At 23.3% G+C, this 118485-nt stretch overlaps 7 protein-coding genes across 11 annotated transcripts; 2 read left to right on the top strand and 5 right to left on the bottom strand.

The window, feature by feature from the left end:
• Positions 1-8818: 8818 nt before the first annotated feature.
• On the bottom strand, positions 8819-14571 carry LOC122510107 (AN1-type zinc finger protein 2A). Its single transcript, XM_043624521.1, has 2 exons — positions 14331-14571; positions 8819-10091 (listed from the first exon to the last, which is right to left on the bottom strand). The coding sequence occupies exon 2, from the start codon at positions 10070-10072 to the stop codon at positions 9431-9433; it is 642 nt and encodes a 213-aa protein (XP_043480456.1). The 5' UTR covers positions 10073-10091; positions 14331-14571; the 3' UTR covers positions 8819-9430.
• A 521-nt stretch (positions 14572-15092) lies between these two features.
• Positions 15093-15820, bottom strand: LOC122510069. Its single transcript, XM_043624472.1, has 2 exons — positions 15475-15820; positions 15093-15304 (listed from the first exon to the last, which is right to left on the bottom strand). The coding sequence occupies exons 1-2, from the start codon at positions 15638-15640 to the stop codon at positions 15237-15239; spliced, it is 234 nt and encodes a 77-aa protein (XP_043480407.1). The 5' UTR covers positions 15641-15820; the 3' UTR covers positions 15093-15236.
• Positions 15821-17650: 1830 nt separating this feature from the next.
• On the bottom strand, positions 17651-25699 carry LOC122510053 (transmembrane emp24 domain-containing protein bai). 2 transcript variants are annotated; one of them, XM_043624445.1, is made up of 6 exons: positions 25327-25699; positions 24658-24787; positions 21642-21712; positions 21549-21551; positions 20965-21091; positions 17651-18349 (listed from the first exon to the last, which is right to left on the bottom strand). In XM_043624445.1, exons 1-6 carry the CDS (start codon positions 25504-25506, stop codon positions 18228-18230), a joined length of 633 nt encoding a protein of 210 aa, XP_043480380.1. In that variant the 5' UTR covers positions 25507-25699; the 3' UTR covers positions 17651-18227. The 2 variants fall into 2 exon arrangements, with proteins under 2 accessions (XP_043480380.1, XP_043480381.1); XM_043624446.1 differs by lacking the exon at positions 21549-21551 and having other exon boundaries at positions 25327-25697.
• Positions 25700-26412: 713 nt separating this feature from the next.
• LOC122510052 (protein phosphatase 1A) lies at positions 26413-81635 on the top strand. 4 transcript variants are annotated; one of them, XM_043624444.1, is made up of 6 exons: positions 26413-26646; positions 36237-37171; positions 45236-45353; positions 59306-59417; positions 68216-68270; positions 81016-81635. In XM_043624444.1, exons 2-6 carry the CDS (start codon positions 36359-36361, stop codon positions 81022-81024), a joined length of 1107 nt encoding a protein of 368 aa, XP_043480379.1. In that variant the 5' UTR covers positions 26413-26646; positions 36237-36358; the 3' UTR covers positions 81025-81635. The 4 variants fall into 4 exon arrangements, with proteins under 4 accessions (XP_043480379.1, XP_043480376.1, XP_043480375.1 ...); XM_043624441.1 differs by lacking the exon at positions 81016-81635 and having other exon boundaries at positions 36241-37171; positions 68216-69033; XM_043624440.1 differs by lacking the exon at positions 81016-81635 and having other exon boundaries at positions 68216-69033.
• A 4687-nt stretch (positions 81636-86322) lies between these two features.
• LOC122510063 (titin homolog) lies at positions 86323-89257 on the bottom strand. Its single transcript, XM_043624460.1, has one exon. The coding sequence runs from the start codon at positions 88691-88693 to the stop codon at positions 86633-86635; it is 2061 nt and encodes a 686-aa protein (XP_043480395.1). The 5' UTR covers positions 88694-89257; the 3' UTR covers positions 86323-86632.
• A 9-nt stretch (positions 89258-89266) lies between these two features.
• On the bottom strand, positions 89267-99952 carry LOC122510062 (putative leucine-rich repeat-containing protein DDB_G0290503; the record flags this gene model as incomplete). The annotated part of the gene is made up of 4 exons (XM_043624458.1): positions 99718-99952; positions 98813-98993; positions 95063-95331; positions 89267-92115 (listed from the first exon to the last, which is right to left on the bottom strand). Coding segments are annotated over exons 1-4 (3345 nt in total), but the record flags the coding sequence as incomplete, so codon positions are not given.
• Positions 99953-100465: 513 nt separating this feature from the next.
• LOC122510071 (protein hold'em-like) lies at positions 100466-115811 on the top strand. Its single transcript, XM_043624478.1, has 8 exons — positions 100466-100749; positions 101771-101902; positions 106018-106286; positions 106360-106582; positions 106667-106780; positions 106929-107091; positions 114725-114932; positions 115088-115811. The coding sequence occupies exons 1-8, from the start codon at positions 100629-100631 to the stop codon at positions 115238-115240; spliced, it is 1383 nt and encodes a 460-aa protein (XP_043480413.1). The 5' UTR covers positions 100466-100628; the 3' UTR covers positions 115241-115811.
• The last annotated feature ends 2674 nt before the right edge of the window (positions 115812-118485 follow it).

Raw genomic sequence — 118485 nt, 5'->3', positions numbered from 1 at the left:
TTCTCAAAAATTTTTTAACGTAAAGTGTTCTTTTTTATTAAAAATTTTAAAAAAAGTGGACCTTAATATCTTTTGCTGGAAAAAAGTTATGCGGTTTTAAAAAAAAATGTTAAAAAATTACAAAGTTGCATACCTACTATGTTTGTGAATATTTTTCCAAAAAACCTTCACTACTTTTCTAGTTACATCCAAGGGAACAATTAAACACATTTTCATTGAAATCCCTTACTAGAAAGAAATTTCTATGATCACTTACCATGGAATTGCTCATTTTCACGAATTTTAAATTAAAATTCTTCTTTAAATCAATTAATTTTCGAAAAAGTTCACTGAAAATTTTCAAATTCACGAAAATTCAATTTCACGACATTTTTATTATTCGAAATTTCTTTAATTAAATATTTAGAAAATAAAAACTTCAAATAATATAAAAAAAAATTCAATTCAAATTTTATCAAAAATACTATAAAAATATTCCATTTCTAGAATTTATAAAAAAATTATGAATTTTGTTGTCCCACCTAACAGACTTAAAAAAAGAAAATATTAAATTTTTATTTTAAATTCTTTCTATTTCTAACAGTAATTAAACAAAATAGAATTTTAATTAAATTCGTCGAAAAAATTTAAAAGAGAAAAATTTCACATCCTATAAAATAGTGAAAAATAAATCAATTTAAAAATTTTGTTTGCAATAATATTATAACAAAACAAATTTGAATTAGTAAAAATATGAACTAATTAGAACAAAAGTAATACGAAATTTATAAAAATTAATTTTTAAATAAAAAATAAATATAATTTCTTTTCTTAGAAAATAAATTTTTAAAAAACTGTATTTTGCATTAATATCAATTCGTTTTTTTACAAATATTCATAAGCAACTATTTCTATATTTAAAAATTTTAAATTAATATTCCTAATATTAATATAGATTGAATTTTAAAAAGTTTCCAATTGAAGTTTTAGAAAAGTTGAATTGTAAAATATTTTAATTAAAAATTCTGAATAAGTTAGTTTTTTGAAACATTTTCATTCACATTTTTTTTCAACTTAGTTATATAATATTTAATTGAAACACTTTCAAATTATTCAAAATTTCATGAAATTGTCTTGTAAACAAGTGGATTTTAGAAATATTTTAGTTAAAATTTCTAGAAAATAATTGAATTAAAATTTTGAAAATAATTTTTAATAACTTACAGTAGCAATTTATCAACAAATTTTTAAATAATTGAATTCTTTTTACGATTTATTATAAAATTTTTAAGAATAATTACATTTTTCGAGAGAAATTCGATTAAAATTGTTTTAAAAATAATTGAAATTCTGCGATGAGTTTTATGATTTATGAAAATAATTGAATCCCTCTGTAAGAAGAATTTTATTATTTTTGAGCATAATTAAATTTCTGCAATAATTTGTAACTTCTCCAAAATTCAATATTTTAGTGTTTTTAACAAAAATTTTTCTATAAATCCATTATTTTTAATAATTTTTGAAAAAGTATTTTGAAAATTTTGAAATTTATTTGTTTTTAACTGAAATTTATTTTTAAATTAAATTTTATTAGAAAATTCAGAATTCTACTAGAATTCAATTATTTCAATACAAAATAATAAATAATTTACTGAATAATTAAATGTTTCTTAAAATTCAATTTTTATTAATAATTTTATCAACAAATTTTTAAATAATTGAATTTTTTTGACAAATTTTAATAAAATTTTGAAGAAGAATTTCATTTTTTGAGGAATTCGATTAAAATTTGATTAAAAATAATTGAAATTCTGCAATGAGTTTTATTATTTATAAAAATAATTGAGTTCCTAAAAAGAATTTTATAATGTATGTAGGTACAAAAATAATTGAATGCCTGAAAAAATTTTACTATTACATATATGAAAATAATTGAATTATTGCGAAGAAATTTATAAAAAATTTATAAATAATTGAATTTCTATGAAATTTTTATTATTTTATAAAAATAGTTAAAGGTTGGCGTAAAATTTTATTAAATTTTTTTTAAATAAATGAATTCTTTTGGAAAATTTTCTAAAATAGTAGATATTGAAAATCATTGAATTGAAGAAAATTTTTGAAAATAGTTGAAATTTTACCAAGAATTTTATTGAATTTTGAAATATACAATTAAAAAGATTTTGATTAATTGAAATTTTGTAAAATTTAATTGAAAATAAATCATTTTTTCAAATATTTTATTACAATTTTAAAAATTAACTTTTAAAGAATTTTAATTGAAAATTTTGAAATTAATTGACTTTTCAAAAATTTTAATGAATAATCTTTAAGTGTAAATTCAATAAAAATGAAAATTAATGAAAATTAGGTTCTAAAAATAGTTTTGAAAAAAGTAATTCTCTGAATTATTTTGTTCTAATTTTTTAAAATTCAATTAGGTTGTATTTTCAATATTTTCGATATTCAATATTTTCACAATATTTCCGAAAATTCAAATACATACACAAAATAATAACATTAGAATTTTACAGAATTATTTTTAATACTTTGGTCGAGAAAATAATCATATATTCAAAATTTTTAATTAAAATTCTTGAAAAAATTATTTTTTGTTTAAATTCTTTAATTATTTTCAAAAAATTAAATTACAATATTTATAAAAAACTAATTCTTAGAATTGTTTTATCATAATTTTTTAAAATTCAATTACCTTCGAACAAAGTAAATTAAAATTTTTAAAAAGTTACTATTTCAGAATTTTTGAGAAATCATTATAATTAAAAATCTTCAAAATTTGATTATTTTTTTTTTTATATTTTTAAAAACTTAATTATTTTTTTTTTTTAAATTTATCAAATTTCAATTATTTTTCAAAGATTTTACTAAATTTAAATTATTTTTTGGACATTTTCTAATTGTCCAAAATGTATGTATGTAGTTGTAAAACTACTTTCAAAATTTATTTAGAAATATTTTTAAAAAGTTCATTTTACGAATTTTTTTATTAAAATGTTTGAAAATAGTCTACCTTAATATTTTTCTTTAAAAAGAAAAATGGACGGTTTCAATTATTATAAAAAATTGAATTTTCGTATTTAAATAATTGAATTCTTGAAGAACTTTCGGAAAATTATTAAAAATTAATATAGATAATTGATTTAGAGATGAAGTTTATAGTTAAAAATAATTAAATTTTTGGAAGGGTTATAGTTTTAATTTTTATAAAATATTAAATTTCAGAAGTTGAAATTTTTTAAATTTTATTTCCTGTGAAAAAGAATAAGAAGTATTTAAATATTTATTTAGCAAAATTATACAAGTTTTGATTAATTGAATTTAGAAATCAGTGAAGAATCAGGGAAATACAAAATCAAATTTTTGAGATAACGCACTAATGACGAAATTAAATAAACGACTTTTTTTCTATTTTTAATCAACTAAAGCGACTTTTTTTGCTCCGAGGCATGAATTTTGTAATATTTTTACAATATTCTAGATTTCTAGAACTAAGTGAAACTAAATCTTGTTGGACATTTTTTAATACAAAAAAATTTTTTAAATAGAGTTGCATTCCGACTCGTAGAGCATATTATAATTCAAAAAAAAGTTTATTTCCTTCAATGATGTGAATTATTAAAAATAAAAATATTCTACTTTTTATTTAAAACTGAAAGGATTTAAAATGAATCGTGAGTCAGCTAGAGTCAATAAATATTTATTAAAATAACACAAAATGTATGTAAATTTTATTGTGTATAAATATTAGATTAAATTTTCATAGGAATGTTGAAAAAGAGATGTGAAAATTTGTTTTTCTTTTTTGTATTTAAAATGCAAGTGGAATTATTATAGCAAATAGTAACAATGCTGAAAGCAGTAAAATCGTAGATAATTCATTTTTAATGACTTATTTATAATACGATGCAAAAAGCTATCCCAAAAATATGCTAAATATTTTTTTTTATTTCTTCGGAATCTATTTAAATCTGAAGAGAAAAGTTATACAATAGAACCAATTCTATTACATTATCACAGTATTACGCGGGCATTTCAGTCAAATTTATTTGATAGTTTATCGAAAAATTTATTATTTGCCTATACACCTTTTTTTTAAATTGTAATAATTAAAAAAAAATAAGTGAATATTTATTAAATATAATATATTAAGATTAAAAGTTAGTTGCAATATTACGAAATAAAGTTGTTTTATTTTTTTTATATTTCCAAATAGAAAATACAAAATAGAATGTAATTTGAAAATTTAATTTATATTTAAGATGAATAGAAGAAATTGCGCAGCAATCTTCATTTATGAGCAAGATTTTCCAAATTCTAATTGACACAATTGAAGCGGAAGTTTAGAAAATCCTATTCCTTTAAAAATAGTTACAATCTTAAAATTCTATGCAATTCCGCAAAATCTTTGTTTTCTTGAAATAAAAAATTTTTTAAAAATGTTTTTTAAATTAGATCTTGAGTTACTTTGTTATTTACTTAAATACATTTAAGTAAAAATAATGTGTAGATAAAGCGATTTTATTAAAAGATCGAAATAAAATATAATTAGACATTTTTTTATTGTAAATTTATAAAAACAAATTTTAATCACTAATAAAAAGATTTATCTTTTAAACTAAAGAATTAGAGAAAGTAAATTATCATTAGTACAAAAAAAAATTCAAAACATTAAAAGAAATTAAGAATTTATATTAAATTTCATTTAGTGTAAGTAATTAAAAACCAAATTTAAATTCACCCATTACTTTAATTATCAAAGTATAAATTATTTCGGTGCAAATTTAACAAATTTAACAACCATTTTTAAATATAATTAAATTCAAAATCAATTCCTCAAATGGATTTTTTTATATTACAGTTTTAAAATTTAGTTTGTTTATAATTATATTTTTATAACAAGACAAAAATAGAAATTTTTTTAATTTAACAGATCAAAGAATGTATCAGAATTAATATATATTAACATTATTTTGGAGTATTTTTGATACAAAAACTGTATTATTACAAAAAATTATTGTAATTATTAAAAAAAAGTAATTAAGAAAAAAATTGAATTAATACTAACAATTGGAACTTTTATAAACAGTGAAATTTTTTATTCTCACGAAAGAAATTAAAAAATGCTTAAATAAATAGTTTTTAAGTTTTAATATTTTTGGCTTTTAATTAAATATTTGAAAAAAACACAATGTCCTAGAAATCGCTTTTTAGATCAAAAAATTGGATTTCTGGGACTATTTTTTGACCTCGCGAGGTTCTTAATTAATAAAATCTTTAAAATGGTGCACAAAATACCTCCAATTGACAGTATTTAAAAATGTAGTTTAAGTCATGACTTTAATAAATTATTTCAGCCATTTATTTAGATAAATATTAAAAAATTACTTCCTAAAGCAAAAAGGCGAAGAAAATAATTATCAATATTAAATCTGTTAAATATTTAAAAATATAATAATTCTTTATTAAAACAATTTTAAAAATTATAATTGATAAAGATTATTTTTGTACTTATGCTGATATTTTAAATACAAGATTTAAAATTCTGATCAAAAGTTAAATTACCATCAAAACTTATTTATTTAATATAAAAGACAATTTTTCCATATTTAGGTTCTTTTTTCCGCAATTTGAATAAAAAATATTCATTTCACTCCATTATACGTCATCGAAAACGCAAAAACTAATCCAAATTAAAAATCTTTAGAAACTTTTATAAACTTTGACAGGGTGTCTACTGTTTTCGTTCAACAAAATTCCCGGCTTTGTCCTAATTTTTCTCGTTTTTTTTCTCATCAAATTTGATTTCGAATGTAGATAAATCTACAAATGGCTTCCAAAATTTATATTAGAGTTTTTATGAATAATTAAATTCTTTTGACGAGTATCTTTAAATTTTTTGAAAATAATATTTTTAATTTTAATTTTAATATAAAATTTTAATTAAAAATTTGGAAAATAATTGAATTAAATAAAGAATTTTTTCAATTTTTTAAAATAATCTTGTCTGTTTATAATTATATATTAAAAAATTTTATTAATTTATTTTTATTAAAATGTATTGATTCTAATTGAATTTCTGCAAAGAATTTTACTATTTATAAAAGTAATTGAATCCTTCCAAAGAATGTTATTATTTATGAAAATAATTAAATGTTTCCGTAGAATTTTATTAAGATTTTTGAAAATAATCGAAATGTGGAGAAAAATTTAATTATTTATAAAAATATAATTAAAATTTTGAGGAGAATTTCAAAAAATTTTTAAACATAATTGAATTTCTTGTGAAGAATCCTTTTTTAAATAATGTTAAAAAAATTTAGTAAATCTAAAGAATTTTGCTATTTATTAAAATAATTGAATTCTTGAGAAGAATTTTTTTTACAGTTTCTAGAAATAATTAAATTCTTTCGACGAATTTTAATAAAATTTTTAAGAATAATTACATTTTTCGAAAAATTTGATTACAATTTTGTTAAAAATAATTGAAATTCTGCAATGAGTTTTACTATTTATGAAAATAATTGAATATATTGCGAAAAAATTTTGAAAAATAAAATTATAATTACGGTGACTAACTTCCCTTGATTATTTTCGAAAAATTCAAATAACATTCTTTAAAAGAATTTAATTATTTTTAATAGAATATGTAAAGAAATTTCCATTATTTCAAAAATTTTCAATTATTTGTTTATAAAAATTCAATTATCTTGAAACAACAGAATTGAAAAATTTCATAATCTTAGTTTTCAGAATTTTCATAAAACTTTGCGAAAATTTAATTTTATTAAAAAATTTTAAGTGTGTATCTTCTTTTAAGTTAACTAATAAAAATTTTAATAAAAATGCAACTATTAAATTAAAATGCTTCGAAAATTCGATTTGTTAAAAAGTTTTTAATTAAATTCTTTGACAAATTTAATTATTTTCAGTTGAATTTTACAAAATTTCTATTAATTCGATAATTATTTTTTAATTATTTTTAACTAGTTAAAATTTAGAGAACAGTATAAATATCCTTTATTACTCATGAAAATAATTGAATTTCTGCAATAATTTGTAACTTCTCCAAAATTAAATTTTTTTCTAGTGTTTTTCACTAAAATTCTTCTTTAAATAAATTATTTTTAATAATTTTTGAAAAAGTTCTTCTTTGAGAATTTTTAAATCCCTTTGTTTACACTTCAATTTTACGTGAAATTTCAATTATTAGAAAATTCTTTAATTAAATATATATTAGAAAATAAAAACTTTTTAAAAAGTTTCAATTTCAAAAAAAAATTCAATTAAACTTTTTCAAAGGAATTAATTCTACAGAATTGTTTGTTAAAAATATAATAAATTAAGAATTTCAATGATTTTCATTTGAAACCTTTAGAGAATTCAATTATTAAAAAAAAATTGCAATTATTAGTAACTTCTCAAAAATTCAATTATTATCTAAAACTTTAACTGAAATTAATTTTTAAATCAATTTCTATTAGAAAATTCTACGAGAATTCAATTATTTAAATACAAACATAGATATAATTTATTGAATAATTGAATGTTTCTTAAAATTTAATTCTCATAAAGAATTTTATCAACAAATTTTTAAATGGTTTAATTCTTTCGATAAATTTTAATAAAATTTTTAAGAATAATAACATTTTCCAAGAATTGACTTTTTATGAACAAATTTATGCAAATTGTATTTCTAATAATATTTGAATTCCAGTGAAATTTTCATTATTTTTGAAAATAATAAATTGAACATTCGTGTAGAATTTTGTAAAAATTGTTTTGAAATAATAGAATTCATTTGGAAAATTTTATTAAAATAATATATATATAGGTACAAATTATTGAATAAAGAAAATTTTTTGAAAATAATTGAATTTTATTGCTTTTGAAAATAATTGAGTTCTTGTGATGAATACTATTATTTATAAAAATAATTGAATTTTGTCGAAGAATTTTGCTATTCATTTATAAAAATAATTGAAATTTTGAAGAGAATTTCTTTAAATTTTTTAATCTAATTGAATTTCTGCGAAGAATTTTATTACTTTTAAAAATAATTGAATTCCTGTGACGAATATTGTCACTTAAGACAATAATTGAATTTTGAAATGAATTTTATTAAAATTCCTTAATATAATAGAATTTTGGTGAAGAATCTTTATAAAGATAATTGAAATGTTGACGATAATTTTTTTTTTAATTTTTTCAAATTTTTAAATAATTAAATTCTTTAGATGAATTTTAATAAAATTTTTAATAATAATTACATTTTTCGAGGAGTTTTATTCAAATTGAATTTAAAATAATTGAAATTCTGCAATGAGTTTTATTATTTATGAAAAAAAGAGATTTTTTAAAAACTAATTAAAAAAATAAAAATTTTTTTTTGGTTGAACAAATTCCCGGTTAGGCCTTAAATTTTTTTGTTTATTCCCAGTTTTTCCCGGTCAAATTAAATTTCCGGTTAGTAAACACCCCGTAGATATATAAGGAATATATAATAATAACTTATTGAATAAATAATGTTCGTTTAAATAAACAAATTTTTCAAAACATATTTTAGCGGATTTATCAAAAAATAAAATTTAGAATATAAAAATGTTCGTCAATCAAAATTTTTTCAATCTTTAGCAGTAAAATTGTCCCGATAAATAAGATTTGAAAGGAATTAAATTTTTTCTCGATGTAGTATTTTCAAAAATTGAATTACAATAGAAAATCGTAAACATTTATTTTTTTTTAAATTGACGCAATATTTAAATTTAGAATTTAAAGAAAAAATAAATTTCGTTCATTTGAATGTTAAAAACTGTAGGAATATAAAAACAAGAATATATTTTGATTGTTATAATATTCATTTAATCGAAATTCGTAGCGATGAAATACTATTGAGCAGATTTTTCATTTTTTTTTTTCTTTAAGAGAATTGAATTTCTACTTATTGACAAATGCGTTTAGACGATGGACATAATTTTTCTCCAAAGATTATTAGAGAAAAATATATTTTTTAAGTTAAATTAAAAAAAAATAAATAAATCTTTACTCTATTTAACAATATTTTTATTTAGTCTACTTATCATTTTGATGATATAAATTCATTTAGTACAGTAAGGAAGCCCACAGGGTCATTTATTGTTAAACACATAGCCAGCAAATGATTATTCGGTTAAATGAAAAATTCTGCTAAACAGTCTCCATTTTATATAATTAACGGTCAAATGAACACCTCGTCGTGATAATTGAAATTCAGTCCGTTTCTAAATAGAAAACAAACTAGAATTTTTTCTTATAAATCGTTTTTTTCTAAGAAAGATTTATCAAAGACCTTAATATCATAGTTTTCTTTTTTAAAAAATTCGTTTAATATATATTTTTTCTCTAATTTGTGCGCAGAAAAAGTAAAATAATTATTTCCTTTTTTTCTCGCTTGTTAAGAAAGTCTACACCTGTCTCTACTGCTAGAAGGCACTGGTTGCAATTCCTGCCTTCGGGTCCGTTCCTCGTCCTGCAAAGACGCCTGAAGAGCTCTCGCCAGTGCCTCGTCTTCACTCAATTGTCCCTGGATATTTTTCAAATTCCACAAACTATTTGAGTTCGACGTTGTTTTACTTTTCGCCTGACTTTGTGAATTAATGGCGTTCAGTCTTTTGGCCCGTATCGCAGACTCCTTTCCCGGACATGTGTGATCACTGGGATGTCGATGTTTGAGACAATAATTTTGCGTACACTCGGTGCACTTGACGGGAACAATTTCTTTAATTTTACATCCCTTCTGAGAGCATTTATTGCTGAATACTTTTCGCCGATCTTTTTGTATTTGACAATCGTTGTCCATGTGCTGACCAACGGCAATGTCGGGTGGATCGCCACGTTTCGATGGTATCGGTGCATTGCAAAGTGGACAGACTGGAATTTGTACATTCTTTTTGTATGCACTCGGACAGGAATGATGCAGATATGATATGTGATCGGTGCAGAAAATTGATTTACATGCGTCACATCGCAATGGAAGGAAATCGAGACGATTGCAGCTTTCCTCCGAGCAATGTTCCCCGAGATTTGGAAACTCCATTGTCTCTCATCAAGTGAGTCTTTAAAGGAAGAGAAAAAAGAAAAGTTTAATGAATTTATTTTTATTAAGTATTTCAATTATCCAAACATATTCATTTCACCGAATACAAGAGTGAATAGTTGTTTAGCAGAATTCTTATTCATCCAAGCGTTAATCTACCCTGAAAATTGTAAATCTCACATTTCCATAAACTAAATTTTATTTTCATACATAACCTGCAGTGAAAAGAAAATATTTAAAATTATAGTGGAACTTTCTTAAAGTTGATGGTGTAGGATTTTCTTGAGTGCAATTTATTGTGTAGTAGACAGGCCTCGGTAGTCGATTTAAAATAGAAAAAAAGTCGAAAAAGTCGTTTATTTAATTCAGTGTTGTCACAAAAATTTTATTTTGTATTTTTCTGATCTTTCACTGATTTCTGAATTTAGTTATTCAAAACTTGAACAATTTCGTTTAATAAATATTTAAATACTTCTTGTTTGTTTTTATACAGGAATAAAATTTTAAAAAATTCTATTTAAAACCTTTTTAACTTTAATAACTTCTAAAAATTACAACTGTAATTCTCTTAAAATTCAATTATTTTCTACAATTTTTCATCAAACTTTTTCTCGAAATCAATTATTTTTAATAATTTTCCGAAAGTACTTAGAGAATTCAATTATTTAAATAAAAAAATTCAGTGTTTTATAATAATATTGTAACTGTCCATGTTTTTAAGTTATTAATTAATTTTCAAAAAATTATAATAAAGACATTCTTAAAATTAATTTTTCAAAAATATTTTAAAAATTATTTATGAAAAATAATAGTTTTTCAATTATATACAATTGGAAAATTTCCAAACAATTAAAATTTGGTAAATTCTATTCAAAAAAATAACTGAATTTTTAAAAAATTTTAATTATTAATATAAACGTGAAATATAAATATAATATAAACGTAAAAATTTTAATAAATCAAAAGAAGTAAATTTTAAAAAATTTTAATTTTCTTTGTTCGAAATTAATTGAATCTTAAAAAATTAAGATAAAAAAATTACAAGTAAAAGTTTTTTTTTAAATATTGTAATTTAATTTTTCGAAAAGAATTGAATTTTTTAAAAGAATTTTTGTATAATTTACATTTGAAGATTTTTCATTAAAATTTTTGAAAAACAAATTATTTTCAAAATTTGCAATTAAAATTCTTTAAAAGTTGATTTTCAAAAATTTTTTTAAAACACATTTTTAAAAAAATCAATTATTTTCAATTAAATTTTACAAAATTTCAATTATTGAAAGTCTTTTTAATTGTAAATTTTGAAAATTTATTAAGTAATTATAAAAATAATTGAATTACTTCGAAGAAATTATTGAAATTTTAGGAATTAATTGAATTTAATGGAAATATTTGAATAATTCCAAGAAATTCAATCAAAGATGTTTTGAAAATAATTGAATTCCTGCGCAAAGAATTTTACTAAATTTTTAAAAATAATTGAATTGTTGCGAAGAATTTTACTATTTAGGAAAAATAATTGAATTATTTCGAAGGATTTTCAAAAATTTTTATAAAACACTTTGAAAAAAATCAATTATTTTCAATTAAATTTTACAAAATTCCAATTATTAAAACTCTTTTTAATTGTAAATTTCGAAAATTTAATTAGAAAAATTATTAATAAGTTGTATTTTATACTAAAAATTATTGCAAAATTTGGAAAAAAGTCGAAAAAGTCGTAATTTTTGAAAATAAGTCGAAAAAAGTCGCATTTTTGTAAATAGTCGAAAAAAGTCGAAAAAGTAATAATATCCGAGGCCTGAGTAGATTATACTATGTAGTATTTAATTATCTAAAGTGGAAAAATTGCAAATAAATTTTATTTTGCTATTAATTATTTAATAGATTTTATTTATGTAGAATGGACACCGCCCCAGAAAATTATTAAGACATTTTTTGAGAGTTCTTCAGATGTTTATTACACATGATTTCCTTTTCCTCTTTACGATCACAGAGTGGCCATTTTTACAAGAAATTGAATTCCCGGTTTTCCTGCGGTCAATTTTTTGGGATTTCCTGGTCAGTTTAATAATAGATTGAAACAATATTTTTAATTTTGCAAAATTTCATTTATTGTTAAATATTATTTAACATTTGAATTCACAAGAAAATTTTTTAATCCTTAAAAACTTACATCTTTAAAAAAGTAACTTTCAAACTAAAAAAAGTAGTAAAAATGTAGCTATCGAAAAATTAAACTTGACGACCAAAAACACTCGTTTTAGAAACTTCACAAAACTTACAAAAATTCGATTCTATATTTTATTTTTCTGACTTTTTCCTAATTTCCATGAAAAATATTTACTTCTTTCTTATTCTGCTAATGAATTAAATTCCTGCAACGAAATTTTATTATAAAAATTTAAATATTTATATAAAAATAATTTAATTCTTGCGAACGATTTTATTAGAATTTTTTTAAAATAATTGAATTTCCAAAAAAAAATTTATGACTTTTAAAAATAATTAAATTCTTGTGATGAATATTGTTATTTATGAAAAAAATTGAATTTTGCAAAGAATTTTATTAAAAAGCCTTAAAATAATTGAATTTTCGGGAATAATTTTGTTATTTATCGACATAATTGAATTCTTCGAAAGAATTTGATTAAAATATAAAAGAATAATTGAATTATTTGAAAGGAAATTTAATTAAAATTGTATTTAAAATAATTGATTTTTTTCGAACAATTTTATTAAAATAATTGAAAGTAATTGAATTCCTCTGAAAAATTCTAATATTTTTGTAAATAATTGAATTCTTTCAAAGAATTTCAAAAAAACAATTTTTTAAATAATTGATTTTTTCGAGGAATTGAAATTAAATTTTTAAGAATAATTACATTTTTGAGCAATTCCTGTAAAATTGTATTAAAAATAATTCAAATCCTGCGATGAATTTTATTATTTGTGGAAATAATTGAATAGTTACAAACAATTTTATTAAAATTTTAAAAAATAATTGAATTCTTGAGAAGAATTTCGTTATTTATGAAAATAATTGAATTATTGCGAAAAATTTTTTTAAAAAATTGAATTTCTGTGAAAAATTATGTTATTTTTGAGAATAATTGAATTTTTCATAAGAATTTTATAAACATTGTTTTAAATAGTTAATTTTTTCGAAGTGTAATAAATATTAATGAAAATTTTATTTCAAATAATTGAATTCTTGTGGAAAACTTTATTTGTGAAAATAATAATTGAATTTTTCGATTAATAAATTAAAAATAGTATTAAAAATAATTGAAATTCTTCGATGAGTTTTATTATTTACGAAAATAATTGAATTCTTGCTTAGAATTTTATCCAAAATTTAAAAAAAAAATTAAATTTCCATGAAAAATGTTACTAGGTATAAGTGAAAGTAATTGAATTATTGTGAAGAATTGTACGAAAATTTTGTTAAATAATTGATTTTTTCGAAATTTTTTTGAAAATTCTATTCTGTAATATATTAGTTGAATTCCTGTGGAAATTTTATTATTTATGAAAATAATTGAATTTTTGATGAATTTAATCAATTTTTTTTAAATAATTGAATTCTTTTGCGATGTTTTATGAAAATACCAGATATTGAAAATAATTGAATTTTGAATATTTTTTGCGAAGCCTGTCAATGAGATCTTTTGACTTTTAAAATCATGTACACATTATTTGTAATTATTTAAAAATAATGATTTTTCAATTCAAGGTTCTTCCTCAAAATTCAAGGATATTTCAAGGTTTTAAGGGGAAAAATCAAGGAAAATTAAAGGTTTTTCAAGGTCGCTGAAGACCCTGATATACTTTTAAGTTTATTACCTACATATATAGACATTATTGTGTGTGAAACCAGTTGAACTTTGTTGTTTTTATTCTTATATTTATAAATACAAGTGAAATTATTTTAATATTAGCGTCATATTATAAAATTGGGTTAAAATGATATTTTATCTTCCAAATTTTTAACATTTTTAAAAAAATGGTCTTTTTCTAACGTTTTGAAAAATATGTTCATATGAAATATCTTGAATTAATAATAACCAAACGAAAAATTACTTTTAAACATTAAATATGTTTTATCGAATTTTATACGAAATTCAACACATAGAGTAACAAATTTTATTAAATATTTTTAGGGGAACTGAGAAAAAAACGGTAAATGTTTCCTAATAAAATGACACATTAAAAAATATTGTTATGACAAATAAGGTTAAAAGATGTAATTACTTACATGCGTCAGAATGATTCTCTAATTCGTTCGCTAATGAAACGTCTCGTCTCAGTTCTCCAAGACTTTTGCCTCTTTTTAGCAACTCAGCGTGCTTTTATAGTCATTAATATAGTTTATAGTAAATGTATGTGAACACAAAATTTACAGTATTTTTATTTATGTATAAATATTGCATCAATGCCAGTCATCAGGACATGGATTATTTCTATAGTAAGAATTGACTTGCACTTTTTCTTTTTCATTGAAGAACTGAACCATGAACAATCGGAATGCGGAACAATGCGCAACTAAATTTCACCGCGAAATGAACTAATTATTTAAATTCTTTTTTTATATTTTTATAGACAATATAAAAAATTAAAAACTTAATTAAATTAAATTATTAAAAAAAGCGCCTGCGCGTCTACGATTTTTACAAAATTCCAGAACTAAAAGTCCGGATCAAAGAACTGGTTATAATTTTTCAAGACTCAAAATTCTCGATCTCTGAATAAAAGAATTTAGAATTTCAATTTTTTCTAAGCATTTCGTATTTGTATAAAGATTAAGTACGAGAATGTTCCTCTGAAAATTGTGATTTAAAACTAATTTTTTATTAACACAGGACGATTTTTAGCTTAAAGGTACGCGTATTATAACCGGTTCTTTGATCCGGACCTTCAATTTTCCAAAGTTAAAGAATATTACTTTTTAGATCATTTTTATTGTTGGGAAAAATGTTTTTAAGGGAAATTGTCTTAAAGGTTAAATAACGACTTATAATTTTTAATCATAATATATATAAATAACAGTTTTATTTACACTTTACATACTTACAAAAACCAGAACAATTTACAAAATCTTTTATTTCATCAGAAAAAGGCGTAATGGACGAAATTTGAAAATTAGTAGTTAATATATATTTATTTATTTATTAAATTGATCCTGAAACGGTGGTAGATTTAATACTCTCGCTGTACCAAGTGCCATTAAAGCTAAAAAATAATATTTTCATTGATTTTAAATCCAGACAATATGCGCCGAAAAATTGTATAACCTTAAAATTTCAAGTTTTCTCTATTTTTTCAAAGACCTTTCAAAAGAGTTTTTTTTTTTTTTTTTAAATAAAAATCTTGTATTTCTAGAAAAAGTGAATATTACTTACCACCGCCAACTGTGAGCATAACTGATTTGACAGGGATTTTCTGAAACTTTTTCGAATGATAAGAAACATACATTCCGGAACCTAGGAGGCCACAGCCACTAACAAGTCTACAACCTAGACAAGTGCGGTCTCTATTTGTAATAACACTCTTAATTGTTTCAGGCATTCCACTTCAATATGTTTTTATATATTTTCATAAATAATTTTGATGTACCGAAAAAGTCTATTTTTTTTGAGAACAAAATAAAGTTGTTTATGCAGGTTACTCAATTGTCAACAAACTTTAAGTCGCCATCTTGGAAATTTCGATAAGGTAGTCCAAGTTGGGTGGGGGAAATGCAATATGGCTGACATCAGCTGATTTACCGGAGGACAAACAATGCATTGAATTCAATGGGACAAATCAGTTTTTTAACCATAACTTTTTAAATATTCATTTTTGAACCATAGTGTAATGGAAAATTATTCTTTATTTATCGAAATCTATTTTTTAAAACAATAAAATTAAATTTTTTGGTTTTATTGTTTTAAAAAATAGATTTCGATAAATAAAGAATAATTTTCCATTACACTATAGTTCAAAAATGAATATTTAAAAAGTTATGGTTACAAAACTGATTTGTCCCATTGAATTCAATGCATTGCTTGTCCTCCGGTAAATCAGCTGATGTCAGCCATATTGAATTTCCCCCACCCAACTTGGACTACCTTATTCAACTTTTTAGAAAGACCGCGAAAAGTTTGAATCGTTATTTTTTTTATTCACGTTTTATAATAATTTAATTTACCATAAAATTTTTCAAAAAAAGTTAATTATTTACAAAAATCCTAATAAAATCCTTCGAAAGAATTTAATTATTTTTACAAGTAGTAAAATTTTTCAAAAACATTCAATGATTTAAAAAAAATGTAATAAAATTCATTGCAATAATTCAATTATTTTCATAAATAATAAATCGATTATTCGGTAATTCATTTTTAAATCAATTTTTATTAAAAAAATTTTAGAAGAATTCAATTATTAAAATTACAAAATAAATAATTTATTAAATAATTGAATGTTTATTAAAATTTGTCAAAACAAATTTTAATAAAATTTTTAAGAATAATTACATTTTTCGAGAAATTCGATTAAAATATTGTATCAAAAATAATTAAAATCCTGCGATGAGTTTTATTATTCATGAAATTAATTAAAATTATCCCAACAATTTTATTAAAATTTTTGAGTTCTAAAAGTTATTAAAATTTTTCTAAAATAATTGGATTTCGGAAAAGAATTTTATTATTTATAAAGATACTTGAAATTTTGACAAGAATTTTTTTTCATCATAATTGAATTTCTGCGAACAATTTTATTATTTATAAAAATACAATTTGAATTTCTAGAATCATTTGTAACTTTTCGAAAATTAAATTTTTTTTAGCATTTTTAACTAAAATTCTTCTATCAATCTAGTATTTATGAAAATTGTGAAAGTTATTCATTAAATAATTTCTAAGTCATAATTTTATGATACTTTTTGAAAAATGAAGTTATTTAAAAAGAAATTATTGTCAGAAATAGAAAACATTGAAGGTTTTGTATTAAAATTCGTGGTTATTTCATAGTTTACGAGGCCCCTGACTTTTCCCTGATTTCCCTGACCTGTGACAACCCTGTTTATAAAATATTTCAAAAAAATTCAATTATTTTCTAAAATTTTTATAAATATTTCAAATTCCCCTGTCTCAGAATATAATATGATTATTGTGGTTATAATAGTAATAATCTATATTCCAATATTTATATTTTATTTTTATGAAAAAAAAAATTTGAAATTCTATTATTTTTAAAATTGCTAATTTTATTTAAAAAATAATGTAAAAAGTTAGCCGCGCGAATTGTTGCTAGTTAATTATAAAAGTTCAATTTGGAATTTATGATAAATATTATTTTATTTCCACAAGATCATTTTTATTCACAGTACACACATAAAAACAAAATATCACGAAATAAAAATTCACCCACAGAATGAATTGTGAAGCAAAAAAAAAAAATTAACTTTTCTCCAAAAAATAGAATGCTATAATAATTTCTGAATAAAAAGAAATTAATTTTAATAACAAGAGAAAAAAAAGAAGGAAAAAGCAAAAAAAATCACATGTACAAAAGTCCCGAAATACCTTAGATATCTTTAGAAATAATATATAAATGATTTATTTAGTAACAACTAAATCACTCTATGCTTATAATTAATGATTCTGTCGAATAAAGCAAAGCAAACTGCTCAATGCGTCACTAAATTTTTAATTTTCGTCTTGTCTTGTCTTGTCTTCTCTTCAATTTATCGATGAGATTATTTGAGTTTTTAGAATATTCATAAGATTTGCTCTGCTTTACTCGATCTCGACCCTTTTTATTTTTTTCTTTTAAATTTCCATTAATGTAATGCGAATACTCCTTGATTTACATTCAGAATGAGGTTTCAAGTATGAGTAAATATTGTGTGATAAAATACAAAAAACATTGTTTATGATGAATGGATGCATGGTTTTCATTTGTACAATATTTATTACATGGCATGACGCTCAAAACCACATTAAATTGCGTGAAGATTTACCACCAAGGGCTTTTTCACAGCATTGGCATTCTTTATGCCGAAGATTTCAAGTCTTTAGAAGATTTTTTTTTACGTTATCAAGTCCTCAGCAGTTCTTTTTTTTATTACTTTTATTTTTTTTTAGCAAGAATGTCTGATTAAGAAACACATTCATTCTATAAGTTTCTTCGCTCGGAAATAGCGTCTAAGGTAAAAGACTTGCCATGTGGCCAAACCCAATAAACAGCACATGGAAAATATACTGAAGTAGAGGACACGAGCGTTCGTTGATTCTAAAACAAAGTAAACAATAATAAATGTTTTAACGTTCTTTAAATTTAACTGAACTTAATCTTCTAACATAGTTATTAATACTGTTAAAAGAATTTTGAAAAGAAAATGTTTTACTCTTATTATTAACAATTAAATATTTTATCTCTTTAAAAAAAAAAAAAAAAAAAAAAAAATGAAGAAATGGATCACTCCGAGTCTTTGACTCGGAGTAATCGATTTCTTCATATTTTATAATAATTAAAGATGGCCCAGTAATAAAATCATTATTTTATATTATAAGAATATTGTACTTCTTCAAAATTACTTTCACCATTTCAATTCAATTATTATTTTAAATAATTGAATTCTTTTGTCGAATTTTATTAAAACTTGCATAAAAATAATTACTTTTTTCAAGGAATTCAATTAAAATTGTACGAAAAATAATTGAAATTCTGCGATGAGTTTTATTATTAGTAGTAAAAAAAATGGAATCCTGAAGAAAAATTTTATTGCTCTTAAAAATAATTTGAATTTCTCCAAAATTCAATTTTTTTCTAGCAGTTTTTAACTAAAATTCTTTTTTAAATAAATTATTTTTAATAATTTTTGAAAATGTTCTTCTTCGAGAAATTTTAAATCTCTTTGTTTACACTTCAATTTTACGTGAAATTTCAATTATTAGAAAATTCTTTAATTAAATATATATATTAGAAAATAAAAACTTGAAAGAATTTCAAAAAAAAATTCAATTAAACTTTTTCAAAGGAATTAATTCTATAGAATTGTTTGTTAAAAATATAAAAAATTAAGAATTTCAATGATTTTCATCTGAAACCTTTTCAAAATTCAATTATTCAAAAAAATTGCAATTATTAGTAACTTCTCCAAAATTAAATTATTATCTAAAACTTTAACTGAAATTAATTTTTAAATCCATTTCTATTAGAAAATTCTACAAGAATTCAATTATTTAAATACAAACATATACAATTTATTGAATAATAGAATGTTTCTAAAATTTTAATTCTCATAAAGAATTTTATCAACAAATTTTTAAATAGTTAAATTCTTTCGACAGATTTTAATAAAATTTTTAATAATAATAACATTTTCCAAGGAATTCGATTAAAATTGTATTAAAAATAATTGAAATTCTGAGATGAGTTTTATTATTTATGAAAATAATTGAATTCCTAATTGACTTTTTATGAACAAATTTATGCAAATTCTATTTCTAATAATTGAATTTCTGTGAAATTTTCATTATTTTTAAAAATAATTGAATATTCGTGTAGAATTTTATAAAAGTTGTTACGAAATAATTGAATTCATTTGGGAAATTTTATTAAAATGATAAATAATATACAAATTATTTAATTAAGAAAATTTTTTGAAAATAATTGAAATTTTGCCATGAATTTTATTTAAATTTTTGAAAATAATTAAGTTCTTGTGATGAATAATTTTATTTATGAAAATAATTGAATTTTGTCGAAGAATTTTGCTATTCATTTATAAAAATAATTGAAATTTTGACGAGAATTTTTTAAAAATTTTGAAAATAATTTAATTTCTGCAAAGTATTTTATTAATTTTGAAAATAATTGAATTCCTGTGATGAATATTGTTATTTAAGACAATAATTGAATTTTGCAATGAATAATATTAAAATTCTTTAATGTAATTGAATTTTTTGTGAAGAATTTTGATATTTATAAAGAGAATTAAAATGTTGACGATAAATTTTTTTTTAAATTTTCCCAAATTTTTAAATAATTAAATTCTTTAGACGAATTTTAATAAAATTTTTTATAATAATTACATTTTTCGAGGAATTCTATTCAAATTGAATTAAAAATAATTGAAATCTACAATGAGTTTTATTATTTATGAAAATAATTGAATTCTTGAAAAGAAGTTTATTATTTTCGAAAATAATTGAATCCCTGTAAAAAATTTATTATTTTTGAAAATAATTCAATTATTGCGAAGAAATTTATAAAAAATTTGTAAATAATTGAATTCCTGTAAAAATTTTTATTATTCATAAAAATAATTGAATGTTTGCATAGAATTTTATTCAAATTTTTTTTAATAATGGAATTCTTTTGAAAAATTTTATTAAAATATTATAGATATTGAAAATCATTGAATTTGAGAAAACTTTTGAAAATAATTGCAATTTTGCCAAAAATTGTATCAAAATTTTTGAAAATAATTGAATTTTAGAGAAGAATTTTATTATTTATAAAGATAACTGAAATATTGACCGCAGATTTTAAAAAAATTTTTGAACACAATTGAATTTCTGCGAAGAATTTTATTACTTTTGAAAATAATTGAATTTTTCTGCAATCATTTGTAATTTCTCTAAAATTATTCAAATTATATCGAATAATTTACGAACTTTTTGTCTTTTTTCCAACAAATTACAGACTTTACGAACCATTTTTTTTTTTAAAACTGACTTTTGCGGACTTGAAGCAAATTATTATCATTATTTTCTTCTTGAATGTAAATTGCAATTAAGAAATTTATTTACGTAAAACTAATGAATTTATAAAACAAAAAAATTATTTTACAAAAACTAATTTTGTTGTCACTAATAAAAAAAATTGGGAACAATAATTACCATTTGTATTTCTCATTTCTTCCTCACTTTTTCGCATTCGCGAGAAATCATCGACAATAACTTTGGAAAGTTCTTCCAATCTCCTTAATTCGACTTCGACGGGTTTCAATTTAGACGCCTCGCCAAGCTATAAAGAACAAATAGTCAATTATTCCACAGAAAATGAATGAAAAAACAAATAAAAAGCTCACTTTCTAAAAAAAATATTTTCAGACAAGAGACAAATCAAATGTACAATATTCTGTAGGCACTTGCTGTTAAACTATTAGATTTTTCAAAAAAATAAATAAATGGCAGTAAACATTAAAGCGTAACATTAATGCAATAAATGAACACTAAAAAATAGACCTTAAAAAATTACGGTAAGAATCACACTTAAAGAACATAATTATTGTCTCTGTAAACAAAAAAGCAAAGTTTGATGTTAAAATTCCAACTGAAGCTCGTTAAATCTACATACAGAAAAAGAGGAGAGTAAAGGAAAATTATTGTAAATAAGGAAATACATTCGCAATTATTGTATAAATTAAAATGCATGCAATTTTTTTTAGAGATAAATAATCATAATAATAATTTCACTTTACCAGCTGCCCGCCCAATCAAGCGACATAAAGAAAAGTAAAAAATTAGATTTTTATGAAATTGAAAGTATTATTAATTGTTTGTATTATACTTACACTTTCAAAACTTTTCGCCTCTAAATCTCGTTTTACATTTAACGTAATTTCTTGCCTAACACCTCGGTGAGCTAAAAATAATTAAATTCTTATATATAGAAACTTAATTATAAATATTTTATTACGATTATTTTTTTAATTAAAAAGAATTCATTACAACCATTTTAAAGTATTGTTCAAAAATTAAGTAGGATTGCCACAAAAATTTAATTTTGTTTTTCCCTGACTTTCAAGAAAAAATTATGAATTTTTTCCTGACCCTAAAGAATATTTTGTTTCACTCTAAAAATGATTGGATACTCAAAAAACATGTTCTATTACATTTATTTACAAATTTCTTTAATTGTAAAATTATTTAAAAACACCAATAACTTCATTTTCAAATAAATATTTAATCATTATTATCTTTCCATGGAAACTAAAATTTTCAAAATTAATAATTCAAATCTTTTTTATAAGAATATTATTATAAAACACGAAGATATCGATCGCTTTCTTCATGTTTTGTATATAATTAAAAGTGACAGAGTGATAAAATCCTTATTTTATATTATAATATAAGAATATTGTTATTGTAACGTCTTCAAAATTATTTTCATCATTTCAATTCAATTATTATTTTCTACAATTTTTAAATAAATTATTTATTAAATTTTTAATAATTTTTGAAAAAGTTCTTCTTTAAGAATTTTTAAATCCATTTGTTTACAATTTACTTTTACGTGAAATTTCAATTATTCAAAAATTCTTTAATTAAAAATCAATTAGAAAATAAAAACTCGAATTAATTTTTTAAAATTTCGATTAAGCTTTTTGTAAACAATTAGTTCCATAAAATTTTTAATTAAAAGTATGAAAAATTTAGATTTTCAAAGATTTTAATTTGAAACCTTTACAAAATTCAATTATTTCTAAAAATTGCAATTATAACTTTAACTGAAATTAACTTTTAAATTAATTTTTAATAGAAAATTCTACGAGAATTCAATTATTTAAATACAAAAGTAAATTATTTGTTAAATAATTGAATGTTTCTTAAAATGTAATTCTTATAAATAATTTTATCAATAAATTTTTAAATAATTGAATTCTTTTGGCGAATTTTTAAAAAATTTTAAAAAAAATTTTAAGAATAATTACATTTTTTAAGGAATTCGATTAAAATTGTATGAAAAATAATTGAAATTTTGCAATAAGTTTAATTATTTATGAAAATAATTGAATTATTGCGAAAAATTTGATAAAAAAGTTTTAAACAATTGACTTTTTTCGAAAAAATGTATGCAAATTCTATTTTTAATAATTGAATTCTTGCGAAATTTTTATTATTTTAGAAAATAATTGATTATTCGAGTATACCTTTGTCAAAATTGTTTTTAAATAATTGAATTTTTTTGCACAAACTTAAAAAATTTTGAAAATAATTGATTTCCTGCGACGAATTAAAAGTTATTTATGAAAATAATTGAATAATTGCAACGAATTTTATTATTTTATTGAATAATTGAATGTTTCTTAAATTTGAATTCTTTCGTCAAGATTTAATAAAATTTTTAATAATAATTGCATTTTTCGAGGAATTTATTTAAAATTGTATTAAAAATAAATAAAATATTTAAAAATCTGCAGTGAAAATAATTGAATTCCTAAATAAAATGTTATTATTTATGAAAATAATTGAATGTTTTCGAAGAATTGTGTCAAAAATTTTTTTCGATAATTAAATTATTTGATAAATTTTATGAAAATAGTAAATATTAAAAATAATTGAAATTACGAAAAAATTTTGAAAATAATTGAAATTTTGCAAAGAATTTTATTTAAATTTTTAAAAATAATTGAATTTTTGGCGAAAAATTTTGCTATTTATAAAGATAATTGAATTCTTGACGAGATATTCGTTAAAAATTTGTAAAAATAATTGAATTTCTTCCAAGAATTTGATTACTTTTGAGAATAATTGAATTCTTGTGATGAATATTGTTATTTATGAAAATAATTGACTTCCTGCGAATGATTTTATTATTTATGAAAAATAATTAGATCCGTGAAAAGAATTTCAAAATTTATGAAAATAATTGTTTTACTGAGAATTTTATTAATTTTGAAAATAATTAAATTCTTGTGATGAATATTGTTATTTATGAAAATATAATTGAATTTCAGTGAAGAATTTTGCTATTTATAAAAATAATTCAAATTTTAATGAGTTTTTTTTTTAAATTTTTGAAAATACATAATTGAATTTTAGCGAAGAATTTTGCTATTTATAAAAATAATTGAAATTTTGACAAAATTTCTTTTAAAAATTTTTGAAAATAATTAAATTTCTGAAAAGAATTTTAATATTTAGTAAGTTAGTTGAATTCTTTCAGAGTTGAGTTTAACATTTTAAAAATTGAAACTAATTTCAATAGAATTGAAATTAAAATCAAAAAAAAATACTTTATTAAATGATTTATAAGTAGGTAATAACTTCTTCAATAGAATTAAGTTATTTAAAATAAATTATTGTCAGAAATAGAAAAAATTTAAGGTTTTATTTTAAATTCGTGGTAATTTCATAGTTTATGAGGCAAAAAAAAAGACACAAAAATTCAGAATTTTCTTATAATTTTAATTTTTTCCCTGACTTTTCCTGACCAAATAACTGTAAAACTGTAAATTGTTAACTTTTAGGACATTTTTTTTCATTATTACTCGGAAACGGAAAAATATAATTGAGAGTTAATTTGTTTTAAATTAAAGATTAAAATCTACAGTTTAAAGTTCAACTGAAGCAATTGCTGTAAAGTGATAATTATAATTAACAATTTTTTCTAACAGTTGCAATGTAAAGTATATTCTCCGTGCTTTTCAAAGATTCGAATATAATTTTTAAATGCGTAAAACTCTTAAATAATTAAAAAATAGGAAAAATGAGTAGTATTAAAAAAGTTAATATTAAAGATAATATTTCAAGTTTTTTTTCAACATTTTTGACTCTATAATATATAGAATAAATATCGGAACTTACTAGGTGGAACGTGGGAATTGAAACATATTTCAAAATTGTCATAGACTTCAGTAACGAAAGAAAATTTCCCAAATTTTCCATGTGGAATATCTTGTTTTTGCGCAAGAATATGTCCCTTCGAGTCCCGAACCTTAAAAATTAAACAACAAAATTAATATATAAATATACACCCTTCAGAATTCTTTAACCTTTAATTGTAATTAAATTTCCTTTAATAATTAAATTCGAATTTATAAGTTTTTTTTCACATTTAAAGAGAACATAATTTAAAAACAGATATCAGAAGTTTAGGGTTAAAAAATTGTTAAAAAAATAAATTTTGGTTTTAAGAAAATTATATATTTAACTTGAGAATATAGAAGAAAATAAAATAAAAAAATCAGAAATTTAGGAAAAGTTGAATTAAGAGCCGAAACACTGGAGAAATATTTTGATTTATTATAGCAGACTGTTAAATTGCAATGTCATTGTACGATCACTTGTAAATGAGAGAGAATATAAAAATCTAGTAAAAAAGGAAATAATAATTCTTCAATATACTCAGAAGAGATAAAAATAAAAAAAAAAGTAAAATTTACATGATCAATTTAAATTCCAATAACCATATTGAAGGTTACTGTACCTAACCTCAATGTTAAAGGATCTTTCAACTTTTTCAAAAAAACTTACCACATAATCGACTTTTTGACCATGCACTTCGGAAACTTGATATTCTCCGCTAACTAAAACATTAGCCTGAATTTCTTCTCTAAGACATTTTGATTGATTTGGCTCCATATACCACATGATACTTCGGACATGGGCGATAAGTAAAAGGAGGCCGAAAACAACAAAATTATTCGAACTCATCTTTTCTCAAGCACTCGACGTTTATTTAAAATGACAAATATTTAAATAAAAAAAAACTATTTGTGCACTTTTGTTTTTACGGAAAAAAACTATAGAAATTTCATTGCACCACCGTCAACATTTCGATGAGTTGGCAGCCATTCGAAATTTCCTTCACCCAAAGATTTCGTTTTCTACGTGTCGAATTATTTCTTCTATTTAAAGTTATGTCAACGTTATGCTGATTCTACAATATTATAAGTCAAAGAGAAAAAGAAGAGCTATTGTGGACACTCCATAAGGCTATTCACGACAATGCTCGTCAAAAATTTCAAAGTGTGCAAGCACCTTTACACTTCCATAGAAAAAATGGAAAAAATTTTCAAATTAACCGAAAAATATCGAATTATACTAGTCAAATTTGAACCAATCAAAATTGAACAATTTTTAGGGGTATAAATTTTTTTTTACATTTTTTCAGTTCCTGAAATCATAATTATTACACTATAAAAAATTAATAAAAGTAATTTTTAACTGATTTACACTCGCAAACGCGATCCATGAGATAGAAAAGGACATGAATATATATATCTCTGTCCTTTTCTAACTCATGTTTTACATTCGCGAATGTAAAGGTCGGTTCATTTTTTTTACACTCTTGCTCCCGATATTTTTTTTACCCTCAAAAAATGACTATTTATTCTTTGTTATAAAATTTATAAACTACTTTAAACATTCAACTCTTCTAATTTTAACAGCAAATTTCTAGAAAAGTGAAAATTAAATTTGTTTATAAACTTTTGAAGAAGTGCAGTTTCAGTCTTTCAATGGGAGTGAGAAGAAATATCGTTGCTGATTGGCTGTTGGTGACGCCAGCGTTTAGCAAGTTATTTATAATCGGCGCATGCGCAATGTGAATTCTAATATCCGCCATTCATACTCGAGTCGATTTCGTGTCGTGTGTCGATGTTTCTGTGTGTGTTGAATCAAGAGGCATGGTGACGGTGATCACATTGATATTCTTAGAAAAAGCGACGAAAAACATGAAACAAGTGGATTAGTGATTATCAAGAAGCTGAAATATATACACAATTATTACGAAATAATAACGCCCGCGAAACGTCTGACGATGATATTGATATTTTGTTGCAACCTCTTCACGTAAGTATATCTTCGCTCCAAAAAAAAAAAAAAAATGCCCCAGCAGCCGAAAATCTCTCAAGGATCCCTTGTTATCGCGCTAAAATATTCATCGTAAATTTATTTTTACTCTATATTTTGATTATGTGAAAGAATTCTCATTTTTTTCCAAGATTTGAAAAGATATTTTTATTGGTTCTTATTTAGTTTTCATTATAATCGTTTCGAGAGCGTGAAAATATAAGGAGAAAACATTGTTTTCTCGCACTCAACGCGATCCTTTTCGTTCTTCACGCATCTTTGATTCTTGTTTACCGGCTGAACAGTGCACCTACTTTTTTTTTCTTTCTTTTTCTCCCGCTTTGCAATTCAGTAAAAAAAAAAAAAGTTGAAATAATTTTAAATTCCAAGTTTTTCGCAAAAAATTTTTGTTGAATCGTTCGCAACCTCGAAAATATTACGCGCGACGACGCTGCCAGGAAATGAACGCAGCTTGTTGTCTCTGCCAACGCTCTATTTTCAGAATCTTGTGATCGTAGTGTTCGGTTTTGTGGTGAAAAGCGAATAAAACCGCGCGCTTCTATTTCGTTGCTTAAATCCCGGCCTTTTTTTTACCCTTGTGTCACGCTTCGTTTTTCACTGAAAATTATCAATTCTCCTTCATTAAATGCTGAGAAATTTACTTCTTTTTCCAAACACACACACACACACTCTCTATTGACAGTGAAATTTGACTATTTGTTAAAAGTGAATCTTTGTTTTCTTCATTATCAAAACATAGTTTGCAAAATATTGTGACTTCGAATTTCGATCGATTTTTATTCTTTTCCCTTTTTTCAAAAATAAAGGTAAAAATATTTTCTCACATTTCTATTTCTGCTAAATTAACGGTGATTTTTCAAGTAAATGAAAATGAATTGTGGCTAAATTTAAAAAATTATAATAAGTACAGAAAAAAGTACATTTTTCCCTTCTTCAATTTCCTTCTCGGATAATTGTCAATTTTTGATAACCTCAAAATAAGTAAAATTAGATAAAGATGATAATAATTGTTGAAAATAATTGTTTTAAAGAAAAGGGTCAAAAATGTTGTGTGCTAATAAAAGAAAACGTCATCAGATTGCAAGTATTTATTTTGATTAATATAAATTTTATTATCGTGTTTTCATCTATTGTTAGTAAATGAAATTTTGTGAATTAAAAAATTGTGAATATATTTTCTTAATGTTTCTATGCATATAAAGCTTATTTTTTACATTCTTTTTTTGTAAATCTGGCACTCACGTGAAGCAAGTGCACTTACGTATTCATTTGAATACGTAATATTTCAATGAAAAAGAAAAAAACAAATATGTCGACAAGTTGTAAACACGTGATTAGACTGAACTGTTATACGATTTCTCGTAAAAGCATTAAAATTATATAAATTTTTGTAAACCTGAAATCTCACATTTTCAAAAAAAAGCCACAACAATTGTAATCAAATGTTTTTTTTATTTTTAAAAAAAGTTTTTGAGATTCAGACATTTTTTTTTCATTGTTGTTGTCTAAAGTTACATTCTAATCTAAGATTCAGTTTCCATAAAATGATGCTTGATTTGTGCGAAAGGAATTATTTAAATATTCTGTGGTAGATTTTGTTGTTCTTCTTCTTCTTCAAAAAATTTTATCCAAATAGTGCATATTTTTCTAAGCCGGGAATTTTTTCACCAAATTAAAAAAAGTTTTATTATTTCAATTTGTTTTTAAAAAATCGCTTTTTATTTCAATTTTTATAGATATTTATACTGTTTTCTAAGTTTGAATTAGTTAAAAATAATTAATTTGATGGTAAAAAATCAGTCACTGATTCAAATATAGTTAGTAAATAAATTTTAAAAAAATTATCGAATTAATAGAAATTTTGTGAAATTCAACTGAAAATAAATTTGTTAAAGAATTTCATTAAAAACTTTTTAACAAATCGAATTTTCAAAATATATTAATTTAATAATTGATGGATAATTGAATTTTACAAAGAGTCACATTCTAATGTATTTAAATGTTTCTTAGTGCGAAAATTAATTATTTAAAATTTCTATTAGTTAATTTAAAAAAAGGTACACACTTAGAATTTTTTAATAAAATTAAATTTTCGCAAAGTTTTTTTGAAAATTTTGAAAAATAAGATTTTGAAATTTTTCACTTCTGTTCTTTCAAGATAATTGAATTTTTATAAACAAATAATTGAATATTTTTGAAATAAATGAAATTCTATTATTTTTAATAGAATTTTAATCGAATTCCTCAAAAAATGTAATTATTCTTAAAAATTTTATTAAATTTCGTCGAAAAAATTCAATTATTTCTATAAATAGCAAAATTCTTCAGATTTACTAAATTCTTTTGAACATTATTTAAAAATTATTATTTAAATTATTTAATTATTTTGAATTATTTAATTATTTACCTATTATTATTTAAATTTTGATTTATTCAATTATTTTCATAAATTTCCATAAAATTCTAAAATTATCTTTATAAATAATTAAATTTTTCTCCACAATTCAATTATTTTCAAAAATTGTAATAAAATTCTACGAAGACATTTAATTATTTTCATAAATAATAACATTCTTTTGAAGGATTCAATTACTTTTATAAATACTAAAATTCTTTGCAGAAATTCAATTAGTATCAATACATTTTAATAAAATTGAATTAATGAAATCAAAGTTTCAATTATAATTATGAAAAGACAAGATTATTTTAAAAAATTGAAAAAATTCTTTGTTTAATTCAATTATTTTCTAAATTTTTAATTAAAATTATTTTAAAAAAAAATTATTTTCAAAAAATTTAAAGATACTCGTCAAAAGAATTTAATTATTCATAAAAACTCTATAATAAAAATTTTGGAAGCCATTTGTAAATTTATCTATATTCAAAATCAAATTTGATGAGAAAAAAAACCGAGAAATTTTTTGTTAAAAATACTGATTATTTCAGAAAAAAATAAAATAGAAATATTTATTTTAAGACTTATTAATTGTATTTCATAAAAAAAGATTGAATGATCTTTTTTTTATAAAATTGTTTTATTTTGTCAGGGAATTTTATCAAAAGTACGGAAAAAATTTCACATCCTATAAAATAGTGAAAAATAAATCAATTTATGAATTTTTTGCAATGATGCGAATTTTCTAAAAATTAATTTTCAAATAAATAAAGTAAATAAAAATAAATAAAATTATTTTTTCTTTGAAATAAATTTCTAAAAAAAAACGTATTTTGCATTAATATCAATTCGTTTTTCTACAATAATTTATAAGTAACTATTTTTATATTTTAGAGTGTTAATTTATTATTATTATTATTATTATTATTAATATTAATATAGATTAAATTTCAAAAAGTTTCAAATTTAAAGTTTTAGAAAAGTTGAAAATTGTAAAAAAAAATTTATTAAAAATTCTGAATAAGTTAGTAATTTGAAATATTTTAGTTAAAATTTCTAGAAAATAATTGAATTGAAATCTTGAAAATAATTTTTAATAAGTTACAATAGCAATTCTTATAAATTATTCAATTTTAAAGGATTTGTATTATTTCTAGAATTACTTTTACTGAGTTGAAAGTAAATTTTACTAATTTCTATTAAAATTTTCTTCGGATATTATAAATTTTTCTCTGGAAATAACGATTGGATTTTTAATATCAAATTTTACTTTTTACACAGTTAATTTTTGTATGGAATTTGTTATTAAAAATTATTATTTACAGAATAAATTTTACTGTTTAAGTTTTCAAAAAATTTAATGAAAATTGTATTTTAAATAATTAAAAATCTGTGAAAATATTATTTATGAAAATAATTGGAGTTTTTTGCAAAGAATTTTAATAAAAATTTTTATAATTAATTGAATTCTTTTGTGAAATTTTATTAAAATAGTAGATATTGAAAATAATTGAATTTCAGCAAAGTTCCTAAAATTTTAGAAAATAATTGAATCGTTTCAAAGAATTTTATTAAAATTTTCGAGAATAATTTATTTATTTCAATTATATTAGCGGACTTAATATACTGTGTAAATTCTAAAATTTTTAACTGAAATTCATTTTTAAATAAATTTAAAAAAAATTTTAAGAAGAATTGCATTTTTTGAGTAAATTTATTTAAAATTTTCAAAAAATTGTAATAAATATTGTTTTTTTAAATAATTGGAAATCTGTGAAAATGTTATTATTTATGAAAATAATTGAAGTTTTAAGAAAGAATTTTATTAAAATTTTTTTTAAATAATGAAATTCTTTTGTGAAATTTTATTAAAATAGTAGATAATGAAAATAATTGAATTTTAGCAAAAAATTTCGTTATTTGGAAGAATAAATTAAAAAAAAACGTGTAGCTATTATGTTAAGGACCTTTATAATTTTATATGTTTACTATGTTACTATTTCCCATCGATTATTTCAGTTTCATTTTTTATTCACTAAATTAAATTATCTTTTCTTCACTAGTAAGTCTTCATTTTGAAATTTCGAAAGTTCAAGTCTCGTTTATAAATAAATTAATAAAAATAAACATTTAAACAATTCATGGTTTTAATGGCGAAATGGAAACAAGTAAAAATGATCGAAAAATATATATTAAACCACAGAAACAGGTTTTAAAACTTTTCAAAAATGTTTTTACAAATTACTTTTTTTTCTGTTGAATAGATTACATAAAATCAATAATACAAATCCAATTGAACTTTGTGTGAAATTTAAAGCCTATGTAAGCACAGGTCTAAAGTCTGAAAATCAGCATCAAAATTTCAGGCTTATTTCGAATTTCTTTCGCACAATTCTTGTAAAATCAACCTCTAACACCACCCAAATTGTTTTTTACTCAAAGCCTTTTTTATGTAGAAAAAAAGGATCATAAAACTTACCCTGAGGAGTGTGAAATTTGGCAAATTTTCAGATTTACACTCCAGGAATGTGTAATACCATATTTTGTCGTTTTTATTAAATTTTCAAAAATAAATGTTAATAATTTGTAAAAAAAAATAATTTAATTATAAAATAATATTTTAATTAAGAATTTAAATTTAATAGACTTTATTATTATTCTATAACATTAAGTATATAGAAATAGATAATAAATAAAAAGAAACACACATTTTTAAAGGTCAAATTTATTTACCCATGTTCATTTTTTTGCTGCCCTTGTGAATTACACTATTGAACGGGTAAGTGTAAATTTCCTGGAGTGTGAAACAAATAATAAAATATGTATAACATTTTCAAAGGGGAAAAATATACCTTTTTGTTTGATACATACTTTGCAAATTTTTGCAAATAACATTATTTACGTTTAGCGACGTAATCCAAGTTTAAAATAGTTCTTTTTTAAATATTGAATAGTCGCAAAATTGTGTTTGACAAAATTTAAGACTCACTTAAGGCTCTTAAAATGGGTTTAGTAGTAGACAGTGTTCCCAATAATGGATCGGTTTTATTATTATTACAATAAAAAAATTGCGGATCCGGTTTAGTGAAAGTTAAAACCCACCAGGTTTTAAAATTTTTGGCAACCAAAATGGGTCAAAAACTTAAAATTTTGTAAATCTGACTTCAAATTCATAATCAGTTGCAAAAAAAACTCTCGAAATTCAAATTCCGTTAAAATTCATTGACATTTAAAATTTTTCACCTTCAATGAAGGTGGGAAGTTTAAAATGTGGTTCGTGTAGTAGATCAAAATTAGGTTTCTGCTCGAACCACATTTCAAAGTAACCACAATTCCATTGCCCTCATTTGTCATCATGTTATCCCCACTTCTCGAATTCGTCCTCCTGTCTCATAGTGGGATAAAAAGTGCTCCTTTTTGGAAAAGAATCTATTGACAACTTAAATCTTAATCAATTTTCATAAGTTTTCTTTAATCTACTGTTGAATCTCTAACGCTTGCAACACGTGAATTTTGAATTTTAGAATCCAGTTAGTTAATTTGTGAACAGTGACTTTAAGAACCTATATACAGCAATATTGTCAGTTCTGTAATTTGGATTTCTTTAGTTTTAGCATTTTATTTACACTCATTCAATTATATAGCAAATGCCTCGGCAAATACAAAAATTAGTTTGGAAATGTTAATCTAGATTTTTGGTCAGATAACATAACGATATTCCAATCATTTGCCATACTTGATCCGTTATTTAAATTTCTTAAATCTTACTCCATATTCGTAATCAGCGACTCCAAAAACCGACAAGTAATAAGATTGAAGTGAATTTAGTCGTTTTTTACCTTTAGATCACCGAAAAGTCTAAAAATAGACAATAATTGTGATTGAAACTTTGTGTAAGATAAATTCATAATTCAAATACATTATTTAACTCCCGATTAACAAGATTAAAGCGAACCCACTCTTGAAAAACATAAACAAAAATTAAAAAATATTAAAAATTTTTTTTTTTAATTTAAAAAAAAAATAAAAAAAACTATAATGCAGGCATTATATTGTTTTAATGTCAGTCTAAACCCTGTAAAATGCAGCAAATAGTTCAATGTAACGTTTTATAAAATAAATTGCGGCGCGACGACGCGACGTGATGCGCTATATTCAAAAATTCATTTCTCGAAAACAAAAAAAAACGGTTTTTTGGAAAACAAGTATTTCATCAGAAAAAAGCTCAGCTTTCTTTTAAAAATAAAAGGAAAAAGAAAAAATGGACCCAAAGATGCGAAAAGTGAAAATTTATTTTTATTTTTTCAAAATTTTGTGACAAAATAAAAAAATTTTTTAAAATAGACTGTGCCATTCGAAAGCCTATGCAAAAATCTAAAAAAACCCATATCCTAATTTTTTTTTTTAATTTTTTCTTCTAATTGTAAGAAATAATAATCAAAGTGGAGCGTGTCACGCAAAAGTTCAGAACTTCTATCCCCTCCCCCTCGGACAATTTTTTATAAAATTTAAAAATATTTATCCGACAAATTACTAACCTATAGGGCATATCATAAAAAAAATTTGGGAATAATTGGCCATTTTTTTTGGGGTGGACTTTTGATGTGATATCCACCATATGTGACCGCGTCTGAGAAAAGGGACCTTATGACCAAAAAAATCGATTTTCAGATTTAGACGGTTTCTTACACTTTAAGGTACTTAAAATTTAATTAATTAATTAATTTAATCTAATGTTGAGTTTGATCATAAGCAGGGTTGCCACAGGTCAGGGAAAAGTCAGGGATTTTTAGTAAAAGTACTGGAAAAATAAATTGAATTTTTGAAAATTCATGAGAAAACTCTAAATTTTGATGTTTTTTCGTTTGCCTCGTAAACTATGAAATTACCACGAATTTAAATACAAAACCTTAAATTTTTTCTATTTCTGACAATAATTTCTTTTTAAATAACTTCATTTTTCAAAAAGTATGATAAAATTATGACTTAGAAATTATTTAATGAATAACTTTTACAATTTTCATAAATACTAGATTGATAGAAGAATATTAGTTAAAAATACTAAAAAAATTAAATTTTGGAAAAGTTAGAAATCATTCCAGAAATTCAAATTATTTTCAAAAATTATAAAAATTCTTCGCAGAATTTCAATTATGTTTGAAAATTAAAAAAAATTCTCGTCAAAATTTCAATTATCTTTATAAATAATAAAATTCCTCATCAAAATTCAATTATTTTTAAAAATTTTAATAAAATTTTTGGCAAAATTTCACAAGAATTCAATCTTTATTATAAATACACGGAGAAACTTTTAATACCAATAATTCTTAAAACTGGTGAGACATTTTAGTATGTTAGGTTAGATTCAAGGGAAAAACGACATAGGTTATAGAAATTGCTATTGAGACTATCAAAAACACTCATTCAGTATATATTTTACAGTTCTTCATAAGGAAACTAACGAAAATTAGTATGTTGTTTTAGAAAGAAAATAATAATTTTTGCAAAGTTGGGAAAGCCATGAATTAAAAAGAAACACAACAAATTAATTGTCTATAGATACTCATAGAGACGATAGTGATACTTGGATCTGATGGTAGATGGCATTAGTGTATGTCACTGTAACTGTAGGTAAATATATTTAACACGACGTAAGAACCTAACCTATATTATTAACGCACACACGCACACGCAAGTAAAGACACGACGATTGGTCACGGAAACCGAAAGATCGCACGATTCGTTAGAAGTACACAGCTGAATCGTCCTTATATATTAAACGAGTGGAAAAATATGTGCCTTCGAGAGAGAGCATTTTTTAAAATAACTTACTAATCAAATTATGTAAATAAGTAAAAGTCGTGAAAAAAATTATGTTATATTGAGGAACAGTTCTTGAATTTAATTTGGCATGAGGAGACATTCACGTTTATTAATAAAAGGTTTTTTTCTTTCATACACGTGTGAATTTCAACTTCGAAAACATTAGGGTTAGTTCGCGACGTCAGGTGATGGTCTCGGTGATGCTCGGGCGAAATCGGTTAAGTCCGCCCGCAGTCCTTCCAAAATTGGTATGCTACGTTAGAATGTCTGTTATATATTCTATCTATATGTGGAAAAAAGGTTAGAATTACCGTATTATTTCACAAACAAAAACTAGCATTTTATTCTTTTCTAAAGAAAAATAAGACTATTTCTAATGCAGATAGTAATTTTTGTACACCGAAGGTTGCTTAATATATAACGAACTTATCATATTTTCGTATTAATGTTGAAATTATTAGCACAACGCACGAAAAATCCTCACATTCTAACGTACTTTTAGAATAAACATAACCAAATATATTTAATATTATAAGAAAAAGTTTCTCCGTGTAGTAAAATTCTTTTCCGAAATGCAATTATTTTAAAAAAATTGTAATAACTTTAGAACCAAAAAATAAGAACAAAATAATTAAATTTTTTAATTTTAATAATTGAATTCTTCTAGAATTTTCTAATAAAAATTGATTTAATAATGAATTACCGAATAATCGATTTATTATTTATGAAAATTAATGAATTATTGTAACGAATTTTATTACATTTTTTTGATAAATTTTGCTACTTGTAAAAATAATTAAATTCTTGCGTAGGATTTTATTAGGATTTTTGTAAATAATTAACTTTTTTTTTGAAAAATTTTATGGTAATTTAAATTATTATAAAACATGAAGAAGGCGATTTTTTTTGAATAATTTGACAATTAAAGAAATTTGTAAATAAATGTAATAGAACATTTTTTCGAGTATCTAATAATTTTTAGAGTGAATCAGAATATTCTTTAGGGTCAGGAAAAAAGTGGAAATTTTGTCTGGAAATCAGGGAAAAATAAAATTAAATATTTGTGGCAACCCTGATAAGGTCCCTTTTCTCAGATTTGGTCACATATTATGTCCCGGAGGCCCAAAAGGGTTAAAATCTGTGAGTGATTTATCGCAAAATTATTTAGTGAAATTAGTATTTATTAATATCGTCGACACTCCTTAAATTTTGGCGATAATAATTTTTAAATTTTATGATTATTGGACCTCCTAACGAACCTGAATGTCTTTTGCTAAATGCGAATGCTATAAACACAGAATAACGATTGAATTCCAATTCAAAGTCATTAATTGTGAATCCTTTTTTTCAGATAGGAAGACTACGAGATATCGCTAGAATAATCGAGCAATGAAAATGCTGAATAAATAATATTGAATTGACTGTGTACGAGTAATTGAGTTGATTTGTTGACACAAGAACGAATAAAAGAGTATGGGGGCGTTTTTGGATACCCCGAAAACGGAAAAGTATAATGAAAATGGAGCGGGAAATGGGCTGCGATATGGCGTGGCCAGCATGCAAGGTTGGCGACTGGAAATGGAGGACGCTCACAGGGCCATCACTGGCCTCGACGGCGGACTCACGGACTGGAGTTACTTCGCCGTGTTCGATGGACACGCGGGTGCGCTCGTCTCCGCGCACAGCTCCGAGCACCTACTAGAATGTATAATGCACACAGAGGAGTTTAAAGCTGAGAATGTGATAAAGGGAATTCACTGTGGCTTTCTGCGACTCGACGATGAGATGCGAGACCTTCCAGAAATGAGTTCTGGCAATGACAAATCGGGCTCGACCGCAGTCTGTGCCTTCATCTCGCCGAGGAACGTCTACATAGCGAATTGCGGCGACTCCAGAGCGGTTCTTTGCAGCTCAGGCAATCCGATATTCTCGACGCGAGACCACAAACCGGGACTGCCGGCGGAGAAGGAGAGAATCCAAAAGGCTGGAGGGAGCGTCATGATCCAGAGAGTCAATGGCTCTTTGGCAGTGTCGCGGGCCCTCGGCGACTACGAGTACAAAAATGTCGAGGGGCGCGGACCGTGCGAGCAGCTGGTGTCGCCTGAGCCGGAAATCTTCGTCCTCGACCGACAGGACGAGAATGACCAGTTCCTAGTCCTGGCTTGTGACGGAATCTGGGACGTCATGACCAATGAGGACCTCTGCAATTTTATACACTCGAGGCTCCTAATCACCGACGACTTGGAGGCCGTCACCAATCAAGTCATAGACACATGTTTATACAAGGTAAGATTCTTGATTCTTCAATCTCACAGTCTTCACAGTCTGTCTCCTATTTTCCTAAAAGTCCCCTTTTTTCATTTTGGCCCCTAAACGAACCCTATTTTCAAAATTTCCCCTAAATTCCCCCTATTTTTTTCTTTTATCTTCTAATGATTAATTTACACCAAATTTAGTAAAGTGCCGTTGAAACTTTCAATGGGGATCATTATATGTAAAGCTAATCTCAGATGGCAGCACCATAGCAAGATTTGTCTAGCGCTTAATTTTTGATTTCGCGAAAAGTCATATTTGTTTTACAAACAAATGGGCGAAGTAAATAAATACTTTTTTTGGAATTTTGAAAAGTTAAAAATTGAATTACTTGGGTGAGGAATTTGTGTCACAGGAAAAAAGTCGGTTTTGCAAGTCACAGTATCGTAAAAGTATAGATAAAAAAAATTGAGGTTATGTTGCCTGTTATTAAAAATATTGTAAACACATTTCAATTTTGAATCTCCCAACATCTTTAAATAGTTTTCCGTACTTTATTATAACCAATATTTCGGATCTAATGATTTTATTCTTCATTTACATGAACAAAAACCATTTATATTGTTTAATTAATATTATGCAACAAATCACATTTAAAATTTTGCGCCATAAAATCTTATAGTGGTGCTGCTTTCTACTGGTCAAGTTTGGCTGTGAGGATCCCTATTGGAAACTTTTGTTTTGAAAGTTTCAAATCTTCAAATTTATGATCGATGAAATTTTTAATGAAATTTATAAAATTTGTAAGATTAGCATTTTGGTGAAGTCAAGTCTCAATTATGTTTAGAAGTTTGTTGTTTTAATATTCTTTAATTATTACAAAAGATTTAATGCAATTATCTTGATAAATAACAAAATTCTTCACAGAAATTCAATAATTTTTAGGAATTTTAATAAAATTCTTTACAAGATTCAATTGTTTTCATAAATTACAATATTCATCACAAGAATTCAATTATTTTCAAAAGTAATAAAATTCTTCGAAGAAATTCAATTATTTTTATAAATTTTCACAAATATCTCGTCAAGAATTCAATTATCTTTACAAATGGCAAAATTTTTCGCCAAAAATTCAATTATTTTCAAAAATTTATAAAAATCTTTGCAAAAGTTTAATTATTTTCAAAAGTTTTTTGCAATTCAATAATTTTTAATATTTACTATTTTCATAAAATTTATCAACAGATTTAATTAGAGAAAAAACTTTTTGATACAATTCTACGAAAAGATTCAATTATTTTCATAAATAATAAAATTTCATTTACGAATTCAATTATTTTCATCGTAGAATTTCAAATATTTTAATGCAATTTTAAATAAATTCCTTGAAAAATGCAATTATTATTAAAAATTTTATTAAAACTTGAGGAAAGAATTCAATTTTAAGAAACATTTAATTATTCAATAAAACAATAAAATTTGTTGCAATAATTCAAATATTTTCATAAATAACATTTAATTCGTCGCAGAAAATCAATTATTTTCAAAAATTTTTAAGTAATTTTGCAAAAAAATTCAATTAGCTTGATAAAAAACAATCGCATAAATTCTTCCCATACAATCAATTATTCTAAGGAAATATAATAAAATTCTTTTCCAAAATTCAATTATTTTGATAAATATCAAAATTCATCACAAGAATTCAATTCTTTTAAAAAGTAATAAAATATTTTGCAGAAATTAAATTATTTTCAAAATTTTTTGAAAATTCTCGTCAAGAATTAAACTATCTAATTATAAATAGATAGGGAAATTCTTCTCAAGAATTCAATTATTGTCAAAATTTTTTTTTAAATTCTTCTCAAGAAGTCAATTATTTTCAAAAATTTTAATAAAATTCTTCAAAAAGTTTTCAATTATTTTCAAAAATTATTGAAAAATTCTTTAATATAACAAATTTTATTTAAATTTTAACTAAATTACTTAAAAGAAATTAAATATTTTCAAAAGTGTTAATACAATTCTTCGTAAAAGTGAAATTCTAAGAATCTATCAAAATTTTTAATAACAATTGAATTATTTCGGCGAATTTAGAAAAAAATTGTAAGAATAAATATGCAATTTTCTATCATTTTATTTAAAATTTTATAAAAATAATTGAAATTTTGCGATAAGTTTTGTTATTTATGAAAATAATTGAATTCTTGCAACGAATTTGATTAAAAATCTTTTTAAAGAATTGAATTCCTGTGAAGAATTTTATTTGTAAAAACAGGGTGTCTACTAACCGGGAATTCCGGGAAAACCGGGAAATAACCGGGAATTTTATTTGACCGGGAAAAACCGGGAATTAGCCGGGAATTTTATACCGAACCGGGAATTTTTTCACAAAAATTAAAAAAGTTTTATTATTTTAATTTGTTTTTAAAAAATCAATTTTTATTTCAATTTTTATAGATATTTATACTGTTCTCTAAATTTAAGTTAGTTAAAAATAATTAATTTGATGATAAAAAATCAGTTACCAATTCAAATATATTATGTAAATAAATTTTAAAAAAATTATGGAGTTAATAGAAATATTGTGAAATTCGACTGAAAATATGTCATTAAATTTGTTAAAGAAATTCATTAGAAACTTTTTATAACAAATAGAATTTTCAAAGTATTTTAATTTAATAATTGATTAATAATTGAATATTATAAAGAGTAAAATTCTAATGTATTCATGTTTCTTACTGCGAAGATTAATAATTAATATTTTTATTAGTTAATTTAAAAAAATATACATACTTAAAATTGTTTAATAAAATTGAACTTTCGCAAAATTTTTTTTAAATCTAAAAAATAAAATTGTTGTAATTTTTTAATTCTATTGTTTCAAGATAATTGAATTTTTCTAAACAAATCATTGAAATTTTTTTACTTTTTTTAAAAAATAATTGAATTTTTTTTTTCGAAATTTTTCGAAAATAATCAAGGGAAGTTAGTGACCACAATTATAATTTTATTTTTAAAATTTTAAGTCCCTCTTACAGTTTTAAATCAATTTTTTGCTTCTAAAAATTATACTATTCTATTATTATTTAATAATTATAATTATTGAACTTCTCTTAAATTTTTATCATTTTAAATTTCTAAATGTTCAAATAAATGATATTTATTTATTTCTTGAGCAAATTAAATGTTTATTACATATTAAGTAAATAATTAATTATTGCTGCTTATTGTTTTCAAAAATTTTAATAAAATTCTTCACAAAAATTAAATTATTTTCATAAATAATAGCATTCTTTGGAAGGATTCAATTATTTTTATAAATAGTAAAATTCTTTGCAGAAGTTCAATTATTATCAATGTAATTTTAATAAAATTGAAAAATACAATTTTCAACCTATAATTATAAAGAGACAAGATTATTTTTAAAAACTTGAAAAAATTCTTTGTTTAATTCAAGTATTTTCCAAGTTTTTAATTAAAATTATTGAAAAAAACATTATTTTCAAAAAATTTAATGATTTATTTATGTTTGAAATCAAATTTAAATTTAAATTTGATATGAAAAAAAACCGGGAAAAACCGGGAAATAACCGGGAATTTTGTTAGACGAAAATAGTAGACACCCTGGTAAAAATAATTGAATTCCAGAGAAAAATATTATTATTTATGAAAATAATTAATTTCTTGTTAAGAATTTTATTCAAATTTTTTTAAATAATTGAATTTTTCAGAATTTTTAAAAACTTTTTAAAAATAATTAAATTTTATTGAAAAATTGAAAATAATTGAAATCTGACAAAGAATTTAAAAAAAAATTTTTTTTTAATAATTAAATTCCTGTGAAAATGTTTATTTTTGAAAAAAATTGAATTCTTGGGAAGAATTTTATTAAAATTTCTTAAATAATTGAATTGCTTAGAAGAATTTTATTTTTTACGAAAATAATTGAATTTTTTCGAAGAGTTTTACAAACATTTTTGACAATAATTGTATTTGTGAAAAAATGTTGTATTTTACGAAAATAATTGTATTCTATGACCGATTTTATTATAATTTTTCAAATTTATAAAGTATTCTATCAAAATTTTTAAAAATAATTGAATTCTGAAGAAAGAAAATAATTGATTTCTAGCGAAGAATTTTATTCAAATTCCTTTAAATAATTGAATTCCCATAAAAGATGTATTACATACTTGTGAAAATAATTGAATTCTTAAGAAGAAATGTATTGAAAACAATTGAATTGTATCGGAAAATTTTATTAAAATTCGAGTGCAATTTAATGAACTAAATCTTGTAAAGAATTTTGTCAACATTTTTTTAAATAATAGAATTATTAAAAGAATTTTATTTGAATTTTTCGAAATAATTGAATTTCTCAGACTATTTTTTTCAATTTTCCTCATATATTTGAATTCTTTCGAGAAATTTCATTAAAAAATTTAAAATAATTGAATTGATGCGAAGAAATTTATAAAAGAAATTGGTAGGTAATTGAATTCCTGTTAAATTTTTTTTAAAATTTTGTTTAAATAATATAATTCTTTTGGAAAATTTTATTAAAATAGTAGATATAAAAAATAATTGAAATGAGGAAAATTTTTGAAAATAATTGAAATTTTGCCAAGAATTTTATTAAATTTTTTGAAAATAATTGAATTTTGGAGAAGAAATTTATTATTTATAAAGATAATTGAAATTTATACGAGAATTTAAAAAAATTTTTTGAACATAATTGAATTTATGCGAAGTTATTTAAAAGTTATTTAATAAGAAATTATGTAAAGAATTTTATTATTTATGAAAATAATTGAATTCAAACAACGAATTTTATTACATTTTTTTAAATAATTAAATTCATGCGAAAAAATGTATTACTTGTAATACGATCGTAATTGATAAATATTTTTACATTATCTTTGCAATTATTATTATTTTTTTATGAGAAAAGTAACTCTTCGTTTTAAGAATTAATAATACTGTCGATAGTGTAAAATAAAATGTAAATCAAAATAATTAGAGTTGTTTAATGACGAAACGATGTGTAATTAATTAAATGAAAAGTGTGGGTATTGTTTAAAAACCTACACAACAGAGTAATAACGTGGGTAAATAATACGATAAGTAGTTTCTAAACTTAATGTGAATACATGAAAGTTAGTGCCAAGAGGTTTTGGCAATGGCCTCTGCATAGTAATGAATCAGATATTTAGGGATTTAATGCTTTTGATTTAAATCAAGTTCACTTTGTGTTTCTATCATTCTTGAAAATTTATTTAAAAACAAATCATTTACAGTATTTATAAATTAAATTTTATACTTATTTATTTAAATTTATTTTCAATTTCATCTTTCTTAACAAAGTATAGAAATATTTTTTTTTAAGAATTTCCACTACTTTAAATTCGCTAATACTAGAAATCAAAAAACGATTCTAAAAAATTATAATCAAATTCTTTAACACGATTCAATTATTTTCAAAAAAATATTCGAAATTCAATTATATTCAACATCTGGCATTTCCATAAAATTTCGCAAAAGAATTGAAATAATTCAATTATTCTTTTAGATTAAAATTCTTCCCAAAAATTAAATTATTTACATAAATAGTTCTTGAAAAGAATTTAATTACGTCGATAAATAACAATTTTGTTCCTGAAAATTCAATTATTTTGAGGCATTTTATTAAAATTCTTTGCAAAATTCAACTCCTTTCATAAATAACAATATTTATCATAAAAATTCAATTATTTTGAAAAGTTATAAATTTCTTATTAGTAATTCAATTATTTTAAAAAATTCTAATAAAATCGTTTGGAAGAATTCAATTATATATTTACAAAAATATTAGAATTTTTCACAGGAATTTAATTATTTTTTAAAATATTTTAATAAAATTGTCCAAAAGAAATCAATTTTTTTAAATACAATTTTTATTAAATTTTTTTGAAATAATTTAATTATTCTTTTAGATTTTAATAAAATTATTCCCAAAAATTCAATTTATTTACATAAATAACTCTTCGAAAGAATTCAATTTTGTGGATAAATAAGAAAATTATTCCCGAAAATTTAATTATTTTGGTGCATTTTAATAAAATTGTTTGCAAAATTCAATTATTTTCATAAATACAATTAATAATCATCACAAGAATTCAATTTTATTTAAAAGTAATAAATTTATTGTTGGAAATTCAATTATTTAAAAAAATCCTTATAAAATCGTTCGCAAGAATTCAATTATTTTCATAAATAATAAAATGCTTTTTAGGAATTCAATTATTTTCAAAAAATAAATGTAATAAAATCAGGGTGGCCACATGTCAGTAAAGTCAGTAAAGTCAGGGAAATTAAGAAAATCGAGAATTTTTTCGACTTATTTTCAAAAATTGCGACTTTTTTGACTTTTCTTCCAAACATTTCAAGTATTTATTTACAATATTTAAAAATCAATTTTTGAAGAATTTTAATTGCAAATTTTAAAAATAATTGAAATATCAAAAATTTTAATGAAAAATCTTATAGGTAAATTTAAAAATGAAAATTAATGAAAATTAGCTTCTAATTTTTTATAATTCAATGTTTTCAGTATTTTCAATTACATATTTCCAAAAATTCAAATACATACAAAAATAATATTTTAGAATTCCTTTTAACATTTTGGAGAATACAATCAAGTTCAAAATTTTTAATTAAAATTTAAAAAAAAATTAATTAGTTTTTTAAATTATACAAAAATTTTTTTAAGGAATTCAATTATTTTCGAAAAATTACATTAAAATATTTTTAAAAACTAATTATTATAATTGTTTTATAATAATTTTTTAAGGTTCAATTATCTTCGAACATTGTAAATAAAAATTTATGAAAATTTACTTTTTGGAGTTACTAAAATTTTTGAAAAATAATGGTCCTGTTTATAATTAAAATTCTTCAAAAATTTGATCATTTTTATTTATATTTTTCAAAAATTCAATTATGTTCAAAAGATTTAACCTAATTTTAATTGTTTGGAAATTATTCAAAATTGAAAAACTATTATATTTATATAATTACAATTATTATAAAAAATTTTATTTTTGTATTTAAATAATTGAATTCTAGAAGAACTTTTGGGAAATTATTTAAATTAATTGATTCAGAGATGAAGTTTACTTGAAAATTGTAGAAAATAATTGAATTCAGGAAGGGTTATAATTGTAAGTTTTAGAAATTATTAAAATTCATAAATTTTACTCATTTTCCATAAACATTCATATTTTCCTTTAAAAAAAATTTTGTTAGGGAAAGTAATTTTAATGTCAGTAAATTGTCAGGGAAATGTCAGGAAAATTGATAAACTGAAACTTGTGACCACCCTGAAAATACCACATAGACATTCAATTATTGTCAAAATTTTTAATAGAATTCTTTGTCAAATTTAATTATCTTTAAAAACTTTTCGCAATTAAATGATTTTCAATATCTACTATTTTCATAAAATTTCCAAACAGAATTCAATTATTTAAAAAAGGTTTTTTGTAAAAATCGTCTTAAGAATTCAATTATTTTCATGAATATTAAAAATTTCTCAGGTATTCAATTATTTAAATTAGAATTTGCATAAAATTAGTCGAAAGAAATCGATTATTTAAAAATTTTAATAAAATTCTTCTCAATAAGAATTAAATTATTTTTATAAATATTTAAATTGCTTTATAATGAATAATAAAATTCGTTGCAGGAATTCAATTTATTGGCAGGATAAGAAAGAAGTAAAATATTTGTGATGAAAATTAGGAAAAAGTCTGAAAATAAAATATAGAATGGAATTTTTGGCAGTTTTGTAAAGTATCTAAAATGAGTTTTTTTTGGTCGTCAAGTTTAATTTTTTGATAGCTATACTTTTTTTTACTACTTTTTTTTAGTTTGAAAGATACTTTTTGCTACTTTTTTAAAATTAATTATCGAGTGCGAAGTCTGTATGTGTAAAATTTGAAAAAGTGAAATTTATATGACGTTGGAGAAGAATAAAAATTTAGAATAAATAAAGAAATTGCAAGGAGGTTATATGGATTGTGTTTAAAATTTGTTTGATAATGATTATTATTTTTACAGGGCAGCCGAGACAATATGAGTATAGTGCTGGTAACCTTCCCTGGAGCGCCGAAGCCGAGCCCTGAAGCGCAGAAAAAAGAGGCTGAACTCGAAACGGCAATCGAAAGGAAGATTAAAGGTTCATTGTCTTTTCCTTTTTCACATTCTCTATTCTCTCTTTGTTGTGGTATTAACTCGCGATCTCGATATCGTAAACGCACCTGATGTCAAACTCCCAATTACATATAGAGAAAATAATTTATTTAAATTAATGCCCCCCCCCTGTTAAAAGTAGGAATTTTCAAAATAACAAATTGCTGAAGCTACGAAAAAATAGCTTAAACTACAAAACAGAATCGATAACTACTAGCCAATGATAAATTATCAATTATAATAATTGATCTCCATCAGTGTCAGTGCGTAATATCTACAAGTTTTCTGTGGGTTTATCTAGATTTAATATTCTCTTTAATATCATCTACTTGGATGATTATTGTAAAAGTATTTTTTTTTTCTATTAACGTGACTGCAGCCCTTGGTTTTTATGTTAGCTGGCACTTTTTTATATTTGTGTCTGCGCAATAGACAAATATGAAAGTGGATTTTGTTATCAAGAATTTAATAATTGCGGAGACACGAATATAAGTAACGGCTTTCCTTATCTTATGCAGGGTTGCCACAGGTCAGGGAATTCAGGGAAAAGTCAGGGATTTTTAATAAAAGTACTAGAAAAAAAATTGAATTTTTGAAAATTCATGAGAAAACTCTAAATTTTGATGTTTTTTCGTTTGCCTCGTAAACTATGAAATTACCACGAATTTTAATACAAAACCTTCAATTTTTTCTATTTCTGACAATAATTTCTTTTTAAATAATTTAATTTTTCAAGAACTATAATAAAATTATGACTTATAAATTATTTAATGAATAAATTTTACAATTTTCATAAATACTAGATTGATAGAAGAATTTTAGTTAAAAATACTAAAAAAAAATTTAATTTTCGAAAAGTTGTAAATCATTCCAGAAATTCAAATTATTTTCAAAAATTATAAAAATTCTTCGCAGCATTTCAATTATTTAAAATACAAAATTTCATAAAATTTTTCGAAAAATATCAATTATTTAAAAAGATTTTTATAAAATTCGTCGCAAGAATTCAATTATTTAAAAAAAATTTGAACAAAGTTCTTTTCAAGAATTCAATTATTTTTATAAATAATGAAATTCTTCACCGAAATTTAATAATTTTTATAAACTTCAATAAAATTCTAGAAAGAATTAAATTATTTTCAAAAGTAATAAAATTCTTCGCAGAAATTAAATTATGTTTAAAAATTTTTTTAAAATTTTTGTCAAAATTTCAAATATCTTTATAAATAATAAAATTCTTCATCAAAATTTAATTATTTTTATAACTTTTAATAAAATTCTTGGCAAAATTTCACAGGAATTCAATTATTTACAAAATTTTTAATAAATTTCTTCGAAAAAATTCAATTATTTTCATAAATAATAAATTTTTCACAGGAATTCAATTATTAAAAATAAAAAATTTCATAAAATCTTTCGAAAAATATCAATTTTTGAAAAAGATTTTTATAAGTCAATTCTTTTCAAGAATTCAATTATTTTTATAAATAAAATAAAATTTTTCGCAGAAATTCAATTATGAGAAAAAAAAAATTCTTTTCAAAATTTCAAGTATCTTTATAAATAATAAAATTCTTTTCCGAAATGCAATTATTTTAGAAAAATTTGAATAAAATTGTTGGGATAATTTTAATTAATTTCATGAATAATGAAACTCATCGCAGGATTTTAATTATTTTTGATACAATATTTTAATCGAATTTCTCGAAAAATGTAATTATTCTTGAAAATTTTATTAAAATTTGTTTTGACAAATTTTAATAAACATTCAATTATTTAATAAATTATTTATTTTTTAATTTTAATAATTGAATTCTTCTAGAATTTTCTAATAAAAATTGATTTAAAAATAAATTACCGAATAATCGATTTATTATTTTATGAAAATAATTGAATTATTGCAACGAATTTTATTAGGTACATTTTTTTAAATAATTGAATTTTTTTCAGAAATTTTACTACTTGTAAAAATAATTAAATTCTTGCGAAGGATTTTATTAGCATTTTTGTAAATAATGAACTTTTTTTTTGAAAAATTGTATGTTAATTTAAATTTGTTAAAAGTCAGTTTTTGGATCGTAATATAATTTGTGTTTTGATGTTTAGGCCAAAGAATCCAAATTTTCTATTAATTTAATTTAAATTATTAAAAAAAATGAAGAAGGCAATCACTCCGGAGTGATAGCCTTCTTCATGTTTTGTAATAATATTCTTATAAGTTGTTGAATTTCATAAAGGTTTGAATTTGAATGTTTTGAAAAATTTTAATTCTTCATGAAGAATAATAATGATTAAATATTTATTTAAAAAAGAAGTTATTGATTTTTTTTTTTTGAATAATTTGACAATTAAAGAAATTTGTAAATAAATGTAATAGAACATTTTTTGGAAAAAGTGGAAATTTTTTCTGGAAATCAGGGACAAATAAAATTAAATATTTGTGGCAACCCTGTTATGCCAAGCGTGTGATCAAGCTGATTGTAATTTATTCCACCATCAAATGTTCATTAAGGTAGTTGTCTCACGACATTCTGCTCAAGACTTTTTTTTCGGTATTCGCTCATTCTGCTGAATAGAAATTCCCAAATGGAGATTTTCCCGAATTATTACGATGACCATTTGCCCGAATTAATTTTATCTGCGGAATTTTTGTTTCCCGAAATACTTTTATTTCCAATTAACCTTATATTTTTAAAATTAAAAATGTCCGAAGCCGAAGTAATAAGACAAACGAAAAAATTGAAAATATTAACCTGAATTCAGAACTCAATAATAATTTAAAATGTAAAATGTAATAAAAAGTATTAAAAATGCCATTTTGAATTTTAAAAATATCAGGGTGGTCACATATCAGTAAAGTCAGGGAAATTAATAAAATTGAGACTTTTTTCGGCTTATTTTAAAAAATTACGACTTTTTCGACTTTTTTTTTTAAATATTGCAAAAAAAACAACAGTTTTTAGTATAAAATGCAACTTATTTTGATTTTCATTTCAAATCTTTCAAAAATTATGGTAGGCGGTCACTTTTTCTAAAAAATATTTTCTAATCCTTTTTGTTTAAAAAAAAGCGATTTCTAATGAAATCTGTTTTCTAAAAATAGTTTTTCTAACAAGTTTTGATTTCTAAAAAAAGTTTTTTTAAAAAGTTATGATTTTTAATATTTATTTTCCCAAAATTTGTAAAATTTCATAATACAATAAGATTAAGAAATAGAAACTATTTTGGATATTTTCTGTTTCTTAATTACAATTATAAGTTCCTTTTTGAAAATGAAAAAAAAATGTATAAAATTACTATTTGTTAACAAAATTCTGTTCTACTTTGAAAAAAAAATAGATAAAATAATTTACATCATTTTTATACAAAAATTTCCAAAATTAATATTATAAAATATTTTTTTATAAATTTTAAATATCTTTAGGGAAAAATCCCTATAATTTTTATTTGTTAATTACGATTTTTAACTAGATTATTTAAAAATTTTGTTAAAAAATCTGCATAATTTGTATTTTTTATTATAATTTTTTAACGAAATCTCAAGTACTTTTTTTATTAAGAATTTAATAATTTTCGTGAATTTTATTTTTTAATTATCGTCATTACAAAAATTGAATATTGTTAGAAATAAATTTTTGAAAATTAGGTACCTTTATTAGAAAAAGAAAGTTTTAGAAAATTACCTTTATTAGAAGAAAGAAAATTAGAAAATCACCTTCATTACAAAACAGTTTTTTAGAAATTCACCTATATTAGAAAAAAAATTTTAGAAAATATGTTTTAGAAAAACTGTACCCCAACCAAAAATTATTTTTAAATCTATAATAAAAATCTTTTTCAATAATGGAAATTTTGTAAAATTTAATTGAAAATAATTAATTTTTTTCAAGTATTTCGTTACAATTTTTGAAAATCTTTTGAAGAATTTTAATTGCAAATTTTGAAAATAATTGAATTATCAAAAATTTTAATAAAAAATCTTTAAAATGTAAATTTAAAAATGAAAATTAATGAAAATCAACTTCTAATTTTTTAAAATTCAATATTTTCAGTACTTTCAATTACATATTTCCGAAAATTTAAATACATACAAAAATAATAATAACATTTTAAAATAATTTTTAGCATTTTGGAGAAGAAAATCATCTTCCAAATTTTTAATTAAAATTCATCAAAAAAGTAATTAGTTTCTTTTTAAATTGTACAAAAATTCTTTTTAGAAATTCAATTAGTCTCGCAAAATTACCTACATTAAAATATTTTTAAAAACTAATTCTTAGAATTGTTTTATCATAATTTTTTAAGATTCAATTATCTTGGAAGAAAGTAAATAAAAATTTACTTTTTTTAGATTTACTAAAATTTCGGAGAAATCATGATGGTATTTATAATTAAACTTCCTCAAAAATTTGATTATTTTTATTTATATTTTTCAAAAATTCAATTATTTTAAAAAGATTTTACCAAATTTTAATAAAATTGTTTGGAAATTTTTCAATACCTATTGTATATAAGAGACATTCTATTTCAAAACGACCCACTAGTAAACAATTACCAATTTAAGGCAATTTGTAAATAAATATTTTTCCTATTTAAATAAACCAATTGAATTTTGTTACTAGCAGTTTTATAGTGGACTATTTTTATTGTTCAGCTTAATTAATAAAATAATGATAAAAGAAAATTAATAATAGTAAATTGCCTTAAATTGGCAATATTGTTTACAAGGGGAGTCGTTTTGAAATAAAATTTTATTAGATATTTTCTTTTTTTTATTACTTCATGTATCAATTATTCTTTACATATAAATTTTAATTAATCGGACAAAGATTTTATGAGAAAAAAATTTAAGAAATTAATTATTCGGGAAATAAATTAGTCTAGGAAATATTTTTCCAGAAAATTACCTGCGGAAAGAAAAAAGTTATTCTAGAAAAATATTATCTATGCAGAAAATAATATATTCGGGACAAATTTGGTTAGAGAAAATACCTTTTTAGAAAAATAGTTATTCGGGATTTGATATTCGGGAGAATGACCAATTTTCTTTTCTATAAGGAAGAGTTAATTTTTATGAAAAAAAAACGAAGAAAAATTAATTACTTACATAGATTAATGTATTTTTGTTTTTTTTAAATCTTTGCAAATCTTAAAATTTACGTTTCAATAAAGAGTTTATTTAGAAAAGCTAGAAATAAACTAATTTTTATCAAATATTTATATACTCTTGTATATAATAGCTAGCAAAATGTAGAAGAAGAAGACACCAGATCCCTATTTAGTCCGTATGATTTTTTCTGAATAACAAAATATTCAAATATTTTGAAAGCAAGTTATCTAGTCAGTATAGGGACATGAACATAGTATTTCATTTAATAATTTCATAAATTGCAAATATTTTACGCTTTTATGATTAAACGTAAAGTTTCTGTCCCTAAAGTATATTAATTCGTCATGAAGAAAGTATTATAGTCATAATGATTTCCGAATTTCTAAGAATAGTGCTTTTTCCACTTGCCAAATTATTTTAAGAATGGTTCAAGTATATTTAAGTCAATAGTCAGGGTGTCCAGCAGGTGAGGTCAGCAGAAAATCAGAGAATTTCGTTTAAATTAAGGGACTGTTTTTTTGTTATGAGATAGAGCAATTAATATAATTCTATCAGTTTTTGAAATTATGTTGTATTCATTAATTAGAAAATAGTAAGTTGAAGGTAGGGAAATTATCAAAGAATTAAAAGTACGAGTCACATAATTCGAATATGTGTTATGATCATAATAGTTTTACCAAAGAATTAGTAAATTGTGGATTTTCCTTAATTAAAAATTCCTTTCAAATTTTGTTATATCAACCTTGTCTTGCAACTTTTATTTTTGAGTTGGAAATATTTGTGTAATTTTTGTACAGTAGATTGCAATACTATCTTCCCTGGGGGATGAAACATCTATGGTACAGGCTTCATAGTCTGTCCCCTATTTCCCTAAAAGTCCCGTTTTTTTAATTTTGGCCCCTAAACGAACCCTATTTTGAAAATTTCCCCTAAATTCCCCCTATTTTTTTCTTTTATCTTTTAATGATGAATTTACACCAAATTTAGTAAAGTGCCGTTGAAACTTTCAATTGGAAACTTTTGTTTTGAAAGTTTCAAATCTTGAAACTTATGATCGATGAAATTTTTCATGAAATTTATAAAATTTGTAAGATTAGTATTTTGGTGAAGTCAAGTCTCAATTATGTTTAGAAGTTGGTTGTTTTTTTAATATTATTTAATTATTACAAAAGTTTTAATGAAATTATCTTGATAAATAACAAAATTCTTCACTGAAATTCAATAATTTTTAGGAATTTTAATAAAATTCTTTACAAAATTTAATTATTTTCATAAATTACAATATTCATCCCAAGAATTCAATTATTTTCGAAAGTAATAAAATTCTTCGAAGAAATTCAATTATTTTTATAAATTTTCACAAATATCTCGACAAGAATTCAATTATTTTCAAAAATTTATAAAAATCTTTGCAAAAGTTCAATTATTTTCAAAAGTTTTTTGCAATTCAATAATTTTCAATATTTACTATTTTCATAAAATTTATCAACAGATTTAATTATAGGAAAAACTTTTTGATACAATTCTACGAAAAGATTCAATTATTTTCATAAATAATAAAATTTCATTTACGAATTCAATTATTTTCATCGCAGAATTTCAAATATTTTTAATACAATTTAAAATAAATTCCTTAGAAAGTGCAATTATTATTAATAATTTTATTAAAACTTGAGGAATGAATTCAATTTTCAGAAACATTCAATTATTCAATAAAACAATAAAATTTTCATAAATAACATTTAATTCGTCGCAGAAAATCAATTATTTTCAAAAATTTTTAAGTAATTTTGCAAAAAAATTCAATTTGCTTGATAACAAAACAAAATCGCATAAATTCTTCTCATAAAATCAATTATTCTAAGGAATTTTAATAAAATTCTTTTCCAAAATTTAATTATTTTGATAAATATCAAAATTCATGACAAGAATTCAATTCTTTTGAAAAGTAGTTGTTCAATTTGAAAAGTTTTGAATTTGAAATTTTTGAATATCATAATTCCAATGAAAGAAAATGATTAAATATTTATTTTAAATAAAACTTATTGATGTTTTCGAATAATTTGACTTTTGAAGAAATTTGTGAATAAATTTAATAGAACATTTTTTTGAGTGTCTAATAATTTTGAGAGTGAATCAGAATATTCTTTAGGGTCAGGGAATAAGTTAAAGTTGTGTTTGGAAATCAGGGAAAAATAAAGTTAAATTTTTGTGGCAACCCTGTATAAATAAATGATATTTTTATCTTTATTTAACCAATTTTTATGGTCCCCTAAAAGTCCCCTATTTCCCCTAAAATACTTTTTAGGGGCACTGTGAAGCCTGATGGTACAAAGTATTCTCTTTGATAGTGTGCAAATTTAAAAAGTCCAATTCTTTCCATAAGAATGATCACGGACTTGGTTCAATTTGAATTTCGAGTCTGTGTTTAGATTTCGAGTTTCTGCACACCTTTAATTATTTCAGTAGAATAATAATAATAATAATAATTAAGTGTTAGAAGCAGTAAACGAAGTACTTGACACCAAAGTCTTATTATGTATTTAAGGGTTTCGGTTTTTCAGCCGAAAAGAAAATTCTCCCCTTCTACTGCCACATTGTGTTAGAACGCGAAATTGTTGACATCTTCTAAGGAAACAATTTTTATAACAAGAGACAGTCTTCTGTTTTTCTACAAGTCGAAAAACTAATTTTTTTTAAAACTATCTGCTTGGAAAGAAATTATACAAGATCACAAAAAAAATGTTTCGAAGAAAATATAAATGTGATTAACATTTTCATTGAAAACATCAAGGAACAATAATTTTAGTAACAACCTGAAAATTTCACTCTTTTTTGGTCTCAGAAACTTTTAATCCTTATTTAATGTTAATTTTCAATATTTTTTAAAAGTAATCTATGGGACTAAAAATTTATTTTTGACTAAATCAGTGGTTTCCGCAAATTAAGAAATAAAGAAAAACAAAATCTCGGTATAAAAATAAAATTTGAGAAGAGAGAGAGAGAGAGAGAGAGAGAGAAAACTGTCTTCTTACAATTAGAAGCAAAAAAGTATTAATCAAATTAGCTCAATAATTCGTTGAAATGTACGAATGAAGAAAAATAAAAATATTTTAATAGTATTAGCGAAAGTATGAAGGTGCTCAAACTTTCAAGTATTTTATATAAGCGAGCGTACATCTCAAGAAGATAATACAGTTTTAATTAGTTTCTTATTAATTACCATAGTCATGTACAGATTCGTTAAAACTGCGTGTAAATCAAATGATAGAGAGTGTTATTATAGTGAACCAAACGTGAAACCTTGCTTGGAATTTCTCATCTCAAGTCCATCAGTATTAAACAAATTAATTAGATTTAACTAAAATTAATTATATTTCAAAAAAATTTAAGGGGAGGTTCTCATCTTATTTTCAAAAAAATTGAAAATGGTAGCCAAGACAAAAATTATTTTTTTTTTCTGCCCCTTCAATAATTATTCTGGTTACTTTTGATAGATTTTTGTCATACTTTTTTACGCTATATAATATCTCAACATTGTGAAACAAGTGACAAACAAATGAATTTTTTAGAATTCAAATTAATAACATTTTATATAATTTTCCGGTAAATTTTATTAAAAAAAAATTTTTTTTTGTAAGAAGCAAAAATTTTAGGTGAAGTTTGCAATTTTTAGAGTAAAAATCAGAAAAAGAATCAATTATTATTGCAAAAAGAGTCAAGTAAAAGAACATTTTACATAAAACTATAAATTAAATTTTCCATAATTATAAAACATGAAGATAACGATAACTCCGAGTCTTCGACTCGAAGTGATCGATTTCTTCATGTTTTATAATAATTCAAGATGGCAGATTGATAAAATCATTATTTTATATATTATAAGAATATTGTACTTCTTCAAAATTATTTTCATCATTTTAATTCAATTATTATTTTCAAGAATTTTTTACTAAAATTCTTCTTTAAATCAATTAATTTTCAAAAAAGGTCTCTGACAATTTTCAAATCCATTGGTATACAATATTCAATTTTACGAATTTCAATTATTCGTAAATTCTTCAGTTAAATATATATTAGGAAATAAAAACTTCAAATAATATAAAAAAAATTTAATTACACTTTCTCCAAAAAATTAATTTCAAAATTCAATTTTTTCTAAAAATTCATGCTATACTGCTTTTAATATTCAATTATTATCTAAAACTTTAACTGAAATAAATAAATTTTTATTAGAAAATTCTACTAGAATTCAATTATTAATGAAGAAAAATAAATAATTTAATGATTCTTAAAATTCAATTCTAATAAAGAATTTTATCAACAAACTTTTAAATAATTGAATTAAAATTATTTTAAAAATAATTGAAATTCTGCGATGAGTTTTATGATTTATGAAAATAATTGAATTTTATTATTTTTGAACATAATTAAATTTGAAAACAATATTGAATTTTTGCAATAAATTGTAATTGTGCCAAAATAAATTTTTTTTAGTGTTTGTAACTAAAACTTTTCTATGAATTTCATTATCAATATTAATAATCGTTGTATTCCGATAATTTGTTTCCTAACTTTTTTAATCATTTTTCTTTTCAAATATTTTCAATTTTAAAATTATTCTATTGCAAATCATTGAATTCCTTTGAAGAATTTTAGTATTTTTAAAAATAATTGAATTCTTTCGAAAAATGTTATCAGAATTTTTTAAAAATAATTGAATTTATTTAATATTCTTCGATTTAGATTGATTGTTTTTAATAATTTTCAAATCCATTTGTTTACAATATTCAATTTTACGAAATTTCAATTATTCGTCAATTCTTCAATTAAATATATATTAGAAAATAAAAACTTTAAATAATATAAAGAAAATTCAATTAAACTTTTTCAAACAAATTAATTACAAAATTCAATTATTTCTCAAATTTCATGCTGTATTGCTTTTAATATTCAATTATCTAAATTTTTAACTGAAATTATTTTTTAAATCAATTTTTAGTAGAAATTTCAACGAGAATTCAATTAATTTGATTTCAAATAAAATGCAAATAAATAATTTATTGAATAATTGAATGTTTCTTAAAATCAATTCCCATAAAGATTTTTATCAACAAATTTTTTAACAATTCAATTCTTTCGACGAATTTTAATAAAATTTAAAAGAATAATTACATTTTTCGAGAAATTCGATTAAAATTGTACCTATTAAAAATAATTAAAATTCTGCAATAAGTTTTATTATCTCTGAAAATAATTGAATTCCTAAAAAGAATTTTATTACTTTTGAACAATATTTCATTTTTGCGAAGAATATTATAATAAATGATATTTTTTGAGGAATTCAATTAAAATTGTATTAAAAATAATTCAAATTCTGTAATGAGTTTTATTGTTTATGAAAATAATTGAATTCTTAAAAAGAATTTTATTATTTACGAAAATAATTGAATCCCCGTAAATTTTTTATTTTTTTTTGAAAATAATTCAATGATTGCGAAGAAATTTATTCAAAAAATTTTTAAATAATGAATTTCCTGTAATAATTATATTTTTTTTCGTGTTTTCAACTAAAATTCTTCTAAAAATGCATTATTTTCAATAGTTTTTAAAAAAGTTCTTTGATAATTTTCAAATTCATTTGTTTTTAACTGAAATTCATTTTTAAATCAATTTTTATTAGAAAATTCTACGAGAATTCAATTATTTAAATACAAAAATAAATAATTGAATGTTTTTTAAAATTGAATTCTTATACATAATTTTATCAACAAATTTATAAATAATTGAATTCTTTTGAGAAGTTGTAATAAAATTTTTAATTTTTTTACATTTTTCGAGGAATTTGATTAAAATTTTATTAAAATAATTGAATCTTTGCAATGAGTTTTATTATTTACAAAAATAATTGAATCATTGAAAAAAATTGTATTGTTTATAAAAATAATTAAATCTTTGCGTAGAATTTTATTAAAATTTTTAAAATTTAAAAAAGTTTTTTTAAATAATTGAATTCTTTTGGAAATTTTATTAAAATTTAATAAATATTGAAAATCATTGAATTGGGGAAAATTTTTGGAAATAATTGAAATTTTACTAAGAATTTTATTAAAAAGTTTTGAAAATAATTGAATTTTGGAGAAGAATTATTTTCTGCAATCATTTGTAATTTCTCTATAACCTTTTTTTTAAAAAAAAACTGACTTTTACGGACTTGAAGCAAATTTACGGGATTTACGGACCTAGTTCGAGTCCCGCAATGAGAATCTTCCCTTAACTTAAATTTTGTTTAGTAATAATTCAAATGTTTAATTTCACTTCAATTATGATTACATAAAATTTATTTTTAAAGTTAGAAAAATTTAATTGAAAACATAGATACCTTTAGCTATTTAAATAAAATGAAAATTTTAGAAAGAATAAAAATTTTATAAAAGTATGTACATTATGAAAATATTTAAAAAATTTATCATGTGATTCATATAGAATAGTATTAATATCAAAGTTACTTAAGATAATGTGATTAAAATCCCTAGTGATTACAAGAGCCCAATTATTTTCAAATTAAAAAATTATATTTTTCTATAATAATGTTTAGTAGTGATAAATTTTATTTCGAGTATGTTAGATATTTCAAAGAGTTTATTGAAATGTTGAAACCCAATTTATTCATTATGATTATTAATTGTATTTTCTTTTCTCTAAAATATGTGAAAAATATTGATGTGTTATAATAAATATTAGAATTAGATTATAGATTTAATAAAAAGTGTGCGTTTTAGTTTTGAAGGTTCTTTAAAATTACTTAATGATTTTAAAATCTTTTAAACCTAGTGAGGTCAGATATAAAAAAATTGAGATTTTCTTTTAAATGATAAATCTTTGTCATTTTTAAAGAGCTTTCTGTACAAAAAGAAAAATTAATATTTTGGAGATTGCGAATTAGTACCTACTTCAAAGGAAGTAAAAAATTATCAATTCAATTAAGAATGTGAAGTTGAATTTTAGGACAATTAGAATTTTATCGTAGTAATTGTAATTACAAGATAATTTTTATATTCAATCGTTTCTGTTTTTTTTAATAAAAGTTTTAATTATTCTTAACGAATGAAAGTAGTGCGCGAACTCAATTAATTGTTAAGGGGCCAAATTGAAAATAAATTAAAGGGAATTGAAAATAGTAAAGTAATTTTAATTATAACATCTTAAATATTAAAAGTGTAGGTTTAGAATATTAATTTTTGAATTGAGCCGTAAAACAGAAACGATTGATAAAAATTTTATTTGTCAAATAAGACTGTTGTTAAAAGCGTATCATTTTATAAATTCTATGATACAATCGAAAAAACAAAAATGAATAATTGATACGATATAACTTTTAAAATTATGAAACTCAAATTCTCAACAAGAAAAAAAATCTAAAAATCTAAAACGTGTTTTAGAGAAAAATTTTTATACGAATTTAGCTTATAAAAAATATATTGAATATTTTCCATTAGATTGTTAAGCTTAACAGCGGTACAAAAATTTGAAAAGAGCCCTGTGCCAAATATCATTTGAATATGAATATTCTTCAATTTTTATTTTTGACGAAAACAAAATTCAAAATCACTTTTATCTTCAAGTGAAACAAAATTTATCCCCTTGAAATCTTAGCGCCACCTGCCAGTAGCGTCAGTAACTAATGACACTATTGCCAATAAACGCTAATCTTGATATTTACATAGAATTTAATATTTAAAAAGATGAATAAAAAATTAAAATTGAGGAATATTGACGTTCAGTTAAAATAAATTAATTTCTAAAAATACAAAGGAAAAAAAAGAAAGTCTTTTTAACAAATAGATGCTAATAATAACTGATGTTATTGTACCACTGTTACTTGATTGTTAAGTAGTTAATCGTTGATGTGCGAAATCTTTATATACCTTCAAAGAATGTGTTCCACCCTTGGAGTTGTTAGAAAGGAAATATTAAAGTTCTTATTGTAAATAAAAAGTCTCTCTTTTTGTATTTAAAAAAAAAATTCATTTATACATATAGAAGATTTTAAAGGTAGGTACTACTTTCTTTACGCCTCTAGATCTCCGTCTTTTTTTTCTCTCACTTTTTCATCCCTTTATTTAGAAGACATTTAACGGCAATGCATTTCTTATGGTTGAAGTTCCTGCATTGGCCGTTAAAAAAAAAAAAATTTGTTATTCTTGTTCGATTATACTTTGAAATAGATGGAGAAAAATAATTCTTAAAAAAAAATTCCGACAATTCCAGAGGTGGACAAAATTTAATAATTATGAAAGAGAAACGCTAATACGCTTACGACCGGAATACAATTTTTTTTAAAGTTTTTTCTAACAATTAAAAAGTTTTGTCAATTTTGTAAAATTAATTTTTTATCTGATGGAATTAATTTACCCATAAGAAATGTACTATGGCTTTTTGTCATTTATATTCCAGTCCTGAGTAGTTTGCATGTTCCCTTTTATTCGTTTCTCTTTCTGTTGAAAAAATCCCTTTATTTTCGCAAATAATTTTTATTTACAAAAGATTGGTTTATTATGTCAATTGAAACAGTGAAAATTTTGTTGGTTTGCATTTTGAATGATGCTTTTATCTCACCGGTAACAAGATAGCGTTCTTTGACTCAATATTCAAAGACGAGTATGAAATATTGTCTTGATTTTATTAATTGCACTGTTTTTTTTTTAATAATTGTTGAATTGTTGAAAAAAGAAAGCACGTGCAGTAATTTAACATTATATTTATAAACATTAATAACTTGTAACTTTTTACTCATCTTGTTCTTTTTTTTGTTTTCTGTAAAATAGAAATCGTCGAGGAACAAGAAGGCAAAGAGAACTTCGACTTTCTTCAGCTACTACAATTTCTCATGGACGAGGAACTACCGAATCTGCCACCTGGTGGAGGACTTGCTGCAAAGTAAGTTTTTGATTTGTTTTCCATCAACAGGCTTCACGGTCTGTCACCTATTTCCCTAAAAGTCCCCTTTTTTTAATTTTGGCCCCTAAACGAACCCTATTTTGAAAATTTCCCCTAAATTCCCCCTATTTTTTTCTTTTATCTTTTAATGATGAATTTACACCAAATTTAGTAAAGTGCCGTTGAAACTTTCAATTGGACACTTTTGGGGCGAGGGGGGGGGGGGTTAAAAAAAGTTTGAAAATGTCCACGATCCCATGTATTTTTGTGTCAAAAATCTTTGAAAAACTGTCCACGTGGTATATGGACGACCCCTTATGATCGATGAAATTTTTCATGAAATTTATAAAATTTGTAAGATTAGCATCCCAGAGAGCACGTAACCTTGCAGCAATATTGCTGCAATATTAAAGTGCAATATTGGCAATATTGCCGTGTAACATTACTGCAAGGTTGTCATAATGTTAAAATGTCCCACCATTGCGAGTTGCACAGATGTTTGTATTCTTTAAGCGGCTTATTTTGTTAAATAAATTATTAAACCTATTATTATTAAAAAAAATTATTAAAACTAATAAATTATTTTTTCTCAAATTAACTTTTATCCAGTTTGAAAAACCAAATGGTAAAATTTGCAGATCCCAAAACTGCCAAAGCTTCAACCTATAATAAAAATAAGACAATTTTTTTAAAGGAACATATATAATTATTTATATTTATAATTTTTATAATTAAAAGTTGACGATTTAAAATTTTTTAAATTCACTGTTTATTAAAATTTCCCGTACATTACCAGTTTTCTTTGTCGCTTGCCATCTTGTAATTATTTTTATTCAAATCTTGAATATTTAAAATTCCTCAAAAAAAGTTGTACATTATAATCAGAAACAAATTAATTGTAAAACTTGCAATTTAATTATTATTAAAAATCTTAACTTTACCTTTCCTATAATTCAATTATGAAAAGCATTTTTAATTAAAAAATTCTCTAAAATCTAATGATTGTTTTTTGAAATTCTAAAAAATCTTAGCAATTCGAGTTTACAATTTCAATTCATTATTTACAGAAATTTCTTTAGTTCTTAACATTTAAACAAAATATAAATGTTAAAATAATTAAGCAAAAAAGAAATGGAATACAGTATAGGTCTTTTAACTTACCATAGAACTAAAGTACTTCTAGCAGTGTAATACTTGTAATTCGGTCTACTGATAGGATCACTGCCCAAATATCTACGAACTTGATCAGTTTTCATCTGTTAGCATCTGATTTTTAGAAACTGGAATTTCTGAAAACAAAATGAATTTTTAGAAAAGCTGTTTTGATTGTTAATTAAATTAAACCTTATTGAGGAGGCTAAATATTAAAAATGATTTAAATAATTATAGCTTAATATTTTCATTCACTAATTAAAACTTCTTTAAAAATTAATGTGATTTCAGAAAAAAAAATACTTAAAAATATTTCATGTTTACGTCATCAATTTAATGATGGCGAGTGTCGCAGAGGAAGCAAAATTATCCCTTCATTGCTTGGTATTCGCCATAATTTTGCTTTTAGGTTTTTAATAGAGGTTGAGAATTCTGCCCTTTTTGAGTCCGTTGCCATGTAGATATTAATGTCCCTTGAATCCGGATTATCATATACGTTGCTGGTTTTTTTTAAATGGCTTAACAATGAAGAAGATTTCATTAATGTTAGTCAAAACAATATTATTTACTTTTACAAAAGTATTATCTTTTAATAAAATACAACTGTCCTTAGTTGCTGTACAATCAATCGTAAATTCCTTGTGCTTTAATACTTTATATTGATTTTTAATATTTAAACAATTCTTAGTTAATGGCCCACTGTTGTGTGAATTCAATAAAGCGAATGGTTTTTCCATTTGGGAATGCTCAACTTTTTCACGCTCAGAATACCGACGAGCGATTTGTTCCAAAGGTTTATGACCTTTTCTTATCATTCTCTTAAAAGAAGACATCTCATTTTCAAACTTGAAAGCACTGAATTCATCAAGAGCTCCATACTTTTTTTCGTCTTCACAGATGTGCAATAGATTATGCACATTATGGAATCCAAGAACGAATTTTTGCAACATTTTGTGACATTTATTTATATTATCTGGAACCTTGACAAGACTTTCATTTACTAGAATTGACGTTGCAGTATATGCAGTAGTAAAAAATTATCGTACATTTCTGAGTTTAAATTATTTTTCAGTGCTATTGGACCTGTATATAGAAGAAATGTTCTCAATTCAGTGGCCTTCCAATGAATAAACTCTAGCAGTGAACGAGGCTTCCTATTAAACTCCATTGGTATACTTTTTTTTAAAATTGACAATATTTTCGAGATTCTATTGACATCTGATGCTGCCAATTTTGGACCCATTACCCAAAGACGGATAAGTTTTTTCATAATTCCTAATAACATAAGGTGCATATAATCTAGTGGGATTGATGTTATACAACCAAATTTCGGAACTTTTTTTAGAATGGTTTCCTTCGAAGATTCATATTCTTTATATGCATTTTGAGCAAATCCTTTGTCGGTTTTCATTTGAAAAGGTCCAGTCCCAGGAAAGCAAACGGTTCCTTTTCGTTTCTTCCCATTGCGTTTATTTTTTCGATACTAATAATATTCACCCTTTATAAGACATTTTGTACAACTATTATATCCAGTATGTCCTTTGAGATATAGAATGAAAGATTTTGCAGGAGCGTCGCAAATTATAGCAGAACAAGATATTGAGATCTGGTTATCTTTCAAGCCATTTTTAATTAAATGAATTAATTCTTGGACAAATTCTTCCATAAACTCATTAGCATCCATTGGTTTTTTCTTCCCATAAAATGCGGCAACTAAATAAACTTTTTTTGTGTTTTGTTCTGAACACAAAATTAACCACAATCCTTCAGTTCCAGAACGTGAAATTGGTACACCATCGATATTAAACGTTAAATCTTAAATTCAGTTGCGTTACTTCTTTTTTTTCTCTGGAATAATCGCGAAGGATAGCATTTACTGCTTTTTCCAGGCCGCAGTAATAGTATTCTCCTCGACCTAATTCAGAGATTTTAAAGTCCCTTATTGTTCCCATTAACGTTCTGGCATCTAATGGCATGTAGAATGGAAAAAATGGTTTCAATATTAGAAGTAAAGCTGTTAATGCTCTTAGGGTCAGATTCAGAATCCACAGAGAAACAATCATCAACGTAATCGTCGTCAAACATTGAGCTTCCACAGCTCTCATCGAAATCTAATGTCTGATTATCATCCACATGATATTCCTCTCTATATAAAAAGGAGTTACAAATCAATTCACTGGTAAAATTTATTAAATTTGGGGTAGTAGCAATTCTACGCAAATAAACCCTGAAAAAAAAATTCTATACACAATACGCAAATAAGTTACACAGGAAAATATTCTACACATTATAATTAAAGAAAACAAAATATTTTATTGAATTATTTTTATTTTACGTGGTCAAATCTTATCTATCTATTATATGTGGACGTCCACATGAAAAGGGCCCATTGGCCACCATTGGCACTATTGGAGTTATCTATATGGGCGTATTCCTGGCAAAATTTGGAAAATATTGAGTGGTCTTAGAACTTTTTTGGTTAAAAATTCGCTGAGTTACGGAATTTCAAAGTTTAGAACGCCAAAAACCTTATTTCGAGAAAAACGGAATTAAAGATTGCGATACCAACTAATTGTTGTATCTCTGGTTCTTCTTGAAAGTTATTCAGATAAGAATTGTTTCCAGTTCAGGGCACCTTGAAAACAAAAAACCAACAGGTTTTAAATTTTTAAAACCACTACCCCCCCCCCTTCTAATTTTGAAAATACGAAAAATCGACAATATGGGGCCTTTTCTAAAAAGGACAGTTTTTCTATTAAAAGCCCATTTTTTTACAAGATTAATGATTAGGTACAATTTCATTGTGTCATTTGAAGAAAAGAATAGATATTAAACTTATTTAAAATTTTTTGACAGTCCGAATTATAAAAAAATTGACGCAATATCCAAATATTCATTTCGATAATTACGAAAAAAAAGACTCTTACATCCTTAACTCTGGCTCTTCTGGGAAGTTATTCAGATAAGAATTGTTTACATTCCAGGACACCTTAAAGATGAAAAATCAAGAGGTTTTAAATTTTTCCACATTTACATTTTTAAAATACGGATTACTTTTGCAAATTACCGACAAAATGGGCCCTTTTCATTTTTCTAAAGAACCAATGAAATCAAACAGTTAAATTATCGATAAAAAATTATTATTATTATTATTATAATTACAGTCGGGCCGCAGAACTGTACGGTACCCCAGAAATAACCCCTCCACTTGATTTCAAACTGTACGCTGACGAACTCATCCCCACTATTTAATTTTCAGGACTGTACACAGTCTTTAAGGAGCATTTAAGGAGCAAGTTTTCAAAAGTTGATAAATATAATTTTTTTAAAATCGAGATAAACATAAATATAATAATTTAAATATCTCACAAATCGTCATGTTTCTGTTAAATTTAAAAAAAATTTATTAACAGCGAATTTTCAATTTAAAAACTTTTTGACATAACCAAGTTGACTTTTAATTTTTATGTTTGTTATTAGAACAAATTACCAAAACCTTAAAGTTACTTTATTATGTGAAAGTTTGATTAAAAACAGAACGTATTAAATATAAAAACATTGTTACAAACATTAAATATTACAAATTTTTTATTTTGAAATTAACTGAGTGGTTATGTCAGGAAAGTCATTTATTTCGATTTCTCGAAATAATAAGGAAATAGGAATTTATCAAGTTTTGAAAACTTGTTGCTCTTCATTTATCGTCTGGGACTATAATATACATAATTTTAGATTTAAAATTAATTAAAATCATAAAAATATATATACTATTCTTAAAATTATAAATGTTAGAAAAATTAACATTTTTTAACCGAAATGTATTGCCTCATAAAATTAAAAGAAGTCCACTGATTTATCCAAATTATGGAAAAGAAAATAATTTGATTAAATCAGTAAATTTATTTTTAATTTTAAGGAAGAATTTGACAAACAATCGGAACAAAAGTTAGTCCAATGTCATAATTTCGTATTTAAAAAAAAAGTCAAATTAAATTTTAAATTCCTTTTGGTAAAAGCGTAAGGAATTTAATGTTCTAAATTTTGAACATTTTACATATATATTTGAATAAAAATGATAATTTTTTGTCAATAATGAATGATTTAAGTAACATAACCTAAAATTTAACAAATGTTTCTTATTGACAGAAAATTGTAATTTTTATTCAAATGAAACTTTTAATCGTTTTAAATATTCAAAATTAAATTCTTCGCCTTTCCAACAAGACGAATTTAAAATTTAATTTGTTTTTTTTAAATTGCGAAATTATGACATTGGAATAACTTTTGATTTGACTGTCCGTCAGATTCTTCCTTAAAAGGCAACATTTTCAAATATACGGCACTGAATTTAGTAGCGCCACCGTACACTGTGGAGAACTTAAAAACTAAAGCCAGCGTACACTTTGGCGACAGCGTACAGTTTGAAAGCGTACAGTTCGGAGGCCCGACTGTATCGATAAATTACGTGCTCTCTGGGATTTTGGTGAAGTCATGTCTCAATTATGTTTAGAAGTTGGTTGTTTTTTTAATATTATTTAATTATTACAAAAGTTTTAATGCAATTATCTTTACAAATAACAAAATTTTTCGACAAAAATTCAATTATTTTCAAAAATTTTAATAAAAATCTTTGCAAAAGTTCAATTATTTTTAAAAGTTTTTTGGAATTCAATAATTTTCAATATTTCCTATTTTCATAAAATTTATCAACAGATTTAATTAGAGAAAAAACTTTTTGATACAATTCTACGAAAAGATTCAATTATTTTCATAAATAATAAAATTTTATTTACGAATTCAATTATTTTCATCGCAGAATTTCAAATATTTTTAATACAATTTTAAATAAAATGATTGAAAATTGCATTCATTGTTAAAGTGTTTTTTTTAAATTCACCGAAAGAATTAAAGTATTTTTTAAAAATTTTGATAAATTTCTTCATAAAAATTCAACTTTAAGAAATATTCAATTATTTAATAAATTATTTATTTTTGTATTTAAATAGTTGAATTCTCGAAAAATTTTCTACTAAAAATTGATTAAAAAAATGAATTTTACTTAAAATTTTAAATTATAATATTGAATATTAAAAGCATTATAATAACATTTGTACAGGGATTCAGAATTCAATTAATTTCATAAGTAATAAAACTCATTGCAGAATTTCAATTATTTTTAATATAATTTTAATCGAATTCAGTTATTTAAAAATTTATAGATAAAATTCTTTATGAGAATTCAATTTTAGGAAACATGCAATTATTCAATAAATTGTTATTTTTGTATTTAAATAATTGAATTCTAGTTAGAATTTTCTAATAAACATTATGATTTAAAAATGGATTACAGTTAAAATTTTAGATTATAATTAAATATTAAAAGCATTAGAGCGTAAATTTTTAGAAATAATTGAATTTTGAAAAGGTTTCAGATTAGAATTTTTGAAAATTTGAATTTTTCATATTTTTAACTAACAATTCTGTGGACTTAATTTTTTTTGAGAAACTTTAATTGCGGATTTTTTTTTTGAAATTATTTAAAGTCTTTATTTTCTAATATATATTCAATTAAAGAATTTACGAATAATTGAAATTCGTAAAATTGAATATTGTATACCAATGGATTTGAAAATTGTCAGAGACCTTTTTTGAAAATTATTAAAAAATAATGCATTTATAGAAGAATTTTAGTTAAAAACACGAAAAAAATTCAATTTTGTAAAAGTTGGAAATCATTGCAGAACTTCAATTATTTTCAAGAGTAATAATATTCTTCGCAAAATTTAAAAATATTGTTCAAAAGTAATAAAATTCTTCTTAGGAATTTAATTATTTTCAGAAATAATAAAAATTATTGCAGAATTTTAATTATTTTTAATACAATTTTAATCGAATTTCTCGAAAAATGTAATTATTCTTTTAAATTTTATTAAAATTCGTCGATAGAATTGAATTATTAAAAAATTTATTCATAAAAATCTTTATGGGAATTGATTTTTAAAAAACATTCAATTATTCAATAAATTATCTATGTTTGTATTTTATTTGTATTCAAATTAATTGAATTCTCGTTGAAATTTCTACTAAAAATTGATTTAAAAATTAATTTCAGTTAAAATTTTAGATAATTGAATATTAAAAGCAATACAGCGTGAATTTTGAGAAATAATTGAATTTTGTAATTAATTTGTTTGAAAAAGTTTAATTGAATTTTCTTTATATTATTTAAAGTTTTTATTTTCTAATATATATTTAATTGAAGAATTGACGAATAATTGAAATTTCGTAAAATTGAATATTGTAAACAAATGGATTTGAAAATTATTAAAAATAATCAATCTAAATCGAAGAATATTAAATAAATTCAATTATTTTTAAAAAATTCTGATAACATTTTTCGAAAGAATTCAATTATTTTTAAAAATACTAAAATTCTTCAAAGGAATTCAATGATTTGCAATAGAATAATTTTAAAATTGAAAATATTTGAAAAGAAAAATGATTAAAAAAGTTAGGAAACAAATTATCGGAATACAACGATTATTAATATTGATAATGAAATTCATAGAAAAGTTTTAGTTACAAACACTAAAAAAAATTTATTTTGGCACAATTACAATTTATTGCAAAAATTCAATATTGTTTTCAAATTTAATTATGTTCAAAAATAATAAAATTCAATTATTTTCATAAATCATAAAACTCATCGCAGAATTTCAATTATTTTTAAAATAATTTCAAAATTCAATTATTTAAAAGTTTGTTGATAAAATTCTTTATTAGAATTGAATTTTAAGAATCATTAAATTATTTTTATTTTTCTTCTTTAATAATTGAATTCTAGTAGATTTTTCTAATAAACATGATTTAAAAATGGATTTCAGTTAAAATTTTAGATAATAATTGAATATTAAAAGCAATATAGCTTTAATTTTTAGAAATAATTAAATTTTGAAATTAATTTTTTTGAAAAAGTTAAATTGCGGATTTTTTTTTGAAATTATTTAAAGTTTTTATTTTCTAATATATATTTAACTGAAGAATTTACGAATAATTGAAATTCGTAAAATTGAATATTGTATACCAATGGATTTGAAAATTGTCAGAGACTTTTTTTGAAAATTAATTGATTTAAAGAAGAATTTTAGTAAAAAATTCTTGAAAATAATAATTGAATTAAAATGATGAAAATAATTTTGAAGAAGTACAATATTTTTCTATAGTATAAAATAATGATTTTATCAATTTGCCATCTTGAATTATTATAAAACATGAAGAAATCGATCACTCGATTTCTATCGATATCTATCGATATCTTCATGTTTTATAGTTATGAAAAATTTAATTTATAGTTTTAAGTAAAATGTTCTCTTTTTATTTGATTCGTTATTTTTCTGTCAGTATTTGGTCCGTAATTTTTTACTTTTGGTCCGTAAAGTCCGTATTTTTAATTTTTAAATACTTTATGGTTCGAGCCCTTAAATTGGGACATTTACCATAAACAGTTTTATAAAACTATGAAGTTTTTAATTAACTTTTTAATTAAATTTTTACTGTACAAGTTGACAATACTTATTAGGTAGTTTCTTTTTATTTCAATTTAAAAAAATTACCAAATTAATTAAATAAATATTTTTTTTTCACAGGCAAACGCTTATTGAACGTGTATTTCGAGAAGTTTGTCCTCGCAAAGCAGACAGCGTAAGTTTTGGATACGATTATCCTTCGTTATAAGCTAACTCGTGACTTTTTATTATACGTTTATATATATATATAAATATATCAATGAAAATATACATAAACATATAAATTAAAAATCCGTGCATAAAATGTACAACTACAATATCATCAGTTGCATACCATTCATAGATTACATGTCGTTTGTAAATCAAATTTTTACAATAGTTATGCCTCCTTCTTGACATTATCTTTTGTAAAATTATTCTTTACAAATCCATGTCTGCTAGTTTAAGAAGAAAAGAAAGAGAAATGGATTAAAAAAATTATACCAAAATGTTACTTAATAATAATAGTAATAATAATTAAGTTACAGTAAAAACATTTTTCGAAAATGCTCCGAGATATTTTCAATACAATTATTTCATCTGAAGAAAAATGCAGACATGAACTTTTATTTCAATCTGCTGTAAGAAAAATATTCTTGAAAAATATTCTCGAAAAAATATTCTCGAAATATATTCTCGAATGAAAGACAAGTCATAGAAAAAGAATTATCGAAAGTCCACATAAATATCGTATTTAATCGTTATACGTATAAGTTTTTTGAGAATTTTTTTACAAGTGCATTGCGGAAATTGATTCGATGTTCAATGAAAGAATATTTATCTGCCCATGCACTATCAATATAATTATATAAATACTTTGATCATTTCACGTTAATTTTGACGACAGTACAATTATAAATAAATCATAAATATTATAATATAAAGCAATTTATCACGAGGGTTTGCAAGAAACTTTTTATTGCCCGAAAAGGAGAGAAAAAATTCCTTATCAATGTCCGTAAAATTTTCACCTATTATATGAATTTTGGAATTATTAGTTATTCGTAGATTTGTAAGTAAATATAGGGTAAATGCACTAGTAGTCGGACACTTAAGGATACAATCTTAAATTATGGTTTTTTTCTTGAAATAGCAAATATCTTCTGTGTTTATAAGCACATTATTAATTAAAGGAGTTCTTCAGGATTAAAAATCATATAAATTTGTTACAAATAGTTGAGTATTTAATAAAATATAAACATTTTAATAAAAAATTACAAATGCTTTAGTAGTCGGACACTTTTTCCCCTTGTTTCTATAGTCGGACATCTGTCAGATATTTAGAATTTATAAAGTAAAAAAGATAATTTTTTAATTGCTATCTGCTGAAAAATGGAATTAAAGCATATTAGAAGTTATTAATATAATATTTAAACCCTATAAGTTTTAATATTTATGATTAATTATCAACAAAACTTTGTGCCACTCATCGCGCTACTCGAAAATGGTTGTATCTATAGTCGGACACCATGATTTTTAAAACATTAAATAAAATATTTCTTGTTTAATTATTTTCGAAAATAACACTATTTTAATAAAATATAAACTTCACACATTCGTCTAGTATACTTTTTAAAGTAATTATCACAATGCATTATTATTTATTTGCCAAAAACACGAAAGTGTCCGACTACTAGTACTGTCCGACTATACCCGCACTTACCCTAGTCCTTCCCAAAAATACAGTTTGATTAATTTCAGAATTACATTCTTTACGATTTTTAAAAATTTTCCAAACAATAAATATTTTTATGTTCTTCTTTTTAAGTTCTTATTTTCCTTTTTTAGTTCTTATTAGTTTTTTAAAAATAAGAGAAATTTTTCAAAAATAAATTTTTTTCATTCATTTTTATTATGTTCTTATTTTTATTGCAAGAAAAAAAAACCACGGATTGTAATTCATGAAAATTTTACTATACAGTCTGCAATTGCAAACCCCTAGATTTAGAAAAGTAGAGTTGTTGAATTTTATAATGAATTGTCGTATTCGAGAACGAAGCAGCCTTGAATTTTGAGTTGTTTGAAAAAATCTCTTCGAAATTCGAGTCTTTGAGTTCCTCGATTATTGCACCACTACGATTTTTATTGATATAATAATAGAAAATAATAATGAAATGGACAGAAAAAAATGAAGGGATGACGTATAAGAGCATAATAATCGAATTGTTTATTCAAACAATAATTAAGCATTAAACCAATTGCATTAACATTTAAAAAAAAAAAAGATTACAAATTTATAAACAAGCTGAAACAATAAATAAAATTTCAAATCTCGTACTAATATTTTGTGCGAAGATGAAATTATAATGATAAAAAAAAAAAACGTGTACAGACCGAGTGTTCGGAAAAAAAGAGATGTAGATAAAAAAATTAAGCGAATTGTTAGGCGCGGGTAATAATGAGAAGAAAATAACTTTTATGTCGTATATTAACATATTCTTTAAATTTCCTTAATGGAGATTTCGAATATTTCTATTCTCTGCCATGTTGACAAAATGCGTAATGTAATAATGTATTGATAAGTATATATGTATATTGTATATAAATATATATACACAACACATATACATATATATATATATTTTTTTGTAGTTGTAGAAAATTGCGCTCAGATTATTAACATAAGTGAGATTGGACACTTTTTCCTTCTTATTGTTGTTCCTTAAAAAACTATTTTTTTTTTTTTTTTTGAAAAAAAAGACTCATTTTTTTGAGATTTATTCTCGGATTTATTCTAAGTAAGTTTATTTTCATAATTTCCAGTCCTGAATAGATTGGACTAATTTGTACATATTTAAATTTAACCGAATCGTATTTTCAAATAATTTATTTGTCCTACAATCTTTTAATCTATTTTTCTATTTAACATTTATCTAACATTAGTATGGGAGAAGATATTAGATTAATTTAAAAATTATAGGCTTAAAAATTTCGAGTTAAAAGTTTAACAAATATAAATCAATACCTACATTGTTAACATGAATAAAATAAAAAAAATTGACAGATTTATATTCAAGGAAGAAAATAATATTAAATATAAAAGCAATAGAAGCAAAAGTGGGTAAGTCCGAGGGAGATGGCCATATTTTTTTAAGGGATTGTAAAAATTATAAAAAAAAGCGTTTTTTCAAAACTGTTATTGATAAATAAACATTAAATACGTTTGATTTTAACTTTCGCCACAACCTACGAATAGATTCAATTTTTTATAATAATTGTTTATTTTCGAAAGTTATTAAAGTATAATAATTATTTTCAAAAAATTGTAATAAAGAAATTCTTAAAATGATTTTTTTCAAAATATTTATAAATATTTTTTGAAAAATAAGTTTTAATTAAATGTAGGTACAATTAAAAAATTTTCAAATAGTTGAATTTTGATAAAATTTACAAATAATTGGAATTTGATCAAATTTAATAATATAATAATTGAAATTTGATAAAATTTATTAAAAATAATTGAAATTTGATAAAATTTCCAAATAATTGAAATTTGGTAAAATTTCCAAATAATTGAATTTTAATAAAATTTCCAAACAATTGAATTTAAATAAAATTTCCAAATAATTGAAATTTGATTAAATTTCAATTATTTAGAAATTTGATGAAATATATTAAAAATAATGGAAATTTTATAAAATTTCCAAATAATTGAAATTTGATAAAATTTTCAAATAATTGAATTTTAATAAAATTTCCAAATTGAAATTTGATAAAATCTATTAAAAATAATAGAAATTTGATAAAATTTCCAAATAATTGAAATTTGGTAAAATTTCCAAATATAATTGAATTTTAGTAAAATTTCAAATGTTTTGGAATTTGATAAAATCTATTAAAAATAATTGAAATTTGATAAAACTTAATAATAATAATTGAAATTTGATAAAATTTATTTAAAATAATTGAAATTTGATAAAATTTATTAAAAATAATTGAAATTTGATAAAATTTATTAAAAATAATTGAAATTTGATAAAATTTCCAAATAATTGAAATTTGATCAAATCTATTAAAAATAATGGAAATTTGATCAAATCTATTAAAAGTAATGGAAATTTGATAAAATTTCCAATTAATTGAAATTTTATGAAATTTATTAAAAATAATGAAAATATGATAAATACTTTAAAAAAATAAAAGAATTTTTGAAAAAATATTTTAAAAATAATAAAATTTTTAAAGAATTTTAATTATAAAATAATATGAACATGTTTTTTCCAAAAATTTTATTAAGTCTGAAAAATTAAATTTCTAAGAAATTTAATTTACTTTGTTCGAGGATAATTAATTGTTAAAAAATTTTAATAAAACATTTTTGAAAATTAGTTTTTTTTAAATATTGTAATTGTTTGAAAATCATTGAATTTCTTAAAAGAATTTCTGTAAGTTATAACTAGAATTTTCCTGTTATTTTTTTTGTGTGTATTTGATTTTTTTGAAATATGTAAGTGAAATTATTGAAATATTAAAAAAATTTTAAACTTAGAATGGAAAAATTCTGAGAATTTCTTTTTTTAAAAATATTTTAATATAATTTTTCAAAAGCAAATTTACATTAATTTTCATTTTAAAATTTACACTTGAAGATTTTTCATTAAAATTTTTTGAGAATTTAATTATTTTTTAAAATTTGCAATTAAAATTCTTCAAAAGTTGTTGATTTTCAAAAATTGTAATAAATTACTTAAAAAAAAAGGTAAACTAGGTATTTTTATTTAAATTTTACAGAATTTCAATTATTCTAAAATTTTTTAATTATACGGATGTTTTTAAAATTTTATTATCGTCAAAAAATGATTCAAAAAATATAATTTTGAAAAATTTTGTCTATAATTATTTTTCACTCTATAAATATCGAAATAAGTTGCATTTTGTACTGAAAATTTGGTATTTTGTTGCAACATTTGTCAAAAAGTCGAAAAAGTCGCAAATTTTTTAAAATAAGTCGAAAAAAGACGCATTTTTTGAAAATAGTCGAAAAAAGTCGAAAAAATTATAATATCCGAGGTGTGACTTCTGTAAAATATTTTAATTGGTCATCTACCTCGGACTTTACCCTAGAAAAAAAACTTACCTTGCCAGTATAATAGTTAAGCGCATAATAGATTTTTATAAATGAAAACTTAATTAGAAATGTAATCGTGAAGAGTGAGTTAGGAAAGGATATTTATTCCTGATTTATTGTTACATGTTTTTAGAGTAAAATAAAAATTGTTGTTTCACATTTTTAGCCGTCTATTTTCTGAAACAAAATTGTGTTTAATTAATTTTGACATTTTTCCTATAAAAATTGTGGCAAATTGCTATATTGGTTATATCTCTGAAACCTTTAATTTTCATGTCCCTCGCATATATTTTGATAATTTCAATAAATTTTTACTTGGTTTTTGTTGAAAATGTTAGAGCTTTATACGATGAATCAGTTCCAAAAGATTTTACCATAATTTATTAAATAGATAAATAATTATTCCAATTTGAATTCCCGATTTTTTTTTCAATGTCTATTTGTTCCTAGCCATTTTTTCGAATGATTTAAACGATAAAACTTTGTAATGAATCAAAATTACTAATTCTAAAACAAATCTTTTTAAAATTAATCGAACAGTCAATCCTTTCAATTAATATTTTTGACGCATTCCACAGAAAGCTACCTAAGAAGCAAAGAATTTTAAGGTTATGTTTGTCCTTTTCTTTATCTTAATTAAAAGTTTATCTGCTTAATTTAAAATTAAAAACAGGTTTTATTAATTATTTCAGATGTAATGAAGACAAGCATCAGTAGTTTATAAATTTAGAGTTGATCCTCTTTGTGTATTTTCATTTCGAAAATTCCAAACATAACCTCAAATTTTTTACTTCTTTCTTCGGAGCGTATCACATTTTGTTAATTGTGAAAAAAGTTATAAACTTTTAAAACTTGTCCCTCGCTTTCGAAGGAAGAATCTGATGTATAGTCAAAACAAAAGTTAGTCCAATGTCATAATTTCGTAATTTATAAGAAAAAGACAAAATTTGAAATTCGTTTTGGTGGAGAGGCGAAGAATTTAATTTTGAACATTGCATTTGAATAAAAATTACAATTTTGTCAATAAGAAACATTTGGTAAATTTTAGGTTATGTTGCTTTAATCATTTATTATTGACAAAAAAGTATAATTTGTATTCAAATTTTAATTATTAATAAATTATTTATTAAATTGTTCAAAATGTAGAAAATTAAATTCCTTACGCTTTTAAAAATACGAAATTATGACATTGGACTAACTTTTGATCCGATTGTTTGTAACCTTTTTGATCGTAGTCGTCAAAAAACACTTTATTGCATGTGTACGTGTTTTTCTAAACAATTTCTATTTTTTAACTGAAAAATGTGCCAAATATAGAAATAATTTAAAACGTTAAATTGAGAAATGTCGCTTCATCTGCTGTATTTTTTTCTAAGTAAATGTGAGGAGCAAAACTTATAGGTTATGTTTATATGCGCGTTTATTACCTTGAATAAAATATTTCTCTAATTTTGTAAAGTAAAAAATAATTTTTATTGAATATTTTAAAACGTATAATCTTAAAACTAGGAGTTTTAATTTGCAGTCAGCTCTCTTTATACATTTTTTTATTTATAAAACAAGAAACATAACCTATAAATTTTTAAGGAACCTCTTCGGTCCTTTTTTCATTTCGCATCACAATGAATGCGAAATTAATGAAAATTAAATAAAAATAAAATAATAGAAAATAAAAAAAAAAAATAAAAAAATAAAAATTAATGAAAATATTTTCTAGAAATTTCTTTAGATTTTGTCATTTCTTCATTTTTCGAATTAAACTTATTTTAATAATTGTGTACAAAAATGTTTTAGAATAAAAAGTAAAATTGTTGAAAATATAATGCACACAATAGCAATTATCGCATTTCGCAAACAATTTCTATAATAAAAGTAAAAGATTTTTCGATCTAAAAAATTTATTTTTATAAGAATTCGGTGAAAAATTTTAACAAAGAAAAAAGAGAAGGAAAAAATGTCCAATTTCATTTTTAGGTAAAACCAGTCCTGTATATACATGCATCATATTATATCTACATTAAGATATTTTATCACTCTTTTCGTTTCTACTTTTTCAATAATTTTCATTGTTTTTTCTTCTATTCGAAAAATACATTTTCTTATACTTTTCAATGAAATTTGAGAAATTATCAAATTTTCTTAATTAAACATTTCTTCTTCTAAGGCACCTTTCTTCGGATCGTGTCACTTATGAATTTATGATTTTTACATTTCATTTTTATTAATTATTAATAAAAAATTAATTAATTAATTTTATTTATTAATTATTGTTTAATGCTAAATTCTTCGTTACTATAATTTTTTATTCATAATAATTATTATAATAATTAAAATGAAACTTTTTATAATTTCTAAGTTTTTCTATTAAAAAAATTAGTAATAATAATAAATAAGGAAAATTGTATAAAAATACTTTACCAAATAACTGTTACAAATATAAACAACTTTTTATGAAAAAATCGGGTAACAAAAGAATCATGGTTAATAATATTTAAAGACTTAAAAATTAAATGAAAACCAAGTATGGTTTTTTTTGTAAACATTAAAAAAAAAAATAAGTAGATAAAAATTATGTAAAAATAAAACTTATAATAAATTATCAATTATTGTTCATTAAAAATTGAGATAATCTGAACGTTACAAAACTTTCATCATTTTTGCATTTAATTTAAATTTTTATCCCCATTTCTATACAATTTTTATTAGTACATCCATAAAATTCTTTTTGAATAATAAACCGGTTTACTAACAAATTAGTTCGAAAATAATGTATTTAAAAAAAAATTCAATCGACAAAAAATTGTTTAGAGAAATAAATGAACTTTTTTTTCTCATAAAAAAAAATGTTACGCATATCAAAATTGTAAAAAAAAAGTGTTTGAAGATCTTTTTATTTTTTTTACAATATTTTTTATTGCAATGGATCTGAAAAATACGTTAAGTAAATTATACATATAAATATATATTGTAAAAAATTTTCTATAGAAATAAATTTATTGACAATTTTCTCCTCTGACTGTCGAATATTTTCATTATTTTTCTTTCTATTAAATCGAATAATAAAACGACGTCATCTTGAATTGATGTAAATCAAGTGTCATTATTACTTTCTTCTAATCTTTTATTTTTTTTTTTTTTTTTAAACTTTTTATTTGCATTCTCGTTTACAATCGATACCAAAGTACATTTAGTTTTTATAAAACCATTTAACAATGTACAAATGATATTTAAAGCTTGGCAATTATAGGAAATGGGTTGAAAATTTTGATTTGTCAAGCACGAAATGATTTTTAATTTGCATTTAATTAGCACTTTTGTCAATGGAGGTAAAAATTTTGTACACTTTTTAAGATTATAGCAATTTACTGATTGTAGAAAAATCGTGAATATTATTATTAATCTATAAGCGTTGTGGAATGCTTTGATTTATTGTTTAGCAATAATAATAATAATTAATGTTAATCAAAAGTAATTTTTAATACTGCAATTTATTGTTAATTCAAGCAAATTTTTTTATATTTCAAGTCTTTCTTATTTCCCCTTTTTCCTTTTTCGGGAAAATATATATTGTGATAAAGATCGCAGTTATTACTATTGTAATAAGGAAAGAAAAGTGTTTTTTTATAATTTTCATTTAATATTGTTAAAAAAAAGGAGCAATGTATACTTTGGATGTAAAATTTTTATTCTCTATTAAAGTTTTTTTTAATATATTTAACATTGTATACAAATGGAAAATAATTTTTAAAGTTTCTCAAATTTTGTGATATTTTCACTAGCGTTTCTTTTTTTCTAAATTTTTTTTTTTTTTTTTTAAATTGAAAGGATGATTTTTGTTTTCAACAAATGTTTCTTGCACTTAATAGTCGGCCTTGGATTGTATGACTTTTTTGCATTTTTTCCCACTATTTTCAAAAACAGGGTTGCCACAAAAATTTAACTCTGATTTCCAAAGATTTGAATTTGAAACGTTTTCAAAATTCAATTATTTCTAAAAATTCTCACTATAATGCTTTTAATATTAAATTATTATCTAAAATTTTAACCGAAATTCATTTTTAAATCAATTTTTATTAAATTCTACGAAAATTCAATTATTTAAGTAAAAGAATAAATAATTTATTCAATAATTGAATGTTTATTACAATTTAATTTTTACGAAGAATTTTATAAACAAATTTTGAAAATAATTAATTTCTTCTAAGGAATTTAATTAAAATTTTACTGAAACTTATTATATTAAAGAATTTTACAGTACCGTCCGCAATTGTCAGTCCACCCATTTTTAAAGGAATGACAAAAATTTTTTAACATAAAATTCATGAAAACTAAATTTTTTTTTGGTTTATATTTTGAAAGACGATAAAATTTTGAAAAGAATAAGACCTTACAGAAGTCATTTGGCCAAAATTTGTAGAAGATATTCCTAAAAATCGTCATTTTCAATGTTTTACAAAAATTTAAATAACTTCTAAAATAATGAACGCTTTTTAATAATCTTAGGCTTATTTTAAAGGTCTTTTTCTACGGAATAAGAATTACTTATAGGCATTAACCTGTCATTTTTAACTTGGAATAAGCATGACGTCAAAATTAGACAAAAAAATTGGAAAAATTTGAAATCAATTTTTTGTACTAAAAACTATTCTAGAACATATATAAAACATGATATGGTGTAGATTTTTCAAGAAAATTTAATAAAAATATATGTTTGAGTTTCAAAAATTATTTTTCTTTTAATAATATTATTTCAAATTTTTTGAATTTTTTTGTCCAACTTTGACGTCATGCTTACTCCAAGTTAAAAATTACAGGTTAATGCCTATAAGTAATTCTTATTCTGTAGAAAATGGTCTTTAAAATAAGCCTAAGATTATTAAAAAGCGTTCATTATTTTAGAAGTTATTCAAATTTTTGTAAAACATTGAAAATGACGATTTTTAAGAATATCTTCTACAAATTTTGGCCAAATGACTTCTGTAAGGTCTTATTCTTTTTAAAATTTTATCGTCTTTCAAAATATAAACCAAAAAAAATTTTACTTTTTATGAATTTTATGTTAAAAAATTTTTGTCATTCCTTTGAAAATGGGTGGACTGACAATTTCGGACGGTACTGTATAACAATTTTTTAAAATAAAATAAAACAATTGAAGAATTTTTGAAAATAGTTTAAAACAATTGAAAACTTTTTGAAGAATTTTATAAAATTTTTAGAAATAATTGAATTTCTGAGAAGAATTTAAATAATAATTTATGAAAATAATTGAATTCATGCGAAGAATTTTATTAAATATTGTTGAAATAATTGAAATTTTCACAAGAAGTTTATTAAATTCTTTAAAAAGTTTTCAATTGTTTTAAATTATTTTCAAAAATTGTTATAAAATTCTTTAATATAATAAATTTCAGTAAAAATTTTAATTAAATTCCTTAAAAGAAATTAATTATTTTCAAAAGTTGTTAATAAAATTCTTCGTAAAAAAAAAAATTTTAATAAATTCTACAAGAATTCTACGAGAACTCAATTATTTAAATACAAAAAATAAATAATTTATTTAGTACTAAATGAATGTTTATTAAAATTTAATTTTTACGAAGAATTTTATTAACAAATTTTGAAAATAATTAATTTCTTTTAAGGAATTTAATTAAAATTTTACTGAAATTTATTATATTACAGAATTTTATAACAATTTTTGAAAATAATTTAAAACAATTGATAACTTTTTGAAGAATTTTAGAAAATTTTTTAAAATAATTGAATTTCCAAGAAGAATTCAAATAATAATTTATGAAAATAATTGAATTCATGCGAAGAATTTTATTAAATATTGTTTAAATAATTGAAAGTTTGACAAGAAGTTTATTAACATTTTTGACAATAATTGAATTCTTGTCGAGAATTTTTAAAAGAATTTTAAAAATAATTTAATTTTTGCAAAGTATTTTATTATTTTTCAAAGGAATTGAATTCTTCTGATGAATTTTGATATTTATGAAAATAATTTAATTTTGGAAAAGAATTTTATTAAAATTCCCTAAAAATACTTGATTTTATGGAGAGAATTTTGTTGTTTATAAAAATAATTAAATTCTTTTGCAGAATTAGTTAAAAATTTTTTAAAAATAATTGATTTCCTGCGACGAATTAAAAGTTATTTATGAAAATAATTGAATCATTGCAAAGAATTTTATTATTTTCTTGAAATTGAATGTTTCTTAAATTTGAATTCTTTCGTCAAGTTTTAATAAAATTTTTAAGAATAATTGCATTTTTCGAGGAATTTATTTAATTAAAATTTATTATTTATGAAAATAATTGAATGTTTTCGTAGAATTGTATCAAAAATTTTTTTCAATAATTAAATTTTTAAATAAGTTTTATAAAAATTGTAAATATTGAAAATCATTAGATTACGACAAACTTTTGAAAATAATTGAAATTTTGCAAAGAATTTTATTTAAATTTTTGAAAATAATTAAATTTTTGGCGAAAAAATTTGCTATTCATAAAGATAATTGAATTCTTGACGAGATATTCGTTAAAATTTGTAAAAATAATTGAATTTCTTCTATGAATTTTATTACTTTTGAAAATAATTGAATTCTTGTGATGAATATTGTTATTTATAAAAATAATTGAATTTTGCAAAGAATTTTTTTCTAAATTCCTAAAAATAATTGAATCTTTGTGAAGAATTTTGTTATTTATCAAGATAATTGCATTAAGGGCATTTGAACCTTGATGACGTTACAGATTGTGCAAAGCATGTGTGACGTCATCAAGGTTCAAATGCCCTTAAAACTAAAATTTTTTCAGAATTTTTTTTTATGAATTTTTTTTCAGAATTTTCTTATGAATTCTAAAAATTTTATTTTTTCCAATACTTTTAATAAAAATCTCTGACTTTCCCCTTATTTCCCTAACTTATGGCAACCCTGAAAAAAGCTATTTAATTTAGAAACAAAATAGTACGAAAGTTTGTAAAATTCTGTTAAAAATAATTCATTTTTCAAAAGTATTTCAATTAAATTTTCAAGAATTTTAATTGTAAGTTTTGAAAATAGCTGCATTCTCAGAAATTTTAATAAAAATATCTTCAAATGAAAATTTGAAAATGCAAAACAAATAAAAATTAACTTCATAAAATGATATAAAAACATATTTTCATTAGAATTTTTGAAAATTTGATTATTTCCATTGACATATTTTTGAAAATTTAAATATGAAACAATTACATTAAATTTTTTTAAAAAGAGGTCATGAAAATAAGAAATGAAATTTTTGTTACAACACTGAATGAAATAAACGATTTTTTTCCTACTATTTTTGCTTCTTAAAGTCGATCCGAGGCCCATAAAACTTAACTGCCCACATTTCTTTAGAATTAAAAGAAAAAAGTTTATTTCCTTTATTCCAAATTTAAAAAAAAAATTTATCAATTTGATTAAAAAATGAAAATATTTAAATATTTCGAAAAAAAACCTAAATTTTTAATAATTATTTTCCAAATCGAATATAAGGAGTTAATTTCAGTTTTAATGTTAACGATATTTTGTGTTTTATTAAAATATTATTTTAAATGTAGAAAGACAATTAAGAAAAAAAATGTAAAATTGCTGCAGAAAAATGGTAAATGAGTCGTAGAATAATGTATAATAAAATTGTGAATCTAAAAGTTATTTTGTGAACGTCGCATAAGATTAATTTGCTGATTAAAAAAAAAAGAAAAGAAAAAAGCACCTGAATCTTTTCTCGAAAATCCTGCTCAACACTTGTATTAAAACGAAATTTTTTATATTTTTTTCAGCTGCACTGATTCAAGAGATTTACTTGCACCCATGGCTAATAAATTATTAACTTGGAGAAGAAAAAAACGAAAAAATAATTTATTAGATCTACAAGTTCGAAGATCGGTACATGGAAAGAAAAAAATAATTTCTTTTCGATGAAAGTCTCTCAGCGATCCAACCGCTGAATTTAAAAAAAAAATAATATTAATAATAATAGAAAAAGAAAAGAGAAAATCGAAAAGTTTATTATTGGCTATACATTTTGTCATAGAGGTATTTTCATGGTAAATTTGTTCTCAGTGTAGAAGGATTGAGCAGAATTTTTTTTTTTTATAAAATTATTGAAGACAAAAAAAAACCCTTAAAAGTCCTTCGCTAGCAAGCACGGCACAACCTTTACTTAATAATCATTTGTACACTTGCGAATCTTAAGATTTTACTCTAACAAAATTCGTTCTTTTTTTTGAATTTTTTTGAATTTTTTTTTGGAAAAATGCGATCTTCTTTTTTGGAAAACATATTTTTTCGAATTATTGCTACGTTTTTTGCGGTAAATGACTGCCAAATGCAGATTGTAATATTCACAAAATGTGTGTCTTCGAACACTCGTGTAAATAAAAACTCTTGTTGCCGAATAGTAATGGAATTCATTAATGAAATATTGCGACTCTAGTTAATTAATGCAACAGTTGTACGTCAAACCTCGAGAATTTTTATTTTTCATCTTCAAAATTATAATTGTAACATTTGAGGAAATTTTTTTTTTTATTAAAAAATCAATTTCAACTTGTTTTCCAATTTTTATTGCGCAAATTATTTAAAAAAGAAATTTTGTTCACTCATTTTTTTAAAATTATTTTAAATTACTCGATATTTAGTGTAAAGAAATTTATTTTTCAAAGCAAAGAAAAAAAATTAGAAAGATTATTTTAAAATTCATTTTACATTTTTTTTCCTTTTACAGAAAAAATGTTGAAAATATTCCGGACCCCCTGGAATATAATGTTTAAAATTATTTTTTTACTTCTATTAATAGAAACAATTAGTATTTAGTGGGTCCGTAAAATTTTGAACAATATTTTTAATGATAAAAGCAAAAAAAAAAAAAGTGGAAAATTTGTTGTTCAGTAAAATGAAAACAATTTAAATAAAAAATAACAAAACTGAATGAAATTGAAATACAATTTCTTCTAGAATAGAAAATTCGATTTTTTGAATAAATATAACAATTTTTTTTATCCAAAATAAGGTTGTGTTATAAATTGACAAATACAATAAATTTTAAAAAAACTGAAATATTAAAAAAAAATTTTTTTATCGAGAGGTTTGCGAGCAAATGTTTCAAGTTGAAAACATTTACTATCTATCAACGTCCCATTTATCAATAGACGATGAAATTGAATTTTATTAATAATTCCGTAAAGTCTGGACTTGATGAACAGTTTTTCAAATAATAAAATTGTAACTTTTCCATTAATTTGATTAACGAGGAAAATTGTCAATTTTTGACATTTTAAAAGTATTTTGTAAATAATTGTATTTGTAAGGATTAATAAATTTTTATCGCGCTTTGAATAAAAAAAAAAGAAGAAGAAATTGAAAAGTTACAAGACGTGGAAAATTGTTTGTCTTTGTATTTTATCAATAATGAAATCATTTTTTCGAGTTATTTTATTCTGTAATTAAAACAAAATGAAAATTGTATTTTATAGAACGAAAAATTTGTCATTTTCATATTTAAATGTTATATTTTCGAATCCAATTAAAAGAATTGACCACACATTTGAATAATTGATAACTTTTTGTTTTTTTTTGTGGAGAATTTTTGCATGATTTTACAAAAGTTGTTTCTATTATTTTTTTAAAATAAAATTCAACGTAAAGTTACCAATTTATTTTTATTTGGTAATTTATTTCTTTTGTGCATAATAATTTTTTTTACTTTTTTACTTGAATAGATGGTTTTTTTTTTAAATTATTAACCAAAATTGATTTCAATTTTTTTATTTTTACTAATGTGGTAAATTCTCTTAATTGTATGTACATTACATTGATATTGTTAAAAAAAATCTTACAACTTTAATTAATTTTAATTCTTATAATTTATTTTGTATTCGAAACATTAGAAAATGTAAATTGTTCAACTTTGCGAGAGGTATTTCGATTGGAAAGGGTCTTATTAAAAAAAACAAATAAAATACAAATTATATAATAGAAAATGGAGTAATTTAAAACGACCTAATTATTTTACATCTGATTATTTTTGGAAATACAGGTAAAATTTCAAAGATTTATTTTACAAATTTGTGAACATCACAGGTAAGTGCTGAAATAAAATATTATCTGTAGGTTTTAATGTTTTTGAAATTAGCCTGCTTATTAAAATTGCAATTTAGGATGACCTAGAAATGGTGAAAGTTTTAGTGCTCAATTTTTTTTCCTTTTACAAATGGCATGATTTTTTTATAAATAATATCCCAATAATTAAAATTTTATTTATTGTAGTGCTTATTGTTTCCCAAAAATATTTTGTCGTAAGAAAGTCTGTATCTCAGATATTTTAAAATGTATTTTCAAATGTTTAAAATACTCGTTTAATTTCAATAATTTTTTATTATTAATTTTATTAATAATTTACTTGAAGAATTTTATATTTTTTTTTCTAAGTAGCTAAAGATTAATCAAAACAATTTTATTTTTGTGTCTGGGAATTTTTAAAAAATGGTCTGGAAAACCTGTAAAAATCATGGAATTTAAAAATCGATTTTTTGTGGCAACCCTGTTAGAAAGAGAAAAAATTATAATTTTCTGTTTATTGTATGCTTTTTCTGTAATAAATTTTAATTTTTAACTAAAATTCTTCTTTAAATCTATTATTTTTAATCACTTTTGAAAAAGTTCTTTGAGAATTTTCAAATCCATTTGTTTACAATTCAATTTTACGAAATTTCATCGACTAAATTCGGAAATTCTTCAATTAAATATTTAGAAAATAAAAACTTGAAATAATTTTTTTTAAAAATTCAACCAAACTTTTTTTCAAAAAAATTAATTCTATAGAATTGTTATAGTTAAAAGTATGCAAAATTTAAATTTTCAAAAATTTTAATTTAATACCTTTTAAAAATTAAAATATTTCTTAAAATTCAGGCCATAATACTTTAAAAAAATTCAATTATTATCTAAAATTGTAAATGAACTTTATTTTTAACTCAATTTTTTCACAAAATTATACGAGAATTCAATTATTTAAATACAAAAATAAATAATTTATATAAATAAATAAATGTTTCTTAAAATTTTATCAAAAAAATTTTTTTTTAATATAATTGAATTCTTTTGAAAAATTATTTTATTAAAATAGTAGATATTGAAAATCATTCAATTGAAGAAAATTTTTGAAAATAATTATTGAATTTCAAAGAAGAATTTTATTATTTTTCAAAATAATTTTTTTTCACGAGAATTTTTAAAAAATTTATGAACGTAATTGAATTTTTCCTAAGAATTTTATAACTTTTGAAAATAATTGAATTTCTACGATTATTTGTAACTTCTTCAAAATTCAATTTTTTTAGTGTTTTTTACTAAAATTCTTCTATAATTCATTATTTCCAATAATTAATTAAAAATATATGAAAAAATTCAACTAATTTCAAAAGAATTTGAATTAAAATTTTTCAAAAATTTAAGTTCTTTAAAATTTCTAATTAAATTAATTCAATATTGATATTTTATAAAATTTCAAATTAAAACCTTTTTAAAAAATTGTTATAAAACATGAAGAAAGCGATCACTCCGAGTCTTCGACTCGGAGCAATCGATTTCTTCATGTTTTATAATAAATTTAAGATAAGAAAATAATTGAATTCCAAAATTTTTTTTAAATAATTGAATTCTCATGAAAAAATTTATTTGTTAAAAACAATTGAATTCTGGAGAAAAATATTATTATTTATGAAAATAATTAATTTCTTGTGAAGAATTTTATTCGAAATTTTTTTAAATAATTGAATTTCTCAGAATTTTTTAAAACTTTTTGAAAATAATAAAATTCCATTGAGAAATTTTATTAAAAAAATTGAAAATAATTGAAATCTGACAAAGAATTTAAAAAGAAACTTTTTAAATAATTGAATTCCTTTGAAAAATGTTTATTTTTGAAAAGAATTGAATTCTTGGGAAGAATTTTATTAAAATTTCTTAAATAATTGATTTGCTTCGAAGAATTTTATTTTTTACGAAAATAATTGAATTGTTTCGAAAATTTTTACAAAGATTTTTGCCAATAATTGTATTCCTAGGAAGAATGTTGTATTTTACGAAAATAATTGTATTCTATGATCAATTTTATTATAAGTTTTCAAATTTTTAAAAAGCATTTTATCAAAAATTAAAAAATTTTTTTTATTTTTTCTCTTGAAAAATTTTGTTATTTATGAAAATAATTGATTTCTTGTGAAGAACTTTATTCCCATTTCTTTAAATAATTGAATTCTTAAGAAGAATTGTATTAAAAATAATTGAATTGTATAGGAAAATTTTATTAAAATTGCAATTTTACTAACTAAATCTTGTAAAGAATTTTGTTAACATTTTTTTTTAATAATAGAATTTTTAAGAAAATTTTATATAAATTTTTCGAAATAATTGAATTTCTCAGGACTATTTTTTTCAATTCTCTGAATATATTTGAATTCTTTTGAGAAACTTCATTATAGAAAATAAAAAATAATTGAATTGGTTTGAAGAAATTTATAAAAAAAAATTGGTAAGTAATTGAATTCCAGTGAAACTTTTATTAAAATTTTGTTTAAATAATTGAATTCTTTTGGGAAATTTCATTAAAATAGTAGATATAAAAAATAATTGAAATAAGGAAAATTTTTTGAAAATAATTAAAATTTTGACAAGAATTTTATTAAATTTTTTTTGGAAAATAATTGAATATCGGAGAAGAATTTTATTATATTTATAAAGATAATTGAAATTTTGACAAGAATTTTTTGAAATTCAATTAATTTTGATTAAGTAATATTATTCATTAAATAATTTATAAATAATAACAGAATAATAATTGTATAGAAGAATATATATTCGTCCTTCAAGAATTAAGTTATTTAATATTTAATTAAGTTATTGAAAAAGAAATTATTGTCATAGAAGTAGAAAAAATGATATTCCATGAGAATAAAATTCTATAAAATAAAAATTCCAACAAATTCACTTTTAGGACTTTTAGGACTTTTTAGGACTTTTTTTTTTTTTTTTTTGTTTTAGGAACACCTCAAAAAATTAAGTACAAGTGTTAAAAATTCATCATGAAACAGTATAATTATAAATATTTATTAAATACGAATTCTTTTTACAGAAAAATTATGGCAACATTGTTTCTGTTAACTAGCCGGTTATTCACCCGGTCAATGTACATTCATTAAACGAATTAGAAAAATAGTTTTTTTTTTTTTTTTTTAAATGTATGAATGAAAAATTATTTATGTTAACCAATTACATTGATTTAGTCACTAACTAACTAAGAATCATAAAATAAAAAAACAAGATATTTTTTAACGTCTAAGGCGATCATTTGGAATTACAATAAATATTTTGGAATTCGTATGTATCTTTTAATTTTCATTTCTTCGGATTGAAAATCATCGTCGGTCTTTCGGAGCAAATCTGTTTTAATTTCTTTTTCAATGTTCTTGTATTGGATTCTGATTCTTCATTTTTATTTTTTTTCAGTGAATTTACATTCAATAAATTGCTCTTAACTGATTGTTGAGGTATTTTTTTAATAGTCACATCATCGTTTTTCTTCTCTTTGTCCTGCTTCACTTGACTGGCGAATTGTCCTCTTCTCTCCTTCTCCATTTTCTTCGATTTCTTGTTTTGTTTGCTATGATTGAAATTAGTCTGCTTTGATGAAACTTGTTCGGAAAATGTCTTTTTTGCTTGTTTCTTTTTATTTTGAAGAGAGGCTTTTTCATTCTTTTCTTTCTTGTTTAATTGTTTCTCGATAATTTTATTCCAATCAAAGTTCTCCGTTTTCTTTTCTTTATCAAGCTCCTTTGGTTTTTCTGCTTCAAATCTCGAATCTTGTTCTTGTTTCGATTCAGTTGAGGAATTCATTTGACGTTTTTTATTCTTCTTTGTTTTTATCTTGGATTCTTGAGCTTTGTCACTGTCTTGCGATAAAGCGGTTTTCGATTCAAACTTTTTACGTTTTGGGGGACAATCTGAAATACTTGCGATGACATCGGGAGATAATCGTTTTAATTCAGAGATGATTTTCGTTTTTTTCTCTGATTTAAATTTCTTTTCAAGTCGAGGTTCCTCATCAGTAAGTTGACTTTTTGTTTCATTGCTTTCGGTTTTTTGCTTCTTTGATTTATGTTTACGATGATGAGATAAATTTTCAACTTGAGATCCGGGATTTATTGGTTTTTTATCATTTTGTGAATCGAAATCTTCAACACACCATTTATCGTATTCGGGGAAAAGTTGAGTTTTCTTTATTTTCTCATTTTCAACTTCTTTTGTAGGATTCTTTTTATTTACATTAGAGGAATCCGTTTTTGTCTTTTTTCTCGAAATTACGTCAGTCGTTTTATCACTTTTTGCTTTTTTTACAATCATGTGATCGTCTTTCTTTTCTTCTTGTCTAGATTTTTCTTTTTTAGATTTTGATTTCTTGATATTTACAACTACTTCCGCTTTATTTTCGTTCATTGAATTAATATCTACGTTTTCTTCGTTTTCTCTCGTCGACATTTTCCTCTTTTTCTTCTTTCGCTTCTCGCAGTCGACAATTTCGATTTCAATTAGATTTTCAACTTCCTTGTCTGCTGAATCAGTTCTCGACTTCTTTTTCTTTTTTCTTGCTTCGCTATTCGTGTCAATTATTTCTTGTTTATCTTCTTTATCCAGTTGATTGTCTTCTGGTGTCTCGTGATCTATTTTCGATTTCTTTTTCTTTCTTCGTTGCTCGCAATTCGTATCCACTGTTTCTTCAATTTTCTGCTTCTTAAGATTCTCGATTTCTTTATTCTTTTCTTTCTCCGAAACTTCTTCCTTTACTTTCGATTTCTTTGAGTTCTTTTTTGGTTTGTCACAAATTTCATACACTATTTCTTCAGTTTCAATCTCCTCTAGATCTATAATTTCTTCTTCTTGATGTTTATCTGCAATCTCTCTATTTTTCGATTTCTTCTTTTTCTTCTTTCGTTTATCACAATTAATTTCTTCTTCTCCTTCTGTTTTTGTTTCGTTCTTCCTTTCTATCTCTTCCTTCCTTTTCTTCTTCAATTTTTTCTCTTTTAATGCAATTTCAGCTTCTATTTCGTCATCATCAGATATTTTCTGCTTTTCTTTCTTCTTCTTCTTCTTTTCTTTCTTGACACTCACTACCGAATCTTCAAATTCCGTTTTGTTTTTAATTTTCAATTTCTTGTTTTCCGTCTCTTTTTCTTCTTCCATGTCTCTTAATTTCTTTTTCTTCTGACTCTTGTCTTTGATGACAAAAATTTCTTCACTATTTTCCGAATATTTTCGTTTCTTCTTTTTTTGTTTAATTGGATTCTTCTCTTCTTCTTCTTCTTCTTTGAAATCATTTAAAAGTGACAATAATTTGGGAGTACGTGATTTTTCAGGCACGAATGTTTCCTCCTCATCTTCACTGCTTGTTTGATTCATTATAAATGCTGGAAGTGTCTTCTTTCGTTTGCTTTCTTTTCGAAGATTCTCATCAAGTTTTCTGAAAAGTGGTGAACTTGATTTTGTCGATAATTGCAGGAAATCTTGAACGGAAATTTTATTTACAGATTTTAAGGGACTCTTTGTTTTCTTAATTTCCAATTTGGAATTTGTTTTTTCTTTTGATTGCAATAAAATTTTCTTTTCATTCAGCAATTGATTCAGGGAAATTTTATCTTTGAAAATTTCAATTTTTGTCACAACTGGTCGACTTATTTTTCTCTCTAATTCGTCGTCTTTTCCTTTTTCCGCCGATGATGAATCACTGGTTTCTGTAGAATTATTTTCTTCATTCTTCTTTAATGGTGATTTTTCTTTATTCTCTAAAACAATTTCTGAAGATTTTTTCGGCGTTTTTTGTTTCACTTTCTCAGGAGATTTCTTTATTTTTTCCGGTGAATTAATAATTAGTTTTTTTGTTGGAGATTTTTCAATTTTCTCAGGGGATTTTTTCAATATTTTTTCCGGTGAATTTATTTTCTTTGGAGATTTTTCAATTATTTTTTCTGGTGAATTTATTTTCTTTGGAGATTTTTCAATTTTTTCGGGAGATTTTTCAATTATTTTTTCTGATGAATCAATTTTTTTCTTTGGAGATTTTTCAATTTTCTCGGGAGATTTTTCAATTATTTCTTTTGAAGTACTTGTGATTAATTTCGCTGGTGATTTTTCAATTGAATTGTCTGGCAAATGTTCAATTTCGGAAATTTTCTCAATAAATTCAATTGATAATCGACTAACGCCGCTTTTTACTTCTTTCCTTTCGTTCCCATCCTGAGGCAAAATAATAATCGAAGAATCATTGTCGGTTTTGTTTTTCGCAAATTTAGGCTCATCATCTTCATCAACATCATCGTCGAGCAGAATAAGATCATCCTTAGGTTGCGTGGTGAATTCCTCGGCAGTTACGTCCTGGAAGTAAAACAGTGGGTTGTCATCTTCCGTCTGCTTTTCCGGCGAGCCTGCAACAATAGAAGATCTTCTATTTTCCGGTGATGGAGAAATACGATTTTCAAAATTTACTTTCTCTAAATCTATTATAGAATTGTTTTTTGAATCACTTGTGCTCGTAGAAACATTTAAATTAACATTCTCCAATTCCTTGGATTTACAAATTTCTTCCGTCGACTGCAAATTTTCGGAAACTTCCTGCGGTTCTAATATCTGAGTAACGGCCTCAGACGATTTATTATTTATTTCGCTTTCAGTTTCAGTAGCCGAAATAATTTTCTTTTTCGGAGAAACTGACGACATTTCTTTCAAAGTGCAATTTTCTTCACATAAAGATTTATCTTTCGATTTTTCAATATCATTTTTACAATCAAAACTTTTATTCACCGTGTCAGATGATAATTCTTCAGTAATGTTTTCATGATTTAAATTTTCAGCAGTCTCAATAGTTTTCAATTCATTCTCAGACTTTGAATTAGCCGTTTCAATTTCTGAGTCCTCATTGGTTTCTAACGCTTCTTCTGATTCATTATTTTCTTTAAATTCACATTCAGAAATTTTAACATTTTCTTGACATTTTTCTTCAGTTTCTGATTTATTTTCTATAGATTCACTTTGGGAATTTTCAATAATTTCTTCGGGCTTCTCTTCAGTTTCCGATTCACTTTGCGAATTTTCCATAATTTCTTGCGCTTTTTCTTCAGTTTCCGATTCACTTTGCGAATTTTGATTAATTTCTTGAGCTTTCTCTTCAGTTTCCAATTCACTTGGAGAATTTTCAATAATTTCTTGCGCTTTCTCTTCAGTTTCCGATTCACTTTCGTATGTCAAATTTATATTAACAGGACTTTCTTCCTCACAGAGCTGAGTAATATTAATATTTGAAGTATTCGGAGATAATTCTGAATTTTCTAAAGAAATCGAAATTGATTCATCGTGTCTCTTGTTTGAATTTTCTTCATTAATAGAATTATTTGAAATATTTGAAACATTAAGTTCATTCTTATTGGGAGAATTTAGTGAATTTTCATTACTAATTTTATTTTTAATCGGCGATTGGATGTCTTGAATTTTGTCTTCAATTGGAGATGAAATTTCCAATTTTTCAATATTAGGACTCTTCTTCTCTTGTTGACAAATAGTTGGTGAATTTAATTTTTTCGGAGATTCAGAATATTTTGCGGACAATCTTGGACTTTTTGCAGCTTTTTGAGGACTTTCTGGAGAAAATTGTTTCTTTGGACTTAATTTTAAAATCGTTTGTTTGGATAACTTCTCTGGAGATTCTCTTAAATTCTCCTGGAGAATTTGAGTTTTGATAATTTTTTTCGGAGAATCAATAGGAAACTGATTAATTTCAGTGAGAAAAGAGTCTTCTTCTATTGCTGGTGATGTTTCTTCCAGAATTTGGATATCGTCTTGTGAATTAATGGAATTGATTAAGTTTTCAGATTCCGATTCATAATCAGTTTCTGGAATAATTGAGCCATGTTCTTGAGTGCTTGGGGCAGTTGAAATTGTTGCTTCAGTGTCTGAAACAATTGATATTATTTCCGGAGCATTTTGAGAAATTTCCTCCTGACCAATTAAATTTGTTTTCAGCGTTTCATCCTCTACAATTTCTGTTTCTTTAATCGTTTCCGTTGTTTTTTCAGCGTCACTTTCTCTGCCACTGGTTTTCTCTTCGTCAGTGTCACTGATATGTTTGGCTATCTTTCGAACTAATTCAGCTGACAGACTGTTTCGTTTCTTCGAGAGAGAATTATTTGTATTTACTCCTTCACTGATACTTCTTCTCTCATGAATTTGCTCTTTTCGTTTTGAGAAAAATAACTGTTTTATTTTGCAATACGAAGAGGTTTGCTTCACTTTTTCTAAAACATCTTCCAATACAACGAAAACCTCTTGATTCTCGATATTCTCCTTCTCAGTGGCGTTTATGTCACAAACGTCGATTTCTTCGTTGCTATCTTCACTTTCGGCATTTCCTTTACAAACTTCATCCGATTTATTGGGTGATCCACAGACATCAACGTCAGAATCGCTGTCAACCTCCTGAATTGGATTCAAAACTTTTTCGGGAATAACTTCGGTAACGTTAATAGTTTCGCTCGTTTCCTTGGATTGTGTGAATTTAATTTTTGATTTGTTGGATTTCACTTCGTCGTCTATTATTTGACAAGTTTCCGTAGGTGAATCATCGAAAAGAAGACTTGATTTATCCGAGGGAGATTCAATTGATTTCTTACATGAATTTGATAAATCAGATAATTGACTTTTGTCACAGCCGTTTGATAAATTAATCTCAGAAGCTTTAGCGTCATTGGGACACGCTTTCGGAGAACTGATCTTATCCTTATGTTTGGAATCTGTTTCTTCGACATCTCCAGCTGTTGTGGAATCTGATTCAACTGAGAATCCAAAGTAGTTATTACTAGATTTTTCTCTCCGTGTGCAAAAAAATAACTTTACAATTACAAAAAAAAAGATAGTTATTAACAGGTCTCGAACCAGTGAAAGTATTTAAAAATACGGACTTTACGGACCAATTACTGACAAAAATATAACCAGTCCGAGTCAAATAAGAGAACATTTTACATAAAACTATAAATTAAATTTCTTCATGTTTTATAATAATTAAAGATGGGACAGTGATAAAATCATAATTTTATATTAAAACAATATTGTAATTTTTCAAAATTATTTTCATCATTTCAATTCAATTATTATTTTTAATAATTTTGAACTAAAATTCTTCTTTAAATCAATTAATTTTCGAAAAAGTTGTCTGACAATTTTCAAATCCATTTGTTTACAATATTCAATTTTACGAATTTCAATTATTCGTAAATTCTTCAGTTAAATATATATTAGGAAATAAAAACTTCAAATAATATAAAAAAATTTAATTACACTTTCTCCAAAAAATTAATTTCAAAATTCAATTTTTTCTAAAAATTCATGCTATAATGCTTTTAATATTCAATTATTATCTAAAATTTTAACTGAAATAAATAAATTTTTATTAGAAAATTCTACTAGAATTCAATTAAATACAAAAATAAGTAATTTATTGAATAATTGAATGTTTCATAAAATTCAATTCTTATAAAGAATTTTATCAACAAATTTTTAAATAATTGAATTCTTTCGAGGAATTTTAATAAAATTTTTAAGAATAATTACATTTTCTGAGAAATTTGATTAAATTTGTATTAAAAAATAATTGAAATTCTGCGATGAATTTTATTATTAATGAAAGTAATTGAATTTCTAAGAAGAATTTTATAATTTTTGAACATAATTAAATTTCTGCAAAGGACTTTATTACTCTTTAAAATAATCAAATTTCTGCAATACTTTGTAATTTTTCAAAAATTAATTTTTTTTAGTATTTTCAACTTAAATTTTTCTATAAATCCATTATTTTTAATCGATTTTTCGAGAATTTTCAAATTCATTTGTTTTTAACTGAAATTCATTTTTAAATCGATTTTTATTAGAAATTTCTCCAATAATTCAATTATTTAAATACAAAAATAAATAATTTATTGAATAATTGAATGTTTCTTAGAATTGAATTCTCATAAAGAATTTTATTAACAAATTTTTAAATAGTTAAATTCTTTAGACAAATTTTTATAAAATTTTTAAGAATAATAACATTTTCCAAAGAATTCGATAAAAATTATATTAAAAATAATTGAAATACTTCGATGAGTTTTATTATTTATGAAAATAATAGAATAATTGCGAAGAAGTTTATAAAAAAGTTTCAAAGAATTTACTTTTTATGAACAAATTTATGCAAATTGTATTTTTAATAATTTAATTTCGGTGAAATTTTCATTATTTTTGAAAAAAATTGATTATTCGTGTAGAATTTTGTAAAAATTGTTTTGAAATAATTGAAATCATTTGGAAAATTTTATTAAAGTAATAGATATACAAATTATTGAATTAAGAAAATTTTTTGAAAATAATTGAAATATTGCCATGAATTTTATTAAAATTTTTGAAAGTAATTGAATTCTTGTGATGAATACTATTATTTATAAAAATAATTGAATTTTGTCGAAGAATTTTGCAAGTCATTTATAAAGCTAATTGAAATTTTGACGAGAATTTCTTTAAATTTTTTAATCTAATTGAATTTGCGCGAAGAATTTTATTAATTTTGAAAATAATTGAATTCCTTTGACGAATATTGTTATTTAAGACAATAATTGAATTTTGTAATGAATTTTATTAAAATTCCTTAATATAATTGAATTTTGGTGAAGAATTTTGCTATTTATAAAGATAATTGAAATGTTGACGATAATTTTTTTTAAATTTTTTCAAATTTTTAAATAATTAAATTCTTTAGATGAATTTTAATAAAATTTGTAATAGTAATTACATTTTTCGAGGAGTTTTATTCAAATTGAATTTAAAATAATTGAAATTCTACAATGAGTTTTATTATTTATGAAAATAATTGAATTCCTAAAAGAATTTTATTATTTACGAAAATAATTTGAATCCTTGTAAAAATTTTATTATTTTTGAAAATAATTGAATTATTGCGAAGAAATTTATAAAAAATTTCTAAATAATTGAATTCCTGTAAAAATGTTTATTATTTATAAAAGTAATTGAATATTTGCGTAGAATTTTATTCAAATTTTTTTTAATAATGGAATTCTTTTGGAAAATTTTATTAAAATAGTATAGATATTGAAAAATATTGAATTTGAGAAAACTTTTGAAAATAATTGAAATTTTACCAAGAATTTGATTAAAAATTTAGAAAATAATTGAATTCTAGAGAAGAATTTTATTATTTATAAAGATGAAATTTCGACCAGATTTTTACAAAAATTTTCAACACAATTGAATTTCCAAGAAGAATTTTATTACTTTTGAAAATAATTGAATTTTTCTGCAATCATTTGTAATTTCTCTAAAATTCTCCAAATTATATCGTACGGACCTTTACGGGATTTACGGACCTAGTTCGAGCTCTGTTATTAATTTCTCATTTAACAACCTTCGGTTGACACAGTGGGTAATTTTCACCCGAATTGAGAATTAATTCGAATTTAATGAATAAATCATTTTTCAATCAAATTTTTATTATGGATTAAAACAGCAGTTACTTACGAGTTTTTGTGGTCGTTGATTACGAATCTAAAGTCAAGTCTTTAAAATTTTAAATGGCAGAATTTCGAAATATTGGTCGACCATGTTGACATTTAAATTTTTTGCAAATCTGACAAATTTTTGATTTGGTTTGGGTCAGAAAATAATTGTGTCAACGGAAGGTTAATACGAATGTATGAAAGTAGCTTGATGATAAATGAATTGATAACTCACCGGAAATTTCATCTTCTATTACAATAATTGGAGACTCGGTACTTGAAGGGTTTGCTTCCTTCATGTCTTGAGTTTCCTCAGCGAGAGAGGGTTGAGTAGGTGCCATTGACAAACGCTTGCGAGTCCTCGAGGGAGTTTCAAAATGTGGCAGAGTTGAGAGAGTAGCTTTCAAGTCATCATCCGACATAGTTACAGAACTGGCTCTCGTTCTGCGAGTAACTGTACCTGGTGTCATCGTTTTCGTCTCCGATCCAGCTCTAACAACCCGCCTATATACATTTCTTCATTATTTATTGTTTTCTTTTTCAGTTATACTAGACATTTGTCAATAATACATATATATTTTATTCACATTACAGGTAGAAATTGATGGTAAGACTCTTTTTTACCTTTTAAACGTAAAGCTATGAAATCAGAACTAAATTTTTTTTCCAATTTTAACTGCTTCTAAAAGTTTAGTTATTAAGAGGATGTTAAAGTCGATTGGATTTTTACAAAGAACTTTAAGGGGTAGGGTACAGTCTTAAAATTTTTGTATTGTATTTTTAAAATTCTTTTGAATGAATGCATAATATCTCCAGAATATTGGGTTAAAATTTCAAGTTAATCGGAGACTGAGTTATGAGTATATTAGTTCCGTTGGTCCAAACTTCAAGATTCATGTTTTTTTTTATTAAATAATCATTTGTAATTTGATTGTTTTTAAATTTGCAATATTTTCCAATACACCATTTGAAAGAGTGATTCCTGAACCATATTTTTCCATGAAAATTTAGAGAAATATTGTTCAAATGTTGCAATATTATATGCAAGTCGATAAAATAAATTAACTCTCTCCGTATTGCCAAAAAAAATTCTTAAAAGTATGCATTTTTTCACCGAATAGGCGTTACCCCTCCCCCTTAATGCAAAAATCCCAAAGACTGAAGTCCCCTTAAGTTCAATAGTTTTAGGGAGACTTTTTGATCAAGGATTTAAAAAAAAAATTTATTTTTGCTAAAAAATATTTCTTAGTATCATCAAATTACTGCCCCAAAATATTTTTTAAGAAATATGCAAAAGAAAAAAATTTATAGCATTCGATCCGAAGACGCCACAAAACACCGATTTTAAAAATTCCATGACTTCTCCAGGTTTTCCAGACCATTCTTTAAAAAATTCCAGACACAAAAATAAAATAAGATTTTGTTAAAAATTTTAAGAAATGCGTTATAAAAATAATGAAATTAATATTCAAATGCAGGGCTCGAACCAGTGAAAGTATTTAAAAATACTTGAGAATTTTGAAGCAAAACTTTTTCTTATTGTCGAGAAAGATCAATTAAACAAAAAGGAAGATGCAAACAATAAAGTAAGTTGATGAAATTTATTCATTAGAGAGTGCTTTAATACTTTGGTATGTTATTTGGTTTTTATATCGTGCGTTTATGTCTGTGTGCTAAAAAAGCAAAACGACGCGAAACTTATGGTCGGGTCACTTTATGTCGTGCAGGTTGGGCTACTTATAATTTTACAATTATGGTGCGTCCTGACATCGGAAATTCATTTTACAGTGGGCAAAATATATTCATGTCCGAAAAACGTTTGTAAACCATTTTAAAAAGTCTCATTTCACATCTCTTTCGATAACGTATTGTAAACGTTTCGTGTACTGAGAACGTTCTTAGAACTTCATACGTTTGTAATACTTTATTTTGACAGACAAATGTTTTAAGAACGTTTCTCGAAAGTGAATCTTTTCTTGTCCAATGAGGTTTATTGAAAAATTTAGATATATATTAATAATTTTTTGTGATTTTTCTTGAATTTTTAGACCAACTTCGAAAAGAAAAAGGAAAACTAACCGTGGAAATCTTAATTTTCCAACGTAATACAAGCCATTATGGATGTAATATGTGATCATGATTCAATTCGATCAGCGGGGCGCAACTATATAACATACCAAGAACGTCATTTACTAATAGTCTAGTATTAATTTTTTTATACAATTAATAAAATAAAAAATTGATAAAGAGTAATTTTTATATGAATTTTATATTTCCTCTTCCCATTTTCAAGTGCATTTCAGCATTCTTCTGTAATTTACGGGCCATTTTAGTAATATTCCTTCATATCACATTGATTTTCTACAGTGATATTGACACTCATTAAAGAAATTGAAATTCAGCGATAAGTTTTATTATTTTTAAAAATAATTAAATCCCTAAAAAGCATTTTATTTTTTATGAAAATAATTAAATTTCTGTGAAGAATATTATTACTCTTGAAAATAATTGAATTTCTGCAATAATTTGTAACATTTCCAAAATTAAACTTTTTTTCGTGTTTTTAACTGAAATTCTTCTTTAAATCGATTATTTAGAATAATTTTCGAAAAAGTTCTTTGAGAATTTTCAAATTTATTTGTTTACAATTCGATTTACAAAATTTCAATTATTCGTAAATTCTTCAATTAAATATATATTAGAAAAAAAACTTTAAATAATTTCAAAAAAATTTAATTAATTTTTTTCAAAAAAAATTAATTCCATAAAATTGTTAGTTAAAAATATGAAAAATTCAAATTTTCAAAGATTTTAATTTAAAACCTTTTCAAAATTCCATTATTTCTAAAAATTCACGCTCTAATGCTTTTAATATTTAATTATAATCTAAAATTTTAACTGAAATCCATTTTTAAATTAAAATATTTATTAGAGTTTATTAGAAAATTCTACTAGAATTCAATTATTTAAATACAAAAAAAAACAATTTATTGAATAGCTGCACGTTTTTTAAAATTGAATTCTCATAAAGAATGTTAGGAATAAATTTTTAAATAATTGAATTCTTTTGACGAATTTTAATAAAATTATTAAGAATAATAATAATTACATTTTTCGAGGAATTCGATTAAAATTGTATTAAAAATAATTAAAATACTGCAATGAATTTTATTATTCATGAAAATAATTGAACTCCTAAAAGAATTTTATTATTTACGAAAATAATTTAATCCTTGTAAAAATTTCATTATTTATGAAAATAATTGAATTATTGCGAAAAAATTTGTAAATCATTGAATTCCTGTGAAATTTTTATTATTTTATGAAAATAATTAAAGGTTTGCGTCGAATTTTATTAAACTTTTTTATAAAAATTGAATTGTTTAGGAAAATTTTATTTGAGTAGTAGATATTAATTTATGGACCAAGTTTGAGCCCTGCAAATAAGGTGTGTACAATTAATTTTCAATTTTCTAAAAAACTATTCTAAAAAAATTATTTTTAAATTGACAAAATTTCTAAAGATTATTATTTATTATCAAATATATCACTAGATGTACGAGTTTAAATTAAATAAATTGACAAATTAAATAAATTAAAAATTTTGTTTTGCCTTAATAGTAATTAAACCTTGACAATCACATCTTTTAATTTGTCATTTTATAGTGATGAAGTTCAGGAAATGAGCTTTTAAATAAGATCTTAACGACTTTCTTATAACTTCAATAGAAAAGAAAATATAAAACTGAACATATTGATTTTTAAGAAAACTCGTTTCACCATCATCGGTTCAGCAATTTTTCTTTCAAAACTGCTAATAAGAAATTTAATTTGATTTTACTAAAAATAGAAGAAATATTTATTTTAAAATTGGCAAATTATTTCTAGGAAGATTGTTTTAAAATAGTGTGAAATAGTTTCGAATTAAAATCAGTAGGCGAATTATTATTAACTATAAAAATAAATAAACAATTCTTGAACAAACCTCGTATTCTTAACGGATTCAGTTTCGAGTTCTCTTGTAGAAGATCGACTTCGACTTCTAGTGTTTCGGGGCAATTCACATATTTCAGAAGAATCATTTTGTTTACTTATCCGGGAACTACGTCGTAAGGGTAATTCTGCGACAGAATAAAGAGATCGAGTTCTTCGGCCTGAAGTCGGAGCTGAAAAATTAACTTTCCATCAGAATTCATGTCTACAACTTGAAATAAAATAATTCAAAATTTTTTTCGAAAAAGTCAAAAAAAATAAATAAAAAAAATAAATTTTTTTTTCTTAACATGTCTTTTCAAAAAGTTAAAAACCTTCGTAATTATTCAAAGTTGTGTTAAATAAATATAACGATTTAAAAACAAGAATAAACAAAATACGTAAAATTATGTATAATATTACAAATAATTGAATGAAACTTAATAGTATCATTTTTTTGTAACTTTCTTAACTAGCAAAAAACAACAGCTTATAGTTTTTATAAATAAAAATAAATAAAAAAAAACAAAAGCCGTATTTATCAAACCTAACCTCACTTTTAAAGCCACCTTATAATAAATCGAAAATATAATATCAACAATAATTTCCGTCAAAAAATTAATTAAATAAGAGAAAATCTTTTACGTATTTAATAAAAGTCATTAAATAATTAAAAAGATTTATAAATCAATTATTAATCGTTACTTTTATTGAAACGGTCAATGTGCTGTTAAAAAAACACATTCCTAATTCAATTTAAATTAAGGAAATAAATTTGTTTAACATAATTAAAACTGCTATTGATTGCATTAAAAAAATTTTAATTTATCCAATTATTTAATTTTTCATGAGAAAAAAAAGCATTTAAATTTATAAAATATTAACATTGTTATATTATATATAGTGCAAAAAACGAACCTTTTGCATCCTTTCCATCTTCATCTGACTTCATTGATCGCCGCATTTTTAAAAATGTAATCTATACGCATTAACAAAGTTATAAACTGATTTTATAAATCATACAAAAATTTTAACAGCAGTTGAAAAAACACGTGTATACTATCATACTCAGATACAACTATAAAAACGCAGGGAGAAAAATTGCCGGTTAACGGCAGAAACAAGATTAAAAAAAATTTAACTGAATGGTGATAAAGGTTCGATCAGACTGCTTGCCAGCGAGACGAGGTAAAGGCCTAAGCACAATTGCTACGCGAACAACGCAAAGCATGTGTTAGAAAAGGACAGAGAGATCTTTGTGTCCTTTTCTATCTCATGCATCTCGTTCGCGAACGACTTTCGCTATTGTGCGTTAAGGCCAACGCACAATAACTTCGCGAAAACCGTTCGCGAACGACGAGACGCATGAGATAGAGAAGGACACAAATATACCTGTTTTTTCTATCCTTCTCTAATTCATTCTTCCGTTTACAATAGCGATTAGTTTGAGTCCACAATAGCACCTTGAACGGAACGTAATCGTAACGAAATAATGTTAAGTATATTGTTTCGTAAATCGTTACGTTTACCGTTCTGTTCAAGGTGCTATTGTGGACTCAACCTTAATGAAAAAAAGCAATTGTAGAAAGACTTTGATTTCTGGAAAACCATTGCTGAGCTTCCCATCTATGCTTTGACAACATTGTTCATGCGCAAACACAGTAGATTTTTGGCGCGTTTCAAGTTCTTAACTTACGGTTATTTCCTGCCTGACTGTTCCTTGAAAAATACTCTCCAGAATTTAGTTTCCTTTAAAAATACATTTTTTGTTTGTGAATAAAAACTCATGATTAGGTGCAATTTGTAAAATTTTACAGCAATATAAAAATATGGCTGGAGTTTGGACACAGAAATTGAATTCTCTACAAGCAGGCACTCAAAATTCGATTATAATTGGAATAATAATTCACAGTGTCAATCCAAAAATTTTTGAACATGATAATGCAAAGTGTAAGTATAATTTTTAATAAAATATTAGATTTTTTTGCAGGAAATAAAATATTTGTTTGTTGTGTTGACATTATTTTCTTGTATTAATTGATGTTAATTTTATGGCCCTACTAAAAATAAAGTCACAAAACGACAAAAAAATCATCAGAATTTCTGACGTTCTGAGACTGCATTTGTTACGATTGCAGCCACATAACGTCAGGCTTGTGTCATTTTTCACCAGAAAGCTTCAAAAGTAGTCAGGTTTTTTATACAAAGTCGACACCCTCTTTTACCTGGAAAAAGGTCAACTGACCGTCATAAAATTGAAGGGAAATCTTTTTATTTGTTTATGTTTATATTTATTTAAACATTATACTTGTTTTTCATCGACTTAGAATTCTTCTCACAATATGTTCTTGTTATATAAACAATAATATATCCTTTAGAACTTAAATTCAAAAATGATATCAGTTTTTATTTATCAATTACGGTTTTCGAGATACGTTACAGTTTTCTTAAAAAAATGTTTTTCAAAATAAATTTTAGATATTTGCAATCGTGAAGATTTCTAGATTCTGAATTTATATTCATTTCACCTGAAATGTTAAAATTGCAAAACTTTTGAGCAATAAAAATCAGGTTGAAGACCCGAAGCACGTAACAATAGACCCAAAATTCTATTGTGAAAAAAGGCCTACGCACAAATTTGAAGTTTTTATGGTACTTTACATTTACCAACTATCTTTCGGTGGGGGACTGTAAGTTAAAAAAATGAATTCAATGAGAAATAATCACAATCCATAAACATCAGTATTCAACAGTAGGAGCATAAAAAACCCTGTAGTCAGAATTAACCAAAAGCTTCAGAAAACGTCAAAGTAGTCACAAAACATTAAAATTTCTGACGTTTTTTCATTATTCCTGATTTTATTTTTAGCAGGGGGAAAGCTGAATAAAACATACTTGGAAAATGTGCAATATATTTCTTTTCCTTCCCTAAAAGCAACAATTGTCTATTAAAAAATAATTTATTTTCCAGTCAATGACATTAAACGTGCTGTCTGGACTTTTACAATGCGTGATTCGCCAGATGATTTTATCAATGTTACTGTTTGGGGCAGCTCAGAATATGTTAATTCTCTTTTCAATAAATTCCAGATTGGTTCTGTTGGTAAATATATCTTTATATTTTTATCATTTTTATTTTATTTATTAAAAATCTTCAAATCCCGTTATTGCTTTTATAATAAAAAAAAACTGATATCAAAACAATTCTACATCTAATTGAAAACATTTTTGTATACTTTTCAAAACCAAAAATAATTTTTAACCCCTTTTACAAAAATAAATATTATTATTCAATTTTTTTTTTATTATTTTCATTAAAAAACTAAAATTTAATTTATTGGAAAAAATCTCAACTTTTAAATAAAAATGATAAAAAGTTGAAAAAAAGGTATAGTTTTTGTAAAATTTGAAAAAATGAAATTGACAATAGTTTTTGTAAAAATTGAAAAAATGAAATTGACAATAAACAGGATTCGAACTAGGTCCGTAAAAGACAGTTTTTTTTTTTAAAAAAAGGTCCGTAAACTCCGTAATTTGATTAAAAAAGACAAAAAGTTCGTAAATTGTACGATATAATTTGGACAAATTTAGAGAAATTATAAATGATTGCAGAAATTCCATTATATATTCAAAAGTAATCAAATTCTTCCCAAAAATTTAATTATGTTTAAAATTTTTTTTAAATTCTTGGCAAAATCTTCCTCAATTCAATGATTTTTAATATCTACTATTTTTATCAAATTTCCAAAAAAAATCAATTATTTAAAACAAATTTTGATAAAATTCTACGCAAACATTTAATTATTTTCATTAAATAATAAAAATTTAACATTCATTCAATTATTTACAAAATTTTAAATAAATTTCTACCCAATAATTAAATTATTTTCATAAATAATAAAGTTTTTATTAGTAAATTAAACTCTTTTAAACAATTTTATTAGAGTATTAAATAATTAAATTCTTTATAGAAGAATTTCCAAAAAGATTATTTTTAAATACTGCAGTTTTTTGAATAACTTAAATTAAAAATTGTGAAATTAATTGAATTAAACAAAGAATTCATAAATTGAATTCTTGAGGAGAATTTTATTGTTTATAAAAAATAATTTAATTCTTGGGATCGATTTTCCTACTTACAGGGTTCCTACAGAAATCCGAATTTAAAAATCCATACCTTTTCCATGATTTCCAGGTCAAATTTTTACGAAATTCCAGTGGAATTTTAAATCTAATTTCAATATTTTTGGGCTCTTTAAAAAAACTCTACTTATTAAATAGGCTCGACTCTTTGTTAAAAATTCTAAAATTATCAAAATTTATCAAAAATTCAAAAATCCGAATTTTTTAAAATTCAACAGTTTTTCTTCTCTTTGATAGTATGTATTTAGCTTAATTATTTTTGTGCTTTTTAAAAATACTTTACTTATTTAATAGTCTCGACTCTTTAGTAAAAAATCTAAAATTGTCGAAAATTATCAAAAATTCAAAAATCCGAATTTCTTAAAATTCAACATTTTTTCCTCTCTTTTATGGGATTTAGCTTCATTATTTTTGTGCTCTTGGAAAATACTTTACTTATTTAATAGTCTCGACTCTTTGGTAAAAAATCTAAAATTATCGAAAATTATCAAAAATTCAAAAATCCGAATTTCTTAAAATTCAACAATTTTTCTTCTCTTTTATGCCGTTTAGCTTTATTATTATTTGAATTTTTATTCAAAAGAAAAAATGGAAAACAGAAAAATTTAGAAACTTTTAAAAATTCCAGGCCTTTTCCATGATTTCCCTGATTTCCAGATTCTGTAGGAACCCTGATTACTTATAAAAATAATTGAATTGTTCGAAGGACGTATTAGAATTTATTTTAGATAATAATTGAATTTTTTCGAAAAATATGATAAAAATTTTTTAAAAATCACTATTCTTTCATGAAATTTTATTAATTAAACTATATTAAAGTAATAGAAAAAGAACAAATAGTTAAAAAATTGTACGATATAATTTGGAAAATTTTGAAAAAGTTACAAATTTTTGCAGAAATTCAATTATTTTCAAAAATTATGAAATTCTTATCACAAAATTCAAAAATGTATGTTCAAAAATTTTTTTAAATTATCATCAAATTTCCAATTATTATCTTTATTTAAATAATAAAATTCTTTTCCGAAATTCAATTATTTTCAAAAATTTTAATAAAATTCTTGTTAAATTTTAATTATTTTCAAAAATTTACCTCAATTTAATATCTACTATTTTAATAAAATTTTCCAAAAGAATTCAATTATTCAAAACTTTTTAAATAAAATTCTTCGAAGAAATTCAATTATTTTTTAAAATTGTAAAACAATTCTTTTCAAAAATTCAATTATCATTATAAATATCAAAATTTTTGGAGAAATTCAATTATTTTCAAACATTTCATAAAATTCTTCGCAGAAATTAAATTATTTTCTAAACTTTTCATAATTTTCTTCGCAGATATTCAATTATAATTGAAAGATGTAATACAATTCTTGGCAAGAATTCAATTATCATTATAAATAAGATAAAAAAATTTTTCGCAGAAATTCAATTATTTTCAAAACTTTGAAATAAAGTTCTTGGAAAAAATTCAATTATCTTCTCATAAATAACACAATTCTTCCCAAAAATTCAATTATTTTAAAAAATAACAACATTTTTAGCAGGAATTCAATTATTTTTTTAAATTTTTATAAAATCCTTGGCAGAAATTCAATAATTTTCAAAAATTTTAATAAACTCTTTGAATTCTCGTAGAATTTTCTAATAAAAATTGAAAAAGTTTTATTTTTTGTTTTGAGTAAAATGTTTTCTTATTTGACTCGGACTGGATATATTTTTGTCTGTAATCGGTCCGTAATTTTTCATTTTTAGTCCGTAAAGTCAAGCCTCGGATCGAATTTAAGGTGCAAAAAAAGTCGCTTTAGTCGATTTAAAATAGAAAAAAAGTCGAAAAAGTCGTTTATTTAAACAAAAATTTTATTTTTTATCCTTCTCATCTTCCACTGATTTCTAAATTTAATTATTTAAAACTTGAATAATTTCGTTAAATAAATATTTAAATACTTCTTGTTTGTTTTTATGCGGGAGTAAAATTTTAAAAATTTCTATGTAAAACCTTCTGAAATTTAATAACTTCTAAAAATTACAACTTTAATTCTCTTCAAATTCAGTTATTTTCTACATTTGGATTTTTGGAAATTTGTATTTAAAAATATTAGAAATAATTGAATTTTAAAAAATTAGAATGCAAAAAATTCTAAAAATTATTTTTTTCAAAAATATTTCAATATAATTTTTTTTGAATTTTCATTAATTACCATTTTGAAATTTACACTTGCAGATTTTTCATTAACAATTTTTGAGAAATCAATTATTTTCAAAATTTACAATTAAAATTCATTTAAAGTTTATTTTCAAAAATTTTTATCAAACACTTTGAAAAAAATCAATTATTTTCAATTTATAATTTTAAAAAATTTCAATTATTGAAACTCTTTTTTATTGAAAATTTATTTAGTACTTAATATTTATAAAAATAGTTGAATTGTTTTGAAGAAATTATTAAAAATTTTAGGAAATAATTGAATTTTATGGAAATATTTGAATTTTTACGAGAAATTCAATTAAATATGTTTTGAAAATAATTGAATTCCTGCAAAGAATTTTACTATTTATAAAAATAATTGAATTCTTGCGAAGAATTTTAGCATTTATAAAAATAATTGAATTGTTTCGAAGGATTTATTAAGATTTTAGAAAATAATTGAATTTATTCGAAATATATTAAAAAAATTTTTTGAAATTAAATTCTTCCGAGGAATTTAATTTCAATTATTTTCAAAATTTGCAATTAATATTCTTTAAATGTTGATTTTCAAAAATTTGTAAAAAACACTTTAAAAAAAATCAATTATTTTCAATTAAATTTTACAAAATTTCAATATTTATTGAAACTCTTTTCAATTGTAAATTTCGAAAATATGTTGCATTTTATACTAAAAATTATTGCAATATTCGGAAGAAAAGTCGAAAAAGTCGTAATTTTTGAAAATAAGTCGGAAAAAGTCGCATTTTTTGAAAATAGTCGAAAAAAGTTGAAAATGTTATAATATCCTAGGCCTGTAAAGTCTGTATTTATAAATACTTTCACTGGTTCGAGCCCTGGATATAAATGTAAAATACTTTTTTCAGTTGAAATTATAAGTGGCAAAGTGACTGGTCGAAGTGATGATGATCCAAGTGAATCATTTGTTCCTACTGTAACTTGTCAATTGAAGATAACAGTAAACGAAGGCAACGCATTGATGCAAAGTCACGATTCAGAAGACAAAGCTCTGTTGAAACCGTTGTTAAAATTGCCCACAAAGTCAATAGATACGTTAAGAAGTTTAAATTTTGCTCTAGAGCATTTGGAAGAGTTAAAAGACAAATTTATCGATCTCCTCGTCATTGTCACCTTCGTAAGAATAAATTGTTTAATTTTTTTCGTCTGCACAAAAAGCAGTTAGTGAAATAATAAATATTTGTTTTCAGATTGGTGAAATTCGTGAAATAATTAGTCGAGATGGTCGACAATTTAAGTGTCGCTCCTTTGAAATAACCGATGCATCAACAAATAAAACAATTTTACTTCAGCTTTGGGATTCAGAATGGATAAGATTATCGGAACTTTGGGAACCTCGCAGAACAGTTTTATTTTTGGCCGATATTCGTATTGGATACAATAATTTCAAAAAACGTATCGACTTGTCCATAGGTGAAAATCTTTTCTTCTAAAATATTTCTTGACAAGAAAATTAAAATGCATTTTTCTAAAAAAAAAAATAATTTTATAATTTAGCTAGAAAAACATTGATCACTGAAAATCCTAACATTTCACAAGCAATGGATTTACGACTTGCAATTTCGAATAGGCCGGAGTATACGCCAACGGATCCTTTCTCTATTCCGAACTGTAAGTATTAATTAAAAAAAATTTCATAAGAAAAACAGAAATTCGAAAATTAAATTTACACACATTTTGCTAAAATTTATTTAATATATAAAATTCCTAAAAATATTACCATTTTTGTGAAAGCTAATTAATGAAATATTAATTACAGTGAAGAACATTACGTCTGTTATGACTGTGCAAGAGATTACTCAGAAATTGAACTCAACTCCAAGTGAAGCTTGTGACAGAATTCAGTTCTTCGTTATTCTTTATGCAAAGATAACTGAAGTTAATTTGGACAACAAAGATGCCAATGTTCTAATAACAAAGTGGTAAGAATTATTTCATTTCATTTATCACAAGCCTTCGATTGACTTCAAGGCGAATGAAGTTGATTCAAAGTACAAAAATAGTCGTTTAATTATTTAATAAATACTTTTGCTTTCTCTCAAAGGAAGCTTTATAGTGACGTCGATTTCCGAATTTCTTAGAATCAATTTATTATTTTTACAAATTTTCATTAATTTTTTGTCAAAATTATATTCCTGGCATGAAAACGAATCGATTCATTTGCATAAATACAAATTTTGTATTTTTTGAAATTTTATCTTAACAGTTTAGAATAATTATTTTCTATAATAAAAAATTAAGCATATATTATATTGAGGAAGCTAAAATGGTCATGAAATTAACAACTTGTTTTACTTAAATATTTCAAAATTAATTGAATTTAATTAGAAATTTTAAAGAACTTAGATTTTTGAAAAATTTTAAAAATTCAAATTCTAAATTTAGTTAAATTCTTTAATATATTTAATTAATTATTAAAAATAATGGATTTATAGAAGAATTTTATTTTTAAAAAAACTAAAAAAAAAATTGAATTTTGGAGAAGTTACAAATATGTTAAGTATTCACAATTCCCGCCCTAACGTTATAATTTAAGTTCCTCACTAAAGAGGGCATCTTTATATTTTTCTACACACTCACTTTTGTTTTCTGTCTATTCGCTTACATAAAAGTTGCCTATTATGTTTCGCGTCGCTTTTAATCAATCTCAATAAAGTTTATAAAGTGCTAAAATAAAGTTTCTGATCCCATAAAATGTTTTGACTTGTCACTAATAACCTGCGTACTCGAACAGGTTATGGGCCCAGGTCCGGAATCGCGCAAATAAACCGCAAATTCTCTCGAAACGGTAGAGCGTCCTCGAACGCTTCGGTCGACGCCATTTTTCGTAGTTCACACACGCACGTACGCTATATCTCACGATGGCTGGTGCGAATGCTTTCGGTTTAGCGCGAATTGAGCTTTTAACCAAGCTCAATTATGATACATGGCGGATTCAAATAGAAGCTCTTTTAGTTCGAGATGATACCTGGTCTTATGTCAACGGAGATACTCCTCGACCAATTTTACAAGGTGAAGGTGACCAATTAGCCGCCGCACAAGCTGCCCTCGACCAATGGAACATACAAGACCGGAAACCAAAAAGCGATCTGATTCTCGCTATCAGTCCATCGCAACTTCGTCATATTCGGAACTGTAACACTTCGAAGGAAATATGGGATAAGTTAAAATCTGTTTACGCGTCAGAGGGACCAATGAGAAAAGCGAATCTCCTCGAAAAATTATTGTCTCTCAGAATGCAAGAAAACACAGACATTCGCGATCACTTGTCTGAGTTCATGGACACAGTTGACAAACTTAATAGTATGGAAATTGAAATTAATGGCGATTTACTTTCGATTATGTTGCTTCACAGTTTGCCCAGCAATTTTAATAACTTTAGTTGTGCCATCAAATCACGCGATAAATTACCCGATGTAGAGTCGTTGATTATTAAAATTATCGAAGAGAGTGAAAGTAAAGCTCATAAAAGTGATTCCGATTCTAGTGCCATGTTCTCCAAACATCGATTTCCCAAAAATAAACCATCGAATCAAAGTGACAGTGCAAACAGTGAAAATCCGAATTCAAATAAAAATATACAGTGCGGATATTGTAAGAAAAAGGGACATTTTACGAAAAATTGTTTTAAAAAGAAAAATAAAAATCGAAATAATAATGACGCGAATAATGTTTTTCTTACAAACGAAATTAATTCCGCCTCGGTATCTGTGTATAATGTGACTGATAAAGAAAAGTGGTGTCTCGATAGTGGATGCACAACGCATCTGTGCAATGACTCAAAAGGTCTCACTAATTTGTGCGAAGTAAATTCTAGTGTGCGATTAGCCAGCAATGCGACGGCACCTGTCATTGCTAAGGGCGATGTAGACATTATTACTTCCGACGGAAAAATCGACAGTGTTATTACTCTTCAAAATACACTTCACGTGCCGGATCTACGCACAAATTTAGTGTCGATTGCTAAAATTGTAGATAAAGATCATCAAGTGATATTTTCGAAAACAAGTGCTATAGTACAGGACGCAAATGGTGTAACAAAAATGGTTGCTGATCGACAAGGTGACTTATTTTTTCTCCGTGAAGGAAATAATAGTGCGTGTATTTCTACCAGTTCCGCGACGTGTAATACAATGATTTGGCATCAGCGTCTTGGACATTTAAATTTTAAGGACATGTCGACTATGTTACGTAATAAATCTGTTGATGGATTAACATTCAATTTGGAAGAAAAACTTCCTCCGTGTGATGAGTGTGCTATCGCGAAATTAACCAGACTTCCCTTTCCAAAACGTTTAGAAAGATCCCCAGAAATACTTGGAATAATACATTCTGACCTCTGCGGCCCGATGAGGCAAGAATCCTTCGGCGGAGCTCGTTACATTTTAACGTTTACGGACGATCATAGTCGCTGGACTGAAATTTATTTCTTGAAAAGCAAATCCGAAGTTCCCTCCAAATTTCTGGAATTTAAAAACTATATCGAAAATCAAACTGGTAAGAAAATTAAAAGTCTTCAAAGTGACAACGGCACCGAATATTGCAACTCGAGAATGGACGATATTTTGAGAAAAGCAGGGATACAGCGCCGACTATCAACAACACATACACCTCAACAGAACGGTATTTCAGAGAGGAAAAATAGAACTCTTTTGGAGGCAGCTCGTTGTTTATTGTCAGATTCGAAACTTTCCACTCGTTTTTGGGCTGAAGCAGTTTCAGCAGCAAACCATGTACGCAATCGGTGTGTGACAATGATCTTGGGAAAACAAACTCCTTTCGAAGTTATTTTTGGTCGACGTCCAAAGGTCAACTACCTAAGAAGATTCGGCTCGAAGGTGTTCATTTTGAATAAATCTCCTACCAAGGATAAATTTGCGCCAAGGGGAATCGAGGGTGTCTTCGTAGGATACGCCGAAAACTCCAAAGCTTACAGGATCTGGGTTTCTTCTGAGAAGAGAATTCATGTCACACGAGATGTTAAATTCGTTAACGAAACTGATCTTAATTATTCAACTCGAAATTCTACTGATAAATTTGACAATTTTTCTCAAGTTTCAGACTCTGATGCAGATACTAACAAGTACGTCGATTTCGAGCTCCTTGCACCTCTTGATGTCCAGAATCAACCAGAGATCCCGATTGCTGCCATTGATAATGAAGAGCATCAACCTCCAAACATTCCGAATGAGCCTTTAGAAATCCGGAATAATGCTGGTGATCAATTACGAAGAGGACCTGGTCGTCCTAGTAAAGAACGAACTGGAGCAGTGGGTCGTCCTAAGAAGAAATATAATCTTGTTCCTGTGGAAGAACAAATTGCGCCGGCAGAACGAATTATACCAGAAGGACCTCCTCGTGATGACTCAAGTTCGAGTGAAGAAGAATTTTTTGGATGGGATAATGATAATGAAGTTATGTTTGCAAGCGAAGTTCCATTTCATCAAGCTCTTTCTGGACCAGACAAGGACGAGTGGCGGAATTCCATTTACCTGGAAACTAAAAATCTTGTACTGAATGATACATTCGAAATTGTATCAAAACCATCCGATGCCAAGGTCATCAAGTGTCGTACAGTTTTATGCAACAAATTTGATGCCGATGGAAACATAAGTCGCAGAAAGGCCCGCACCGTTGCAAAGGGATTCACTCAACAGTTTGGTGTTGACTTTTTCGAGACTTTTTCACCTGTGGCTCGTCTTGGATCTTTTCGACTACTTATGGCTATTGCTGCGCAGGAAAATTTTAGGATCACTCAATTGGATATCGAAACCGCGTATCTCAATGGAAAAGTAGATGCAGATATTTACATCGAAAAACCGGAACTTCTGCAAGAAATGCTGTCGAGAATGATAAACGAAGAAAAGGGTCCTATCCTTCAAGAACGGGCGAGAACATTAATTCGAAATTTAGATAAACCGAACGCCGTCTGTAAACTCAAAAAGGCCTTATATGGGCTTCGACAAGCTGGCCGCCAATGGCACACCGAATTGGACCGAGTGCTTCGAAGTATTGACTTGTTCCCAACTGATTCCGATCCTTGCATTTATGTTGATAAAGAAAAGAAAATTTTCATGCTAATTTATGTGGATGATTTTCTCATTCTTACGAATGATCGTCAAAAGGAAAACCATGTCAAGAAAACACTCGGAAAATATTTCAAGGTCAAGGATTTGGGCGAGGCTAAATTTTGCCTCGGCATTGAAATTAAACGTAGCGAAAATCGTGTCTCCATTTCACAGCAGGGATACATCAAGGAAATTCTCAAAAGATTTGGAATGGAAAATTGTAAACCGATTTCAACTCCACTTGCTCTTGGCCGCAAATTTACCAAACCTTTGAAAACCGAGGACACCAGTTTGCCTTATCGCGAAATCGTCGGAGCGCTGATGTATGTTGCTCAAGGAACACGTCCTGATATAGCGCATGCAGTTAGCGTTTTGGCACAGTTTAATTCATCTTACGAGAACCAACACTGGCAGGCTGCAAAAAGGGTCCTACGTTACCTCCAAGGGACTTTAGACTACGAGTTAGTCTACCAGAAGGACAATTTACCTCTCCAAGGATTCGCAGACGCAGATTGGGGTAACTGTTCCATCGACAGGCGCTCTTTCACCGGTAACATCTTCAAGCTCTGTGGAGGAGCAATCTCCTGGCAATCTCGCAAGCAAAGGACAGTTGCCTTGTCTTCGACAGAGGCAGAATACATGTCGCTTTCGGATGCTGCCAAAGAAGGTGTCTTTTTAGTCAAATTTCTCAAGGAACTGAACTTCAAAAATTTGACAAATCTTGTCATTTTTAATGATAACCAAAGTGCTGGTCGATTGGCGGAAAACCCAATTCACCATTCCAGGACCAAACATATTGACATCCGTCATCATTTTATTCGACGAGTTCTATCTGACGGATTGTTGAAGATCGAGTACTTACCAACAAGTGAGATGGTGGCGGATGTGCTCACAAAAGGACTTTCGCAAAGTTTACATCAAAAATGTGTTCGTGATCTTGGACTTAAAATTTGAACATTTATTTTTGTTTTCTCGGGCATAAATTGAGGGGGGGTGTTAAGTATTCACAATTCCCGCCCTAACGTTATAATTTAAGTTCCTCACTAAAGAGGGCATCTTTATATTTTTCTACACACTCACTTTTGTTTTCTGTCTATTCGCTTACATAAAAGTTGCCTATTATGTTTCGCGTCGCTTTTAATCAATCTCAATAAAGTTTATAAAGTGCTAAAATAAAGTTTCTGATCCCATAAAATGTTTTGACTTGTCACTAATAACCTGCGTACTCGAACAAAATAATTGGAGAAATTCAATTATTTTCAAAAGAATATAATAAAATTCTTTGCAGAAATTCAATTATGTTCAAAATTTTTTTAAAAATTCTCGTAAAAATTTTAATTTTATTAACTTTTTGTAAATAATTAAATTCTTCTTCGAAATTCAATTATTTTCAAAAATTTTAATAAAAAATTCTTAGCAAAATTTCTATTATTTTTAAAAAAATTTTCCTCAATTCAATGATTTTCAATATCTACTATTTTAATAAAATTTTCCAAAAGAAGTCAATTATTTACAACAAATTTTAATAAAATTCTACGCAAAAATTTAATTATTTTCATATAAATAAGAAACATAATACAGGAATTCAATTCTTTACAAATTTGTTATAAATTTCTTCGTAAGAATTGCATTATTTTCATAAACAATAACATTTTTCACAGAGATTCAATTATTTTTGTAAATAATAAAATTCTTTTTAGGAATTCAATTATTTTCATAAATAATAAAACTTATCGCAGAATTTAAATTATTTTTAATTCAATTTTAATCAAGTTCCTCGAAAAATGTAATTATTTAAAAAAAATTTATTAAAATTCGTTGAAAGAATTCAATTATTAAAAAATTAATTTTTAAAAAATTTTAATTGATTTTTTTAAAAAAATATTATTTGAAGTTTTTATTTTCTAATATAGGATTTAATTATTGAAGAATTTACAAATTATTTTTAAAAAATAATGTTATTAATTAATTAATTAATTAATTATTAAAAATAATGGATTTATAGAACAATTTTATTTTTAAAAAATCTAAAAAAAATGAATTTTGGAGAAATTACAAATTCTTCTGAAAAATTCAATTATTTACTCTGAATAAAATTCTTCAAAAAAAATTCAATTATATTCAAAAATAAAAGAATTCTTTGCTGAAATTAAATTATTATTGTAAATAATAAATTTTTTCCCAAGAATTCAATTATTTTCAAAAATTTTAATAAAATTCTTGTCAAAATTTCAATTATTTTCAAAAATTTTCCTCAATTCAATAATTTTTAATATCTTCTATTTAAATAAAATTTTCCAAAAGAATTCAATTATTTAAAAAAAATTATTTTCATAAATAATCAAAATTATAGAGGAATTTAATTATTTACAAATTTTTTTTTATAAATTTCTCAGCAATAATTCAAATATTTTCATATAAATAATATTTTTTTCAAGGATCCAATTATTTTTATAAAATTCTTTTTAGGAATTCAATCATTTCCGAAAAATAATAAAGCTCATCTCAAAATTTCAATTTTTTTTAATACAATTTTAATCGAAAACCTTGAAAAATGTAATTATTCTCAACAATTTTATTAAAATTTACCGTAAAATTTATAATTATTAAAAAATTTGTTGATAAAATTCTTCCTGAGAATTCAATTTTAAGAAACACTGAATTATTCAATAAATTCAATCAACATATTATTCAATAAATTATTAATTTTTGTATTTAGATAATTGAATTCTTGTAGAATTTTCTAATAAAAATTAATTTAATTATGAATTTTTGTTAAAATTTTAGATTATAATTGAATAGGTATTAAAAGCATAAGAGCGTAAATTTTTTTAGAAATAATTGAATTTTGAAAAGGTTTCAAATTCAAATCTTTGAAAATTGGAATTTTTCATACTTTTAACTAACAATTCTGTAAAATTAATTTTTTTGAAAAAGATTAATATTGAATTTCTTTTTGAAATTATTTCAAGTTTTGATTTTCGAATTTATATTTAATTGATAAATTTCTGAAAAATCGAAATTTCGTAAAATTGATTTGTAAACAAATGGATTTGAAAATTCTCAAAGAACTTTTTCAAAAATTATTAAAAATATTGGATTTATAGAAGAATTTTCGTTAAAAGTTGTAGAAAATAATAATTTAATTGAAATGATGAAGATAATTTTGAAGAAGTTACAGTAACAATATTCTTATAATGTAAAATAATGATTTTATTACTCGGTCATCTTTAATTATTATAAAGCATGAAGAAATCGATTACTCCGAGTCTTCGACTCGGAGTGATCGATATCTTCATGCTTTATAACAAATATTCTTAAGTATAAATTGTTGAATTTTAAAAGGTTTCGATTTGAAATTTTTTAAAATTCGAATTCCTGTGGAAAAATATTAATGTTTAATTTTTTATTTAAAAAAAGAAGTTATTATTGGTGTTTTCGATTACTTATATAATTCAAAAATATTAATGAATTAAAAAATTTGCAGTGCTCTTTGTAAAAAATTAGTACAAAAAGATAACGATTCGTGTATGAATTTGGAATGTCCTTCTGGAAATGGAAGTCAAAAACCTTATAATCTTGTCAGTTTCAATGTGAAATTAAATCTCAAAGATGATACTGGATATCTCATTGGATGTAGAATTATGGGGAATGCAGCAGAACAAACTTTAGGCTGCACTGCTGCAAATTTTCAAGTAAGAAATATTTATTTTTATATTTTAATATGTTGGAAAAAATTCGATTCATTTACTTTTAATGTTAAATATGGTAAATAATACATTTATTTAATTTTATTTATTTACTATTTATTTATTTATTTACTCAATCAATAATGCATAATATTGAACAGGAATTTAAAGATGAACAACGTTTGGAGTTGAAATGGCAATTTCTTTTAGCTAAATTTGCTGTTAGAATGCAAATTTTAGGCCCAACATCAACAATGAATCGAGCAGTTTACAACATTTTGTCAATGACGCGCATTGACGCTGCTGAAAATTAATTTTTCGATAACCGACTGAAACAGAAGGCATTAATTTCAAAGATAAGAAACTTACTTTAGTTTCATTTTATTGTTTAAAAATTGTACAAATCTGTTTTTTATTTTTAGGATTAATTTCAGTTGGAATACTCAATGTAGCTTTATTTAAAAATCGAATATTTAATATATGATTTTAATATAAATGAAAAATTACTCGATAAAAGTAAATAAGTAAATTAGATAATTTAATTGTAAATATTTTCGAGTCAAATTAAGAATAATATTCGTCTTCTTCAATGTTTTAAAAACTATTTCTTGTTGAAGGATAATTTTTTTATTTCAATTCTACAATATCTTATCTTTAAAAAGATAAGTTTTTCCTAATACGATAATTGGTAATAAATTTGATTAATAATTTGTCTCTACAATAAAATATTTTCGTTTCTAATTTGTTCCATAAAGGGGAACGGCAGTTTTATATTTAAAAAGAACTTTTCATAAAAAAATTTCATAATTTTATTGTAATTGTTACAATTACAATGGTGTACAACTCTAGATAATAAAAATGATCTCATTATTTCTAATGTATAAAGAAAAATATTTTTATACTTGAATAATCTTTTAAAGAATTTTATAAATAAAACAAATTATAATTGTTCAGAAATTAATTTTTATTTTTCAATTATACCTGTTCCTGATAAATTCTTATAAAAAAACAATTTAAAAAATCCTATATTTGTCAATTAGTTAAAAAATTAATTTTTTTTGCTTTAGATATAAAAACTAAATTTTTGAAACATTAAAAAAAAAGTAAAAAATATTAAACCAGGGTTGCCACAAATATTTAATTTTATTTTTTCCTGACTTTTCCCTGATTTCCAGACAAAATTTTCACTTTTTCCCTGACCCTAAAGAATATTCTGATTCACTCTAAAAATTATTAGATACTCAAAAAAACATTCTACACTGTAAAAAAAGGGAGTTAAATTTTAACTCCCCCGGGGGGTCTATAAAAGTCGCACCCATTGGGGAGTTAATGCCAGGGGAGTTAAATAAAGAGAGTTAAAATTTAACACCCAAATGCTAACTCCCCATGGAAAAAATAACTCGCGCGGGTGTTGAATGAAGGGAGTTAGAAATTAACTCTCTTTTGGAGTTGATTTTTAACTCGAAAAATTTAACTCCCGAGTCCGTTAACTCCCTAAATTTTTTACAGTGTATTACATTTACTTACGAATTTCTTAAATTGTAACATTATTCGCAAACATCAATAACTAAATTTTTAAATAAGTATTTAATTATTATTTTTCCATAGGGATTAAAATTCTTCAAATTCAAACATTTTTTAAATTAAACAACTTATAAGAATATTATTATAAAACATGAAGATATCAATTACTTCTAGTCGAAGACTCAAAGTGATTAATATCTTCATGTTTTATAAAAAATTTTAATTTTCATAAAATTTTTCAAAAAAAAATTAAATTATTTACAAAAATTATAATAAAATTCGTTGCAAGAATTCAATTATTTTTATAAATAAGTAATACAATTCTTCACATGGTTTCAATTATTTTTAAGATACAATTTTAAATAAATTTCTCGAAAAATGAAATTATCTTCAAAAATTTTTTGCAAGAATTAAATTAGGTACCAACATTTCACAAATAATGAAATTCTTCGCTGAAATTAAAAAATTTTCAAAATTTACAATTTAAATACAAATTTTCAAAAGAATATAATTATTTAAATAAAGTGTAATAAATTAAATAAATGGCATAAATTCAATTATTTTTACAAGTAATAAAATTTTTCACAAGACTTCAATTATTTTCAAAAAAAATTGATAAAATTCGTTGTAAGAATTACATTATTTCCATAAATTATAAAATTTTTTTGAGGACTTCAATTATTTATAATACAATTTAAAGTAAATTCCTAGAAAAATAGAATTATTCTCTTAAATTTTTTGTAAGAATTTTATTACATTTCACGAATATAATGAAATTCTTCGTTGAAATTCAAATATTTTGACAATCTATTTTTTTAATAAAAGTTCTCAAAAGAATTCAATTATTTAAAAAAAATGTAATAAAATTCGATGCAGGAATTCAATTATTTTCATAAATAATAAGATTCTTTACATTATTTCAATTATTTGAAAAAAAATTTGAAAAAATTCATTGCATAGAATTCAATTTCTTTCATAAATTAATAAAATTCTTCACAGGATTTCAATTATTTTTAATACAATTTTAAGTAAATTCTTCGAAAAATGTAACTATTTTCAAAAATTTTGTTAAAATTCTTCGGCGAAAGAATTAAATTATCAATTATGTATTTTTAAAAATTCATGCTATAATGCGTTTAATATTCAATTATCTAAAATTTTAACTAATATTCATTTTTAAATCAATTTTTATTGGAAAATTCTACGAGAATTCAATCATTTAAATAAAAAAATAAATAATTTATTGAATAAATGAATGTTTCCCGAAACTAAATTATCATAAAGAATTTTATCAACAAATTTGAATTTTTTCGAGAAATTTTAATAAAATTTTTAACAATAATGAAATTTTTCGAGAAATTGAATTGATTGAAATAATTGAAATAATTGAATTATTGCGAAGTTTGCTTAGAATTTTATCAACATTTTTTTTTTTTTTTTAAATAATTGAATTCTTTTGAAAAATTTTATTAAAACAGTAGATATTGAAAATCATTGAATTGAGAACAATTTTTTGAAAATAATTGAAATTTTGCCAAGAATTTTATTAAAATTTTTGAAAATAATTGAAATTTGGAGAAGAATTTTATTATTTTTAAAGATAATTGAATTTTGACGAGATTTTTTTTTAATTTTTACGAAGAATTTTATTACTTTTGAAAATAATTGAATTTTTGCAATCTTTTGTAACTTCTTCAAAATTCAATTTTTTCCAGTTACTTTAATAAAACTCCCTGACTTTTTCCTGAATTCCCTGACCTGTGGCAACACTGTAATTTCGCGCGAAAATATAAGGATCGTCTACAATAAGTGCAAAAAGTGAGGTTGTGTTTGAACTCTGCGTTTAAAGTCCAACGCACAATAGGTTCGGGAAAGTCGTTCGCGAACGCAAAGCATGAGTTAGAAAAGGACAGAGATATATTTGTGTCCTTGTCTATCTCATGCGTCTCGTTCGCGAACGACTTTCGCGAACCTATTGTGCGTTGGACTTTAAGGCCAACGTAGAAAGAATACGGAACGGGAACAAGGCATAAAA

The sequence above is a fragment of the Leptopilina heterotoma genome, unplaced genomic scaffold (assembly GCF_015476425.1).
Source record: "Leptopilina heterotoma isolate Lh14 unplaced genomic scaffold, ASM1547642v1 Lhet_66, whole genome shotgun sequence".
In the NCBI taxonomy this organism is placed as follows: Eukaryota; Metazoa; Arthropoda; class Insecta; order Hymenoptera; family Figitidae; genus Leptopilina; species Leptopilina heterotoma.
This window is presented reverse-complemented; position numbering and strand designations above follow the sequence as displayed.

Coding starts and splice junctions, on each gene's coding strand:
- LOC122510107 (XM_043624521.1), bottom strand. CDS start 10,072: ATGGAGTTTCCAAATCTCGGGGAACATTGCTCGGAGGAAAGCTGCAAT.
- LOC122510069 (XM_043624472.1), bottom strand. CDS start 15,640: ATGCCTGAAACAATTAAGAGTGTTATTACAAATAGAGACCGCACTTGT. Junction 15,305..15,474: donor TATGCTCACAGTTGGCGGTG/GTAAGTAATATT, acceptor ATTATTTTTTAG/CTTTAATGGCACTTGGTACA.
- LOC122510053 (XM_043624445.1), bottom strand. CDS start 25,506: ATGAGTTCGAATAATTTTGTTGTTTTCGGCCTCCTTTTACTTATCGCC. Junction 24,788..25,326: donor GTCAAAAAGTCGATTATGTG/GTAAGTTTTTTT, acceptor TTAATTTTTAAG/GTTCGGGACTCGAAGGGACA. Junction 21,713..24,657: donor CAATTCCCACGTTCCACCTA/GTAAGTTCCGAT, acceptor AATTATTTTTAG/CTCACCGAGGTGTTAGGCAA.
- LOC122510052 (XM_043624441.1), top strand. CDS start 36,359: ATGGGGGCGTTTTTGGATACCCCGAAAACGGAAAAGTATAATGAAAAT. Junction 45,354..59,305: donor AATCGAAAGGAAGATTAAAG/GTTCATTGTCTT, acceptor TCTGTAAAATAG/AAATCGTCGAGGAACAAGAA. Junction 59,418..68,215: donor GGTGGAGGACTTGCTGCAAA/GTAAGTTTTTGA, acceptor TTTTTTTCACAG/GCAAACGCTTATTGAACGTG.
- LOC122510063 (XM_043624460.1), bottom strand. CDS start 88,693: ATGAATCAAACAAGCAGTGAAGATGAGGAGGAAACATTCGTGCCTGAA.
- LOC122510071 (XM_043624478.1), top strand. CDS start 100,629: ATGGCTGGAGTTTGGACACAGAAATTGAATTCTCTACAAGCAGGCACT. Junction 106,287..106,359: donor TCCTCGTCATTGTCACCTTC/GTAAGAATAAAT, acceptor ATTTGTTTTCAG/ATTGGTGAAATTCGTGAAAT. Junction 106,583..106,666: donor ACGTATCGACTTGTCCATAG/GTGAAAATCTTT, acceptor TTTATAATTTAG/CTAGAAAAACATTGATCACT.